The 121,896-nt window shown below is 53.6% G+C and overlaps 3 protein-coding genes, 2 long non-coding RNA genes and 1 other non-coding gene across 16 annotated transcripts; 2 read left to right on the forward strand and 4 right to left on the reverse strand.

The window, feature by feature from the left end:
• Window positions 1-1,341: 1,341 nt before the first annotated feature.
• On the reverse strand, window positions 1,342-26,154 carry POLDIP3 (DNA polymerase delta interacting protein 3). 6 transcript variants are annotated; one of them, XM_070599672.1, is made up of 9 exons: window positions 25,987-26,154; window positions 14,375-14,765; window positions 13,571-13,657; window positions 12,265-12,360; window positions 10,230-10,409; window positions 9,580-9,657; window positions 7,021-7,150; window positions 4,796-4,862; window positions 1,342-3,599 (listed from the first exon to the last, which is right to left on the reverse strand). In XM_070599672.1, exons 1-9 carry the CDS (start codon window positions 26,016-26,018, stop codon window positions 3,422-3,424), a joined length of 1,239 nt encoding a protein of 412 aa, XP_070455773.1. In that variant the 5' UTR covers window positions 26,019-26,154; the 3' UTR covers window positions 1,342-3,421. The 6 variants fall into 6 exon arrangements, with proteins under 6 accessions (XP_070455773.1, XP_008532363.1, XP_008532361.1 ...); XM_008534141.2 differs by having other exon boundaries at window positions 13,562-13,657; window positions 25,987-26,137; XM_008534139.2 differs by having other exon boundaries at window positions 24,280-26,137.
• LOC139080406 (U12 minor spliceosomal RNA) lies at window positions 24,721-24,870 on the forward strand. The gene has a single exon (XR_011534891.1). It is a non-coding gene; the product is annotated as a U12 minor spliceosomal RNA (small nuclear RNA).
• A 1,811-nt stretch (window positions 26,155-27,965) lies between the features above and the next one.
• On the reverse strand, window positions 27,966-52,694 carry CYB5R3 (cytochrome b5 reductase 3). Its single transcript, XM_070599682.1, has 9 exons — window positions 52,549-52,694; window positions 45,036-45,167; window positions 41,754-41,826; window positions 41,278-41,384; window positions 38,910-39,039; window positions 38,332-38,415; window positions 38,026-38,111; window positions 33,235-33,334; window positions 27,966-29,144 (listed from the first exon to the last, which is right to left on the reverse strand). Exons 1-9 carry the CDS (start codon window positions 52,567-52,569, stop codon window positions 28,972-28,974), a joined length of 906 nt encoding a protein of 301 aa, XP_070455783.1. The 5' UTR covers window positions 52,570-52,694; the 3' UTR covers window positions 27,966-28,971.
• Window positions 52,695-64,843: 12,149 nt separating this feature from the next.
• Window positions 64,844-83,274, reverse strand: LOC103560175 (uncharacterized). Of its 3 annotated transcripts, XR_011534584.1 has the most exons (7): window positions 83,026-83,269; window positions 73,694-73,866; window positions 70,144-70,296; window positions 69,229-70,033; window positions 68,374-69,028; window positions 67,643-67,777; window positions 64,844-66,357 (listed from the first exon to the last, which is right to left on the reverse strand). It is a non-coding gene; the product is annotated as an uncharacterized lncRNA (long non-coding RNA). The 3 variants fall into 3 exon arrangements; XR_011534585.1 differs by lacking the exon at window positions 69,229-70,033 and having other exon boundaries at window positions 68,374-68,738; window positions 83,026-83,274; XR_011534583.1 differs by lacking the exon at window positions 69,229-70,033 and having other exon boundaries at window positions 83,026-83,273.
• On the forward strand, window positions 70,235-71,503 carry LOC139080247 (uncharacterized). Its single transcript, XR_011534586.1, has 2 exons — window positions 70,235-70,387; window positions 70,967-71,503. It is a non-coding gene; the product is annotated as an uncharacterized lncRNA (long non-coding RNA).
• Window positions 83,275-94,544: 11,270 nt separating the features above from the next.
• A4GALT (alpha 1,4-galactosyltransferase (P1PK blood group)) lies at window positions 94,545-121,537 on the reverse strand. 4 transcript variants are annotated; one of them, XM_070599674.1, is made up of 4 exons: window positions 121,101-121,537; window positions 112,051-112,160; window positions 98,040-98,181; window positions 94,545-96,460 (listed from the first exon to the last, which is right to left on the reverse strand). In XM_070599674.1, the coding sequence occupies exon 4, from the start codon at window positions 96,413-96,415 to the stop codon at window positions 95,354-95,356; it is 1,062 nt and encodes a 353-aa protein (XP_070455775.1). In that variant the 5' UTR covers window positions 96,416-96,460; window positions 98,040-98,181; window positions 112,051-112,160; window positions 121,101-121,537; the 3' UTR covers window positions 94,545-95,353. The 4 variants fall into 4 exon arrangements, with proteins under 4 accessions (XP_070455775.1, XP_070455774.1, XP_070455776.1 ...); XM_070599673.1 differs by lacking the exon at window positions 121,101-121,537 and adding an exon at window positions 120,674-121,003; XM_070599675.1 differs by lacking the exon at window positions 121,101-121,537 and adding an exon at window positions 120,674-120,813 and having other exon boundaries at window positions 97,747-98,181.
• Between the last annotated feature and the right edge of the window lie 359 nt (window positions 121,538-121,896).

Here is a 121,896-nt window from a genome sequence, read left to right on the forward strand (position 1 = left end):
TCAGCATATGTGAAGCAAAAAGAAAACCCAGAGAGCTTAGTGCCCGTCATCATTCCTCGGGTCTGAAGTCCCCAGCCAGTCTGCCTTCCTCTCTCTACCTTTCCAAAGTTACGTCTTTTATATGAAACGTCCAGGGTTGTACTTAGTGGAGAGGAGAGGGTAAGTACCTCCACTCCATCTTCCCACCAGCGACTCCCCCTCTGGGTATATACCCCAAAGACCTGAAAGCAGGGTCTCAAAGAGCTATGTGTACACCCACGGCCACAGCAGCATTATTCACAACATGTAAAGGGCGGAAGCAACGTGTGTCCATCAACGGATGAATGAGCAAAACATGGGACATATACACAACAGAATGTTGTTCAGAAAGGAAATTCTGAGACATACTACAACATGGATGAACCTTGAGGACATCACACTAAGCGAAATAAGCCAATTGCAAATGACAAATGCTGTATGTTTCCACTTATAAGAGTAGTCAAAATCATAAAGACAAAGTACAGTGGTGACTGCCAGGGGCCGGGGAGGGAAGAATGGGGGGTTGCTGTTTAATGGGGACAGTTTCAGTTCTCTAAGGTGAAGAGTTATGGGGATGGACGGTGATGACTGCACAACGACGTGAACGTATTTAATGCCACTGAACTGCACACTTAAAAACAGTTGACAGTAAATTTTATGTGTATTTTACCACAATAAAAAAAATCAACTAGTTTTATTCTAATGTATAGTTGATCTAAGAGGTAAATTTCTGAGTCTAACCTCTTCAAACCAAGGCAAAGGCTCCCTCATTCCCTGGGAACAGATCCAACTCTGCTGGAGCGACCATGCTTACTACCCAGCAAGGCACTTTAGGCCCCGGAGGCGCTGAGTTACAGTGCCGGGCGCTTCCCCAGACACTGGTGCTCACGGCCAGCAGCTTTGGAGACTGAGGCTCAGCGAGTCCTGTGAGGAGCCGCCCACAGTCACAGCTGGTGAGTAGCGAAGCAGAAGCAAATCGCTGTTTTCTGGTGCCAAGTTCCAAAAGAACACTTAGCAGAATCTTTTAAGAAATGACAGCTCGGGGGCCGGGGGCCGAGTGGTTAAGTTTGCATGCTCCACTTCAGCGGCCGAGGGTTTCGCTTGTACGGATCCTGGGCGCGGACATGACACCGCTCATCAGGCCATGCTGAGGCGGTGTCCCACATGCCACAACTAGGACCCACAACTAAAATATACAACTATGTACTGAGGGCATTTGGGGAGAAAAAGCAGAAAAGAAAACCAACCCAAGATTGGTAACAGTTGTTGGCTCAGGTGCCAATCTTTTGTTTAAAAAAAAAAAAAGAAATGACAGCTCAAAGGTAGGAATAACAAATGTTTATTCAGAAATGGATAAGTAACACAGTCTCCTCCATCCCTTAATGCCTCTTCCTCTCCTTTTGGACAAGAGACACAGACGGGGGATGTAGGGGATTGGGAGGTGGGGATGGACACAAGGACTGGCCCACCACCTTCTCTTCCGTTTCCCACAATGACATCCTGCAGAGCAGGGAAGGCAAACAGCCTCCACCCTGCGATGTACCATACAGTTATCCAGAGGACAGGGCCCAGCCAGCCAGGCGGCTGCGGCTGGGGTCAGTGGGACTCTGGTAACCAGAGCAGCCTGGCTGGGACTGGAGGGAGAGGGGAGGGTAAAGCCATGCAGGCAGGATATTTACCAACCCTACTCAAAGCAAGTCCAAGCAGTGATCCAACTGTGCCCAGTACCTGAGAAACCAGGTCCTACTGCCTTGTGGGTGCTCCCTTGGGCCAAGAAGGGACAGTGTAGGAGGAATGTCTTCCAGCTGCTGAAGAGAAGTTAAGTTTGCACCCGTTGAAAGGGGGAGAGAGAGAACAAGAGCAGCATTCTTAAAAAAGCTGGAAAGTGGAGCACCAGCAGGCACATTCCTTGGACATCCCAGGCCTGGGCCACCTCTGAGCTGGAGGACTGGGCTGGGTTCAAACCCTGGGTCCTCCCTGCTTGACAGATTTAACTCAGTGAAAACATGAGTTTCCAGGTTTTTCTTCACCAGGCTGGCCCCATACAGTCAGCAGAGGCTCTTAATGTCTCAGGTCCCCTCTACCTCCTAGGTTTGTGCCCTTCACAGCACTTGCTATGATTCTGTAGTGCTCCCAGCATCCTGCTCCAGTCCGCCAGCCTGGATCTCCTTTCCAGTCCCAGCAAGCCAGGAGGAGACTGCGCATGACACGGAGCAATGCGCTCCTGGTATTCAGGGGCTGCCCCTGGGTTCTAGTTTTGTCCCAACTGCCTGGAACCACGCCAAAGGAACAAGCCCCCAGCTCTCCTGGAAGGGCTACTCTGCTCTCTCAACTCCCTCCCTCCCCACACCGCCAAGGCAGGAAAAATACCCCTCTGGTCATGGGTATTGGGATGGGTCTCCCAATAGTGGAGACAGTGCCCCTTGGTGGCAGCTGGATATATGCCTCTCAGCATCCCTATTATCTTGCAGACACCTGAGGCCAGAAAGAAAGAGCCAGGAGCAAGCCTCCATCTCCCATTCAAGGACTCCTCCAAACCCAATCCCTGTGTCATAAAACACGAGGCGGACTCTTTGAAAAACCCAACTAGCAGAGAGCTGGCATTTGCACCAAAACCAGAGTGAGATGAGGGCTGTGCTAGTGAGAACTGGGAGGGCTAACAGTGTAAGCCCCTCTCAGCGGGGACACCCAGAAGGCCAAGAGCTGAGTGGGGCACAGACCATAACCCAAGGGAAAAGTGAAATGTGAGAATTTACTCGGGGTCACCTGTGACAGCATGGGCCTCCAAGGCAAGAGCTGGGGGCCCTCTCCTTACCAGAATGGTCTGGAGCCAGTCATGGGGAGAGGACAAGAGGCCTGCGAGCTGACCCCCGCCCAGGGCCATCTCCATTGAGCCGGTGGGTGAGTGGCACGGCTCTCAAGCTAACCTGGCTCCCATTAGGATGGCAGGGGCTTCCATTCCCCGCTTTGTTTGAAAAATTTAAAAAAGAGACAGGGGAGGCAACCCCTCACCCCTGGAGAAAGCAGTGTCCTTCAAACAGCCCCTGCCCTGCGTTCCACGGGGCCACAAGAAAGCCACTCAGAGAATTTAGGGCACCATTTCCAGACAAGAAATCAGTTTGGGGCTCAGGTTGGGGGAGAGAGACTCTGAGCAACACGAGCCTACCTTGGTGATGAGGTGGAGGGGCAAGAAACATACTACAGGGAATGTTAATGTACACAAGAGCACAGGGTAGAAGACAACACGGAAAGGTGGGTTCCGTCCAGTGAGGAAGCTCTCTGCCCCCAGTGACCCTTCCCACGCTCAGGGGCCTCCAGTCCAATGGCCCATTGGTCAAGGCTTTGCTTTGGGAAACAGAGCCACCCTCCTCTGCCCCTGCTTCTGGCTGCCTCACGCCCCTGCTCAAAGTTTGATTTTGAATTCTGTGGGCTGTGTGGTCACAGAGGCCCCTGAGGACTTGAAGAGGGCCTTCAGGATGGTGTCAGGGTCCACTTCGGCAGGGGGGTTGGAGGACGCGGCAGGATTCACCCTGCGAGGCAGCTCACTCTCCTTCTTCACCGAGGGGCTGTCACTCAGCCGTCTGCGGAGGGCAGAGAAGAGTCAAAATCCCTGTCAGTTTTCCCTTAGACGGGGAGGGGACCCAGCATTTACTGAGCACCTGTGGTAAGCTAGGCGGCAAATGGAATGCTTTCTGTACCCCCTTATCTCATTTCATCTTGTAACAAACCTTTCATTTTTTAATTTGCTGATGACAAAATTGAGATGCAGCTTGCTGTGTTGTGGGATATTAAGTTTAGGAGACACTGCATGTGCCCCTGCGATGGTCACACACACATTAGTATATTATGCATTGTGAGAAATCTTTTTTTTTTTTTTCCTTTTTCTCCCCAACCCCCCCAGTACATAGTTGTATATTCTTCATTGTGGGTCCTTCTAGTTGTGGCATGTGGGACGCTGCCTCAGGGTAGTTTGATGAGCAGTGCCATGTCCGCACCCAGCATTGGAACCAACGAAACACTGGGCCGCCTACAGCGGAGCATGTGAACTTAACCACTCGGCCACGGGGCCAGCCCCAAAATCTTGAAGTAAAGAAATCGATAGACGTTTTTCAGAATACAACCTACTTCTGGAACATCATTTGAGAAACTTGTCTAAATCACACAATTTAATATCCAGGGTTCAAATTCTGGTCTTTCTAAGTTTCACAGTCTGTTTCAGGCCTGCCTCACATTACCCCACCCACCTTGGCAAGTCTAATATCCTTGCAAGGTCTCTGTCTCCTTGTCTTTATTATAAAAGGATGTCATGTCAGTCTAGACATTTTATACGTCTCAGGCTCCAAAAAATTCCTTAGTCCCAGGTCAGGCACATATGCCCAGGTGTGTGTAACAAAATGAGGGGTAGCACCTGGCACTGTCCCCATCAGAGTCAATGACAAGGAGGCCGAGTCTTCCATTCACTTAGACAATGCACACAGTTGTGGCAAAGAGGGACACAACTGGCCTGCTCTCCACTTTCTTCTCAGGTGTTTCTAAATTAGAAGGCTGGGAATGAAGTCTTAAATGTTAGCCCCTGGGAAGTCCCCGTGGAAATGAGACAACCTACTCCGTACAAATTTTAGCACCCTGACTGACCACCTGCCATCAGAGCAGAGGAAATGAAATGGAGCTGTGATGCAGGCAATTTACCCCTCAGAATAAAGAGAGGATCACGTAGAGTAATAAGCAAGCAGAAAAGCTCCACCCGCTCCCCAGCACCTCTGCCTTTGGAACTTACAGCAGGATGGGCTGGTCTGAGGTGATAACATTCCCATTCATGTGAAGGTTGCATTTCATTGGTTGTCCTGAAAAACCAGAAAAGAAAAGATCTGCCATGAGATTTCAGCTCCTCAGGCAAAAGGACAAGGGCTACCACCTCTACCACCTGGGGTCAAAGCACCCACCACTGGCAGCTCTGGCTCCACGGCTGGGGATGGGGCTGCCAGGTTTCAGCAAAACTCAGAGACTAAGAAAACCCCAGAGCATGAGGTCCATGAAACCTTTGCAGTGATAGCACCAAGAAGCAAAGTGGCACGAGACCTTGCTTCATGCAGGAGATAAGAGTCCAACTAAGGGAGAAACTTGTTTGTGAAGCAAGCAGTAAGGGAAAATGTTTACGTTATGAAATTAAGTGAAAAGTGGATTCAAAAGTATATGTATGGACGGACTTCCACTTTGTCCATGAAGGATTAACTGCTACAAGTACCGCACTCCCACTTTACATAATATGTGCTAAGTATAACAATGACAGCACAAAAAAAGGGGAAGAGGGAATGGAGCCATACAGGAGTAACATTTCTATGTCACTGGAATCAATGTTAATCTGAAATAGATTCCGATAAACTATGATATATACTGTAAATCCTTGAGCAACCATTAAGAAAGTGACTCAAAAAAAATGGTGAAAAAATCATTAAAGGAACTAAAATGTTACACTAGAAAATATTCATGTAATGCAAAGTCATATTAAAAGTGAATGTAATCCAACCAAAGGCAGAGACTGTCAGACTGGATTTAAAAAAAAGATCCAACTATATGCTATCTTCAGATTCAAAGACACAAAAAGGTTGAAAGTAAAGGGATGGAAAAAGACATCACCCAAACAGCAACCCTAAGAAAGCTAGAGTGGCTATACTAATATAAGACAAAATAGACTTTAAAACAAAAAATGTTAAGTAGAGAGAAAGAGGGACATTTTATAATTATAAAAGGGTCAATCCATCAGGAAGAAAATGCTTATAAACGTATATGCAACTAACATAACCTCAAATACACAAAGTAAAAACTACCAGAATTGAAAGAAGTAAACAAACAATAATTGTTGAAGTTTTCAATACTTCACGTTCAGTAATGGACAGAACAAACAGGCAAATCAACAAAGAAAAAGAAGACAACATTATAAGCCAACTAGACCTAAAATAGACATCTACCCAACAGCAGCAAAATATATATTCTCCTCAAACACTCATGGAACAGAAAGAAATTTGGTAAATTCAGAAATATATGGAAATTAAAAAAAACAATCCTAAATAACCAATGGGTCAAAGAAATCACAAGGGAAATTAGAAAATACTGTGAGATGAATGAAAACAAAGATGCAACATACCAAAATGTACGGGATGCAGCTAAAGCAGTGGTTAGAGGGAAATATATAGCTGTAAATGCACAGATTAAAAAGAGGAGTGAAAAGACAACGTACATAATGGAGAAAATACTGGCAAATCAGTTATCTGATAAGAGACATGTTAAGAATATATAAAGAATTCTTTTAAACTCAATTAAAAAGTGGGCAAATAGTCCAAACAGACATTTCTCCAACATATACACACATCCAACAAGCACATGAAAACATACTCAACATCATTAGCCATTCAGCAAACGCAAATCAAAATCCCACTGACTGTTTTCTCAGTAATGGCATCTCCACTTCTGGCACAGGGCCTTCGCCCACAAGTGCACTCAACAATCACTGACGGAACAAATCAGTGGCTAGAAGGGGTCTGGCAGGCAGTTTCCCTCTACAGGCTATCCTGAGATGAATAACGTGCATCTGAATGAGGTAAAATCGGTAATTTACTCACTAAGAGCAGAGTGCACCCAGGTGCCAACATTTGGAACCCGAGACCAAGCTGTAAGCAGACCAACCACTGGAAGGGGGAGGCTATGGCTCTTGGCTTCCCTGGCAAAGATCTCTTAAGAGAACGATCCAGGGAGAAATGGTGTTTTTCTGCTCGCTAGACTTAAGTGCTAGGGCTGAGTGAAAACCCAGGGTCCTGTGGAAGAGGCAGCTTAGTACTACCAGGAGACTGCACATCCCTGCCTGTTCTCGGTGCACAGGAGGCTCCAGAAGGCTGAGTGCACCAGGATGTCTTCCCACCCATCTCAGAGGAAGGCTTGCTCCAAATGCCCACTGCCTGACAGTGAGAAGCAGGAAGGTGAGGTGGCTGCTTTCCCTCTACTTACCGTCCAGACACCGGTTGTTATATTTCTTATATGCAGTGATAGCATCATCCTTCTTCACAAAGACCACCTCTGCTACCCCAGGATGGACCAGCCGAGCCCGCTTGAGGGCTCCACACACACAGAAAAGCTCCTGCAAAGAACAAGAGGGGCTGGTGTTCGGGGAGAATTGCAGGCTGTCACCCTGCCTGCCACTCACACACTCCAGAGGGCTCTGGGTTGAGTGATGGCTGCACTCCAGCTGAATACGCCCAGTGCCCGAGATTTCAGGGAGGCTCCATTCTAGGTGGTGTTGCTGGGACATCCATGGGCCTCAACATGGGACCAGATAAGGAGACAAGCTGTGCTGGCAGGGAGAAATAGGTCTGGGCTTATAAGGCTTGGAGTCCCTGTGACCTTCAGCAAGTCACCCCCAAAGTCCTCCTGCCTCAGTATCCACTTCCTCCACAAGAAGAATAGTCATGGAATATGGACTTTCTCTCAGAGAGCTCTGTCATGAGAATGAATGTTTAGGTTCATCAAAGATAGTGGCTAATATGTCACCTGGGAATCTGTTAGAAACACAAACTCTGGAGTTCTACACAGGGTGACCAACCATCCCGGTTTGGCTGGACTGAGGGACTTCCCAGGACATGGGATTTTCAGTGCTAACCAGGAGTCTCCAGCAAAATGAAGACAGTTGGTCACCTTACGTCAGAGACCTGGGTTTGATCCCTGGGGCTCTGCCTCCTATCAGCTGTGTGGCTTCAAGTAAGTTATTTAACTTCTCTGAGGGTGAGTTTTCTCTTCTGAAAAGAAGAAAAGGACTGGTCTAGCCTACCTCTCACGGTTGCTAAAAGTGCAAATGAAAGCATTCTTAAGGCAGTACACACGTGTTACCATCGTCATTTACTTCAGTCTCTCCTCATCTTACAGACCAGGAGACTGAGGGCAGAGAGGGAACACAATGTCGCGATGGACCACAGAGGCCAACTAGCGCCCGAGCCATTTCTTCACGGGCAACTGGCCTTCACAAGGTTATGGGGACAAAGAGAAGACTCATGAAGAGGTCATTGAGATGATTTGTTTCTAATGATAAAACGGAAAATGTTAAATATCAAAACCAAGACATGGAACTGAATACTAAGTGTGATCCCAATTTTACTACTGCTGTTCTTAAATTTTAACATTACCTATTTGGGTAGAAAAGAGGCGAGGGTGACTATTACTGGCAGTTTATTCTGAGTGGTGATCATTACAGCTGTTTCCTTTTTCACTATTCAGTATTCTTAAAGATCCTGCATACAAAGTGCCTGCCACACAGTGAGTACTCAGTAAATGATGGCTATTATTTTCTAATCAGGAAAAAAATTGTTTTAATTCTTTAAAACTTGTCAAGTATTACACAAAGTAGGTTGCAATTTCCATTCTTGTGTGCACTGTTCACTGGCATGCCTGCTTCGTTCTAAAAGCAACCACACAGCACTCACGTATTTCACAATTAAAATCATTAACAAACATGGTGGCCAGTGTGGCTGTTACAGAACCTGGGACTCAGGTGCAGGGAGAGGCTGGAAGCCAGTTACACTCATTCTGTGATGTGACAGTTCAGAGTTAAAAGGGTACCTGGATTATTAAACTTACAGCTTTTTTTTGGTGCCTGAATGAAAACAAGGTTGAAAAGAAGTCCTGGCTACATCTGGGCACCCCCTCACCAGGCACCTGAATTAGGCTTTGCCCATGACTGCCAAGAGTGGGAGAGGATGGCCCAGAAAGGCAATCCAGAGGGGCCAACCACTAGCTAACACCAACCCATCTCATTCCTTTTACTTTGAATCATAACGAAAACCTCTAAAGCAGGCAGAAGTTCCAAAGACTCGTGGGAAAATATGAACCACCAGATTTTGCACAGTGGGACTAAAGGATCCCATTCAAGACCCATTCCAGCACAATGCCCTGGCCCTGAGAGTCAGGCCGGACACCTGGCCCTGGTTTAGAAGCTGGGAGGAAAAGAGCTAACACTGCCAGCCTGAATGCTATCCTTTAGAAGGCCTGCTTCCGAGGTAGGCCCTTGGCTGGTGTCTGGGAACTTGGCTTCTAGGAGGGCTCCAACTACCCTAATCGAGAAGAGTGGCTCACTGTGCCTAAGCTGTTTGTGCCAACACTTGCGGTTTATACTCAATACCTGCCTTCCTTCTGGGAGTCTGGAATTTTGGTACGCGTGAGGCAGAGTGCCTACGTGACCAGGCCCCAGTAAACACCCTGAGCCCTGACTGTCTAAGGAGCTTCCCTGGTTTCACGTGTGTCGTCACAACTCACTGCTGGGGGAGTAAAGTGCATCCTGTGTGACTCCACTGGGAGAGGACTCTGCAAGCTGTGCTTGGTTTCCCCTAGCCTTTGTCCCATGAGCCTTTCCTTTTGCTGATTCTGCTTTGTGCCCTGTAAGGAATCTTGGCCCTGATACGACTCTATGCTGCATCCTATGAGTTCTCCCAGAGAATCAGTGAACCTGGGGTTGGTCTCAGGGACTCCCGACAGAGAAGTGGTTTGAGATTTTAAATTCTGGCAGGCCACAGTACTTACAACAATGTCCTCCTCGGTGACTCGAGGGTGCAGATTATTCACAGTCATCTTGGTGCCTTCCAAAGGGCTGAGGACAGGCTGCCAGACAAGAGCATTACCAGAAATCAAAGAAGAGCTGTGCACTCAAACAGCAGCACTCACTCCAGGGAAACACGAGGGAGGCCCGGAGGGAACGATCACGGAGAGCCCGTCACAACCAGGCCCCTCCAACCTCAGCGCCCAGCACGCCCATCACCCGATGCTAAGGCATGGAACCTCTTATCATTTCCCAAACATGCCAGGTCCTTTCAGGTCTTTGAGCTCTGCCTGGAACGCCACTCATGTTTCAAGACCCACGCAGCTCAGGCGGCACTTTCTCCTTAAAGCTTTCCCGGATCTGCCCAACGGAATTAGATGCTCTCTTCTCAGTGCTCCCAACAGCACTCTTCTGAGCAGACCTCTGTTGTGTCAGCAGACACAGTGCTCGTCTGCAGCTCTGTATTCCCCACTCGCCTGCAAGTAGGGGCCACTGGGTCTCGGTGTGCTCCCTTGTAAAGAGGAGTGGCAAAGCCCATTTCACAGAGGCGCTGTGAGGACTCAACAGGGTACACACAGCACACCACCCACCCAGCACAGGCTGAGTCTCTTCCACCCCTTCACCTTGCCCTCACCTCAGCAGGCGGCAGCTCTTTGGGGGGCTCCTCCTTGTTCACTAGCGTCCGGGACATGCTGGTCAAGGCTTTTGTTCGAACAGAAGAGGGGAGAGTAGGAGCTGTGTACGCATCATTCTGAACCACTTTGGTGAGAGGGAGGGCCTTCGATGTGGAAAGCTTGGAACTGCTCAGCCCGGCCTAAACAAAGAGGCAGACAGGAATCTGAGAGGCCGGAGACCTCGATGCCCCAAGGGGCTGACAACCAGCACCCTCGAGGCCTCCCAGCTCCCCAGTTCCATTACCAGTCTGGAGCCAAAAAGGCTGCCGGCTGCCAGTAACATGCCACAGGGAAGGGGCGGGAGGACAGAAAACACACGGCCTGCACAGAAGCCACCTTCCAGGGTTAGAAGCTCTTGGCAGGAAGCTTCCATGCAGCCCTGACCAGGAGACACCGGCTCACCCACACCATTTAGACTTTATACAAACCCTACAATTTGGGGCCAGTCAAAAGGCCAAAAGCTTGGGGTCATGTTCATTCCCAAATATGCTTCTATCACGATGGGCTGATCATCAGCTCTGGACTGGCTGGGCATAGGAACCCACTCTTAAGGCCCAGATTCACAGCTTTTCGGTCCCTGTTGCGGCCACACAAAGGCTCCACACATAGCCCCGGCCTCACCAGCTTCCAGACTGTCAGGGACGTGCTGGCAGAGCTGGTATGTGCAGACCAGCAGTAACAGGTCCCTCCCTCCCCTGCTACCCCGAGGCGGGATGTGGTCCCTTGGAAATATAAACCAGTGAACTCCCGGCTATTAATGCGTCTGAGGACAAAGATGCATGAGGCACAAGTGGCAGGTGGCCTTGCTGATTTAGGATAGGGTTTAGCAGGTACTGACTCAGGGACGACGGAGGAATGCAGCAGCCAGAGAGGCAGAGTATGGGGCGGGCTGATCTACCAGCTTCTCCGAGTCTAGCTGAAATGCTCCCCCCTTGCTGGATTCCACGTTTCTCAAGCCGCTTCCTGAGCCTCGAGGGCCAGTATGGTGTAAACCCGTGGCCCCGGAGCCAGACTGCTTAGGCTTGACTCCTGGATCCACTACTACTTACAAGCTGGGTGATACTGAGCAGGTGTGTTTAACCTCTCTGTGCCTCATTCCTCATCCATAAACCAGGGGTGATAACAGTACCCATCTCACAAGGACGGAGGGAAGGGCAGTCTTACATGAGTTAGTAAGAACACAGCGTGTTTGCAGTTAGGGTTAGCCACTAACTGAGCTGGCTGACAGGCCCCCTGGTGCAGACCCGAGCAGTCTAATCACTGGAAAGGCCCAGCCCCTTTGTAACACACTGGATCACTCAGCTTCCCACATCCCTTTAAGAGCTTCGAGGGTAACCAGGAAATTACACTGCACATTCAATGCAGTACCCAAAACTGAGTCTTTGGGCCTCTGAAGGCCAAACAAAGGCACTTGGCTTGGGTACCCAGTGGCCTCCTGTCTGTATCTGTTATACCCATGAGCTGAGCCGGGCAGACCTCCCTGATGTTCCCATACTGATACTGCTCTCTTTCCTTCTCTGCATGGTATCTGACCAGCATCCTAGTCAACAAGCTTCCCCTGCATGCAGGCTGCAATGGCAGAGCCCACAGGCAAGGTTCAGCTTATTCTTGCTACACACCAGCCAAGGGAATCCAGATTCAAGAACGGGGCCGGAGTGCTGATCAAGAGGGAAGGGGAACATACAGAGCGTCCTGCCAGAAAGGGAAGAAAACAGGATTCCCTTCTGTGGGGCGCACCCGTTTCCCCCAAGGGGAATCAAACACAGCAACTGGGAGCTGCAGCTCTGCCCTTCGCTAGCCGTGGGCGCTCTGACGAGTCACTGGACACCCTGCGCTCAGCATTTATAGAACGAGTGCTTGATTAGTTCCAGCTCTGAACATCTTATGACCCAAATGAAGAAATACTTTTGAATTGAAAGGCCCTACTCTCCACCACCTTCCCCATCCACCTGATCAGACACAGAGTGAGTGTAGGAAAAGCAGAAAATGCCCTACCACGTGGTGGAGAAAGCTGCCTGAGGTGGTGAATTTCATCTGTTTACTAGGAGTGGGAGCTACGACGTCTTCGTCTTCATCTAGGTCGTATAAATTCTGAAAATAAAGAGACAGAAGCTAACGTGGCATGCAAGTTCTCAACAGACATTTGGAGTGAGGACAGCGAGCAGATGACTACTGGAACGTGTGAGACCAAGGGAGAAGTGGGCACAGGGGAAGTGCCTGGGGAGACTCATGTCCTGGGAGGCTGGGGCTCATGTCCTGGGAGGCTGGCTCCTGGCCCACAAGGGCCCGATCAAAGTGCCTCCAGGTACATCTGAAGTACCTTCCTACAAGTGAGCAGTACCCATCAAGAGTCCCTAAAATGTTTGCTTATATCCTTTGGCAATCTGGCCTACAGAAATCAACCCAAACCCTAGAAAAAGCTTTATCCACAAAGACGTTCAGAGAAGGATTTCTAACAGTGAAAATCACAAGAAAATGGTTTAAATAAACTGAAACGTCAATTCAAGGATTATGTGATTATTAAAAATGCTTAGAGTAACTATCAACCATATAAAAATGCTTCAGTTATAAAGTGAAAACAGAATGACACAAAATTGGATAACAATATAACCACAACTACAGTAGGCATTAAATAAATAACAATGACAACTTAAAGAACCAACAAAACAGGCAGGAACCAGGGCAGAATTTCCACAGTGGCTGGCTTTGGAGTGCAGGAGCCTGAGGAACTCTTTTTCTCTTCTTAATCTTTCTCTATTTAATATTTCTATATTAAGCACATACTACTTTTTGTTCCTTTTTGGTGAGGAAGAATGGCCCTGAGCTAAGATCTGTTGCCAATCTTCCTCTTTTCACTTGAGGAAGACTGTTGCTGAGCTAACGTCTGTGCCCATCTTCCTCTATCTTACGTGGGATGTCGCCACAGCATGGCTTGATGAGAAGTGTGAGGTCTGCACCCAGGATCGGAACCTGCGGACCCCAGGCCGCCAAAGCAGAGTGTCAGAACTTAACCACTATGCCACTGGGCCAGCCCCAAGCACATGCTACTTTTATCATAAAAAAATAATAAAGACTTTTAATTTGCCTCTCTGCCCCTTATGTATCACCTCCTCCACTTAAGAAGTTTCTTCTTAAAACTCAAACTGCAGAAAGCCAACTATAACCCATCCTCCAACTCTTCAAAGTGGGAACCTTGGGCCAGGCCTCAGTTAATTCACCCAGTACCTCCCATGAAAACACAAGTGAGTATGTTTACACACTCGTACACATAAATCACACATAAATTACATACACATTCTACCTGCTTGGCCTGGTGGTTATTGACGACATTGATCTTCATTCCAGCAGGATGGGCATGAAGTGGTGCCATGGCCTTCTGCTGAGGAACCTAGAAACACCCAGGAGTCATAACTCATCCCACAAAGATGGTGGGGACACAGTTTTGGTCTATGGTAAAAGGCCCTAGAGAGTGCCTCAAGTCCAAAGCAGGAGAGTGACAGGAAGACCCGCCTTCCCAGGGACCAGGTGACAACGCACGTGCAGGGCTCAAGGAACCCGACTCCATAAATGTTTGCTGTGGCGGCTCTTCCCGTTCCCAAAGTTGCTGTGCAGATTAAATGATACTGTTCCGCTCCCTTTGGGCGGCGGCTGTGCAGGTGGCCAGGCCCAGCACTAGGAGCCAGGTCTGACTGGGCTCCTACTCTGGCCCTTGCACTGACCGGCTGTGTAACTTTGGGCACAATTCACATCTCAGGGCCTCAGACTCTTCTTTTATAAACTGGGGTGATAATCCCAGGGTTGCAGTGAGGAACAACTAAGGTCATACATGTTATGTGCCTGCCACGTAGCACGTGCTCAGCAAATGCTCTGTCCTTCCCCTCTCGTCCCTCCACCACAATGGCACTTGGGGAAGTCACTTACCTCCAGCAGACCCCCCCTTCCTTTTACATAAAACTGAGACAACAGCTTGCCTTCCTCATATGGTTACTATACAAACACTTAGGAGAATTGTCATTTTGTCCAAACACTCCTGGGTCCCTGCACCCTGCCTCAAGCTGCAGTTGTAACTGGCTTCTGGGAATTCATGACAAGAGCCATAGGCTACCTGGATGGTTTTAGTGAGCTTCAGAGCAGGGGTCACTGTCCCGACGGGTGGGCTCATGAAGGCAGCAGGGGAATTTCTCTTCAAGCTGATCTTCTCTCGGGCATCGGCCACCTGGCGGGGCTTCTGGGGTGCCGTGCTCTGCTGCTTGCGGGAGTTCAGCATCTCTCTGGCATCCTGCACTTTCCCTTTGATCCGGAACCGGGCATCTTTCTGCAAAAGCTTTTCCCGGGCATCCTTGACTCCCAGCTTGAGCCGGGCATCCGAGAGGCCAATCTTCTGCCGGGCATCAAACCTCTGCTGGAAGGCGGTTGTGCGTGCTGGCTGGCTGAGGAGGCTCTGCTGTAGCCCAACACGAGACCGGACACCTCCAACCCCTGGTCTGGCATTGAGCCTGCAAAGAAAATGGCAATATTAAGTGGATCTGGACATCAGCAGTAGCCCACGCAAGGAGAGCTGTGGTAATACTGGGAACAGAGGTGGCCGTGGAGAAACAGAAAGCTGCTTCCTGCCTGAGGAAACAATTAAACCTATGTAGAGACTTCTTCCCTAGTTTGTGGCTTTAACTACACGTTGTAAACAGAATTGGGAAGGAGGGCCTGGTGGTCTCTTTCACTACCCAAGACTCCCTAGTCTTGCTGGTCTCCCTAGTTTTGCTCCCTAGATCAGGTGTTTTAAGACACCCTTATGGACAATAACCTCCAAATGACGTCAATCAAATATCCCCAAAATATCACACCCTCACACATCTGAAGAGCAACTTCGGTCTCCAAAGCTCTCCCAGGCCCCCGCTCTCCACCAGCCCTCTCAGCGCTGTGTGAAGTGTCCATTATATGCCCATTCTGCAGCGGCGGACACAGGCTTGGCGAGGCTAAATGGTTAGCAAAGGGCGCCCAGCTGGCCTCCAGCAGCCTCATGCCTCCAGTGCTGGCAGACACCCCTACTGGGCCGGGAGCAAGAAAGCCAACAAGCAGGTCTGCCTTGCAGCTAGTGGACTAACAGATGACACGAAGACTCGATAAAAAAGAAAAACAGTCACTCTGTCTGAACTGTTTCTTTCTTTTTTTTTTTAAAGATTTTATTTTTCCTTTTTCTCCCCAAAGCCCCCGCAGTACATAATTGTGTATTTTTAGTTGTGGGTCCTTCTAGTTGTGGCACGTGGGACACTGCCCCAACATGGCCCAATGAGCGCTGCCACGTCCGCGCCCAGGATCCGAACCGACGAAACCCTGGGCCGCTGAAGCAGAGCATGTGAACTTAACCACTCGTCCACGGGTCTGGCCCCTGAACTGCTTCTACTCACAACACTTCTGACACCAATGCGTGGGGTTTTTCCTCACGCCAACCAATTTTCTAACTCTCTAGACACCAACTGGGTGTCCTACAGTTCAATTCTACCACTAACTACCTGGAGTTAGCACAGACCCCACAGGTGAAGGGCTGGGTCCCACAGACTGCCTTCACTGCGGACGCCGGTCCCAATCCGGGGCTGCCTGTCCTTCTGACCCATGCTCCCCTCAAGTTCGGCAATTTGCTAAAACAGCTCACAGTACTCAGGAAGACAGCTTACTTACCACTACCAGCTTACTATAAAGAATATAACTCAGGAACAGCTAAACAGAAGAGATGCAAAGGGCAGGGTATGGGGAAGGGGTGTGGAGTGCCTATGCCCTCGAGACTGGGCACACCACCCTCCTGGCACGTGGATGTCTTCACCAACCCAGAAGCTCTCTAAACCCCACTGCATAGGGGTTTTTATGGAGGTTCCACTACATGACCATGACTGATTAAATTACTGGCCATTGATGACTAACTCCATCTCCAGCCCCTCTCCCCTCCCTGGAGTCCAGGTGGGGAGTTGGGTGGGGCTACAAGTTCCAACCAGCTAATCATGCCTAGGTCCTTCTGGCAAGCAGCCCCAACCTGAAGCTACCTAGGGGCCCACCAAGAGTGGCCTCATTAGAACAAAAGCAGCTCCTATCACCCTTATCACTCAGGAAATTCCAAGGGTTTTAGGAACTGTGTACCAGGGACAAAGACCAAATATATATTCATCACACTTGCAACAATAAAAATGTCAAATTCAGAAACTGTTAAAATTGGAAATGAACTAAACTAACACAAGCCCCCATTCTCTTCTGGGGTTCCTCTGTTGGCCCTTCAATGGCTTGAGAGTAAACAGAAGACTCTTCCCAGTACGATCCTGGAAGTCCTTCCTGAGCTCTGCGGGCTTCTGCCTCACCCCACCTGCCCACCCCACCACGAGGCATCTCCACTCCAACCAGCACAAACACTGTTCCTGCGGCTGGCGCCCAGCCTGGAGCCGCCGACTCCCAGGGCAATGACTCCTCCTTGGGAAACCCTCCCTAATTCTTCCAGGACAGCCCTCCTTTGTGCCTATTACTACATCTGCTTGTCTTCTCTCCCCACCATGGACTGGGAGGGGAGGGGAGAATGGGGCTCATTCCTGTTTCAGGGCCCAGTGTTTTGGAAGTGGCATTGAGCCCTGGCTGAGCATCAGAAACTGCTATGGAGCTTCTTAAAAGTACAGCTCTCCAGACCCCACCCTAGAGCTACTGAACCCAAAATCTGGGAGAAGGCAGGGCATCTGCATTTTTCACTCCACAGGTGATTCCGGAGAACAGCAGTGCTGACAATCTCTGACCTGCTGTCAGAAGGTGAAACTGCTGAATAAACAAGTTCCTGTGCTGTTCCCAACCACTGTCCAGGTCTCCCAGGAGGCACCCCTCATTGTGGGCACGTCACCAGGATCCTCCTCCTGCCTCATTCTTCCTCAACTGCTGGAGTGAGACTGTCTACCAGCTCCTCTGCCAACAGCAGGAGTGTACCCAAAGGTGAGTCTGCCTGGTATGAGTAAAAGAAAACCTGCACCTTCATCTTATTATCCTCAGAATGATGGAAAACACCTGCTGCCTCCAGTATGCCAGAGCCAGACTTAAGGCAGTGAGGCACAGTACCATTTTTCTTAGAAAGCACGGCAAATGACTTTAGGAGTTAAATACTTTCCAGTGGGTTTATACAAGAACTGGGTAGGAGAGAGAGTGGAAGAGGTCATTTAGAGAATTGATCAGGTTAGGTTTGGGGGTGAGCGGGAGCTGCCTGTCCGTCCCTGCTATATTTTCTCATGTAAAGATTCTGGGAGACGGAGGCACTAGAAAAAGCAAGGCCAAAAGGTGCAGGTGTTCAGGGAGGCAGCACGCACAATTAGGGAGCAGCCATCCTTCCCTGGACTGGGCTACCCTGGGCTTCGTGGCCTGCAAAGCCACTGACAATAGTGAAGCTATGCTTTGTGGTGACCTGAGAAACCTGCAGCGACACTGAGGGGGCCCTTGGTGTTCACGGAGGAAACAACATGAACTTCCTAACAAAGCCCTACGCCATGACCAAGTGGCAGGTGAGGTACCCCCACTGGCTTTTTTCCTAATGCTTTCAACTCCCATCATCTGTTGATGATACCCACCAAAGAAAAGCAACAGGCTATCAGTTCAGACGAGGAGCTACCACTGAAGCCCTGCTCACAATGTGGAGAGGACTCTGCTCAACACTCACCATGCAGATCCAGACGAACCCAGAGTTCGCGGAAAGGACTCCAGATGAAACCCTTCGCTTATCATGCACTGGACCGCTCTGAAGGCAGAGGCCTTGGGCTGGGCAGTCGAGTCACCAAAAACAGCAATGGTGAGGGACAGGCCTTCAGGGGCTCCAAACGGGAGGGGCGCATACAGATATGCAAATCATCATCACACTCCTGCTCTAGGAGAGGACGGTCCAAAGTCTGCGGGGACACCACAGCCACTGGACACCTGTAGGGCTGTGGGAAGGCTTAGAGGTGGCCCAGGGGTCTGGGAAGAGTAGAGTGTCAAAGGGCATTCTAGGCAGATGGAACGTGGGAAATGCCCCCCACAGCCCACAGCTGGCAGCCTCTTTGTTCTTACAGCTCTGGCGGGCAGCCGTGGAGGCACTCAGCTTTCCCCACCTCTCTACCCTCAAGAGCATTCCCTCACGTCTTGCACATCACTTCCATGGCTGGAGGCTCCCTCCTTGGAGCATCAAAGCACTGGTCGAAACTTCTATTAAGGCACTTACCATGAGGTATCACAATGATTTTTGTTTACAAGCTTGCATCTCCCGTAGGACTAAGAGCTTCTTAGGCGTACGCCATGCATCTCCTCACCTGTGTCAACCCTGCACCAGGGGAATGACAAAGGCTCAAAGAGCTTCTAAGTCCTGAGCTCCTGCTGTCAGGTACCCTACAGGGCTCCTATGGCACATTCTCCTTTCAGACTCACAATCTCTGAGGTTAGCTGCCATCACTTCCATTTTACAGGAGGAACCAAATCATAGAGCTAGTGGCATGGCTGAGACTGGACCTCAGCTCTACCTGACTTTAGAGCCCCAAATCTTTCCATTATAACAGGCTCTAAGATTCCTTCTTTCCTATTCCAAGCCCTAGCGGAGGGAAGACACGAGAAGCGATGGTTGCCCCAGAAGGGCTTCTCCTTTGCAAGGGCAGCCCTCTACCCAGCCCTCACCGACTAGTCCAGTGCCCTGCTAGGATCCTGGCCACCAACTGCTCCTCCTAGGGGAGAGAGTGGCACCCACACAGCCATGGCACAGGGCCACCCTAGCCCTTACCCTAAGAGCCCTTACCCCACAAAAATCTCACCAGCCCCGAGCTGCAGGAGCTTCAGGAAAGGGCTCCTGGAAGAGAGAGCAGCTGGTCTCTGCCCTGAGAGGACATTATGAACGGAACCAGACTGCATAAACATCGACAGTGGAAGACGTCACTGATGACCACCATGTCCACCACACAGTGAGGGCCAGACACTCCTACTCGAAACCTGAGTCTGTCCTGAAGATTTCCTATCTTCATCTGTCTTCTCCAAATCCCACCTCCTTGCATCACCAGGGTACCCCTCGTTACCAAAGGTCCCTGATATTTATAACGAAAGGAGGTGGGGGGGATATTATCATGTAATACTCCATGACCTTACAATACCATAAAATCGGGCACATCGAGACCCCACGGCATCAATTATGCTTTCAAAAAGTTAAGTCACCCAATTTCACAAATCATTCAAGCAATTCAACATAACCGTCAAGAAAAAAAAATTGAAAGCAACTGTTTCAAATAATGAAAGGACAGTGAGATTCTCAAAAACAAATATCACATCCCTGGGCAGAGAACAGAGAGAGGGGCAGATTCCCAAGTTTTCTGGTTCACTGCAGTTCTGTGTGAATAGTAAACCTGCGCAGGACGGGCAGGGGAGGCTGGGCCTCTGCAACCTGAACTTACGCATTTGCCTCAACAATTTCTCTTCTCTGATCCCCAGTAGTGGCTGTCTGAAGCATTGTATTGGAAATGCACAGGAGTCTCTGGTTGACAAGCAACGCCAGCAACACAAGGGGCAACCGGCTATCAGGGCTTATGAAAGACTATGAAGATGGTGATCTCAACCAACATTTCTGGGCACTTACGACAGGCCCATAAACTTTGACAACCTCCTTTAACCCTCATACCTCTGAGAATTAGGTTATTATCCACATTTTATAGATGAGGAAACTGAGATTCAAGGAGAACTATTTCAAATCCCAGAGCTATAATGGTGAAGGCTGGATCTGAACTTCACTCTATCTAGTCAAAGCACCAATAAATTAAGCATGGGTCAAAAATAAAGACCAGAACTTGACAGTTAAGGAAGGGTGAGCACTGTCTCCAGGCTAAGGAACTGTTAGGGCTCTCTAGTGACCGAGGGTGCGCACACACGCCGAGGAGGGCAGACTGTGCTCACTCGGGACCCACACACCATACTGCCTGTCCGGCAAGAAAGACCACCAAGATGCCTTGTGCTGGTATTTGTATCCATCTGAACAGCGCAAAAGATACATTTGGGGGCGGGAGGTGATCGAGCTGCGGATGCAGGGGGTGAGCCGCTGCTTTCCCTCAGCTCTATGCAGTCAGTTCCCTGGTTGCGCCAGTTCTTTCAACTCCTTTCACAAACAGCTTTAGGGGGCTTCAGCGTGCAGGCTTTTCAGAACCACTGCTTCTCTTCCTGCATGAAAAGGCAGCTATTCATCCCAGCAGGCAGCCGTGCTGGTTATAAGGCAAGCATTAGTCATCAGGAATTCTTCAAATAAACACTCCTGCTAGGGGTAGGTCTCTAAAACATAGAGTCAATTTTGTTACCCTCCTGCTCCCAGAACTGCCGAGGGCTCCCTAACAAAGCCCAACCCCTCAGCGCAGCCTCCCGTCTGCTCCCAACTTCTGCCTGCAGCCTCACCTCCCACTGCAGACTATCTGATGTTCCCAAAACACATTCTGCACTTTTGCCCTTAGAAAATGTTTGGGAGGGGGGCCGGGGGGGAGGTTGTGAGCAAGTCTCTTAACTGCCCTGCCCTGTCACACCAGAAACACTGCAACTCTGCACCACGTCCAGACCCTTGCCAGGTACTCTGTGGGTCCTAGGAAGACTGGTGTGGTGAGAGGGCAAGTGCCCCGCTGGAGCCTGAGCTTGCCCCCAGCCCCTGACTGGAGCCGGGCACACACGTGAGGACCAGGGAGGGTCTGTCTGGGGCTAGAATGCCTCACCCTCTTGGCTCTGTCTGTGAAGGGCAAGCAGCAGCCGCTCTGGACAGATGTCCAGTCTAAAGGATTCAGGCTCATGAGGGGGGCCCTGGATTATTATAAAGTGGATTTTAATCCATGGGTGTCTCTAGGTTAGAATACCTGTGTGTTGAGACCATCTTTATGGGACGAAAACACAGCTTAGTTCTAACTCTTACTGAGGATCAATTCTGAATTAGGTGCTTTAGAGAGACAAAGAAAAACGAGACTAACCCCTTACCCTCCGAGAGAGTCTTGTGCAGATGTTTCAGTTTAAATCCTAATTCTTCCCCTCCAAGTTACATAATAACTCGCTTCCCTCCTCTTTGTTTTGGGTCTACATTCCCTTTATCCTATTTCAACAAGGCAACAAGCAATGAGCACCAGGACCAGAGCCCTAGTGGGAACTGAGAAGTGCACCAGCCCCTCCCCCCAGGGCTCCAAGGACTCCCCAGACAAGGCCTCTGGCCTGGAGCTGCTACACTCCAACTGTCCCACTAAGGCTGCCTGCCACCTTCAGCCAACTATGTGCAGGCAGCGGACAGAGCAAGCCTCAGAGTTAGACTAAGCAAACTCAAGAGAGGGGACGCCTCCACTAACTTATCAGTGATATTCTCATACCTAAAGGACAAAATCAACAAGAGGGGCAGGCTTGCACTGGAGCTGGGGGCCAGTGCTGTCGTGGGGAGTCTCATCCATGGGTCTGGAGCAAATGAGGTCACTGGAGAGTGCTGTGCATGGGGAGGACAGCACCGCAAGATGGCCTGGATGAAGCAGCACTCAAAACCACTCCCTCACTTTCTCTAAGTTCCCATTAATCAAGGAGCCTTTTGACGATTAAGTGGGGGCCCAGATAGTAATAATAATGACCCCTTTCTTGACTTACAAGGTGAGAGGAACACAAAACAGAACGGCTGCTCTAAAAAACAAGCACACTCCATGACCTGCGGGAAAGAGGTATTCACACTTCCACCGGCTCAGTCTTCTGCTATTTCCACGAAGAGGAGGAAGGCAGTTTTCCGAGACAGTCACAGGTTCTTCCTAAATTATTAACCATAAAGCTCTTCCTGGGACATCCATGCGACATTAAACCTAAGTTCCCAGGAAGGAGCGCTCTTCTAGGAAGCATGTAGGATAGATTTACTGTAGAAAATGACATGTTTAGACTTTCGACAGTTCTTGATGGGGACCCCCGGCCCCCGATCTAGTTTTTCTCTGTTGGCTGTGCAAGTGAAACGAAAATGAAGTTTCCAGGAGGTTTAACTCAAATGCGGCATGCAGTCCAGTTTCTTCAATGCCAGTTTCTTTGCCTGCACTTCCCGAATCCAATCTTCACATAACAGCGAAGCAATATCCTCACACTGCCAACTGGATGCTGCTACTTTACTTAAAAGCCTTCAATAACGATGACGATAACCAACATCCATCGACCACCTAGCACTCATCAGACACTCTGTGAACTACTTTAGATGTACTAATTCACTTAGTCCTGACAATAACCTGACAAAGGAAACGTCATCCATGTTTTATAGATAAGGAAAGAGAGGCATGGAACAGTTAAGTAACTTGTCTAAGATCATAGGGAAAGGGGGAGCCGCAGGGAACTGAACCTTGGCAGTGACTCCAGGCCCCAGTGCTTACCTATTACACCCCCTGGAAAGGGGTTCAGGCTTCTCCTCCTCTGGGGAAAGATCTGCAACCACCGCCATCATTTGCTGAACTACCTGGGACAAACTTTAAAGCATACATTCTTATATTCTCCTATTTAATCCTCTCAACGATCTACCAGGAACCACTACTGAGAACCACAAGTGAGAAAACTGCACAGCTCACAAGTCATCTAGCCAGGGCGACACAGAACCCAACAACAGGCCCTGCCAGGCGACCAGGTCTGCCCGGCTGCACAGTCCCTGCTCTTCCCATGGATCCACACATCCTCCCTTCCCTGCATCCCCACTCACGGCCCAACACGAGACCCTGAGCACATCAACATCAAGACAGCCGGCGGTCAGGGGCGCAGGGGAGCGGCTGCAAAGACAGCACGTCTTGGGAAGAGGCTCGCTCAGCAACTGTTGGGGAAACCTATGAAACCTGGACGGGTTTAGACGGGGCCAGAGGACCCAGCACCAATTCCACACCTGTCACCAGAGGAAAAACCTAGGGGAGAGCTACTCACGGATAACGGCTGAGGAAATTACTACTTACTGCCCGCCTGTTATGAACAGAAGCCAGGTGAAGAGCTGGCTGGTGAATTACGTGGCGGCGGCTGCAGTGGCTGTGTGTGTAGGGCGTTGGGGAATACATTTCACATAACAAGACAGAGAATCTATTTTCTAGAGAAAACGGTATCGAACAGCTTTACAGCCAGCCTGGCTGTTTACAGAGACATCGGAACTAACTGAACGTGCGCCGGAAAACTCTTGACCAAGTTCCCACTTCTCCACACAGGTAAACTGGAGCTCAGAGAGGCTGGAAACGACTAGCAGTATTGGAGGGTCCAAACGAAGGCTGGGGCACGCAGTTGCACGGCATCTCCCCAGCTCCTGCCCCAGATCAAGCACGGTCTTCCAGAACCACGAAGGCCGGGCCACCCTCCAGCGCGTCCCACCTGTTTTTCTGCCGCGTGCCTGAGGCCAACTCGGCCAGCTCGGAGAGCTCCCGCGGCCTGGGCCGAGGCACGCTCCTCTCCAGCCCCCGCTCTCACCTGTAACTGGGGACGACAGGACTGCGCGTGGAGCAACAGGACCGCATGCACACGAAAGCGCCCCGAGAACTTAAAACGCGCCCGGCGGGCGGCAGCGCTCACGAGGCGGCCGGCGGGGGACGCGGACGAGGAGTCGGAAGCCAGAGGTCTGGGTCCCGGCTTGGCAGCCCCAGACGGCGCTCTCTGAGCGAGCCACGTCCCCGCAAACTTAGTGGTGCTGGGATAATGGAGCAGCGGGCCCGATGCCCGTCCGCCCGGGACAGGGGGCTGCGCCGGAGACCCTCCGCATCCCGGGGCCTCCCCTCCCCTCCGCGGCCGGCACCGCCCCCCGGTTGCTCCCACGAGCCGAGAGCCCGGCCCCGCCGCCCGCAGCCGCCCCGGAGCGCCGGCGCCTGCAGCCAGTGGGCGGCCGGGCGGCCGGGCCCGCGGCGGCGGCGGCGGGGCCGAGCCAATGAGGAGCGCGGCTGCGGCAGGGGGCGGGTGCAGGCGGCCTCCGCGTCGCGCCCGGGCCGCTCCCTCCTCCGCCCCGAGCCCCCCAGGCGGCAGCCCTGAACCCCGAAGGAAGAAGAGGATGCTCACCGCCCCTTCGCCGCAGCCCCGCGCTTCCGGATGAGCTCGTCCAGGGAGATGTCCGCCATCTTGCACCGCCGAGCGAGCCGCGAGCAGCTTACACTCCCTCAGCCCGTGAGCCCGCCCCTTCGGCCGCTACGGAGCCACTAGCTGCTTCCGGCCGAGGAACTCTCGCGACAGCTCAAACCAGGCAAAGACCGGAAGGGGCGGGAGCTCCCCGTGAGCCTTCGCGACGCCGGCCCCTTATCTGCATACGGCGGCTCGGAGAACTACCTTTCCCTATTCTCCCCAGACGAACAAATAAAATGCAAAGCGACATAAAAAATTAATTACCGAGTAAGACAAGCTTCGAAAGAGCGGAGTTCTTAGGTCGATGGTCCACTTTGCTACTCGCCGTAGCTCTAATGAGAATAGAATTCATTACCCAGGAAGTAAGGGGAACATATCCTTATGCCTTAAACTTATGAGTAAGGAAAATAACGATTCGGGGTGACGCCCGAGTCCTCACTGCTAATGTGAGACGAATTTTTGAGCGGGTAAAGGTCGCCCCTAAGGTGACCCGCCTACTTTGCGGGATGCCTGGGAGTCGCGGTCTGCCCGTCCCGTTTCCCTCTAAAAAGCAGACTCGCTGGGAAATAAGGACCGAACGGACGCCTGCTGCTTATTTGTGGTTAACAAATCAAGAAGCGTGCGGCTCCCGGCTGCACCCAGTAGGTGTTCCTCCGGGGCAGGGGGAAGCTGGACGACGGTACGGGTCACGTCCCGCGGGCCACGCCTCTTGGCTACATGACCTTCACACGCAAATCACTTCTCGGTGCCTGTCTTTTCTGATCTGAAAAGTGGGGCCGATAACCTAGGTTGTCGCGAGGGTTCAACAGACTCATTCACTGAGGTCTTCGGGATGTGGCGTTGCCTTTCCGTCGATGCGACCCCAGCCTCCGGCACTGAGCCTGGCGTGAGGTGTGTGTTCGATGCAAAATATCTGTCGAATCTATCAATAAAAATACATGCAGGGGGGCCGGCCGGGCGGTGCAGCTGTTAAGTTCGCACGTTGTGCTTCGGTGGCCCGGGGTTCGCAGGTTCGGATCCCGGATGCGGACATGGCACCGTTTGTCAGGACATGCTGTGGTAGGGGTCCCACAATGGGATAGAGGAAGACGGGCACGGATGTCGGTCAGGGTCGGTCTTCCTCGGCAAAGAGAGGAGGATTGGCGGCAGATGTTAGCTCAGGGCTAATCTTCCCCAAAAAACAAAACAAAAACAAGCAGGGCCTTTAAAAGAGTGGCGAGCATGGATTAAGTGCTCCATGAGCTCTAAGCCCAACACTGCGAGTGGAGTTAGGTGCTCTTAACTGAACATCACACCGCAACTAAAAATCTGGCATCAGAGGCTCCGTGGAGAAACGAGCAAAAGCTGGCAAAGCCACGAGGGTCTTGGGTTGGGCGCCAGACGGGGCAGGGGAATCGGGACCCAGCTGCGCAGCGTGACGGGGCGCTGGCCGGGCCGCCTTCGCTCAGCTGTGAAACGGGACCGCGAACCCGGCCCCGCCGCCTCCCTCCCAGCGGGGCGGGGAGGAACCCGGAGCCCGGGCAGCAGGCAGGGAGGGCGCGCGGCGGGACCGCGCAGGGCAGGTGCGGAGGAAGCAGGACGCGGCCAGAGGACGCACGAGCTGAGGCCCTGTCTCGCCTTACGTGAGATGTAAAAAAGGTCACTTACATGACTTTTGAAAGCCCGCACAATAGGGTCATGAACTGAGATCAACTAATTCTGGGATCGTCAGCGGGGTGGCCCTCCCCCAGGGCCACTTCTGAGCTTTCGGAGTCTGGCTTGCCCGTGTTTCCTCGTCCAGGCCACACAGACGGTGGTCACGTGGAGGTGGGGACCGGGGTGGGGCGGGCCCGCCGGCCCCGCCAACGCCCGCGACTTTCCGGGAGCCGGTGCCGGAAGGGAGAGGCCCGGGAATTCTCGGAGCCTGACTTCCCTCCGTGCCTGTGGGAACACGCAGCACTTTCTGCTCGGTGTGAACAGACACGGCACCGCCATGCAGCCATGCAGCGGCACCGCAGCCCGAGGAATCGTCCCACTCCGTTTGGAAATCCACCGAGAATCGTGCCGCCTGCAACAAGCCCGCCCGTCAGCAGAGCCCGGAGTCGGCTGCGTGTGGGGCCGTGACAGGCCAAGGACCCCACATCTGGGCAAACCCCTGCCCCCACCCCCCCTTCTGGGGGACTTGGGCCAGCATTTACATGCTGAAATGTGTGCCCTTTTATAAATTCCTCTCCTTTCCTGCTCTTTTATAACATAGTAGGAGCTTTGTGCTAATTTTTGAAAATCCTGTGTGTAGGGAGGTGATAGAACCTACAGGCGATTTCACTTCAGGAGCGTGGAGGGGCTGTTATAAACGTTCCTTTAGAAGGGCGTCAGCGCTGAGAGGGGAGTCACCCACCTAGTTCACTCACCATTTTACAGACGGGGAAACTGAGTCCAGGAGGGAGGGGCAGGACCGGGTCCAACTCATGCCCTCCTTTCCAGCCCCAGAAGACACCCTCTGCTGGGCTCAGGCAAGTTTGCATCAAATCCCAACCCTAAGGCCTGTTTTCTTATCCTCCAGAAGGAGAGAGGAATGAGACCTAATGTGTGTTCGGTGGTCAGCAGAGTCCCCGGCACACAGTAGGTGTGCACAAAGGCCATCAAGGCCAGGGATTCCCTGCCCACTGAGGAGTCCCAGTCCTGCCCCAGTATGTGTCAGGGACAGATGGAAGGTGAGAGATTGGAAGAAAGGGGTTCCCGTGCCCCAAGGCTTGGCCACAGGTGTTCCTTCCTGTGAACTTTCCCCATCTTCTCTTCCCTACTCCGCTCTAGCCACACTGGCCTTCACTATGTTCCCTGGGCCATCCAGGAGGTCCCAGCCCCAGGGCCTTTGAACTTGCTGGCCACTCCCTCCAGAGCACATCTAGTCCTGCCTCCCTCTCCAGCCTCATTGTCACTGTCCCCTTAGCCACCTGCCTTCTTTGATCTGTTTCTGGAAGTTTATTCCCCATGCTTGTTGCGGTCACAAGGCCTTTGCACCTGCTGTTTCCACCACCTTGAACACCTGGCCCAGTAGGGCCAGCTCCTTCTCTTCACATCAGAGCATAAAGGCCAACTCCTCAGAAAGGGCTTTCCTGCTGCCCGACTGCAGGAACCGCCCTCACGCCCACAGTGTCTCATTACTCATCTTTAATTTCCATCTTGGCATTTACCAGCATCTGTTACTTGTCTGGTGTCTTTCTCATCAGTATCCCCTGGCCCAGCCCTCTGTCTCCACAAATCGATCCTAAGAAAATCATTTGACAGGTGGGGGAAGATGGCTGCTGTTATTCCTAAAATCCACAAACTGGAAACAGCCTAACTGTCCAATGATGGGGGATTTGCTACATGAGAAATCATGGCCCATCAGTTATGGCCAGCGTCTGCCCCCAGGGGGAAAGCGGCCGCCACACACTGGACGACCTGGTTTCGTCAGTCACAGGTGTATGCCTCTGGATGTCCAGTGTTTTTTGTTCCTGTGTATGCTTTTCTGTCCTCTCCAAATTTTCTACAACAAACATATCCATAAGAAATAAATGCCAGGCCTCGCGCAGCCCCATCCTGTCCCCTCTCCCTGCCAACCCCCCAAGGACATGGGTGACAGAGGCTCAAGGAGCGGGAGAGGGTTCATATTAGCAAAGTTTTACTTCAATGTTTTTTCTGCTCATAAATGACTCTAAAAAAGCCAATATGCAAGAGGCCGACACACGGTCGTCTAAAGGCAACGTCGAGGCCGCTGAGAACATCTCTCAGACAAGAGGCTCTGCTCAGAATCTCCCCGGATGGGGGCGAGGGCAGCAGGAGCAGGCGTTTGGGACAGAGGAGCAAATAAACGTTGTCTGAGCTCTGCCATCAGGACTGCGGCCCGGGACACAAGGCGGTGGGTCAGGCTGCCGAGCTGACAGCCCACAACTCCCGAGGCTGCCCCACTGGGCGTGCTGGGGGAAATGCTGAGGTTTCGGGATGGCCCAGGTGCCAGCTGGAGGGGCCCCTGGCCAGCCCCTTCCTCCCACTCCAGCCCCAGGAAGAGCCAAGCTCCCTGCGGGCCGGGCCGGCCCGGGCCCCAGGGTGGGGGCAGCCTCTCGCCCCCACGGCCCCTGCCAAGAGGGCTTTTTGGTGTTACCTGTCATGTAGTGTCAGGTGCTGAGGCCTGGCCGTGAGGGGCAGGCAAGGGTCCCGAGGCGGTGGCCGGGGCTCCTGGGCACCCGCAGCTCTGGGCTGCCCGTACCTTCATGTTTACTTCCAGAGTGTGGTCTGCTCTGGGAGAGGGAGGTGGGGCGTGGTGCTGGCCTCCTCGGCCCAGTAGTGTGGGGGTGGGGAAGAGGGCCGGAGCCAGGGCCAGGGCCAGGCATCACCAGTAAGAACCAGTGAGGGGCAAACAGGAACCTGCCCTGAAGGTGGCCAGTGGCGGTGGCCCATCTGTAACAGAACCCTGCTCCCAAAGGAGCCCCTCGGGGGCCAGCCCAGCGGGGTGACCACCCAGGCACACGGGCAGGCCAGGCTGAACCCGGGGCCGCGGCAGGAGACGTGGGGGACAGTGACATGAAACAACAGTGGCGGCAGGGGGGCTGGTGTGAGGCCAGGGCCCGGTGAGGACGCGGGGCGGGCAAGCGCGCGGCCAGGGCCCGGCCCTCAGAAGGTGAAGCAGCGATCCTTGGGGTGGCCCACGCGCTCCAGGTTGGGCAGGCAGGCGTACTGGATCATGGGTGGCGGTCCACACATCAGCACCAGCGGCTCGTCCTCCGGGGGCGGAAGGTGGTCCCGGATCATCTCCTCGTTCACGAAGCCCTGGCTGTAGTCCCAGGCTGCGGGGCGGGAGACCAGGGCAGCCCACGTGTGACCGATGACCGCCCATCTGCCCAACAGCCCGGCCCCTGTGCTCCTCTCTTCCATCCACAAACAGTGAAGAACGAGGAGCGTGACCGAAGCAAAGCCCCGCCCCGCCCCGGGGCCCCTGCCAGCCCAACTCGCCCAGAACACAAACGCCAGCCCTTCAGGGCGCCCCAACACACTTCACAGCTTGCCAAGCCTTTCACTTCCATTTGGCCTCCATGTGGCCCTCAGACAGGGCGGACAGGCCAGGGGCTACTGATCCCATTTTACAGATGTGGAAACTGAGGCCCAGAGAACCCAGAGTTGAGTTGTCCAAGGTCGCACAATGGGGCAATGGACACAGCTGGATATGAACTCCAGGTCCGAGAGGTCCCCAAGCCAGTGCCCAGCCCCAAGCTGGTCAGGTGACATTCCCTACCGCCAGTGCCTCCAGAAGCCACGCTCTTAACTCTCTCCCCAGCAGGGGGTCGGCTGTGAGAAGCTGTGTCTGGTCCACAGTGTGTCCCCAGGGCCTAGAGAGCCCGGCCCACAGCTGTTGCTCAGTAAGTAATGAACAAAGGGACGTGTCCCAAAGAAGCAGTCGAGGAGCCTGGAGACAGTGAGGTCACACCTCTTGGCTGCATGACCTTCACACGCATGGCGAAGGTCCAGCACCCGGAGGCTGGCGAAGGCTTTAGTCCACAGGGACCCTCGGAGACTGACCCACCAGGAGAGGCTGCTCGGAGAGGGGACCAGCCAGCCCAGGCGCAAAGGGGGTTAATGGGGACCGTGGGCTGGCAGGGGTCAGACAGGGGCTGTGATGACAGGGGGCTGCGTGGGGGCAGAAGAGAGGAAGGAGATGGACGCCCACTCTGGCCCCAGCTCTGGCTTCCCATCTGCTGGGCAACCGGCACCACTCACCAGCCTGCCTGCCTCTCAGGGTTAGGGTCCACGTGAGAGAAGGCCTCCCTGTCTTCTTTCGAACGTATTGCTAACCAGCTGACCAGCTCTGGGTGAGCGAGGAGGGGACCCTGGGCTGAAGCTGAGTCCCCTCATGGTTCTTTAATGTTCCGTGGGGCAAACACTACCTGGGGACTGAGGGCACACGCTGGCCTCTCTAACGACCCCGTGCCGAGCAGCGCAGCGGGAACTCAGCCCCAGAGGGGCGGACAGACAGAGGGACCTGCCAGATGCCCGCCGCCTGCCCCGTGCTCCCTCCCTCTGAGGAGCCACCACTGGCCACCTCCTGTTCCCACTGTGGGCGCCCGGCCCCACCAGCCTCTGAGCTCTGGCCAATGGGTGGGGTGACCACCCAGGCAGATCCCCTAGCTTGGGTCTGGAGCGGGGAAGAGGGTGGTCAGAGAGGCTGCAGGCGGAGGTCCGGGGGCAGGGGGCAGGGCTGGCAGGAGTGCGAGGAGCAGGTGGAAGTGGCAGAGGTGGGGACGGAGGGATGCGGGCTCTCTCAGAGATGCCCAGCGCTCCACCAGGCCTGGCTCAGGCTGGGGGACGGTTTCCTGTCCCCTGAGTCCCTCCAGCCCTAGGCAGCCGATTATCTGGCTTGTCTCTGTTTTTCACAGTCTGAAAGAGCCCGCTAAGCCCTTAACACCAATAGAAACGCAGCTGTGGAGGCCAAGGTCAGGAGGAGGTCACCGAGGGACCTCGTCTAGATGGCTAACGCTCACTGCATCACGCCATGTCCACTCTATAGGAGGTCCCATGGGAGGGGCCAAGAGGGTCCCAGCCCATCTCAGGACCAGGAGGAGTCTGCCATGCTGAGCAATGAGGTATCTTTACCTCATGGACCCTGAGCTAAGAAACTGACCACATCTCCCTTTTCACTTTGGCTGCTGGGAAGCTCAGAGAGATAGGCATGGCCCATCCGTGGCACAGTCCATGTTTTTGTACAAACCTCACTCCTGATTGCATTTTATGGCCCTGCCCTTGTTTTTGTTTCACTCTCATTTTCCATTTGTACCACTCTGACTCACCCTTTGAGTCTCTGTAAGCTGCCTAGAATCCCTTTTGGAACAAGGCAGGGCACAGACAGACAGATAACATTTTTATAGCCGAACAATAGAGCTGAAAGAATTTCGTAAAAAGTAACATGGGACTAAACTGTACGTGCCAGTGTATAAAGTGTGCAGGTATACAAGACATCTCAATTTTACAAGGATTTTCTTCGACAGTATATTTTGCTTTCTACGTGCACTGAAGGCGACTTTGTTGGGGAAACACAGTCAGCTGCATTGGCCACGTGAGCCGGCCCCGCCCCTGTTCCTTCGCTTAGCTCCACAACAGCCGTGGGGCCTGACCCATTTTCTTTCTCAGCATCTAGCATGTCAGCTTATACCTGACGGTATAACAACACCTCAACTATTGACTGGTGGGGCAGGGTAATAATAAATGTAAGTGTCAAATGCTGGGAGATTACCCCAGCAGACCGCTCCCTGGCCGCTAACTGTTCTTGTTAAAGCAGTCCCTAGGAGGCAGCCTTTGGTCTTGTGTTGCCACCATGAGGGGTCAGCATCACCCCCCCCCACCCACTGCGGGCAGGGGGCCTTCCTGGCAACGGGGCAGGGGCTCCTGCCAGGCCAGGAGGTCCCCAGGAGGGTCCGGCCGTGGCTAAGGCGCCCACCCCGCCACACGATTAGAAACTGGACCCAGAAGAGAGCCAACCCACCTCTCGTGCCCCCTGTGATTGAGACATGGGTGCAAAACAAATGTTCTTTTACCAGAAGGAAAACAGCAGCTGACCCCCCGAAGCCGCGCCTGGCCTCCACTCTGACCCCCTTCCTGATCTACTTTGTGCTTCCCAGGCCTCACTAACCACCTGCTCCTCTGCCCTACAATTTACCACCAGACCCACGTCCTATTCATCCTCCCCTCGGCAGACTATCCACTCAGGGGCCGGGTGGGCTTCAGAGCACACAGGGTGGAGGGGCCGGCCAGGAGGGGACCTGCCTCGCTCAGATGGGCTGGTCCAGGACAGCCAGTCCCGAACAGGCCTCGGGACACAGCTGTCAGGTCCCTGAATCCGCCCAGGCCCTGGCCTGGCTGTCGGCCCAGGTGGCCCAGGACCTGGCCGCTCAGGGGTGGGCCCAGATGACCCAGCCCATGAGACGGGCACCCCCAGAGCCCATCTCTCATTTCTGGGGGAACCACATGGCCGAGTCCCCCGGGGACTGCGGGGCTCTGTGAGGAGCAGGAAGCAGAGCAGGATGCACCCAGAGGGGTGCTTCAAAAATGTCTGGTTTCTAATATTTAGAAATTTCCCACGGAAATGCAGGTCCTCAGCTTCCCCTGAGAAGCGGAAAGGCCTGGCCACACAGGGCTGTATCCTGCATAGCAGGACTGCCTGCAGCCGTGAGGGGGCTGCGCCCTCTGGATGGGGTAGCTGCCCTCCAATTCACCACAGTCCCCACCCCTCCCTATAGTCTGTTCTCCCGACCTGGAAGCCAAACACACTCCTATTATCTACCAAGAAGCCTGAGCTGCTGCTTTTCTCACAGTGAAGAAGAAATTCAGATATTTCTTGTGTCTACATCTACCCAAGGCAGGAGACTGAAGTAGAGTTTAGCTCCCAGAGGGCAACCCTGTTTCACGTTTGGGAGCAGCCTCACTCACTGCCTCCTACGAGACTCTGGCAAACTGCTTAAACACCTGGACAGGCAGAAGGAGGGTAATCATATGTCAGCCCCCTCCCCCCCGGGCTGATGACCAGAGAGAAAACAGCTGCCCTTCAGGCTACAAACTACAAAGTGGGAACAACCAGCCCACCCCCAGCACTGGCCCTGGAAAGCTGCCCCAGAGGGAGCCCCAGCCCAAGGGGAGAAGGCCGCCTGCTTTGTCCCGTGGAGGGCAGTGCAGCTGGGGGATGGCCTCGGGCCCTATGGGTTCTGGCCCCAGCTCTGGCACTTTCCAGTTGTGTGACGTGGGGCACTTACTTCCCCTCTCTGATCCCTCCTTCCTCCCTCTCACCCCCATCACAGGGCCACAGTGAGCACCCAAGGAGACCACGTGAGCACAGGGGAGCTGTGGGCTGGTGCCCCCCAAGCCCGGCCGGCCTGGGCGTCCCTCTCTCACCTTCAGGGGCTTTGTCCACCGTGTACCAGAGCTTGAAGCGTGCAGAATGCTCGTTCCTCAGCTCCTCCAGCTCAGGCCGCAGCAGGATGTCCTTCTCGGTCTGGGGGGGGACAGGGCCAAGCTGTCAGGGGGATGGCGGCAGGGACTGCCCTTGGAGACACTCATCATCCCACCCACCCGTGGGCCACCCGCCTAGCCGAGCTTCCAGGAAAGCCGTGCTCCCGCCCTCCGTCCTCCTCCTGCCTGAGGAGCGGATCAAAGCCGCCGCCGAAGAGGGTCACCACAGACGGAGCTAGCAAATGGATGCTGACACGCGCAATACGACAACAGCGGACGAACCAGAAAACAAAATGAAGACAGGGCGCTCGACGGCAGAACAGAAGAGAAAGACGGAAGGAAGTACACCGAACATTAATAAGCGTCCCCAGGGGTGGCTGGGGAACTTGGAATAACGAATAGTTCAGTAAAAAGCACCACGGTTCTCCACCCTCATCCCTCGGACAAGTCTTTTCACATTCCGGCGTCTCAGGCTGTACTTCCATCAATCAGGAAATACAGACACTTCCCCCCGGATCACACCTGCCCCTCACGCAGCCGTGCCCACACTCACCCCTCTGCATGGCTCACAGCCCCCCACTCTCCACCCCACGTCTTCACCTGGCCAGCCCCACATGGTCCTGTAGGGCTCAGCCCGGTGTCACTTCCTCCAGGAAGCTTTCCTAGACTCCCCAGGGGGCATCAGTGATCTGCTCCCAACACGCCCCCTCTTTCCATCTCTGACCACAGGCCTTTGCCCTATGTGTTTGCAGGTCACCCACAGACAGGGTTCCTCGGGCCAGTGGGCAGCGTGACTGACCTCGTGGGACTGTTATGAAACTGGGGGCAAAGGAGCTCTGGCAACCAGAAGAGGTCACCAGCTCACGTACCTCTCTGAGCCCCTTAGCCGGGGCAGGGCAGCAGGCAAGCGGAGATGCGCCCTCTCTGCTCCCTAGTGCGGGAGTGGCGCCCACCCCACACAGCCAGCAGCGCCTCAGCACCCTCGGCAAGGGGGACGGCCAGGGGCCGAGTCGCAGCCGTAGGGCGGGCGGGAGAGGACGGGCAGTTCAAAGCCACAGCGATTAATATTCCCCAAGTCCCCACGGCACAGTGGGCGCCATGCTGAGAACAGGAGGGACAGAGACAGCCCGTGCTGTGTCCCCATCCTCACTGGACCCAGGCCCGGCTCCTCGGTGCTCCCCTCCAGGCGGGAAGCACAGGCCACCGCCCCGTCCCAGAGAGGGGTGTCGACAGGGTTTCCCATTTCCAAGGCGGGGCCCAGGGCCCTCCTGCCCCGATGGGGTGAGGACAGGGAGGGCTCAGGTTGGAAGAGCTCTGGGGAAAAACCCAGAAAACACGGAAGAAAACAAGAATCACCTGGAGCTCTTCAGAGAGAAGGCCATTAAGATTTCACTGCGTATCTTTCAGATTCCTTTCCCTAATAACAAGGTATACTTTTCCTTTTTTTTAATAAAATAAGATCAGACCACGCATGCCACCTTGCCACCTGCTTTTTTCAGGTAAGAACACAGCAGCCTCCAAGTGCCAACACTTTCCTTACTAGCTGCCCAGCTTGCGCTGGACAAAGGGACCACCTGTCCCCAGCTGGATGACATTTGTTTCCAACAGAACATCCTCCTTCATAAACAACACCTCTGACCACCCTCCCTGCCCGCCCAATTCCTAAGGATAAATTTAAGGAAGTGGAATTCGCAGTAGAAAATTCCACATGGTCAACGTGTTGACACACGCAGCCAGTTTATTCCCTAGACAGCTCACACCAATTTGCACGCCAGCAGCACGCCCCAGAGGGTCCACCTTCCCACCCGCCTGCCAGCACTCGGTAATGACAGTTTAATCTTTGGCAGTTAGACTGAAGGAGAGTAAATCTCATGCTTTATTTATTTTTTAAATTTTTTTCTTTCTGTTTTATCTCCCCAAACCCCCCCTGTACACAGTTGTATATCTTAGTTGCACGTCCTTCTAGTTGTGGGATGTATTTTTTATTATTAATAGAAAACAAGTTTGTCACTGGCTCCAAATGTATCTTCTCTTCTTAGTTTGTAAAAATTTTTTATATTAAAGATATTTTTTATTGGTGACACACTGTACGCTTTCCCCCCAGTTATTTATCCTTCTGCCTCATTTACAGTGTTTGTCCTTCCAGAGGAGCGTGGCATTTTTAAGCAGATGACGCCATCAGACTTTTCCTCTGCGGGCTGGCTCCCGTGGTGCCTTGATCAGACTGACTGTCCTCATGCATTCATTCAACAACACTTCCAACAAAAATGCTCACCCAGTACTTTCAAAGCTTCATTTTTTGACATGCACATCTTTAACCCAAACTTCATTTCACTATAAAATAAAGTAGGGATCTATTCAGTTTTTCCCAAATGCCTAGAAACTAACCCAAACCTCCTTTTCACCTCTCTCCTGAGGTTTGAGATGTCACCTGCATCACAGGCAAAGTCTCACATATCCTTGGGTCTGTTTCTAGGCCAGCGCTGTTCGCCAGAACTTTCTGCAGTGACAGGAATGTTCCAGTGTTACCCAACACAATAACCACTGGCCGCACGTGGCTATGGAACCCCTGAAGTGTGGCTAGTGAGACTGGGGAAGTGAATTTTAAATTTTACTTAATCTTAATTTCAATGAAACAGCCACATGTTCTAGAATGTTCCAGCACAGTCTAGACTTTGCATTGTGTTACCCAGAAGTGCAGTAAGTCTAGTAAGCCCAGGTCTCGGGTGTGCCTCTAGAACCACATCGTTTTCATCCCTGACACTTTTTAGTCTTAACAGCCAGTGTGCTGATCCTTGTTACTCTTCTTTTTCAAAACTTTCTTGGCTGTGCATGTATACTTTGTCTCCCAGACCATTTTGCATCATTTTGTCCTATCAAAGGGGGAAAAATAGCCCACTGGGAATCTGAGTCCTACTTTAGAAAGAACCAGCACCTTTAGAGCGTGGAGTCCCCCGTCCAAGCACCAGGCACGTCTCACTGTTGGTCCAGCCTCTCTCGCACCCTCCTGGAAAGCCTAGCATCCTTTAGGCGGAGGCTGGGGGCTTCCCCGACTCGGTCGCCCACCCTCAGCCCTGCCCGTTCCCGGCTCCACGCGGGTCTCTCCAGGAAGAAGGCATGTCTCTGAAATGTTAAGGCCCCCCTCCAAGGCCGAGGTGTGTCTCATGTCTGAATCCTCACAACCATCCGAGAGGCAGGGACCCCATCACCCCACGTGGCAGATGAGGAAATGGAGGGGCTGCAGCCCCAGGGGGGTGGTCCCCCATCAAAGACAGGCACCGAAGTCACTGGAGGGAAGGAGGGAGGGGCCATGACCTGACTGGAGCAAAGCAGCAGTTCTCAGAGTGGCCTGCAGACCCCCGGGGTCCCCGAGACCTTCAGAGGGCCCGTGGGGGTCAAAACGATGGTCACGTGACACTGAGACTGTATTTGCATTTTTCACTCTTGCTCCCCACGGGTGCGTGGCCGAACCTCCAGAGGCTCCGTGACGTGGGATCTGCACCGACCGAACGCAGACACGGAGACGGAAGCTGGCTGCTTCTATCATGCTAACATCACAAAGGTTCGCAAAAATGTAAAATAAAACAACGTTTTCTAAAATATAGTTATTTTTCATAACACGTGTTCTGGTTCCACCGCCGCTTGTGACACAACGAGGTCCCGGTCTCCCTGGGCCTCCGTGTTCAGAGCCGCAATGCAGGGTGAGTCCACCCCCCGGGGAACGGGCTGATGGGCACAAAGATGCCCTGTGATGGCGACAGAGGGCCGCCGGGCTCCAGAGACCCAGCCAGCACCACCAGCCCGCCCGGCCCACAGCCAGCTGGAACGTCCGGCTCTTCCCACCCACCCCGGGGCCTGGTCGAGGCCACCTCGGTGTCCTCAGGGCAGATTTTGGCAGCTGTGCGGGAGCTGAGGACGCTCCTCCAAGGACCTCAGGCGAGCCCCTCCCCCTCCGGACTCAGTCTCCTCAAGGACGGAAGGTGCACAGCCTCAGCCAGGTGGCCCCAGGGCAAGCTGACCTACAGCACATCTGAGGCGCAGGGGGCCCGGGTGTGGCCCCCACACTGTTGGGAGGGGTGGGTGTCTCATCTTGGCTTCCTCCCAAAGGGGCGTCACTTTACAAGACCACATATTGAGCCAGGAAACACTGAGCCTGGAAAGACCCATCTGATGACCTTGCTTCATCAGCTCATTCCACAGTGAGGGAGCAAAGCCCAGAGAGGAAAAGTGACTTGTCCAAGGGAACACAGCAGGCCAGGGCAGGCAGGCAGCAGGGATGGGGAGGAGGCCATGCAATCCGCATCAGGGAGACCAGGCCCACCCCTGCCCTAACGCCCCGAGCTCAGACATCTCTCAACAGCTCATCCACAGGAGTGGCCCCTGTGTCCCCAGGCTGGCCCAGGCCAGCGTTCTTCCCACTGCACTGGTGGGTGCCAGAAGCTGCTTGTGGGGAAGGGCACTCCGAGGTTCTGAGGCAGCAGCCAGGGGAGCAAATCTCAGGGTGGGGGTGCTCCAGGCCTTGCCCTCCCCGCCCCACGGCATCAGGTTGGACGCTCCGGGCTCTGGACCGAAAGGCCGACTCACGCCCGTGGCTGCGAAGGCTGCCCACGCACGGCTCAGAGCAGCCTCGCATTTCGGCCGTCCCAAGCATCTCCAGAGAGCCACACGGACCCTCGAGCAGAGCTGTGCCAGGCCCTGCGGCCCCTCTCAGCAGGAACCGGCATGCCCACTGACCTGGTTGGCAAACAGCAGGTGGCACACGGTGTGGTCGTCCGGGTCCTTCATGATGGCGCGGATCACCTGCAGCATCGGGGTGATGCCTGCAAAACAGTGGCCAACACGCGGACTGAGCACCCGCGGCACACACAGGCCCGGCGCCAGGCAGGCGCCCGGGAGGAGAGGCGCCAGGACAGCTGGCCTGGGCTGCAGACCTCGGGGAGCTCACAGTCACTGGTAATCCACGCCCCGTCCCACGCCCTGACGCTGACCCGTGACATCTGCCCGCTGGGGACCCAGCGAGGGGCTGCGGAGTCCACATACCCGTTCCTCCTGCGATCATGCCGACACACTTCACCGTCTTGATGACGGGGCTGGACTTCTTGTCTGGACGGATGGCAAACTTTCCTGGGGAGAGGAGAAGGGGGGAGGCCCAGCTCTCAAACGGGCCCTGCTTGGGGTCCGACGGGCTGGAGAAACTGCCCCTGCTTCAGGGGTCTGAGAGGCTGGCGGCCACCAGACAACCTCTGCCAGTTGGGGTGAGGGAGAGGATGGGAAGGTGGCGATACCAGGACCAACTCAAACACCGAGGGGAACACCAGGGTGAGGCGTGGGGGGCAGCAGAGAGGCTGGAGAGCAGGAGGCGTGCCAGCTCCACCCTTTGGCTTATGTGTTTTCAGCCAAACAAAGCTGGTCTGTGGGCCAGATCTGGCCCCCAAGGGGAGCCAGTCTGCAGCCTCTACGCTGGCCACCTTATCCCCTAGACAGCTGGGGAAACTGAGGCCCCAGAGAGGAAGTGGCTCACCCAAAGGAGGCCCCATCCAGACAGCAGTGGAGTCGGGACCTGCAGCCAGCGCCCCCCAACGCCTGCTGCGTCCCCAAGGGATTCCAACCCGAATCACCTTTGCCCTGGTAGACCAGCAGCCCGTTCGGGCCCCGGAACTCAATGGTGTCTCCGATCTTCATGTTTTCCAGGTACTGGGACATCTTCCCTCCAGCGGGAAACTTAGGATGGGTGTCTTTGAAGTAAACCTGCAAGACACACCCACGGTCCTCAGCCACCGGTTCCAGGGCCGACGGGTAGGCTCTGGGCCACCGCGGGAAGGAAGCGCCTCCTTCTCCAGAGTGCCCCATCCACCACGGAAACTTACACTTCTGTGTCCCGTCCCCCCAAGAGTCTGCCCTCCCCGAACACCCCCTTGGAACACAAAGCGTCAGCCTGGTGCGCGAGGGACCCAAGGGCTGGATGTGTTAATGTTCCACCAAGAACCGTCTCCAATGGGAGACTCCAACACTGTGAGCGCAGCAAAGGCTGCGGAAGTTGGTTCAGCCACACCCCTCCCGTGGATGTCCCATTCTTTCCATTTTGTGCTGCCATAAACACGCTGCTCTTGGAACAACTCCCTTCCCTGTGCCCTTTGGGATTCCAGCTTTGGAAAAAGGGAAGTGCTGCAAGCCTCTTCCAAAGGGACGGGCAGACGGAGGGGGAGCAGCTCCCTGCCTCCCGGGGCTGGGAGGGCTGCACTGGGGGCATCTGTGCTGGGCCTCGAAGGGCAGGCAGATTGATGGGCAGAGACGGGGGAAGGTGCTGGGAGGGACGGAGTGTGCGAAGGCCAGGCGGCCGGGGGCAGGGTCGGTGGGGGGGCAAGCGGGGAGCTCATTGTGGCTACAGCACAGGGGAGGTGCCTGTGTGTAAGGGGGAAGCGGGGAGAGGGAGAGGCGGGCAGAGCACACCATGCCCCAGGCCAGGACTCTGACCTTTATCCAGAGCCAATGGGGGGCAGCGAGGTCTCCAAGCCAGGAGGGGCCTGGTCATCGTGAGTTTTTTATTCTCTCCTTGAATCCCCACCCACCTCCTCCAGATCTGGCTGGAGCGAGTTCAGCAAGAACAGGGGCTCAACTCTCACCACCTGCCCTTTGCTTCTGGACAAAGCCGCCACCTTATGGGTCCTCCAGGGCCCTGCCTGGCCCCCGACCTCTCCCACCCCTCGTCCCCTCGAGCCCCATCCCCTAGAGCCAGGGCCCCTCGGCCGCCTCAGTCTTCAAGGCTCCTTCTGACCTAAGGGCCTCTGCACCTGGAAGGGCCTTCCCCTCCTCTCCAGCTGGCCAATGGTTCCTCAGCTGCCGGCTCTCACCTCACCACAGCCTGCTCAGGGGAGCAGCTCTTGTCACCGCACCCCTGCCCAGCGCTGGTGCCAGTTCCAGGTGCTCAGTACCCTGGAGCAGGCACTGACCTTTGTGCGACATGCGTTCACTATCCACTCTCCAGCCAAAGACAGGCTCCCGAGGCCTGGCCTGGGCACCCAGCATGGGGCCTAAATGACACCAAGCTAAGAAGCGACCAACAGGCCCAGCTCCCTTCCTGCCCTCACAGACCCAGCACCTGCCCCAGGACCCTATGAGCTTCAGTGGGGGTCTCTGCCTCTTTCCCTCCCCCAAAGAAGGGCCCAGAGAGGGGGCCCTGGGGGCCCAAGCAGTGGAGTTAGGACTGTAAGCCTGGTCCCCAGGGGCACAGAGCCAGGGTGGCCGTGGGGGTTTGGGCCTTGCCTGGGGACGGTCTCCAACACCCCAGGCCCAGGGTCAGGGCTGGTGCACACGTGTTGGACATGTAATCAGAGAATGTGGATGGCTGCTGTGAAGCCTGTGTGTCTAATTTTCATAAAAGTGTCCCGGGCTGCAGTTGTCATTTCTCCATCCGCTCAGCATGATGTTTTCTAAGATCCTTGCTGGCTGTGCTGTGTCTCTCTGGTCTGTTGCTTCTAAGGGCTGCATCTTGTCCATGGTATGCACCCACCCCCAACCATAACGGATCCCAGGAGGCCCCTCGCCCCCGCTCCCCAGACAACACCCCTGGAGCTCCTCACACTGCTCGCCCTCTGGGCCTGGGGATGTTTCTCAGGGAAACCAGCTCAGAAAAGGACGCATAGGGTCACAGAGACCCTGCAGCTCAATGGAGTGGCGCGGGCTGCCCCAGGCCATGGTGTGGGCGCCCAGCTTCCTGGGCCATGCCGGTCGGAGCGGGAGTGAGCCCTGCACGAGCCAGTTGGCCTCCCAGCTCCTCTTCTGCAGGGGACCCGCCCTCAGCCCGAACCCCAGGCCCTGCCCTCTGCCGAGGCCCCGACACTGGGCTTTTGCTGGTAGACTGCGATTTGCTATTCACTCAGAGACCAGGCACAAGGGAGCACGGGACCTTCAGAGACCAGGCTGTGGGGTACGTGGGCCCACGGGGACTGGGCTGTGACGTGGTCACCCCTGCCCCCGAGGCCTCACCTTGATGACCAGGTCCACGAAGCCCTTGTCATCATCGCTGGAGACGGGCGTGTAGGGCCGAATGACCAGGTTTCCATCGATTCGAGCCGAGAGGTAGATGTGCTGGCCTGCAGGAGGCGAGGGGTGACTGGGCCACGGGCTATCTCTGCAGGGTCCACGGGGTCCTGTCAACCCTCTGCCCTGTGCCCCGCCAGCACTCAAAGCCTGGCCTGGCCTCAGCTCCCACCGCACCCCCGTCCCCGACAGGGACTCCCATCCCATCCCAGCTTCCTGCCTTCAATCCTTGGTCATGCTGGTGCCACTGCCCAGGACAGCAGGACGCTTCCCTTCTCATTCTGACACTTACCCTCAAAGGCCCAGAGTGGCTGCCACCTCCTCCTTGAAGCCTTCCCTGCTCTCCCTAGTTGAAGCACAAAGGCCCCGCCTCTCTGAGCTAGCCCCTAGCTCCATTTGGGCTGGGTCAGGGTCACACTCACCAACGGGGAGGCCCAGGATGTGCTGGGGCGACGGCAGGGCAAAGCGGAACCGCCGGGTGTCATGGCTGACAATCTGCAATCAGGCCCGAGCTGTCAGAGGGCACCCAGGGCAGAGGGGCCACCAGACCTCAGAGTCCCCACCCGTCCCCAGTGCCCCGGAGTGTCGTAGAGAAAAGTGACGCTGACTCCACGTGTGGATGTAAAACCTGCACACGCTAGGTGTGCCTCTGCTCTTGCTGGCCCAGAGAGGGCCAGTGACCTACCCAGGGCCACAGAGCAATGTGGTCAGAATGGGGAGTGAACTCAGGATCCCAAAGGAAAGATGCCAGACAGCACAGAAAATTTCAGAAGTGGGAGGGAGGGATCCACCACTGCCATCAGCTTGACCAGCAGCCTTGGGTGGACACTTGGGGACTGGGCTGGCAGGCTAGGGGCAGAGCTGGGATGAGGCCCCATGTGCCCAGGCCTGGGACTCCAGAGCAGGGCTCTAGAAGTCACTACACTGAAAGGCCTGAGAAGCAGGGCACTGTGACTCTGGCTGGGCTGCACGAGGCGTGAGGCGTGGCAGCCTCCACCGCTGAGACGTCCTGGGCCTGGCCGTGGCCGAGAGCCCAAAGCCAGGCCTCTAGCCTGTATGGAGTGGGCACCCTGACGTGGTCAATGGGTGGGAGGGTGGGGCCGTTTCCCCTCCCGGGTGGAGCAGCGGCTGGTTAAGAGCCAGGGTGGGCTAAGGAAGGAGCCAAGACTTAGGCCCCCAAATCCCCACGAGGCATCTTAAACTGAGGTCAGGGAAGGCCGGTGTTGGGCAGCGAGCTGTGGTCAGAGCTGGGAGCCGAACCCAGTGCCCTGACTCCTGACCTGGCCCCAGCAGGCCCCTCTGGGGTCTCCCCTGCACCTAGGTGCAGCCGGTGGGGGTATGGAGGGGCCTTCAGAAGGCAGGCACTGTGCACAGCACAGGAGGGCCTGCAAGCTTCACTGCTGGACAGCGTTATCACTTGGAGGAGGGATAACAGACTTCTCCAACGGGACCGGGCATCACTGTGAACGTCGCCGAAGTGTGAGAGCAGAGGCAGGTGGCCTGGATCTCCGGAAAGACGGCGCCCAGCCACTACTCAGGACACAGGGCTTGCTGGTGGCCAGCAGGCCTGTCCCAACAGCCCAGGACGGCAGCTGCCTCCTCTGGAAGCCTTTGCATTCTGGGCACACAGAGCCCCAAGGCCTCCTGGGAGTGGATTCCAGGATTATGGACGGGTCTGGGGCTCAAGGTCAGAAACCCACAGCCTGGACAATTTTTGGAGGAAGAACAGAAATGAAGGAAAGACACTCATAAGTACTGTGCCAGATAAGTCCCAGCAGCGCCCAGCGGATGGCCTGGGGTCACACCTGTGCGGGGCCCACGTGGAGCCAGCATCCAGGAGGCTGCTGGCTGTGACAATCTGAGTCGGAGACGCTCAGAACTTCAGGCAGACCCTGCGGACCACCTGGTCCAGTCTAGTTCAGAGATGGAGGGCAGGTGGCAGGGGCCCCTCCCTGTGCCAGTGGTGGAGCACAGCGGAAGTACCAAAAAGCAGGCCCACCTGCTGACCCCACAAAGCCACCACTGGGCTCAAGGGCAGGGGGGCAAAGATTTAACTGCTAGCACATTTGCCACATGCTCCAAGGGGCCTGGAGGGTCCACTGTGGGACATGCCTATGCTGAAATACTAGACAGTCATCAAAAATAATGCAGCAGCTTTGGGGGGCCGGCCCGGTGGTACAGCGGTTAAGTTCGCACGTTCCGCTTCAGCAGCCCGGGGTTCACTGGTTTGGATCCCGGGTACGGACAGGGCACCACTTGGCAAGCCATGCTGTGGTAGGCATCCCTACCATAGAAAGTGGAGGAAGATGGGTACGGATGTTAGCTCAGGGCCAATCTTCCTCAGCAAAAAGAATAGGATTGGCAGCAGTTAGCTCAGGGCTAATCTTCCTCAAAAAAAAAAAATATATATATATAAATAAATAAATAAAAATAACGATGCAGCTTTGGGTTAGACATGAAGAGCTGTCCATGTTGTGTGGCCGGGTAAAAAAATCCGGTTATCAAGAAAGAGAAGCTATAGACCCCTGAACCTCACACGTCATGTAAACACGAATGGGACACCCAGAAAGGGCTCACGCTGACGGGGTGAGGGACCCTCCACACAGGGGGATGGGAGGGAACATTCACGCTTCACAGACAGAATTTTTATAGTGGGCACAGATAAATCACACATTACTGCTGGAATTAAATACCAATAACAACAGAGAAAAAGAACTTTTAAAAAGGAAAAGGATGCAAAACATTATGATCTCATTACAGGAAAAGAAAATTGGGTATAAATCATATTGAAAGGATTAAGCGTGGTCTCCTCTGGGAAGTGGTGATTTCTTTTTTGGCCTCAGTCCAGTTTTTGACTTTTCTATGAACTCCTGGTACAATTACAGACACACATCCCACCAGTTGCAGGAAGCCCTGGCTCTGAGCCGGGGAGACTCGAGACTCGCGTGGAGCCCGGGTGGGGACTCGGGCAGGCGACTTGCTCTGCTCCATGACTCAGTTTTCCCTGTCACACCCCTCCAGAGGCAGCCGCGAGTGGCCAGAAATAGCACAGGGAGGGGCTGTGAAGAGGGAGAGTACCGGAGGTCAGAGGAGGGAGAGGACGGGTTAAAATCAGGATCAGAGGTCTGAAAAGGACAAGTGCCAAGCAAGGGGGCAGGAGCGAGTCTCTGGGCCGGGGCAGCCGGAGCCCCACGGGCAACTGCACAGATGCAGAGGACGTGCGGGCCCTATAAACGCCAGGCCCAGAGTAGATGACCTGGGGTTGGGGTAGGGGGTCCCTTATCTTCAGGGATGGCACTGGGGACCACCAGGAGGTCTGGGCCTGAGTCCTGGTTCCACTCCTAAGTCACATGTGACCTCAAATGCCCCTAACTCCTCTCTTGCCCTCTGTTTTCCCATCTGCTAAATGGGCATTGGACCCTAAAGTCCAGAGACGTGCCCCCCCCCGACCTCCTGTGGGCTAGTGAGTGTGGTTCAGAGAACGGGCTCTGTGGTCAGAGATCTGGGTTCCAATCCCTCTGCCACTTACTGGGAGCCTTAGAAAGAGGTATCACCTCGCTTTCCCCATCTGCAAAATGGGCAGATGATAGGACCTACTTCAGAGGGAAACCCCGCCCTGACCACATAGTAGGTGCCAGGCTGGCAAGGGGAAAGGTGTGCCTCTGGGGGCCACCTCTGTGACCCCACGAGGCCCCAGCACTCACCTCCTTGTCAATGAGCCGCAGCGGGTACTTGATGTCCGGGTTCTCGAGGGTGATGGCCGGCCTGGAGCGCTGGAACAGCTTCATGAGCAGACTGTAGAGGAACCAGACCGGGGAGAGGACCACGTGGCCCAACTGAAATGACAGGGACAGACGCACGAGGTCAGCACACGCACAGCGAGGGGCCTGCCGCCTGCCCTTCCCCCAAACACACCAGTTGGTTCACACCTCCAGGTTGTCCCCTCTGCCGAAAAGGCTCTCTCCCCACCGTCCTCATCCTGGGAACCCCATTTTGGCACTGGCTGGGAGAAGCTACAAAAATGAGACTCATGAAACCCATCACTACATGACTGAGTTGTTGGAAAAGCTCCATTTCCCCTGAGGAACAGGGACAAAGAAGGGGCTGGCCCAGTGGCATAGGAGTTGGGTTTGTGCGCTGTGCTTTGGCGGCCGGGGGTTCACCAGTTTGGATCCTGGGCATGGACCCACATGTTGCTTATCAAGCCATGCTGTGGTAGGCATCCCACATATAAAATAGAGGAAGCTTGGCACAGATGTTAGCTCACAGGGCCAATCTTCCTTAGCAAAAAGAGGAGGATTGGCGGCAGATGTTAGCTAAGGGTCAATCTTCCTCAAAAAAAAAGAAAGAAAGAAAGAAAGAAAGCTACATAACTGAGTACATGTCCCTTTTCACTTTGGCTGCCAGGAAACTCAGAGTAAATGTCATGAATAATGATGTTTAATCTTGAGCACTGTGTATCTGTGCTCCCTGCCTTCCTTCCTTTAGTCAATCTCCAAGGCTCTATTAAGTGATGTCAAGTGTTAGCTCTATTTAGACAAACAAACCCCTGAGCCCTGAGGTTCTGCCTCTAGGCATGACAGGCAGCTAAGGCACTGAGCTGGGCACTGGGAAGCTCTGCTCCTTGCTGGCTGTGTGACCCTGGGCAAGTCCCTTCCCCTCTCTGAACTGAACTAGACCAGGTGATCGGCAAGGTCTCCCGAAGCTGAGCCCTGCACAAGTGTTAACCCCTCAACAGCCCTATGAGGTAGGCACTGCCATCACCACCACTTTATAGAAGAGGCAACAGCTCAGAGAGGTGAAGCAACTCACCTGTGGTCACACAGCCAGCAGGTGGGGAGCTGTGATTGGAACCTGAGTCCACCTGCCTCCCCAGTCATGCTCTCAAACCTCAGGCCCATGCTCAGCCTCCTGTGTGGCCCTGAGACACCCTCCTTGCCAGCCCCTGCCCCCACATCTCAGCCTCACAAAGACCCTAAGAGGTGGTCTGGACTTTTTAAAAACAGAGAAGACCCGAATCCCATGGCCAGAGCTCCTTGCTTAGGGTGCCCCCGGAGAGGACGCCCTTGCAAAGAACGACCACCAGCCTTCTGCCCTTTCTAGCTGTTTCTGTCCCTGGGCAAAACCCTCAGCCTCTCTGAGCTGTTTCCCAGCTGTGAAATGGGGACCGTAAGCCACACGCCCTGGGGCATGAAGACGGACAAAGGCCATGAGAGCGCCTAACCCAGGCTGGGCCCCAGCAGCCCCAACCCCACAGGGCACCTGACACTCGGCAGCTACCCCGTGGCCATGCGGAAGTCAGGCCCGGGCAGCCTCCACTATCTGGACCACACGTGAGACCGGGAAGAAAACAGGAATGGCCTCAAGACGGCTCGGCATAAGCCTACAGTGGAGACCCCGCAGACCCCCACCCCAACCTGTGAGCAGCACAGGAGAGGGGCCCCCCGACACTGCGCACTCCCGACGCGATGCCAGAAGGGCTGCGCTGCCCGGGGGCTTCTTCAGGAGCACACGACCTGCCTCTAGCCACGAGGAAAGACGGAGGGCCATTCTCGAGGAACACAGCCACGACAACCCCAAAGTGTCAACGCCACCAGAAACAACGGAAGGTCACAAACTGGCCCAGAACAAAGGAGACTCTGGTGGGCTGAATGGGGGCCCCTCAAGACATGTCCACGCAGGTCCTGGGAATGTGGCCTGACTTGGAAAAGGGTCTTTGCAGACATACTTACACCAAGGATCTTGAGACAAGATCATCCTGGATTACCCAGGTGGGCCCCAAATCCCACAAGAGGCCTTACAAGAGAGGAGAGGGGACAGAGGCGACCGCCATGCGGAGACAGAGGCAGAGGCTGCAGCGGTGTGGCCACAAGCCAAGGAGGCCGAGGACTGCCGTCAGCCACCAGAAGCGGGAAGAGCCAGGGAGGACCGTCCCCTAGACGTCAAGAGAGCGCCACCTGCCCACACCTTGACCCAGACTTCCGGCCCCCTGACCCATGAGAGAATCAACTCCGCTGTTTTACGCCACCGAGTTAATGGTAATTTTTACGCAGCTCTAGGACACTAACACACAGGCCACAGAGACAGAGCAAGTGAATGCAGCGTGTGGTTGTGGATCAGACCCTGGGCCAGGAAAAAACCAGCTATAAAGGACGATACCGAGACAAGTGGGGAAACACCAACTCAGGGCTGTGGGCTAGCCAACGGCGTTTATCACCACCCCTTTCCGGATCTGCTCGTTGTCCTGCAGTTGGGCAAAGAACGTTGTTGTTCTTAGGAGACAGACACTTAAGTACTTAGGGGCCAAAGGGCATCGTATGTGTAACTTACTCTCAAATAGTTGAAAAAAATTTTTTTAATATACAAACACAAATAATAAAGAAATATAGTAAATGTTGACATTTGGTCCATCTGGGTGAAGAGTATACAAGAGCTCTTTACACATTCTTGCAACTTCATTGTAAGTTTGAAATTATTTCAAAATAAAGTGAGGAGGAGGAGCCCACACTGGTGGTTCAAATAGCAAGGTTGAGAATGAAAAGTTCACACAGAACATTGGTTCTCAAAAACTGGTTCTCAAGAAGCTTGTCTACTACCCTGCCTACCATACTTCCCTTGACTTTAGTTCTCTCAGCAGACGACCACGGATGTTCTTCTTATCACAACCCTACAAGTTCCCCTTTTTGCCTTGGCTGCCAGGAAGCTCAGAGCCAAGTTCCTTGCTTGTACAGGGCCCTTTGTGCTTCCTTTGTGGGCCTCTTGAGGTAATGTATTCTGCAGAACACAGACCTGGAAGGTGCCCCTGCCCTATTCAGGGCTGGGTGAGATGACCCTCACCTCTCAACGCCCAGCCCTGCTGCTCTCCTCTTCCTGGAAGCCCTGCCAGGACGTCCCACTCTCTATCAAACTGAGGAGGGCCCTCTGGCTGAGATCTGAGGCCTCTCTGAGCCTAGATGTTCTCATCTATAGAAGGAAGGTGAGAGTCACTGTCCACCACCTCCCAGAGGAGCTGGAACGTGAGATGAGATGGAGAGGGCTGGGTCACAGAGGGTCTATAGCCCGGGGAATGTGTGCGCCCACGCAGGAGCTTTTGCTCCCACCCTCGTGGGGATACTACCACCCGGGAGATGCAACACCCAAGTGACAGAAGGGCAGAGGCACCAAGATGCCATGCCAGGCCTGGCCTCTGCCCCTGAAACCAGCCCAGTGGCTTCCAGTTCCCCCGCTCTGGCTGTGGTTACAGGTCCTTTGTTGGGCTCAGAACAATGTGCCTCTCTTCCAGGCAGGGCCTCCGCCGGGTGCAGCCAAGGCCTCGCCTCTTGGGCCCCCGGTATGTGACCGATGGGTCTGAAGAGAAGGCCCACAGGAGCCAGCCCAGTGCAGCCCCCCAGCCCAGGGCCACACAGCAGGGGTCTCTGGCCTCCTGCCTCTGTAACCAGCACCTGCCAAGTTCTGGGCACCATGTGGCATTTCACCCATCCTGGATCTCATTTCAGGCCCTGGATGCCAGCCCTGGGCTGCAAAGGCTGGGCCAGCTCCCCACGCCTAGTCACGGCCAACAAGAAACGGCAGGCCCTGGAGCAGAAGCCACAGGAGGGCAGGGGACCCGTGTGTCTCCCCACTACTGCATCCCCAGCACTCAGAGCAGGGACCCTCAACAAATGCTTATGGACAAATCAGTGAGGGGACAACAAGCCCCCAGACTCTAGTCTCTCTCTGATTCTTTATTTTGTCTGGAAGTTTCAAGAACCAGGGCAAGAGGCGAGATCCCCCCGGGGTGAGGGTGGGGCCTGGCTCATCCTGTCCGTCTTAACCCATGGCCCTCCACAGAGCACAGGCCACAGGCAGAGGCAGGCTAGCAACCTGGCTTCTGGGCTGTTTCCCCACCTGCTGGGCACCCCTGCCTCCCAGAGGTGTGTGGAGGGGGTGGGTGGAGCCACTGCTGGAAGGAGCTGCTCACGTGGGCAGCTGATAAATGCAGTGGCCTTTCTTCCAGCCCCTCCTCCCAACAACACGGCTAGGCAGAGAAGGTACAGCCTCTCTGCTCGTATTATCTCCCGTAATCCTCAAGCCTGGGAGCCAGGAGCTGTTACACCCCCATTTCAGGTGAGGAAACCGAGGCTTGGGTGACAGACCGGGCCCAAGGGCCAAGATTTGAACCCAGGAATAGAGTCTGTGCACTGAGCCATGGTCCCATGCTGCCTCTCTGCACCTGTGGACACCATCTGGCCATGGAGAGAGCAGAGGGGGACTTTGTATATGTACAAATTGCTATCTGGGGAGCAGCTGTGGGTAGACCCTCACTGTCAGTCAGTCCTTCAGGCCACAAACCCCAGTGGGAGCACCTGGGCCAGGGCCCATGCTGGGTGTGGGGGACACAGGCCAGTGGTCCCCGCCCCTGAGGAGCTCGAGCCAGGAGGGGAGACAGACCCAGGCAGAGCAAAGGGTGTACACACGGCCAGGAGCAGTGGGGGAAGGAAGGCTTCGTCTGCACAAAGTCAGAGGCTTTCCCAGACTCTCGGGAGGAGGATGCCCTCTTCCCACGACTTGGGGGTGGGGTGGCTCTGCTCGCCCTCCCAGTCCACAGCACCACTCCCACACCTGCAAGCAGTGGACCGAGTAAACAGGAGGCAGATGGCTGAGGCCAAGGCCTCGCCCCAGCTCCTCCTTAGCTGTGCGGCTCGTGTACACACACACGACCTCACCCCAGCCACCCAGGGGGTCTAGGGGACAGCTGTCTCCCAGGCCTTGATCTGCTGCCCGTCCTCTGCGCCACCAGGGAACCCACCCCCTGCCTCTCCTCGCCTCTGATAACACAGGAGGAGACGGAGACGGGTTCCAGGGTCCCAGGGTGTCTCCAGAAAGCCCCAGCTCTCCCAGCACAGCCGAGGGGCTAGGGAGCCCTGCTCCTCCCCACAGGGCACCCTGCCCAGCTGCTCACCCCCTGGAGCTCCCCACTGGGACCTGGCACAGGCTCTGCCCAGGTCAGGTGCAGGGGGGCAGAGGGACCTGCCAGGACCCCCCAGCTGGCAGGCCTGGCCCCCCAGGTACAGCTGCCTGTGTTGAGGCTTACCTGCTCGCCGCCCTCCCTCCAGCTGTCCCACTGGGATCTGAGCGTCCACCTCCCTCCTGGTCCCCTTCTCCGGAAGTGGGAGGAAGTGGGAGGGAGTGGAGGAAGTTCTGCAACGGGGGGCTCCTGGCTTGGAACCGTGGGGGAAGGGAAGCTGGGAGGAGGGGCAGGTGGACAGCAGAGCTGCCCTCTGCAGGGGAGACACGGCCCTGCTTCCAGGGGCTGGGGATCCAGGCCGTGGACTGGGCACGGGGCTGCCAGGGGTTGTGGGAAAGCCCTGGACTCTACCTGTGATGGTGGTAGCCTGTCAGGGCCTAGAGCCACTCACAGCTGCGCTGAGGGCACGGGAGCCAGAGTCCAGAACGGCCCGCCAAGCCCCCAACGCTCCTTCCAGGTGGCTGGCAGACTCAAGCGCCAAGCTGTTGGTGGGCCCCAGGGAGTGTGGGAAGAGGCGTCCCTTGGAGCCTGCACGCCCCAGATAAGAATCCTTGTGCCCGGAGGCAAGCCAGCCTCCCGCAGACCGCAGGGAGCACCTACACCAGGAGGCCCGGCTGGGTCTGTTACGGGGTCCCAGCGGGATCCCAGCAGGGCCCACAGAAAAGGGGCATTCCCGGCCCACCCCTTGGACTGTGGAGGCCAGGGAGTTGGTGAAGGTCTCCCCCCTCCCAGACAGGGCTCTGCCCCTCACAGAGGGCCGCAAGGGCCCGGGCTGCTCAGCAAACACGTACGGAGCAGCCACATGCTGGGGACGCAGTGACAAACCCAATCCACGGGGCTAGAAGGTAAGAAGTGTGGGAAAATCAGCGTGGGAAAACAGTGCAGGGGTGGGGGTCAGGGGGTCAAGCACTGAAGGAGGAAGGCAATCGCTGGGAAGGCAGTCGTGACTTTACACCAAGGCTGGGGGGATGCCCACAGGTTCACCCCAGGCAAGGCTGTCCCTTGGTCAGAACGTCCCCCAGAGTCCTGGGCTGGGCCACACGTTCGTGTTCGTGAACAAACAGCCAGGCCCTGGGGCCTTTGGCCTCGTCCCGAGGAGGAGCCTCACAGAGGCAGAGGGGGGAGGCAGGTGCCCTGCACGTCCCGGGCGCCTGGGGTGGACGTGGAGGTGGAGGTGAGGAGGAGGCAAGAGGCCCTGGGCCTAGTCCTCCCAGTGCCAGCCCTCCCCACGCCCAGCCAGCACCAGGGGACCAGAGTCGGGGCTGGGGGCTGGGGCTGGGGGCTGCCCTCTGGCTACAGCCTCCAGGCGGAGCATAAGCCTCCAGCCCCACCCTGTGGCTTTTGAGAAACTGGATGGAGGAGGTGGGCCTAGGGGGGAGCGGGGGCGGCCCTGGGGAGGACCCAAAAGTGACAACATGACAGTGGATTCTGGAGCCCCACAAGTTCAGGCTCGGCCAGCTGCAGAACTGTGGCCAAGTCTGAGTTGCATTTCACCTGCAAAATGGGGCGAAGGGCAGCTGCCTGGCAAGGTGTCAGCTTAAGAGTGCGGCCCCGGACAGCCGCAGCCTGGCGCTGGGACACGCCAGCACTGACAGGGCCCCGGGTGCCGCCCGGCTCAAAGGGGCATGAAAACCCCACCATCGAACGACACCACACACGCACACACTCCCACATTCTCACACTCACAGGTACTCCCACACAATCTCGCTCAGTCTCACATCCTCACTCAACACACATACACACTAACACACTCATACTCACTCATACTCTCATGCACACTCACACTTCACATATCCAGTCACACACCCTTGCACTCTCACAACCTCATGTGCATTCACACACACTCACATGCACATTTCACTCACTCACACTGGCTCGGACACACAAGTCACATCCACTCGCTCTCCCTCGCACACGCTGTCACACACAAGCTTTCCTGATCACGCTCTCACACTCACTCACGCTCACACCCCTGCGCTCTCTCGGCCGGGCCCGGGGGCGGGGCGCCGCATGCCGGTGCGCCCCGGCGGCCGCCTCCCGCACGCCCCTTGGGCAGGACGGCTGCGCCGCGGCGACAGAGGCCAGGGCGTGAATCCCGGCGCCCGCGGGGCACGCCCGGCCCGGAGAGCGGGACGGCGGGCGGGGTGGGGTCGGGTCCCGCGCCCCCCGCGCTCCCCTGCGCCCGGGTCCCCTGCGCCCCCGCCGCCTACCGTGCTCAGCTGAGCCCCCATGGTGCCGCCGCGCTGCGCTCGCTCCCCGCCGCCGCCGCCGAGACACCGGCGCCGCCGCACCCAGGCCCGCCCCCCGCACGTCACCCGGAGGAGGGCGGGGCCCGAGCGGCCAGTCGGCGTGCGCCGGGGCGGAGGCCGAGCCGCTTCCGCCCGGGAAATGCAGCTGGGGAGTCCCGCGCCTGGCAGGTGACCCTGGGCGCTCGCTAGGTGCGCCCTGAGTGGGGGCCCGCGGGCAGTGTCGCCCCAGGAGCCCGCGGCTGGACTCCGGCCCTCTTTGTGGCCTCCGGTGGGATGCTGGCCCCTTCTGGGCCTCGTTTACCACCATAAAGGGAAGAAGAGAGCGCCCTTCCGCCATGGGATGTAAAATAAAATCCGGAAACTTCGCTGCAGCCGCGCCTGGCCTGACCTCAAATCGCTTTGTTGAGCTCGTTGCTGCGCCCCCACAAGGTCTTCTTGTTCCTGAAACTGCTCAGCTTGGTCCCATCTCCAGGCCTTTGAACATGTCCTTCCCTGTCTCTGGAATACTGTCCCCAGCTGCCTGAGGGCCAGCCCTTGCTTAGTGTTTGGGTATCAGGTCAAACGTCCCCTCTTCAGAGCCTGCCGTGACCCCCTCTCCAGGCCGCCCCCCCTGGTCTTCCTGATGAGGATCAAGGCTGCCCCGGGGAGAGAAGCCCAAGGCGTCCTGCCCCACAGACCGATCTGCATCGTCCTCCGGGAAGCATAGGACGCCCTGACCTGAGCCGACCTGATTCATATCCAAAGTTATAGGACCACCCAATAACCCAGACCCCACCTGCACTGATACCATTTTAATGACTTTTTTACGTGATCTTTCTTTTGTCTTGTAAAGAAATAACTCACATACCTATGCCTTATAAATTTAGCCCTACTCTCAACCCGTGTTTGCAGCTCTTCACTGCCCACGGGCCCTGTCCCCATGCTCCTCCATGCTAGTCTCTGAGTAAAGGAGCTCTACTACCAGACCTTGAGAGTCCAAGAAATCTTTCTTTCGCTTCCTTGGCTCGCCGAGCCCACATCATTTCTTCTGGGGGCCTGTACTGGGATCTTGCTTCACTGGCTTGTGAGCTAAAGTTCTGGTAAGTGCACTTTTCTTCCTTGTGCCTTCCTCTTTTTCAAGGATAGAGCTAAAAGCACTTCTTCATCGAGAACCTTCTCGGACAGCTGTGTGAATCCACGTTTGCTGCCCATGGCTACTCTATGGGGCGAAACATGGCATCAGCCCAAAGAGAATTAGTGCCTTAACCCCGAGGGTGATGAAGAATGAATTTATCCATTCCTTCCTAATCCTGTCTCTAATATATAAATTTTACATGGGCACCGGTCCACCACTTAAGTCATTAGATGGTCGCCAATCTCCAAGACTCCCGTGGCAGGCTTCTTTTCCTAAGGCTGGATTGGGATCCCTCTCTCTGGCTCCTGACCACACTCTGAGACGTGGGAAAGTCCCAATCAGGACTCCGGTTCAAGGAAAGTACCAAACTCTAAACTTCGGTTGAGTATGGGAACCCCTTCTTGGGAGAATGGCTCCAGGACGCAATTGGGTAGAATGTCCCCCAGACCTGCAGAAAATTCTTCACTGTTTTTCTCTATTCTTCTTTTATTTCTGGGACCATTCACCAGGCACCTATTACTGCCAGTCATAATAGGGAAGATATACAGGGATGCAATGCAGGGGACACCCTGTCACCCCTTGCTATAGGAACCCCACAGGAGGACCAATGGGTAGGATGCTGCCCTAGGCTCAGGGGGGATTTCAAGGTAATGGACCCTTTTCTTTTGTCTCTCTTAAAGTTACAGTGACCATTTTGGGTTCCTTTTGAGCTTTGCAACCGAGAAACAAAGACATCTTTAAAGAGTCAAAGGCTGCACCCCTGGGAGCCCCCACTCTGATTTCTGGGCCTGATCCCCCGGCAACCCCAACTTGGGTGCCCTCTCTTTGCAGTTGACTCGTTGAGTATTTGGGGCGCCTACTGAGTCAGTTGTGCAGATAGGAGACCTGTGATTTATTCTGCGAACTGTCCTGCTGGGTTTGTGTGACCCTTGATAACCCTTGGGAAGAGGCCATGAGGGCGAGGCCTGATCTCTTCTTTTCCTTTCTTTGTCTGTCTCGTTTGTCACCTCCTCTGTTGTCACCAAGTTGAGGTTAAGGTCAGGCTGGACCTGAGCAGAACCTGGACCTTCTGTAAAATTGAAAACTTGGGGGGGCTGGCCCCGTGGCCGAGTGGTTAAGTTCGCGCGCTCCGCTGCAGGCGGCCCAGTGTTTCGTTAGTTCGAATCCTGGGCGCGGACATGGCACTGCTCATCAGACCACGCTGAGGCAGCGTCCCACATGCCACAACTAGAAGAACCCACAACGAAGAATACACAACTATGTACCGGGGGGCTTTGGGGAGAAAAAGGAAAAAATAAAATCTTTAAAAAAAAAAAATTGAAAACTTGAAACCCTTTTGCCAGGGACTTAATTCTCAACCCTGGTGCTGGGAGTCCCAATCCCCAGCCAGCTCTAGGCCTTTGCCTCTTGCCTCCCTAGCTCGCCTTGTGCTGGCTCAGGGACTAAGTGCCCGGGCTGAGCGGGATTTGACTAAATCTTTTAACTATATTGATGGCTGCAGTCGGGCTCTGCACCCTTCTCCAGCAGCTGTCAGTTGGACACTGGCTTTACTGCCATGGGGAACACCCCAAGCATACCCAGAGACTCACCCGTTGGGTGCATTTTAACTAATTGGAAACACTTTCAATTGGATGGGTTATGCCCTAGAAACTGCATCATGGAGAAAACTTGAGGGGTTTCTCTGTGCCTTAGTGATGTCGTTGGACAGGTAGATCAACCTAGAATGTCATTTGAGTTGCAACCCAGTTTCTGAGCAATCAACAGCAACCGTCCTCGGGAAATCCTTGTAAGGCTGGAAAAGCAGCTCTAGAGGTGGTTCCGCTTCCACCCATTTCCCTTCTCTCAGAGAGCTTGCAAATCCTCTGGGGACTACCTAGCCCATCACTAATTCCTAAGACTGAAGAAAAAAAAAGGGAAAAAGGAAAAAACAGCCATAAGCGTGCCCTTGCCAAAAAATCTAGCATCTTAAATGTTTTCTCCACAAATATTAGTAAAAAGGCTCAAAACAAAATTTGGATTCATAACTGGTGAGCTTTGGCAGTAATTTTTAAAACAACAGCTGGGGAGCTTCTGTGTATGTGTGTCTATATGTATGTCACATGTGTGTGATATTTTACCTCTGGATGGTATGGCCAAAATTAAGGGCTCCGTTTAATTGGCTTAAAGTAAGCACTTACATAAATTCTAAATGTAGTAGAAATTAACCCAATGTCTTTCAAGTTAACATGCTATAGGTTAACTTTGGTAAATGAAAGTTTGTTTAAGATTATTGGTTTGATTGAAATAGGCATGTCCTCAATTGTCAGTATTTGGATATGATGCAGACATGCAGCCTGGGTTTACTAGTCAAATAAGCTCACGTTGTCTGTTAGAAGTTCATCAGCAAAATAACAGCTTTAAATGATAGCTAATTTTGTCTAATGTCTCATGAAGTTTTTGTGGGTAATCTGAACATAAGTGTTGGAAACCAATGATTTAAATATAGATAAAATATAGAAAAAAATAGATAAAAATGGGCAAGAGGTTCTGGGTACAATAATTATGTTTTATGGTCTGTATACCTGGGGAAAAAACAGTTTCCAAATTCTTTTTGGTAACTTAAAACTTTAGAGTTTTGCCAAGTTTAGTTAAATGATAAAAATCTGTTGAGTATCTGGGTCATTTTGGGACGGAATGGAACACTGAAACATTATTGCTGAACATGTCTAAGTTTATCTGCTTTTGGCTTCTTACTACAGAGAAACTAAAAAGTGTTTGGGCCTATTAGTAAACATACCTGTGTTTTACTACTGTGAAGTAGCATGTTTCCAAGAAATTATGAAAAGTATTTAGAATGCTGATGCAAAAGATAGTTCATAGTTGCTTACTTTTTAGTTTTTGCTAGGGTCTGTAAGGGTTAAAAATTCTAATTAATGTATGTAATTAAAGCTACTAAAAATTACTAAGGAAAACAGCTCTGTATACAAGGAAATTAAAATGTTTTCAGTAAAGAGGGTATAAAGAAGGGAATTATTATTGTTTATTGGGTTAAGAAAGATCAATTTGTCCTAAAGTGCTGGAAGGGAAGAAAGCAAGCATGGGACAAATTTTGAGTGTAAAAAGTTATAGGTTTGTGAAAGAGAAGTTCTGAGAGAGTTTTATGCCTGGTCAAGTTGGCTAAGATTAAAGTAAATCCAATTAAGTAATTAAGTTTTAATAATAAGCTGGTGCATAAATTAGAATTTGGTTTTCTCTCTCGAAAGGATAGATTTCTTGAACTTTTGGTCTGCTCCTGATAAAGAGATTATAAAAGGTGTTTCTTTGAGTAAGTCTACCTAAAAGACAGAAAATCTGTTTTGTTAAAATAACTTCCTATGTTCAGAAGGACTGAAGTCTCTCTATTAAGATTTATTGACTGTTTCTGTTGTCACTTTGAATAGATACCTGACCATTGTTTCGCAGTAAGCATTGTTTCCTATTTGAACAAGTGTTTTAAAATAGTTTGATTTAAAGATTTTATTTTTTTTCCTTTTTCTCCCCAAAGCCCCTCAGTACCTAGTTGTATATTCTTCGTTGTGGGTCCTCCTAGTTGTGGCATGTGGGACGCTGCCTCAGCGTGGTTTGATGAGCAGTGCCATGTCCACGCCCAGGATTCGAACCAACGAAACACTGGGCTGCCTGCAGCGGAGCGCGTGAACTTAACCACTCGGCCACGGGGCCAGCCCCTAGTTTGATATTTTTGACAAGCTTCTCCCTCAAAAATTCAAATCCTGAAATGAAGGCTTTCTTTTGACCTGATAGAAGAAAGAAAATTTCTCTGCGGATTTTCAGAGAGCCCCTGAGACTTCTCAAAGAAATTTGTTCTCTCTTCCTATAAAAAAGATACTAAACTAATTAGGCTTATTTGATCTATTAAATTACACAGGAAGCATTGTCAAATGAGTGATGATAAACTTTCTTAGGTGGTGTTATGTGGGTGAATGCTATTGATATAAATGTTTTAAAATTATATAACATTCCTAAAATTCTGATCTGTCCTGGTTGTCAGCCATAATTTTAGTTATTATCTTGAAGTGTTGTATGTTACAGAAGTAGCCAAGTTTCTTTGTTAATTGCCCTTTTGAGTTTTTTGTCATTTGCAGATAGTTGCTGTTTTACTCTGATGCTTTTTGCTTTTGCAAATATGTTGTCTTCAGAGAAATTCATGGAAAGGATTCTGACACAGAATTCTAAAATACAGCTTTCTGATAAACTTGCAGATCATAGAACTGAACTGGGTAAGAAATTACAGAATTCTAATGGAGAAACTGATGACCACGTAAAACTGCTAACAGAAGATTAAGATCAAGAGTTGATTATACAGGACTGTGTGAACTGATGAGGATGATTATAATTGTTTATAACTTTTGTTTGAAATGTTGAATTTTTTGATGTTTTGTTTTGTTTTCTCAGATTTAAGGAAAACGTTTTCTCTTTTCTCTTATGCTAACTATGACTTACAGCAATTTGGTGAAATTATACCTTGGTGAGCAGAACTGAGACATTTATCTTTTTCTCCCTACCTGGTCCCTCCAGAATTTGGAAACTCTTTGTGAGTGAGTATGGTTATTTCGTAGCAATACAGTTATTTGCATAAGTTCAGTAAGAACCTGTTTTCCTTATACAGGACACATTGGTTATATTACCAAGGCTTTGACTGGAATGTCATATTTGAGAGAAACATACAGGCTCAGATATGACAACACAGCTTTTCAGGAACAAAGATTGGACTTTCTGGAATAAAGCCACTTGGAAATATGGGCCTGGTACCTTGTTTACAGAGATTCCAGCAATCTTTCCTGGTAAGTAAGGAAGCTCACTTATCTGGCAGGTTCAAGGAACCTTGAAATATTTGGGGGGACCTTGGAAAGAGAGGAGTCCACCCAAATCTGTAGGTACTGCAGGCAAAATCTGATGGCAAGTCCTTGGCTTGGCTTTTCTGGCCTCAAGAGGCCTTTAAAGTTCAGTCTGAGATTCCTCATAAAAAATTCCAGCAAAGCAGAGCCTATATGATCAATTGCTATTCTTGCTGCACTTATGTAAATAACTGGACCAAGTTTTATGGAAACTACACTTATTTTGCAAACCAGTTGATCTTAACTTGGCTACCTTTTGTAAAAATGAGGATGATTTTAGAGAGAAAAATTCTATTTCAGTAGAAGCTATAGTATGCATTCATGGATGTTAGATTCTAGCTCTTCTCTTCCACAAGATTCATCTGTTACTAATCATAATGTCTCCTTGTGGCCATCTGTCTCTGATACCTGGGAGCTCCCTGGCCAGAATCAAACATTTTCCTTCAATTCTACTGCCCAAATACCAGCTAAATTTGCCTTGTCACAGGTGGATCATAAACAGCAAGTTCCAAAGGTAAAGTCCCCAACCTATCGATACACACAGGATGGACTATACCGAATTTGGGACGAATATATTTGGCTCACTCCTACTAGTGGTCAACTCAGTCAAAAGGCCACTCTCTGTTGGTAACAAACCAATCACACCTGTGATAACGTGGGCTAATAGCACCTGACCTATGGGCCAAATTCCCATTATATATGTTCTCATATCATAGCCTTAAAAAAATACTGATTGGTTTGGGACTGACTGGGATAGACGGCCCAGCGCATGTTGGTTAGCCCCTAACGTCACTCACTGGTTATGTGGCTCCATCTTATGGCCTTGGCTGCTGCCTGGACGGATTGGACGACGCACCCTCAGCTTTGTCTGGATGCAAGGTAGAACTACATTTACTCTATCTCCTCCTGCTAGCCTACCCAACCAGTGGCAGTTGAAGCACTTTCGTGGTCTGGAGGATCCAGACCTGCGGGCCAGCGGAAGCCGGCCAGGACCTGGGAGGTGGGTGAAGGAGCGCTGGGCCAGCCGAGCTTGACAGCGAGTCATCCCTTCCCCGGGGCATCCTGTCCCCATCTCACAGAGGATTGACCGTGGCTCAAAGAGGGAAGAGCCTTGCCCAAGGTCACACAGTTGGTGCGGGCTGGGGCCACAGTTTCAACCGGGTCTGTTTGCTCCTGAAACTCAGCTCTCCCCGCAGCCGCCTGCCCCTGGAATTAGACATCTTTTCCGTCTTCCTCGTTGGCCCGGGCTACGTCGTAGCAGATGGCAGGGACTGACTCAGGGGTGGGAGGCTCTGTATCACTCCCCCCAAATCCTGCCTTCTCCAGACCAGAGATTTTCAAATCTTGGCTCTTGCTGTGTGACCTTGGGCAAGTCGCTCCCCTCTCTGGGCCTTCGTTTCCTTGGCTGTAAAATGGAGGATCATCCAGAATCTAGATAGAATCTAGATAGAGCAAAGGTTGCAAACTGCTGGCCAAAGGATGGCATCCCACCCACGGAATAATCTGTTCTGGGGTTTGGCTTCATATGAATCAATTGTCAAGTCCGGATTTCTGCCTTCCTGTGACAAATCTGAGGCTTTTGCTGGAGCAGCTCCCAGCTGGGGGCCCTGCAGGTACTGGGTTTGCAACCGCTGGTGGAGCCCATTCTCAGATGACCCCGGGGGGCCCCACAGGGTTAATTCTCATGCACTTTTCTCCTTGGGAAGCAGGAGATGGGGTTCCAGGCTTGGTTCTGCCCCAACCTGCTGTCTGACCTTGGGCCAGCCGCCATTCCTCTTCAGACCATGTCTGTGAACAGGAGCGATCACATCCATTTCAGAAGGCCGTGGTGTGGATTAACTGAGATTCCAGATATAAAGCAGCTTTACAAAGCCTGGTCCGCGGACAAGTAGAAATTAGACCCAGAAGCCCCATTACCTGAGTGTCTGTGATGTGCTGAGGGCGAGGCTGGGGACTCAGAGATAAACGTGGCTCAGTCCCCAGAGACACAGAGAAGCCCCAAGCTGAAAACAGTGCAGAGGAACCCAAGGTCCAGGTGCTTCACTCATGGGTGAAATCAAGGGAGACCTCACAAAGGAAGTGACATTTGAGCTGCCACCACCAGATACATTTGTTCATTCCTTGTATCTTTACTGGGCACTTCTTATGTTCCAGGCACCATTCTAGGTGCTAGGGTTACAGCATGAGCAAGACAGACAAAATGCCATTGAAGAGCTGACATTCTAGTGAGGGAAAACAGAATAAAGAAACAATTAAAGAAAAATAGACATGTAACCTGAAGTGGAAAAGGAAAGGCAGAGCAGGGCCAGAAGGAATCAGGTGGCAGTGGGAGTGGCTATTTTATACAGGGGCCAGGAAGGTCTTCCTGAGGTGATGACCTTGAAGCAGAGACCTGACGGAAGTCAGTGAGCAAGCCCTGTGGATAACCAGACAGTGAGAACAGCAAGTGCAAAGGCCCTGAGGCAGCCGTATGCTTGGCTTCTTTAAGAAGCAACAATGATGTCAGTTTTTACTGTGATGCCAGCTTTGATCACTTGGCTCAGCCACGTCTGCCAGGCTTCTCCTTGTAAAGGTCCTTTCCCTCTTTGTATTTAATAAGTCATCCACGGGATGATCCTTTGAGACTGTGATTACATGATTTGACTTAATCCTCACTGCAACACTACGGCAGTTTTAAAACGTCTTTCATTTCTTTGATATCTCACCCATTGAGAGATGGGGGTCTGTGTCCCCTCCCCTTAAATCTGGGCTCTGCGACTTTTTGACAAGTAGAGTATGTCCAAAGCGACACTGTGCCACTTTGTGGGTGCTCAGGCCATACGAAACTGGTGGCCTCTGCTTCCTGTCTCTTGGGATGCTTGCTCTGGAAACCCAGCCGTGCTGTGAGGAAGCCCAGGCAGCCCACGGTGGGGCCCAGGTTGGGGGGAACCGAGGCCTCCAGGCCTCAGCTCAGCTGAGCTCCCAGCCAACAGCCAGCAGCCAGCTCCAACTTGCCAGCCATGTGACAATCCCAGCTCGCAAATAGGTCCTCCAGCCCCCGAGGAGGCACTCCAACCGACGCCCGGTGCAGCCGAGGTGAGCCACCTGGGGAAGCTCTGCTCAGAGTTCACGGCCAGTGAGGGTAGGGCTGACCGCCGCAGCCTCCATCACCAGGGTCAGCGTCCAGCCCTCAGCGGGAAGGAAGCAAACCACGCCCAGGCTGCTGTGATGGACAGACCGGCCGACTCCGGGCACCAGGCAGGAGCTGCCAGGGGTCCCAGAAGAAGTGGGACCCACCATGCTCCTTGTTGAAGAGCTGGTGTTTATCAAGGGCTTCCTGTGTGCCAGGTGCGCTTATAACTCATTAATTGCCCACAACAAGCCAACGTGGGTTACATCCGGGATACTGAGTAAAATGGTTCTGACTCAGTTTCCACGGTGTGGAGCAGGGCTTTCCCTCACAGCACCAAGGAATTCTCCAGACACCAGCCGGGTGTCCCACAATTCAACTCAATTCTGACACCGCCCACCCGGAGACAGCGTCGGATTCCACACGTTAAGGGTTCCGTCCTACAAGGCTGTGCCCCTGACTCTGCCTCAGATGCCGGTCACAAGCCCGGGTTGTTACCTGCGCTTCTGACAGTCTGGCTATAGATCAGAGGTTCCTGTGACCACCCCCTTCACCTCAGGTTTGATTAATTTGCTAAAGTGACTCACAGAGCCCAGAGGAACCCTTTTTACTTACTGGATTACTGGTTTATCAGACAAGGACGTGATAACGGATACAGATGAACATCCAGATGGAAGAGATGCGTAGGGTGAGGTATGGGGAATGGGCATGGTGCTTCCATGCTCTCTGAGCATGCCATTCTCTCCACATCTCCATGTGTTCACCGGCCCCGAAGCTCCCAGAATCCTGTCCTTTCGGGGTTTTATGGAGGCTTTGTTACGTACTCATGACTGATTGAATCACTGGCCATGGGCAATGGGTTCAACTTCCAGCTCCTCTCGCCTCCCCGGAAGTGGTGGTGGGGACTGAAAATTCCAGTCCTCTAATCCCAAGGTTGGTTCTTCTGGCAGCCGGTGCCCCTCCTCAGGTGGGATCCCAAAGTCACCTCATTGACATCGCAAAAGACACTGTAGGGACCTGGAATTGGCCACCCCAAGATATGTCTCTTTGGCATCAGGATTATTTGAGGCTGATTGCTTTTGATAAACTGGGACAGGGAAGGAGGCTCTGAGGAATGGAACTTGCCCTTCCTTAGGACACATTTACATTTGTAAGGTAAATCTCTATCTGTAAAAGGTGCCTCCCTCTCTGTACCAGGAAGAAGAAAAGAGATGACCTTCTCTCCAAAAACTCTTAATCAATACCAAAGGCAAGGACTTAAATCTGCATTTTATTGTGCTAGTCTGGTAACCTCCTGTAACTGACTTCCCTCCCCTACAGTTTTGGCGTAGTCGGCAGGATGAAATTTCGCTGGCTGGACACTGCTTGCTCCTGGACTGCTGCGGCCGAGAGATCCCGGACCCCTGACGAGAGCCGGCAAGAGGTAAGAGTTCTTACCACATCAGTCTCCCGGATCTCTGCCGGCGGAGTCCAATGGAAGCAAGAGTGGTGAGTTTTTTTGCTCTTCTAAATTTAGATTAGCAGGAGAAAATGTTGGTGCCTCATAAAGCTTTGTTTAATTTTCTCTTGCTATTCTGTCTCATGTGAATTTAATTCGTTCTCCAGCCAGACGAACCCACATTTGGGGAGAGGAAATGTCCTCCTCCCCTACAACACCTTTATTGATCTCAGGAAATTCCAAAGGTTTTAGGAACTCTGTGCCAGAAATGGGGCAAAGACCAGATCTATCTTTCTTATAAATCACAATATGCCATAGGTGACACAGCTAGCAAGCGAGTGCTGGAAGGGACTCAAAGCCAGGGCTGGCTGGCTCCCATCAGTGCCACCAAGGGGCTGGCCTCCAGCTGCGCCCGTCAGGGTAGAGAAATCCTAGGGAAGGACTTGATTACTCTGTTTTGTCATGTGTCATGTGTCCATCTTTGGGCCTGTCAGTGCCACCAGGGGGCTGGCACTCTCCAGTTGGCCCAGTTTGGATCAGGTGCCTACCCATTCACCAATCACTGTTGAGGGAGGCAGAGCGAAGTGGGGGGTTGATAACTCCCATTGGGATCACAGGCCTGTTGCCAGGTGGGCGCAGGAGGGACCCCAGGAAAGGGGTCAGCACACCTGTGGCCACGGAGGCATCGAAGTAAGCTGGCTGTCATCCCGTGGGGGTCACCACAGGGTCCCAGAACCAAAAGATCTCCATCCCTGATGTGCTGTGTGACCTCGGGCAAGGAGAAGATGAGAAGGTGCTCTGAGAACCTCAAAACGCTGCGAGATTTCATGCAAATGAATGGGGAAGGGAGGCCCGGGGACAGCGGCACAGTGACCTGGCAGGAGCCAGGCGCTCTGCCTGTGGGAGAGACAGGATCGGAGATGTGGATCTGGACTCTGCTTCCTCCCCATTTCCCCTGTATTTTCCTCCTTCCCTTTCCCTGTACCCATTGCCCCAGGGGAAGGGCGAGGTGGGGCAGCAAGCCTGCAGCCCACCTGGGGAGAGGACTCCCAGCCTGGACAGAGCTCCTGGAGGACACCTGGAGGAAGGGCGGCTCCCAGCCCTGACCAGGGAGGTGGACCCAGGGCTGGGGCAAGTGGGGAAAGGCTAAGGAGGTCGGCAGATCCTGGAGCCAAGGGGCCTCCCCCAGCCCTCCTGCTGGGCCATGGGATGCCTTTGTGTGAGTTGGAGAAAGGGGCCCCTGTAGGGGATGTCCCCACCTCCGCCCCTCCCCTGGAGCCTGGGCTAGGTGAGAGGCCACGCTGGGTTTCCACTCCCACCTCTGCTGAGTTCTTGCACAACAGGACAAGAGGGTTCAACTATACTTGTTTCCTGTGTGGGCCACGCTGCCAGAGAGCAGGGGCCTTCCTGGGGTCTGTGGGCCAGTGGACCCCAGGCAGTCTCCCCAGAAAAGCCTCCCAGGCCCCAGGGGGATGAGAAGGCCGCCAGGAGCTGCTCGGTTTCAGCCACCCCACGCTGATTTGTGAAGATGGCGTCCAGGCGGAAACCTGTGAGGATCAGTGACCGAGGACCCCCGCATCCCGCACCTAAAACAGACTCCAGAGCTGAAGTTGTTTCCTGCCGGCCTGGCAGAGGCGGCTTAGAGGCTGAAACTGCCTCTTAGAAAACAGAAAACAGTGTTTCTTGCACAACGGTGTGCAGGGAGTGAGATTCACGTCCAGTACACACCAGCGCCCTCATTCTATTCTCACATCAACCTATGAGGTAGGAAAGCCAGATGAGAAAAGTGGGACGGGGACTCAGATAGGTCAAGGAACCTGGCCAGAGTCGCACAGACCCACAGCAGTGGCACCAGGGACCACCCAATCTCTAGTTCCATCTCTCTCTCTCCGCTTCTGTCCTCTCCTCTCTGCTTGCTCTCTCTTTCACTCATTTGACAATCTTACTGAGCACCCATTACACCCCTGACACCCTGCGAGACCCTAGGCATACTGCGGGGAACAGGCTGGATGGAACAGCACAGGACCCTCTGGAGAAGCTGAAAAGTTCTGTAGTCACCAGCCGTGTCACCTAGAGCCAGGGACCCAGAGCTTGGCCTCGCTGAGGCTTAGTTTCCTCATCTGTAAAATGGGGATAAGAATGGTATCCACCCAGTGGAGTTCTTGAAAGGGTCCAATCAGGTCATCACACTCTTCGGAGGGAAGGTTCCACGCGCACGCAGGGCGGCCCTTGGGAGGGGAGTTACGCTCCGCCCGCTTGAGGGGGAGGACCTACAGTAGTTATCGTGCGTTTCTTGCGCGTGAGGGATTTGTCTGCTCTCCCCATTCATTTATTTATCCAAACATTTGTTTCTATCAGTATGTAATCACGGGTATATTTTTTAGAATTTTCCCTACTTTGGGTTATAATCTGATTCTCCCCTTCCTCGCGAATGGTTCCATCTTTGGCTACTGGGAGCTCTTTCAGTTGGCCCGTGTGTGTCTTTGACACGGTGTGTGTGGGTGTGTAAGCACGTCCTTAGTTCCTGGCTCCTACAAGGTGCTCCAGGCTCGTCTTGTGTAATCCCTGGTCGTAGAGTCAGACATTTCTCCAAGGAGCCTCGGCTCCTTTTACTGGAGAGTGGTATTCAAAACCAAGAACTGCGGAACAATGCTCCATTGCACGGATATGTTCTCTATTTATCTGTTCGTCTGTTCATGGATATTTAGGAAGTTTCCACTCTTGGCTATTATGAATAATTCTGCTGTGAGCATCTGTGTACACATTTTTGTGTAGACACGTGTGTTCATTTCTCCCGGGGGTCTACCTGGAAGAGGAACGAGTGCTGGGTCACACAGTAATTTTGTGTTTTCCTTACTGAGGAACGGCCACGCTGTTTCCCACAGTGGCTGCACCATTTTGCATTCCCACCAGCACTGGGAGAGGGGTCCGATTTCTCCGCACCCTCTCCAACACTAGTTGTTGTCTGTCTTGTTCCTATTCTAGCCGTCTTAGTGGCTGTGAGAGGGTATCTCCTTGTGGTCTTTGATTTGCAGTTGCCTAACGGTGAGTGATGTTGAGCATCTCTTCACGGGCTTGTCGACCATTCGTGTATCTTCTTTGGAGAAATGTCTGTTGAGACCCTTTTCCCGCTATTCGTTGGGCTGTCTGTCTTGATTACGGCTTTAGGGAACCCCCTTCAATTTGGGGCCTGAGGGGTGTGCCCCGCTCGCTTCACCCAAGTGCTGATCTTGATCTGCAAGAAAAGAACAAGCAGCCGTGGGCCTTGGTAATGGGCATCTCATCCATCCCAGAGGTTTTCAGTGACCGGGTGTGGGCTAACTCTGGGTGGAGACGGGTGTCCCGGTGTGAGGAGGGGAGGGGGCCAGAGGGCATGCCGCCATCCGCAGGACACTAGGAGTGGTGACCACCTGGGGCACCTGTCTTTGCACAGGCCCTGGGAGATGCAGGGAAGGTGCCATCCTGTTTGTCTCTGGGGATGCTCTCAGGGTCCCTGCAGCTGGCACAAAACAGAGGCAGAATCTGCTCCCATCACTGGCACTCACCCTCCACACCCACAGGGTGCCCGGAGGGCCTATACTTGGCTCCTCTCAAGGCCACCCCCACCAGAGTGAGATCCAAAGTGTTTGTCCCCAAACCGGTTTGCGCCCATTGTGTCCTTGTTATTGTAACCCCTACTGTAATTGTGTTATACAAGCTGCTGAAACTTGAGGGCAAACAGAAGAAGGGTAGTTTCTGTGAAAATAAACTTGAATCCCTTGGAAAAGCCTGATAAAGGCAAGTTGCTTAACAAATTTCTGCAAATGAGGTGAGTGAGACGACTGCTAAATATTGGGAGGAAACCACCAAAATCTGGAAGGGCTCTGTGCTCAGATGGCTTCTCCAGCCTCTGTAGGTTCAAGCTCCACCTTGGGAGCCATGCCTGGAAGTTGCAGGTGCTGCCTGATGGGGGTGGGTTAGGCAAGCAGCCCCAGTCTCCAGAAAAGTCTGGAATCCTCGTCAACAGATTCCAAGGACAACAGATGTCCACTTATGCAAGTTAAAGCAAACTGTTTTGCTTTGTTTTATTTATTTATTCTGAGGAAGAGTAGCCCTGAGCTAACTACTGCCAATCCCCCTCTTTTTGCTGAGGAAGACTGGCCCTGAGCTAACGTCCATGCCTATCTTCCTCTACTTCTTATACGTGGGCCGCCTGCCACAGGATGGCTTTGCCAAGTGGTGCCATGTCCGCACCTGGGATCTGAACCGGCGAACCCCAGGCCGCAGAAGCGGAACGCGCGCACTTAACCCCTGCGCCACGGGGCAGGCCGTTAAAGCAAACTGTTTAAGGCGTGCACGCGCCACTCATTATTTATGGCCCTCAAGTCCAGTTATTCTTCAATAACTGAACGTCCACGGTCCTCATTGCGTGACTCCAGGACAGCATCCTGTGCTCCAGGTGCTGTGTGGGGAGATGGAGACGAGAGACCACTGGACAGGGAGCGGAGGGAAGTGAGGTGAGGGGCAGGTTTCAATCTCACCTTGTCTCCCACCTCGTGGGACCCACGCAGCAGCCGGTGCAGGATGCGGGCAGGGTTAACGGCGCCATTTCCCAGGGGCTGGAACCGAGGCTCACAGAAGGGGCGGACTTGCAGTGTGGGGCTCACTCCATGCTTCTACAGCCCCAACAAGAAGCATCATGGGAACAAACATGGCAAAAAGAAATGAGTCCAGAGAGAGGCCTGGGGTGGGTCCCCGAGGAGCGGGCCTCCAGGATTCAGATCTTTAATAGAGCTGCGAGATGGACAAAGGAAAAGAACCCAGGTTCCAGGCCCAGCCCCTCCACCCACCGGCTGTGTGACCTTGGGCATGTCCCTTGGCTGGAGTCTGCGTCCCCATTTGCAGAGTGGCAATGGCCACACCTGTGTGATGCACACGCCCTCTGTGGGTCTGCACTCCCTCCTCCGTGAGAGGGGCCTCGCAGGGCTAAGGTAGGGAGCACGCGGGCCAGTGGTGAGTGCTTTGGAGACAGAACTGCTGCTCAGGCTCCTGACACTCAAGGGCTTTGCCATCCGGGGTCCCGAGGCCCAGGCTGCCAGCAGAGGAATGGGCTCCACGGCCCGAGTGGAGGGGCCTGGGCTCTGGGATGCCAGGGCTTGGGGTGGCAGAATCCCACACAGTCAAGGGGCTCCTCTGTCATGGTCACGTCCCCCCTCAGGGCCTCAAATTCCTCATCTGTGCAGGGGGGACAATACCCCAGCTGGGCACCTACCGGGTGGCTGGGAGGGTCAGAGGAGCGCATTCTTCATTTCCCAAACACCAGTCCTTCGAGAGATTTGTTCCATTTGAGCCCCACCTCTTCTTTTATGCCCTTAAATTGATACACTTTTTTCCTTAAGAAAAAGAAACTTTAGGACTGGGCCAGTGGTGCACTGGTTAAGTTCACACGTTCCGCTTCGGTGGCCCGGGGTTCACCAGTTCGGATCCCGGGTGTGGACATGGCACCACATGGCAAGCCATGCTGTGGTAGGCATCCCACATAGAAAGCGGAGGAAGATGGGCACAGATGTTAGCTCAGGGCCAATCTTCCTCAGCAAAAACAGGAGGATTGGCAGCAGATGTTAGCTTGGGGCTAATCTTCCTCAAAAAAAAAAAAAGGTAACTTTCTGTCATCACAGGGAGAGAACAAGTATTACTCAAGAGATTAGAAAGCAGCCATAAAGATAAGCACACGGAAATAATGTGGTTAAATTCTAGCTGCAGGCTGTTGCCGGCCAGAGGCCTTGCTGGGGGTGGGGGGTGGGCTGAGGGGGGCAGGGTTCTCCTCTGGTTAAAAAGAATGCTCAGCCAGAGTTACAGAGACCACCAGGGGTCTGACACTGAGCGGAGGCTCTCTCCTTGACCTGATCAGAAGGCTGGGAAGAGACCTGAAAAGGCAGGAAATTTCTCCGCGTTAGTTAAGGCCACGTCCATGCAGCACTAAATGACCCCAGGACCCCCTGGCTGCAGTGGGACACACCCCACCGAGCGGAGTGGGAAAGGGCTGGTCTGGTGAACCCAAAAGCGCCTCCCATGGAGCAGTGCTGGGCTTGTGGCTGAAGGCCTCCCACAGCTGGCTGCCACCCACCCAGGCAGGTCGCCTCACAGGTGTGTTCATCCGCGTGGATTTGGACCTGGCCATTCTGGGATCTTGGGCAGTTTCTTGGAATCCGCTTAGCAGACAGCCAGTTCCCACAGTCCACTCCTGCTGGGAATGCCAGGGGCAGAGGACCCAACCGCAGCCCCCTACCCGCCCCCCCCCCGCCCCGGGTTCTGGCCCCTAGAGGCCCTGTCCTGTGTGGACGCACCCCTCTGCCTGCAAGGGGACCTGCGCTGTTGGGCATTCAGTGCACTGCACAAAGAAGCTGAAGGTCCGAGGGCCTCAGGCCCAGAAACAGGTGGTTATAGAGAGGGAGACGGGGGGGTGGGGGGGGGGGGCACCAAGGAGGAGGGAAGGCCAAGTGTCTCCCGTGAGCCTGTGAGCAGCTCCCAGAGGTCACAGCCACCCCTAACCTGTCTGGGCTCCAGGCTTTAGAGCTTTAGAGCAAAGATGAAGGCAAAGGAGGAGTTCTGGAGATGGAAGAGGCGAGGGGGCATGGCTGAGGGCCCAGCTGGCCAGGGGAGAGGCCCGCGAGGTGGAGGTGCCATGCTGCCAGATATGTGAACTTGATCAGCACAGGCTGGGCCTCTCACATTCAGGGCGGGAGAGGGCAAGCCAAGGATAGCACCAGGGGGTCTGCCCGGGCTGCTGCGTGGCCGTGGAGGAGGTGCAGGTGAGCCGTGGGCCCTGAGCCGACGTCCTAGGCCGGTGGGCAGAGAGGGCTCTGCAAAGCTCCTGCCACAGCCTGTTATCCAGTGCCCCCAGGTGGACCATTTGAGAATGGCTGAAAACACTGGAAAAGGAGAAAGGAAACAGGCCCTGCCCTTACTCCCCAGATGAGGTGAAGTCACCCCGTGGAGCAGCGTCGGGCCACCCCACCTGGATCCGGCCTCTACCACTTACCTGCTCCAGGGCCTCAGGCAGACCACTCGAATTCTCAGTTTTGTCGTATGTGAAATGGGGTTCCATCCTCAGCCACACCGTTTGTTTTCAGTGGCATGGAAAATGGTGACAGCATGACAAAGCCACATGGAGACCGTGCAGGTCTCAGGAAATCTACAGAAGGCAGAAATACTAACATTGTCATCAAAGGCAGGGGACCCTGGCTCCGACTGCCATCCCCGCCACCGTCCCCTGAACAACCTGGGTAAGTTATTTTCCATCCCTCGGCCTCAGCCTCATCTGTAAAGTGGGTGAATGTGATGGTGTGAGAAGCACTCGACACTGAGAAGACCCTGTCTGCTTCCAAGTGGGGTCACACGAGGATTTAATTACAGCAAATTAATTTAAATTGAATGAGACAGTGCATGCAAAATACGTAGCCTCGGGCAGAATCTCGGTGGTAAATGCTGGTCCTACTGGGGCTCTGAGACACCTCCGGGCTCAGCTGTTCCAGCTGGGGGCCAGGGAGGCAGCACCTGGAGGTGGCACCCCGACTGAAGGCAGAGTGGGCCAGCTCCTCCCCTGCCGCCTGCCTGTGTGCCAGCCCAGACCCCAGGGCCTTCCTCACACAGAGACAAGGACATGGGCTGGCCAGCATGGACTTGAACCAAAGCCCGAGGCTCTTCATCTGAGCTCAGATGCCCACTGGGACCTGCCCTCTCTGTGCCCACTGCAAATCCACCCCCAAAGCCATACACCGGCCTGGAGGCAACCCCGCGCTCCTCTGTGTCTTATCAAGCCTGGCGGAAGGGAAGGAACACATGCTTCTCTTCTGCCCTCCTAGGTTCTACGACCCTGGGCCTGCCTGATACCCCACTCATCCCAGGCCTGTCTCCTGTGACTTTAAACCGTGTTCACGGTGAGACACGGGTGGCCGCTGTGAAAGACGACGCGAGTGGAGCCATATTAAAATACAGCCAGGGCAGCCATTTCAGAAGAATTGCGTTTTACATCTTGTTTTCATTATCTTCCAAACTGAACCAAACCGCCAACATCCCAAGAAGTCAGAAAGGACGAGAATATCCTGTCTACAAGGACTCATGCAACTGGACTTAGCTGAGGACTGGATTGCTAACCAATCGACGGAGTACGAGGCTGGCCTTCTGCCTGATGACCGAACCTCGGCTAATCTATGAAGCGCAAACCTAGCCTGACCTCATCCAGCACCAATGAACTCTTCTTTAATACAACTCAACTCATCCTCCCTTTTTCCCGGAAAAACCCTGAGCCCGTCTCCTCGAATCGGGGCACTATTTGGGTTTCTACCTGAATTGCTCCCGAATTGCAATTCTTTGATCCCAAATAAACGCTTTGCCTCTTAGACTGGTTTCTGTTTTTGTTGACACTGCTGAGCTGGACGGGCTTCTCCTGCAGGTGAGCGGGGCTGTGGGGGCCACAGAGGCTATGTGGACTGTGGGCAAGGGCTGGGGAAGGCCTGGTGAGGGGCCAGGGGACGGGATGTCCCAGGAGCTGCAAGGTCTTAGGTGTTCAGAGCAGGCAGCACTGGGGGCATGGATAAAGAGCATGGGCCCAAAGAAAGAGACCCTAACTCTGCTATCTGCTTCTGTGTGACCCTGGGCAAGTGACTTGACCTCTCTGAGCCTTGTTTGCTGAACTGTAGAGAAACCTATCTTTTACCAAATGTATTGATTGTAGGAGAAACACCAAATCAATATCTCGATAGATCTAAAGGGGTATTTGATAAAGTCCAATGTCCATTCCTGATTTTAGAAAAAAGACTTTATTAAAATAGGAATAGATTTTATGCTTTAACATGGTAAAAAATATATATATATAAATATTTGACACCAAAAGCCAGCATTATATTCACTGACAAAACACGGGATGCATTTCCATTAACTTCTGGAACAAGGCAAGGAATTCCTGTCACTACTAATATTTACTGCTGCTCCAGAGGAGCTCAGCCAGCCATTAGACAGGACACACAAATAAGAGGGATAAGTGTTGGTTATGCAGAGGCCAAACCCCACTGCTTTTAGATTGGATTATTACCCGGAAAAGCTAAGAAAATCAGTTCAAAAAACTATTAGAAACTTTAAGCAGATTAGAAAAGATTAATATTCGCAAATCAAGTGAAACTACTCTGTGTGATCCTATGCTGGTGGATGCGTGTCATTACACATTCGTCCAAGCCCACAGAATGTACACCAAGAGTGAAGGTGGCGGACTTCGACAATGCTGCTGCGTCGATGCACGCTCAGCAACTGTAACAAATGTCCCCCTCTGGTGGGGACGTGGGTAACGGGGGAGGCTGTGCATGTGCGGGGCACAGGGTAAACGGGAACTCCTTGCACTTTCCACCCATTTTGCTGTGAACCTAAAACTGCTCTAAAAAATAAAGTCTATTAAAGAATCAATTGCCTCTGTATAGAAACGGATATATAGCAATCGATTAGAATGTGCCTCTGAAGGAAAGACCTCATTCATAATTGCATTCAAGAAAAAAAAAGAGTAAAATGCCAGGAAGTAAATCCAGCAAGAATTGTGTAAGTTCTCCGTGAAGAAAAGGGGCCTAAAGGAAGACCTGAACAGAAAGACAGGCTTTATTCTTGGAGAAGAAACGCAACATCGTGAAAACGTCTATTTTTTCTAAATGACTTATGCATTTCATAAAATCCCAACAGGATATTTTCAAAATTAATCGAATGATTCATCTAGAAGAATGAACGTGTGCAAATAGCCAGGAAGGTGCTGTAAGGGAGGAGTTATGGGGGAGCACTGACTCCATCAGCTATTAAAATGCTCGATGCTCGCAATCCTAATTATCCGAGGTAACTGGGCACTCACCATGTTCCAGGCCCTGCTCCAAGGGCTTCATAGCGACCAAACCATTTGATCTTCAGCACAGCACTCGAGGCGGTAGGCGTTAGGGGCTCAGGACATGTACCCTTTTCCTGCTGCCCCGGTCCACACCCACTGAGAGGAGGACAGCAGGTCAGGACGCAGAGGGCCACACAGCCTTCTCATTACTGACAGAAGCTAGGTGAGGGCGACGCAGAGGCAGTAGCAACAAGGAGCTTCTTAAAGCAGAACTCCATCAAGAGAAGAAAAAACCAGCCACAGCCTGGGAGAAAACGCTTGCAAAACACCTATCTGAGAAAGAACTTGTATGCAAACTATGCAAAGAACTCTTACAACTCAACAATAAGGAAACAAACCACCCAATTAAAAAATGGGCAAAAGATCTAAACAGACACATCACCAAAGGAGATATACGGATGGCAAATAAGCATAGGAAAAGACGACCAAAAGCATGTATATCAGGCAATCGCAAATTATAACAAGATACCACTACACAACTACGAAAATCCAAAAAACTAAAATAAAAAAGCCCAAATGCTGGTGAGGATGTGGAGCAGCTGGAATTCTCATTCGTTGCTGGTGGAAATGCAAAATAGCACGGCCGCTGTGGAAGACAGTTCGGCAGTTTCTTATGAAGCTAAGCGCAGCCTTAGCACAGGATCCAGTCATCACGCGCCCTGGTACTTACCCCACTGACTTGAAAACGCATGTCCACACCGAAACCTGCACATGAATGTTTATAGTCGTTTCATTCATAATTGCCCCAAGCTGAAAGCAATCAAGATGTCCTTCAATAGGCGAATGGAAAATGGAATATATGTCCGTACGATGAAATATTATTCAGTCCTAAAAAGAAATTGGCTATCAAGCCACAAAAAGACATGGAGTAATTTTAAATGCAAATTGTTTAGTCAAAGAGGCCAGTCTGTAAACTGTGTGATTCCAACTATCTGATGTTCTGGAAAAGGCAAAACTATAGAGACACTAGAAAGATCAGCGGTTGCCCTGGACTCCGGGGCAGCGGGGAGAGGGACGAGTATGCGAAGCGCGGTGGATTTTTAGAGCAGGGGAACTGTTCTGTGATGCTGCGATGGTGGATACACGACATTTTGAATTTTTTGAAACCCATAGAACTGAGCAACAAAAAGAGGGGGCTCTAATGTAAATTATGGACTTTGGTTAATCGTGGTGTATCAGTATTAGTTCATTGATTTATTATTTTTTTTGCAAGGAAAGATTCACCCTGAGCTACCATCTGTTGCCAACCTTCCTCTTTTTTTCCCCTCCGCAAAGCCCCAGTACATGGTCGTATAGCCTAGTTGTAAGTCGTTCTAGTTCTTCTGTGTGAGCTGCCACCACTGACAGATGGGTGGTATGGTTCCATGACCAGGAAGCAGAACTGGGCGGCGGAAACAGTGAGCACCGAACTGTAACCGCTAGGCCTGCAAGGCTGGCTCTAGTTTATCAGTTTCAACAATGTGTCACCCTAATGCAAGATGTTAATAATGGAGGAAACTGTGAGCAAGGAAGAAAGAGGGTACGTGGGAACTCTGTTCTAGCAACTCAGTTTTCTGTAAATCTAAGACTGCTCCAAAAAATAAAGTCTATCAATTAATTTAAAGAGAAAAGAAAGAAAAGAGGGGGCTGGCCTCGTGGCGCAGCGGTTAAGTTTGCATGTTCTGCTTCAGCGGCCTTGGGTTCACTGGTTCGGATCCCAGTTGGGGACATGGCACTGCTGGGTAAGCCATCTGTGGTAGGCGTCCCATGTATAAACTAGAGGAAGATGGGCACGGATGTTAGCTCAGGGCCAGTCTTCCTCAGCAAAAAGAAGAGGATTGGTGGCAGATGTTAGCTCAGGGCTAATCTTCCTCAAAAAAAAAAAAAAAAGAAAGAAAGAAAAGAAAACCAACCGAGAGATGGACAGACTTTCCCCATCCAGCTGCAGGCAGCCATGAATGCCACCAGTCCCCCAGGTAGGAGGGGAGGGGTTCTCTGGGGTGAGGGTGAGCGGGGGTATCCTGGTTCAATGTCCAGTTCCTCATCCCAACTCACCAGTCAGGTCAGCCTCTCTCCTGTCCTGCGGCCAGAGATCTAAGTATTGGGGAAAATCCCTTCCAGGTGAAGGAGTTCAGAACATGCCACCCCAAAACATGCTGCTTTGGAATACTGATTATTTTGAGCTGACGGCCCCTGAGGACCAGCAGATGCAGCAAGGACTCTGCTCTCCTGTTTCTACCTACAAGCAGGTCATCAAATTTCCCATGAGAAAGGACCCTCCTGCCCCGGGAAGAGAGAGTTCTCATCACCAGAGACTGGGGGGCGGTGACGAAACGGATCTGTGCAAACAAACCTGCGAAAATAACCCTTCTCCTCCATTAGCTTCCTCCGTATGTTTCCCAGTCACTGTCCCCCCACTTACTGCCCCAGCCAAACCCCTTCGTCTGTCACTTCCCCACAATGTTTCTTTCTTTGTTGAAAAGGGTATATAAGCTTTTAAGCCCAACGGTTTCTTTGAGTCTTCATTTTTCTTCTGAAGACTCCAGTGTACACGTGAAAATATTAAATAAATGTGCATGCCTTTCTCCTGTTGGTTCATCTTATGCCAGTTAACTCTCAGGCCAGCCACAGAACCTAAAGGAGCGGCAGGAAGTTTTCCTCCCCTTCGCAGCAGGGCACCAGGGGAGGGGCGGAGGCTCCCAACCCCACAGAAAGCTCCCCTGTTATTCCTGGATGAGGAAAACTGTTCTGCCCAATGCAGTATAGAGAGCAATGCAGCATTTGAGAGTCCAGAAATGGCCCTAAGTACCAAGGTGGCATTTCCAGTGGGGGAGGGGGGAAGATGAATTGATAAACGGGGTTGTGAGGAAAGGCTCTCCCAGCCTGCTAGAGAGCTTTCCCCTCACCTGTCACACGACCTAAAATTCCCCCAGAGCCCTTCACTCTGGGGGCAGGTGTGGTCACATTGGCCTGTCTTCTGCTCCCCCAGGGGGCCCGGCGCAGGAGCAGGTTACCTGTGAGTTGGGAACTGAGGGGCCTGGTCTGAGCGGTGGGCACCACCTTGGGATTCCGGGAAGCTGGGGATGCTACTTCCTCTGCCCTGCAGCTGACCTGAGAGCAAGAGGGATTTGGGGGACCCAGGCCTGGGGGAACAGGGCCCCCAGTCTCTGACGATGGCGGCGGGTGGGGGATGCCCCGGGGGCACCAACAAGCCTGGTGATGAACCAGGTGAGGTGAGGGAGCCAAAAGGGTTGACCATACAGAAAGGGCAGGGCAGTGTGTCTGCGAGCCTGTACGCATGTGCGTGCGCACACTGAGTGCCTGTTTGCATGCGCGTAGTGGGTCGTGCGTTGAGTGTGTGCACCCTGCACGTGCATTGTGCTCGCGGTGTGCTCCTGTCATCCAGGGTGGGGAGAGGAGGAGGAAGCCGGGACGGAAAGGCCTGGTCCGCGGTGGATTCGGATCTACAGGCCGTCAGCTCTTCCGCCCGCTCCCTCCCTTGGCCCCCGGGTGTACACCCAGGAGGAGGCTCACAGCCTTCATAGACCGGCAATCGGTACCCCCAGACCGCGATGACGCTGGGGAGAGGTGTGGGGAGGCCGGGCCGGGGGAGACCCAGCCTAAGGGTCTCAGGAGGCCCCAGCTGGTCCTGAGATGAGGGGGCCGCAGGGCAGAGGTTCGCGCCAGTTGGGAGGCTCCGGCCTCCAGGGGGCGCCCCCGAGCCAGGACCCGGGATCGGTCCTGCAGTCTCTTCCATCCATAATACCCAGCCCTGGGAGGGGGTGTGTGTGAGAGTCGGTGGGGGCTTATCCACCCCGCCCCCCATCTGCGCTGCTCCGGGAGATGTTCCAGTTCATTTGGCGTCTGTTCAACGAGCCCGCGAGGGCCCTGCAGACCCCTCGGTGGGAAGGAGAAGCCGGACCCCCGAGGGCGGTGCTGTGTCCTCGGGCTGTGGGGCTCCGGGGACACTGGAGGACAGAATGAACTCTGCCCAGGGGTCGGGTGGGCGGCCTGGGAGGACAAGGAGGAGTTTAATGTGAGGTGTCCCAGGCCGAGGGCGCAGCTTGAACAAAGGCCCAGAGGTGGCAGAGCTGGGGGCGCTGGACGCACCGAGAGCCCGGGGAGGGGGAGGCCTGCGGAGACCTGCGCCGCCACCCCCGCGGATCCCATCGGGAGGCTGCGGGGCGTCCTCTGCGGCCTCGGGGCCGCGGTCTCGGTCCCCCGCCCGGCCTCGAGGTGGCAGCACCCAACCTCCGGTGCTCGCTAGGAAATCCCCATCTCCCGGTGCCACCCGATCATCCGGCTTATAACCCCCGCTGCGCTCAGCACTTCTGGCGCGGTCCCCCGGTTCTCCAGCGCCCCGGGGACTCCAGATGGTGGGATGAGGCGCCTGAATGGAGGCCGAGTTGGCATCCGCGGGGCAGGGCGTCCCCTAGGCGTCCCCACCCGATGGGTTCAATGAGGTCACGCCGGTCAGTGCTGAGGACAGAGCCGGCACAAAGGAGGTGCTTAATCAAAGGGAGCGCTTCTTCATTGCGGTCTCCCCCCCAAGCCCCATAGGTGCCAGTCACTCCCCCTCCAACTTTCCCACTCTGGAACTTTCTTCCATCCCTTTCCACCGCCCTCCCTTTGCTTCCCTTTACAGAAAATCAAGAAAGACGCCCCGCCCCTCCCTTTCCGTCTTCTACTTATTAAGAACGCAATAGTCTCCCTTCAGGGTAACATTCTATTTTACGAGAAAGTTCTGACTTCATAGCACCTTAAACCCAAAGGAAGTGATCCTCGTGGAATTGCAAGCACAGCGCCAGGCTCCTCTAATCCAGCAGGGCGACAGTGGGGTCCTGAGGGTCAGCAGGTCCCAGCCGGTCTCAGCTCCTCCCCCCTCCCGCGGCTCCTCCCAGCCAGTCGGGCACAGGTGCAGGAGCCCAGGAGGGGGCAGGGGCGTTCCTGAGTCTGCGTTTCCCAGGGGACGCCCTGCAGAGCCAGAGCAGGTGAGGCCCCGGCAGATTCGCCTGGAGGATACAAGGTACTGCAGGACCTGTACCATCCCAGGCCACCCTTCCTCCCGGGCAGTGGCGGCCAGGGCCACTTTCCCCTCAAAGAAACCCTGCCCTGTTGGTGCAGAACTCCAAAGAGGGAGATATTACTGAGGGATGGGGGGCCTGCGCCAGAGGGGTCTGGCCTGGGCTTGGCTTTGACCTTGAGCTTGTTACTTACCTCCCTGAGCCTCAGTTTCCTCGTCTATGAAATGAGAATAATTACACCTATTCTGTCTCTGGCAACGTTTTTAATGCCTGCAAGCGTCAATTTTCTCATTGGTAAAATGGAGTTAATCATAGCCTTTCCTGTCTAGCTTACAGTTTTGCAATTCAATCCATCCATCCATTCGTCAAATGACAATAATAAAGAAAGGAGAGTGCTTGCCATACGTCTGGTAGTGTGCACAGAACTGAACTCCTCCATGCCTCCCCACCACTCTGGGAGGTGGACATCGGTATTACCACCATTCTACAGATGGGAAAACTGAGGCCAGTGACGCACTCCGCATCACACAGCTGAGGGTGATTCACACCCAGGCAGTCTGGTGCTCTGGCGCCTCTCTGGACACAGGCCACTCCACCAGGGATGTGTGGGCATAGCAGCCGGCAGGAAAGAGTGGTTGAATGAATGATGCTGTAAAAGTGCCCTGTGGAGAGGGTGTGGCCCACTGTGCTGACACACCAAGTCAGACTGGGGTCAGGGACATCCACACCCCACCCTGCTCGCTGACACAGATGAGCTCTGCAGGTTTTTGCACTGGAACATGAAAAGGGTGGGGTTTGCCGTGTATTTGCACCCCATCTGAGATGTAGGACTTTTATGGGTCCCCTGGGTTGTCACAGGGCAGGGTCTTTGGGACACAGCTTGGGACTCCCTGGTGTGGTTGAAAGAGCATGAATTTTATCTGCAGCAAGACATGAATTCGAATCTTGACTGTGTGGCTGCCTCCCTGAGCCTCAACAGGCTCATCTCTAGAATGGGAATGTTTATGACAGCTTAGTAAGGTGGTTCTGTGAATTGAACCCGCAAAGTGAGCTGGAACTGTGGCAGCCTGAACTCATCTGCCCGTTCCCCACATGCCCGAGGTCACGCTGGAGGAAGATTAGAGCAACCAGCCCCGAGTCCTCAGCATCCCCTATTAGACATCACAGACCATTTTCTCTGGGCAGCAATATTGCGGTGCTTGATGCCATATCAGAAAAAAAATAACTTTGCCTGGAAAATACCTTCCTGGTAACTTCCGGTCACCTCAGCTCCCCAGGCAGCCTGCTTGTTGCTGGGGTCGCTTGCTCTGCTTAATTAAGCTCTGCCTGGGAAGAAGACTTTGCAGGTAGAGAACCTGCCGAAACTGACAGAGGCTGGTGGTGGACTGCATCTCTGCAAATACTCATGTGGGTGAGCATCATGCCGGGCTCCGTCCTAGGCACCAAGACAGCCAAGATTTTTTCTTTTTAATGTTCATTCTGAGATGAATTTTATTATCAAAGAAATCAACTGCATCGTTAAGAAAATGAAATTACATAGTGGTTTATATGTTTGAGGCCAGCAAATCCTGGCTCCTTTATATTTCCTCTTAATTCTAATTAAAATCTGAACACTTCCTCTTTGGGCCCCTCATTCCTCTTGTCTTTTGTCACAGGCAGCTAAAAGAAGAGGGCTGGCATTTTCAACGTTCTGCCCGGAAGTCACTTTAACCGGCTCTATACGTATACTGGACACCTTTTCTGTTTTCCCTATCACCAAATGCAACAGTTTTGCTAAGTATTGTGGTAGAAAGACTAAAATTAAGGCCCGATATTATGTATGCCTTGACTTCCGTTGAGATTGGGAGGACCTCAAATGGCCTAAGGGCAAGTCCGCAGAACCCCAGCTCTGCTCCTGTGGATGACGTCCCCTAGCTAAACAACCCTCCTATCACGTGGGCCAGCTACAATTCCTGTTTATCCCTGTGTAGCTGGTTTCGGTTCCCTGGCAGCCCATGGAACTACACAAACAAGCCCATCAGGGGAACCAGGCGCACCCCGCCCTCTTGATTCTCCAAAGCCTGGCTCCCACCACCCCTGGTTGTTCATAGTGCAAGCCAGGTGTGAGCCCACATGGCATGCGGTGTCCTCCTCCGCTGGGCTGGGAGTTTACGTGACTCACAAACTGCTGTCCGTCTCATCTGTCCAGTGTTGGTGTCGTGTTTCCAGCCATTCCCATCCCCTAAGGGTTACGGGAATGTCACCACTGAGATGAAGAGGGAGAGGCTAAAACAAGTGTCTGCTTTTATCTCACTTGGTTTCTGCAACGGGGTGCTGTTTTCTTCGGCCTCCCGCGGCTATGTCCTCGCCGTTCTTTAAGCTTTCACTCACAGTTTCCTCAGGGCCCTTCCTACTGCCTGGTCCCCAAACCAATGCCACACGTTTCAAGCTTTTATTTCAACAGCATCCTACTTCTACGTATCAAATTGTCTTCCGGTCCTCTACGGCTGCGTAACAAACCACCCCCAAATTTAGCAGCTGAAAACAACAGTCGTTCATTTGCTCACAGTTTGCAATTTCACGGCCTCAGCAGGATCGTCTCAGCTCCACACGGCATCGGCTGGGATAGCTGAGTGCCTGGAAGATCCACTCCCCAGATGGCTCCCTCCTGTGGCTGGGGGCTCAGCTGAGACGGTCGGTGGGCCGGGAGCCTCCCTGAGCCCCCATGTGGGCCTGTCCGGGCAGCTGCCTGGGCCTCCTCACAGCATGGCGTCTCAGCTCCAAAAGGTCAGGCCCAGAGAGGCATGCCGCCGCTTCTGCCGAGTCCTGGGCCCAGCCCAGACTCAAGGGGTTAGATGTAAGCTCCACATCTCAAGAGGAGGAGTGGCATGTGTCTACAGAGAGGGGAGGGGTGGTTCAGAGCCATCTTTGGGAGGCTAGCTACCACGCCCCTGATTTTACACGTGAGAAAACTGAGACTCAGCAGTGGGACCGGGGGCACAGGGGGCAGAGGAATAATAGAGATTTCAGCATTTATCAAGCTTTTCCCACGTGCCCAGTACTACGCTGGTTGCTCCCACTTGCAATCTAACAACAATCACCTGAGGCAGGAAGGATTATTATCCCCATTTTACAGATAAGGAAACTGAGTCACAAGCGGGTGGGAAACCTGCCCAAAGCCACATGGCGTGTAGGAGGAGTGCCCAGAATCAAAGCTGAGCAGTCTGGCTCCAGAGCCCAGCCTCTGAACCAGCAGCAGAGTCCAAAAACCATTACATGTTTTGTCTTGGGACCCGGTTTTGGCACTAACAACAAAGTGGAACTGTACCCAAGACGCTAGAGAGTTCCAAATCAAACAAAATGCGACATTCTTCATGCTTGAGCACAGTACGTTCTGGAAAATAGTGCCGTAGAATGGCCTGCATTTTCCCACAGGAGCCCTCTGTGGCAGTTTCACGGCCAGTTTCTCCCCAGTACCCATTTCTCTGTCTTATGCAGCAACAGACCTTTTAGCTGATCACCTGGCTCTCCACTTAACAACTTTTTTTCCCAGCTCCCCTTGCAACTAAGGAGATTAAGGGTTAAGAGCAATGAGGATAACAGCAGAAGTGATGGGGTGATCTCTGAGTTGGGTCTGCTGGCTGAGTGTGGGTGCAATGGCAGGAGCTGAAGCAGCTGCTTTGAACCATGAGATGAAAGCTGAGCATGGAGAAGTAGAGCAGGGTAGCAGGAGCTTAGGGTGTTTGGATGACTTTGGGGAGCAGCCTAATCCTTGAGCTTGACTGCCCACCTCTGGCCTCTTACCTGAGAGAGAAATAAAATTCTACCTTCTTTAAGCCATTGTTAATTTTAGTGTTTGTTTCTGCATCTGAAACTGTATCATAACTCACAGGCTATCTTCGAATGGAAGGGTAATGCTTGTCCAGGGATGTCGCAGTTGGGCGGGTAGGTCTGTGGTCCCTCCCGGCCCTGGAATTCTGTGGCTTTGTGATGGGAAAGGGTTGGGCTGGGCTGAGGGCTTCCAGCAGTTTCTAGGCTCTGGACTAGATGTTGATTTTTTCCTCCTCTCCTCACGTGAACTATTTTCCCTCCACCTCAGCTCTGACCTTCTGTAACTGAACTGGGGCTGGGCTGCATTTAAAACCCAAATGGAAAGGAAGAAGCTGTCTGCAGATGAACTTTCCTCTGGGAAGTTGGGATAATTTATGATCATTTTGCAGGGGCCAGAAATTCATTTTGTGAAATGCTGTTTTTGTTTGTTTTTTCCTCTGCCAAAACGTCAGAGTCATTTAGGGCTTTTATTGACTCTGATTTTAAAAAAACAAAACACTTTATTTTCCCAGCACGGCTAAGGTGTGGACCTTCCTGCTGAAGAAATATTCAGATTTATTTGGCTTCTCTGAGGCTGTTGGGCACATGGGGACTTCCCTGGGACAGGAAACAGAACGGGGAGGCTCAGGGGTTGGCAGAGACAAAAGCCGAACTGAGATGGGGTGAGGGTTTGTCGGGGGATGGGGCCTGGAGCCCCAGGCATGGCGAGGCTCAGGCAGAGGCAGAAACGGAGGAGAGCGTGACAGGGCAGCATCAGTCGGGGACAGAGGTCTAAGGGCAGAGAAGCAAGGAGTCAGCCTGGCCAAACATGGACGAAGTGGAAATTGGTTAAACGCCAACATCAAAATGACACTGACCGTGGGGCCGACCCGGTGGCATGGTGGTTAGGTTCATGTGGTCTGCTTCGGAGGCCCGGCGCTCGCAGGTTCGGATTCTAGGTACGGCCCTAGCACCGCTTGTCAAGCCACACTGTGGCGGCATCCCACATAAAACAGAGGAAGATGCGCACAGACGTTGGCTCAGTGACAATCTTCCTCACACACACACACAAAAATGACACTGATCACGAATGTATCATCCTGACGTAGAAGTTGCTTTCAGATCTTACAAAGTGGAGTCAGTATCGCGCGCGCCTTCCTCAAAGGGCGAATGTGAGGCTTAAGTGAGTTAAGAGACAGAAAGTACTTACGACAGCATCTGGCTGAGAATAACGGCTCGAAATGTTAGTTGCCACTGCCATTGTCACCATCTATCATCACCATTGTCATTGCCATCATCATCCCCCCGTCCTAGCTTAAACAGACAGTTATTCCCTGGAGTCAGCCCTGGTCTCTCATGACCAAGAAAGGCTTTCTCATAAGAAAGCTTCATGCCGCTGGAAACAGTGGTTGCTCAAGGCAAATAAGGAAGGCGCTTCAATTTCTGCAAAATTCAAGGAAGCTTGGGTCGGGATTTCTGTCTTTTAAGCTCAGTCGACAATGACACATATCGGTTGGATGAGTTTCAAGTGCTTTTTCCCCGAACTCGCCTCACACTTCCCATCTCCTTTTCATTATTATTTAGAATGTCAGGGGGCCCACCCAATGGCGTAGTGGTTAAGTTCATGTGCTCCATTTCGGTGGCCTGGGTTTGGCAGGTCTGTATCCTGGGCACAGATCTACACTCCGGTCATCAAGCCATGCTGTGGCAGCATCCCACATAGAAGAAACAGAAGGACTTACAACTTGGACCTATAGCTATGTACTGGGGCTTTGGGGAGAAAAAAAAGAGGAAGATTGGCAACAGATGTTAGCTCAGGGCCAATCTTCCCCACCAAAAAAAAACCCTCACAAAAACCAAGCATTAAAAAGAATAGAAAATTAATTGTGGTAAAATATACATAACATACTATTCATCCTCTGAATTGTTTTTAAGTGTAAAGTCAATAGTATTAGGCACATTCACAGTGTTGTGGCTCATGGTCACTTTTATTCTTAATATTATCTTGCAGGATCTTGGGGAACAAGTTTGTCATTTCTCCCTAAGCCTCCCCTGTCATCAGTCCCTGTTGTTGCCCCCAGACTCGAGTAGAAGGAACTCCTCCTGAATATTTTAGCTTAGAGGAGGATCACATCTCCTGACTTTAGATCAACCTGGGGTCGAAGCTGACACCGCCCCCCCCCAGCCCTGCCCCCAACCCCCAGACCCGCTCAGCAGCGTTGGGGAGCACGGCTGTAGGGACCTCATCCACAGACCAGATGGGGATCTTCCAGCACAGAGTGGGCCTTTATTAAGCTAAGATGCCCTGCCACCCAGAAACAGCTGGTCCAGTAGAATGAGGCAGGACCTACTGAACTTGAAAACTAGGCCTATAGTTGGGAGGTGACACCTGAAAAGATGGGGCTCTGTTTTAGAGGATACAGAAGATAGGCTCAGGTGACTGAGCGCATGTGCTCAGTCAGAGACCAGCATATCCCAAACAGAACACACAGCCAAGAGTCATGACCAGACTCAGTAATCACTCACGGAATTTTTGTTTTCTGTTCCTGAAATTTGGAGGGGGGACTGTCAGGGGACAGAACAGTGGTCCCACTGAATTGGGAACTGAGACTGTCACCTGGCCATGTTAGGCTCCTGGTCCACTGAACCAAAATAAATAAATTAAAAAAAAATTTTTTTCTTTTTGAGGAAGATTAGCCCTGAGCTAACTACTGCCAGTCCTCCTCTTTCTGCTGAGGAAGACTGGCCCTGAGCTAACATCCGTGCCCATCTGCCTCTACTTTACATGTGGGACGCCTACCACAGCATGGCTTTTGCCAAGTGGTGCCATGTCTGCACCTGAGATCCGAACCGGTGAACCCCGGGCCGCCGAGAAGCGGAATGTGTGCACTTATTTGCTGCACCACTGGGCCGGCCCCAATAAATAAAAATTAAAAACATAAACAGATATGTAATATATAAAATATATATTATATATTTCTAAAACAATAACATTATTGGAATAGCATAACATTCGCCCAGTGGTTTTTTTAGTATATTCAGAGCTGTTCAACCATCACCACTAATTTTAGAACATTTTCATTATTCCAAAAAGAAACTCTGTACCTATTAGTGGTCACTCCTACTTCCCCCTCCCCCCAGCGCCTGGCAACCGCTGATCTACTTTCTGTCTCTATGGACTTGACTGTTCTGGACATTTCATGTAAATGGAATCATATAGTACATGTCCTTTTCTGTCTGGTTTCTTTCACCTTGCATGTTTTCAAGGTTCATCCATGTTGTCAGTAGTTCATTCCTTTTTATCGCTGAATAATATTCCACGGTGTGAATTTATCCACTCATCAGTTGATGGATATTGGATTGTTTCCACCTTTTGGTGATTATGAATGGCACTGCTATGAACATTCGTGTACAGGCTTTTTGTGTAGGTCTATGTTTTCAATCCTCTTGGGTCTATACCTAGGAAAGGAATTTCTGGGTCATATAATTCTATGTTTCGGTTTTTGAGGAATTGCCAAGCTATTTTCCACAGTGCCCGCACTATTTCGCATTCTCACCAGCACTGTATGAAGGTTCCAAGTGCTCACATCCTCGCTGACGCTTGCCATAGCCTGTCTTTTTGGTCATAGCCATCCTAGGGAGTGTGAAGCAGTGTCTCATTGTGGCTTTGACTCACATTTCCCTAATGATTAATGATGTTGAGCATCTTTTTATGTGCTTTATGGCCATTTGTGTATCTCCTTTGGAGAAATGCCTTTTGAATCCATTCCCCATTTTTTAATTGGGTTGCCCTTTCATTCTCGAGTTCTAAGAGTTCTTGATATATTCCAGATACAAGTCCCTTATCAGATACTTGATTTGCAAAGATTGGCTTCCATTTGGTGGCTTCTCCTTTCACTTTCTTGATAGCATCCTTTGAAACGCAAAGAATTTTAATTTTGATAAAGTCCAATTTTTTTTCCTTTTGTCATTCATGCTTTTTGTCTTATTTAAGAAACCATTGCCTAATCTAAAGTCATAAAGATTAATTCCTGTGTTTTCTTCTCAGTTTTATAGTCTTAGCTCTTATGTTAACATCTTTGACCCATTTTGGATCGGTTTTTGTATATGGGGTGAGGAAGGGGTCCGGCTGCATTCTTTTGCATGTGGATATCCAGTTTTCCAGCACCATATGTTGAAAATACTATTTTTTCTCATTGAATTATCTTGTAAAAAAGTCAATTGGCCTGAAGTGTAAAGGTTTATTTCTGCGCTCTTCAGCCCGCAGTGGCACTTAGTGCCAATTTCAAATTTTTCTCCACACTCCGAGAACCAGCCACGTCCCCCTCCTCAGGGACTCTGGCGCCAGCTGACGGGCGCCCCCTCCTCAGAGCCTGGGGGCTGGCTCCGAGGATCCTCCCTCCGAGCTCTGGGGGCAGCGTCTCCCCCTCACAGGTGGGCTCCCAGCACCTGGAGCACCTCCTCCAAGCTTCCAGGTTCTGGAAACTGCCACCTGATCCATTTGTCCCCCAGCTCTAGATGCAGTAGCTGCTTCCTGGGGAGTGGCTGTCGCTGCTGACCTCTGGGTTCTCTTTGCGGCTTTTCAATTCCTGTTTAACCAATTCCTGATCTTAAATGCTTTATGACAAAATAACTGGTAAGGTTTCTATTCTCCTGACTGGACCCTGGCGGAAACACGGAGACCACGCTTCCTTTCTCTCATTCATTCATTTAGTCAACAGTCACCTAATACCTCCGCTGTGACAGATCCCAGGCAGCGTGATGCTGAGGGGCTCATGGACGAGTCAGACATGGGTCCCACCCTGGAGGAGCTCCCAGCCCGATGGGGGAGGCGCTCTCAGACACAAACAGAGTGAGCAGTGAGAGCAGCTGCAGAGGCAAATCAGGGCCACACCTCGGAGGGCCAGGTAAGCCCTTCCTGCCTCCTTCCTCCGCCCTGTCCAGCCCCAGGGGACTGAGGGATCCTCCACCCCCCAGGGCTGCAGTGGGAGCCGGGACAGACAGGAGTTGCGTCAGCCCAGCTGGGGGTCCTCTGCCAGCCCGAGGCAGGCTTATGGGATCCAGATGCCTTGGCTGTCTCCGGCGCCTGCAGAGGCAGGGCTGAGGCCTCCCCGAGGAGCCAGGGAGGCTGCGCCAGGCGCTGGGGATGGTGGCCGACAGGGGAGGGGGCTCTGCCCCGCCTGGACGTCCCCATTCGTGAGTCAGTCTCTTGGCCTATAACGCCCTGTGGTTTCCCTGATGGGATGGACCTGACAGTGGGCTGTGCCTGAGGGTGGAGGAAGGGGTGGTCCTGTGACACGAACCCGCATTCCTCCCCTTAAGGAGTCGGCCCTTCTTTACCTGAAGGATGGCAGAGCAGCCTGCATGCCTGGGTTCAGGGTCAGACGGACCTGGCCTGCGTCCCGGCCCCGCCGCCCACTAGCTGTGGACTCGGCGAGGTCCTCAGCTTCTCAGGCATCAGTGTCCCCTCGGGAAAACAGAGATAATGTCTCCTAGAGTTCTCGAGCAGGCGAGGGAGAGGGGGCGCTTTGGGGAACATAAGAGCCCATCTCCGTGAAAGGGGTGATTCCATGACCGTGTCCTTGCCCTTGAGACTCTCCCAGCCTACAGGGAAGATGGAGGTGGTCTGTGCGTGAAGGGCCTGGAGTGGACAGAGGACAGAAAGGAACCACTGGGCCAGGCTGGAGGTAGGGGTGTTTGGTGCTCAAGATTGAGCTGTTCTGGGCCATAGAGTTAGCTGTGTGACTGTGGGAATACACTTGCCCTCTCTGGGCACCCATCACCTCTTTAGCAAAATGATTATCATGATACCCACCCCAGAGGGTTGGGTGAGTGACACACGATGGGCACTCTCCCCTGGACTGTGCCTGCTGTCTGGGGATGTCACTCAGGCCTCCACTGCCTCCCAGACTTTGAGGCATGGGGTGTCCTGGAATGGCCGCCCTGTAATGGCTCTGCAGGCTACATCTGGAGACCGCCTCCCAGACCCAGAGACAGGTGGCTCCAGCCCCAGCCCCAGGCTTCAAGGGGCCTGCAGCCACATCCCAGCTCTAGCCCCCAAGGCCCCTGAAGATCCTCATCTGTTTGGGGGTTTTAGGACCAGAAACTGCATAAAGGCTCCCTGGTTCCCTGCCCCCACTTTGCAGATGGAGAAACTGAGGCTCAGGGAGGAAATGACTTGCTCAAGTCTCACAGGAGGCTCATGGCCAAGTCTGCCGGCCCCTAGAACACCGTTCTGTCTGTTACCCTGCAGAGCAGCCCTCCAACAGTGCTCCACGGAGTGTGGCTTGCACACCCCCAAGTACCTCTCACAGCTTCCTAAGGAAAGATTTGGGGTGACTATCCCAAAGGCCCCCAGGCCCTAAGACCCTGGGCCCAGCCTGGCCCTTCCCCTCCCAGCTGGTCTGGAGGCCCATGCCACCCCCTCAGCCCCTGTTGTGGGGGGGCACTGAGGTCTTTAGGGTAACATCAGAGGGGTCTGAGCAGCCCAGGGGAGGGCCTGAGGCTCATGGGGGATTCTGGGAGGGCAGGCCCTACTTGCACGAGGGTCCCTGGGCCTCCTGGGGACATGAGTTTCTCGTTTATTCAACCCTCAGCAAACATGCACGTCCTGTCCAACCCTGGACAGGGGTGGGGCCGAGAGGGGACCCCACTCTACGTTTTGGGAGGAGCTCATGGTCCGATGGCAGAGGCAGACAGGCTCTTCTGTCCCACCGATAAGGACACGGGGGCCCAGAGAGGAAAAAGAGCTCCCTCGGCCCCACAGAGCAGTGATGGACCCAGGGGCACTGCCCCCAGGCCCAGCTCTGTCCTCCATGCCGTGCAGCCCAGGGTCAACGTGGGACTCAGGTCACCTTGGCCCCCTGCCTGTCCTCTGCTCTGAGGGTGTGGGTTGGGCTGGTAGAGATGGGACGGAGCCTCCAGCAGCCCGACCAGTGCCCCCTCTGCCGGGGACCCCTGCCAAGCACCCCGGAGGAAGAGTGCCTGCCCCCGGGAGCCCCAGGACAGCTTCCCCAGCCCCACGCCGGCTCGCTTCTCGGATCCTCCTGGCTTCTGGTCCTCTCCTTGCCTCCTCCAGCTGCTGCTCCAGGACCACCATCTGGGGGCAGGCTTCCCCCTAAAATGGGTCTTCCCCCTCCAGTCCCATTAGGCACCCTCGCACAGGGCCAGCTCATCCTGTCTGAGGCCTCACTGGCCATAGCCTTGGGGTCAGCTCCTCAGTCTGGGCTCTCCTGGGGCCCTGAGCCATGTCTCCAGGTGGCCCTTCACGTTCAAGTCTCAGCTGAACTTCTCATCTGCTCCTCCTCCCATCACGAGGCTGGAAGCCAGGCGGCCCCCCGTCCAGCCCTGATGGCCTCTCCAGCCCCCCTCCCTCCACCCTCACGGTCTGTCTTGTTGTTTCATGTGAATGTTATTGAATTTTCACACAGTGACAACTCCTGTGTAACCAGCACCAGACACAGAAACAATAAGCAGAGCCCTGAGGGCCCCCTCCCAGGGCGGCCGTGATCCTGACTTCTGACACCGTGGTTATTTTGTCTGTCTTTGGACGTCATGTCAGTGGAACCTGACAGTACTGAGGTGGGTGCTGTGATGGGCCCCCCAGACTTCCCTCCCGGAATGAAGAACTTCTTCCCCAGCTGCTGGGACACGGCCCCCCGGACCCAGCCCTCTTTGGGCTTTGCTGGGCTGAAGACACTGCCTCGCCCAAGGTCGGGTCTTCTTCCAGGGACGGCCTGTGTCCAGTGACTGGTCAACGTGGGCTGTCAAGACCTGACCCCTCGCACCTACTCGGGACAACTCGTCAGGGTCATTTCGGCCCAGGGCTGCTGTGGGGTTACCTGAGGCCTGTAAAGGGACTGTGTCACAGTTCAACTCCTCCTTTGCAGCCTCATTGTCCTATAAGTAAGTTCTTGCAAATGACAGGAAGTGGAAATATCACATGCCACCTTCAGAAACTCCCTCTAAGGGGCAGAGACTGCCCCACATGAATCCTTCCTTCTGGCTGGAATGCAAACGTGATGCTGGCCCTTGAGCAGCCATCTTGGGCCGTAAGGTGGAAGCCATGTGCCAAGAATGGTGGAGCCACGAGCTAAGGGGAACCTGGGTCCCCAGTGCTGTGGAGCTGCCACACCAGCCCTGGGCTGCCCACCTCTAGGCTTCATCACAAGCGAGAAATTAACTTCTGTCATGTTTAAGCCACTCTTATTTTGTTGTCAGTATTTGCAACTGAAATGAATCTCAGCTAATATCCTGGCAACAACTGGTGTTGGCACCAATCAGTCATGGAATGAGCGAGAGGCCAAAACAGCAAAACTTGCACTGAATCCAGTAAAACAGATAGAAAAGTGCCATTTTGCAAAGAGCCTTAGAATAGTGTGAAATGTGCATTCAGTTTCAATGTAGAGTAAAATTCGTGTCTCTGCAAAAGTCCTCTGCCCTTCACACCTCATGAAATAGTTCCTAAGCTCTAATTTTGCTGGTCTTAAAACTCAGAAGGGCCTATTACAGGACTTCCGCTGGGGCATCCTGCAGTGGGAAGGGGACCTGGTCGTTCCACTCCCTTTGCTAGTAACAGGAGTAGGAATGGGCATGTGATGCTATTCTGGCCGATGAGAGGGGAAGTCAGCTGGGGAAGGAGGCTTCTGAGAGTTTTCATAGACACAAGGGAAGAGCATTCTCTTTTCTGCCTTTTTGCATTAGTGCATAAGGGTGTGATGCTTGGAGCAGTGGCAGCCATCTTGAGGTCAGGAAGGGACAAGCCTGAGACTAAAAGTCAATGCACTGGCTCCTTGAAGACATGAAGATATTGAATTAAGCAACCCTGGAGGCACCCTATCACCAGACTCTCCGTTACGTGTGGCAGGCACCGTGAACTCCCTTCTAGTGTGCATTCTTCCTGTCATCCTTTTAGTAATAGAACCTATTGAGTTTTAGCAGACAGTTGGCCCCCCAGCTGCAGACTACATTCCCAGCATCCTTGGCAGCTGGGCGTGGCCACGTGGCTAAGTCCAGGCCAATGGGATGTGAGCGGAAGCAACACATGCAACTTTTAGATGATGTCCTTGAAGACATTTGCCCCGGGCGTTCTCCTCCCCTTTCCCACTAGTTGGAAAATAGCAACAGCTGGAGGCCTTGGGAAGCTCCATCTTGGGGTGGCAGAGCGGCCCCATCCGCCCTGGAGCACTCACCTTGGGGCTGTGGGGGAAACAGTCTTCTGCCTCATCTCAGCGGCTCTATTTCGAGTCTTTGTGCCAGCAGCTGCCCGAGTACCTTAGCCGGTCCATCCTGTGGCATAATTGACACCCACAGGGTTCCGGCCACCTGACTTGTTTCTGGCAGCCAGAGGTCTCCTCTCTGATCCTGCTCTCCCTGCAAGTTGGTGGGGACTGTGGCTGTGAGGAATGGCTTCCTGTTTGGGGTCCCCCCTCCCCCCGACTCCTGGCCCCTAGTTCAGTCTCACCGGCTACCTTGGTCCCCTCTTCCGCCCAGGGAAGGGGATGCTCCCCAAGCACCCCAGCCCCCCGCCCAGCAGCCCAGGTCATACCTAAGCCCACGGCCAGATGTTAGGTCCTGACCCCCAACCTCACAGCGGAATTCCCAGCATGCCTTGCCCTGGCTGGCCCATGTCAGGACAGGCAGAGATTCAGGAACAAGAGAAGCAGGAAACCAGACTTCCAGGAACACGGTCCTGGTTACTCACTCATCCTCACTGCTGTTGGGCATAGATGGAGGACAGACCAATGTAACATTCAAACACGAAGTTGAAGATTCATACAGCGGCCGGGGGGCCTACGCACTCCCCGAGCTACCGAGCTACCGGCAAAGCTGCTTCCCACATGCTTGCACTCGGCCAGCTGGGGCTCGTGCAACAACCGACGGCACCTGCCTGGCCCCGGGGGCCCCTCGCTGCCCCGGTACACGGATGGGTCCTCATCTTCTTCCCCAGCTCCCGGACAAAAACATGTGCCGATGTGCGGCCCAGAAGCAGCTGCAGGGCTCCTCAGGTCTGACTACTGTCCCCAGGACTGGCCTCCCCGGGAGCCCGCCCATCCCTCCTCCTTCCTGAGAACTTGAGAATCCATTGCCCAGTAAACAATCTGGCTCCTACTCCAAAGTGGGGCAGCCTGAGGCTGCCAGGGCATCAAGTGACTGCGAGCTTGGGAGGGGACAGAACGAAGTGCAGGGTCGCCAGAATCAGGCCCAGGCAGGGGGGCCCGGGGAGGGCTCTGCTCTACGCGTGTTGCACAGGGAAGCAAGCCGGAGCCCTCGCCAGCTCCCCCAGCCGGCCTCCTCCCTACCTCGAGCTCAGCCCTCAGGACAGCCAAGGCCTGGGTTCAGATCCCAGTCCTGTTGCCTACTTGCTGAGCCTCAGTTTCCCCATGTAGAAAGTGGAGGTGTGTTGTCTACAATGTGCTCCATGCCAGGTGCCACACTGGCTCATTCGAACGTCACAACCATGCTGGGAGGGAGGAGCCATCCATCTCCTCTTCGCAGAAGAGGCAACAGGCACAGCTCTGGCCAGGGCGCGGAGGCCAGCAGGCAGGGGAAGGGGATCTCTGGGCGCCCCTGCCCTGCCCTGGACAGGATGGCTCCTACCAGCCCAGAGGAGATGCAAGATCACAGCACGGGGGCGGCTGGAGGCTGCGGTCTTTGAGGGTGGGTGGGGAGGGCGGCAGAGGGCACCTGCCAGCTGCAGCGTCTGGATGAATCAGCCTTTCTCCTGCTGCCTCGGCCCCGCCGGCGCCCATCCTCTCAGCCTCTTTTCTCCAGGATGCTGCTGTCGTTTCTGGCCAGCTGGATCCTGGCTGGTTTATAGCTGCTGCATTAAGAGGCTGGGTGGGGGGCAGGCCCAACGAGCTACAGCCCCCCGACCGTCCAAGCCGATGGACAGAGAGGCCTTATTAGAACGTAGAAGAGAAAGAATCAACCCCAAACCCCTGCGGCCGCCTCTGCCTCCCCCCCGCCCACTTTCTCAGAGACAAGGATGCCAGGAGCATCTCATTCCTGGTCCTGCCTGGCATGATGTAGGAGTCAGGGGCCAAGCCTGCCTCCTGGACTGCGTTTCCAGAGCAGGGTCCTCTGAGAAGGCCTTAAACATTGGGCACCCCCCGTACTCCTGCAGAGCTGGCCGTGGCTGCTCCAGCCTGGCCTGACCTCCGGGTTAGAAGGTGTTGCATTAGCCGAGGGCCCAAGGGTCTCTCACTGCTGCTCCCGGTGAGCCAGGGTCCAGAGCTGGTGCCTCTAGGCCCTCAGCTCTGTGTGGTCTGCTGGGAACTTCTCGAGGCCCCTGCAAAGCTACATGGATGTCCTCCTGGGGGAGCCTGAGCCCACGCCCAGGAATGACCCTGAGAGGGACTTGATGCGGTTCTGCCCGTCAAGACGTTTGGGAGGACAGGCCAAGCATTCAACAGCCACGGAGGATGCCTGGGAGCTGGGGCTGGAGGGGCAGTCAGGGAAGGGTTCCTAGAGGGGACATGGACCTCACGGGGAAGAACAGGAGGAGTTTGTGGACAAGGATGGTGGGGAAGGGCCTTGCAGGCAGCAGCAAAGGCACACAGGGTATTGACAGGTGAACGTCAGGGTGGGGAAGGGAGGCAAGAATTTGCAGTTTAGTGTGGCTGGAGGGCAATACTCAAAGCTGGAGAGGGAGGCAGGGCCAGATCCAGGAGGGCCTTGAATGCCGAGCCTAAGAGTTAGGCTTTGTTCCTTAGGCAACAGGGAGCCATAGAAGAGTTTAGGGTAAGGGAGGGACATGTGCCTGTTTCACCTCTATATGCGGACACATGGCAGCCCCTCACTATATGATGGCCAAATGACTAATCAAACAGTGCTTGACCCTAAGAGGTCAGCTCACTTGCTTAAGCACATATAGTTACATAGTATTTGTATTCTTAAAGTAAAACTTGCCCATTTTTTAAAAAATTTAAAAGATAGGTGAGATGATGTTGTAGTTGGAGAAATAACTGACATATAATCCACTGTTTTCGTCAAAAACATCACCTGTTTTTGAATACCCCCAGAGCCAGGGAGCTCCCCTCCTTACCAGGCTGCCCAAGACTGTCTGCAAGCAGAATCCAGAGGCCTCTAAAAAAAGGGCGGGCTGCTGAGCCCCAGAGCGCCTGGCAGCACCCGTGGTCCTGCAGGGGAGGGCTTCTCCCGCCTGGCCAGAGCGCCCAGCTCCAGACGCTGCTCCTCATGGTGAAGGAGCCGGGCCTCGCTGCGCGGACAGCAGATTTCCTACTGGCCCAGCCCGGGGGCTGCCAGAGGGCACTTCTGGGCTCTCTCAGGATCTTGGCCAGGCATCCAGGGTGAGGCAGGCCCCCCCTCTCTGGGGCCTCCTCCAGGCTTGGTGGTGGCACACCCCTACGCCAGTGGAGGAGCTGGCTCCTCCCATGTCCTCATTTGACCCCGTTTAGGTTAAAACAGATTCAGGCTCATTAAGAAGTGGGGGTGGGGGTGCTGGCGGGACCCAACCCAGGCTGCTTGTGAGCCTTGGAGAGTGAGGTGGGAGAGCAGGCCCCTCCACTCCCCAGCGCAGCCTCCAGCACCTGGGTCGTGGGCCCGCCGGCTGCCAGGTCCCGAGAACTCTGGCAGATGTAGCAGCAAGACCTCAGGCAGGACCCCACCTCCTCCAGCCCTGCTGCTTCCCCATCCCCAAAGCGGGGCTAATAAGGGCTGTGTGAGTGAACGTTTTTCACCAGCCACAACTCACTAGACGCCAGTGAGTCACTTTCATTATATTTATTATTCTCCTGTGTCTGTCACGGGCAGGCGGAGGGAGTTTTCTTTAAAATGCTTTTCCCAAGCCAAAAGAACTCCATGCCCCCAGGGCCCTGGAGCAGGCAGCTGACACATGTCCCCCTTGCGACATCTTCTGGAAAGGAAGGATGGGATGGGCCAGAGGGCTGTCCCCAAAATGCTCCTCGGCCAGCTCTCCCGGCCTCAGCCCAACAAAAAGAAACGCAAACCAGGGAATAGCAAATCCCCTGCCCCGGGGCTCTCGGGGCTGCGTTTGCAGCCCCCTCTCCCACAGGCCGCCGCCCCGCCTGCTAAGCTCTTGGAGCTCCTCCCTCCTTCCCATCCCCTTTCCTGGGGCTTCTGTGTGCGTCCCTCACCAGCACCTCGGCCCCAACCAGCCTGGCTTCCCTGAGCCGCCCTGGAAGATGCTTCGATGGTCACCGCTCTTGGGTGTTGTCTAGAAGACCCAGGCACTCCCCCAGCTCTCTCCAGCTGGTTCTGGCTGGAGCCCTCCCCCATCACTGGTCACCTTTACCCTGAGACAGTGCACTGGCCTAGGGGGTGTCCCGCCAGCCTCACACTGGCTTGAAGTGAGCGGATCCCAGGATCCACAGCACGTCCTCCAAGAACACCTCTGGGGCTGACGGTTCTCTGTCCCCCCACAGCCTGTCCCAAATCCCGGCCTGCTGCGGCTCAGGCTGCCCTCTCCGGCCCTCCCCTCTCGCCTCCCCAGGAAGGGTGGCCAAGAGCCCTTCTCCATCAGACGACGGGGCAGGGGAGGTGGCCCGGCAGGCCCCTCACAAGTACATCTTCATCACCTCGTGCGTCGTGGGACAGTAGCGGGCGTGGAGCTGGGCCAGCAGCGCCCTGGACGTGGCCTCAAAGCGTGTGCCCTGGCTCTTCTTGTTCCACACGTGCACGGCGTACGTGGCGTTGAGCAGCCGGGACAGCTCCTCGGGGCTGACATCCTCAAAGTACTTCTTCCAGTTCTGCCAGGGGATGGGGTAAAAGGCCTCGGGTGGCAGGGTGGTGACACCGCGGCACGCATGGCTCTCATCCAGGCTGCGGATGCCACACCACTTCTTGAAGACCCGCGTGAGCAGCTGTGGGCCCTGGTGGCCCCAGATCCAGCCGTTATAGTGGGCTACGAAGTCACGCATGCACAGCGCCATGAACTCGTGCTGGCGCTCAAAGGCCAGGAAGGCACCATTGAGGACATAGCGGGACTGAGTGCCCAGCACATTGGTCAGGTTCCGTAGGTTCTTGAGGACGACGAAGTCCGTGTCCAAGTAGATGCCGCCGAACTTCCACATGAGCGCGATCCTGGCGGCGTCGGAGAGCACGGGCAGCAGGTAGGGCTCCCAGCGCCGCCACGCCGCCTTGTGCCAGGCCGCCAGGGGCGTGTCCCGGAACAGCCCCTCCAGGTCCAGCGGGAGTATCCGGACGTTGGGGAAGCAGCTCAGAAGAGAGAGGCCCAGGTGCCGGGGGAGGGAGGCATTGCCACCAGGCAGCCCCTTCATCAGGACCTCCACCCGGGACTCGGGGTGGGCCCTGGCCGCCGACTCCACTGAGCACATGAACAGGAAGTTGGGGTTGGTCCGGTCTGAGGTCTCCAAGAAGAAGATGTTGTGCAGAGCGGGGGTGCTAGAGGGCGGTGGCGGGGGGACCAAGCGGGGGCAGGCGATGTCAACAGGCAGGTTAAAGAATTGTCCTTGGCCCCTGGGCTCTCCCAGAATGTGCCAGTAGATCATGACAGAGACGAAAAAGATGAACTTGAAGCCGATGATGAACAGGGTGTAGACCCGCTGCCTCGATGCACCCCAGAGCAGCTGCAGCAGGCAGTTGGGGGTCCTGGACATGGTCCCCCAGATGACACCAGGAGCCTCCAGCAGGAACTGGCTGCTCTGCAAGAGACGAGCACCACAGTCGGGCAGGCTGTTGGCATCCCAAGCCAGGAAAAAGGCTTCCTAATAACACCAGCCACAGCCAACGCGGGCTCCCAGAGCCCAGGGGCCTGCAGCTTCTCAGAGGCCCTCTCCTCCCTCAGCTGTAAAACAGGAGCAGTGGGCCAGGACTGAGATCTGTGCAGGGTCCCCTTCCCTCTCTGTGAGACACCTGTGAGCTCCCCAAGGCCACCTACAATCTGAGGCCATCACCGGCCCAGGGTCTGACATGTGCAAGGGTTGTCAGATTGATGCCTTTGTGGCACACAGGCTTCTGCCTGGCAAGGCCTATCCCCCTCAGCCTGCCAGCCTGGCAGCCTGTGATTCGAGGCCCAGGGCATCCACCCCTCAGCTCCATTCAGTTCCACGAACCAGGCCTGGAGCTTGTCCGAGAGGACGGACTACCCGGCAGCCTCGGCGGGCCTGGGCGCTGGCATGCGAGCTCGCTCACAGGAGGACGGGAGAGCTCCAGGCCCATGAGGATGCTGCTGGGTCCTGAAGCCCTTGGCCCACACAACGGGGTCTCCTGAGCCCCTGGCTTCCCTAGCCCCTGCCCTGGGCTGTGTGTCTCATAGACACAGGCCTGGAGGGGAAAGGGACTGCAGTCTGTGACCTTGACTCATACTGCCGCCCTGGGACCCTCACTCAGTCCTGGTCACGCCCACTTACCCAGGAGCCAAGAACACTCCTGGGTGCCCTGCAGGTGGCTGGGAGGAATGAGACAGGCGTGGGCCCTGTCCCCGAGGGTGGGACTGTGTGAATGCCTGGGATGTGTGGGTCCCCAGCTCTGCCTGAACCAGCTGTGCGACCTGGGGCAAACCACTCAGCTCTGTGAGCCTCGATCTTCCCACCTGCAGGACAGGAACACTGGAACCCCCTGAAGGTTTGTGTCGGTTCATCTGTTCATTCATTTAATAAATATTGACTGTCTACCGCACACGTGGCGGGCGGAGTCCTCAGCATTTCACACAGATTAACTCCTTCAACCCCTACAGCCACGCTCTGCAGTGGCAAATATCACCCCCACTTCACAGGAGAAGAAACTGAGGCACAGGGAAATCCAGTAATTCAAGCAGAGTCGCAGGGCCGGCAAGTGTCAGGGCAGGCGTTTGAACCCAGGCCACCGGCTCCAGAGTCCATGCTCTCATCACTCCACCATCCTGCCCGGGAGCGAGACCGGACAGCAAAGGTGCGAACACGCCTGGCGCTTCCGGGCCTCAGCGCACATGGACCCAGATGGTACTCACTGTTAACAGAGTCCCAGCCGCCGCTCACTTAGGGCCTCCGAAGCGCTCGGTGTCAAACTCACATCCCCTCTGGCCCTCAGGAACCCCAGGGGCCAGTTGTATCATTTCCACTTTTGAGCCAGGAAACCCAGGCACAAAGGGGTGGAGGGACCGGGGGCAGCCTGGGGGCCAAGGGAGCCACAGCCAATCCCTCCCCAGGACACACAGGTCTCACTGCCTGAGGAGGGTGCCAGGGGCCTGGGACTTGAGCAGTTGGGCCCAGCTCTCCCCAGGGCTGAGGGCAGAGCACTGACCAGCCTGGGCGGCCCATGGCGGTGAGGCAGGGATCCAGGCAGCCTGGCAGGCCTCCTGCAGACACGCCCCGGCTCAGCAGCCAACCTTCTCTGCCAACACGGACACGGCCCTTCCACACGCTCTCTGCACCCGCAAATCCATCTGGAAAAGATGGCGAGAGACAGAGTGAGGTGGGTCGCAGTTTCCCTGAGGCCTTGTCCCCCAGCCACACAGGCCCAGCTAGCTGTGCCTGGGGTCCTTTGTTCAGTGACTCCTTCACTCTCTCGGCCACTCAGGGAACTCAGCTGGGAGGAGGGGAGAGTCAGGCACAGCCCCGCCCGTCCGCCCGAGAGGAATGCTCAGCCTGATGACACCATTTGGAAAAAGACAGGACAATACACCAGAGGGAAGACAGCTGACATGGAGCAAAGAGGCCAGCAGAGGGGGGAGAAAGTGGCTTCCCAGGGGAGGTGATGCTCGATGGGAAGGGAGTTAACCAGATGGAGCTCCATAAGCGCCACGGGGGCCTGCACACCTCTCCCTGGTGCCCAACTCAGTGCCTAGCACCCAGTAGGCATACAGGAAACTGACTCACTCACACATAGTAGGAAAGTGACTGTTTCTGACTCACTCAGCAGCAGCCAGAGGGAAATTTTAAAAATACAAGTCAGGCCACATCATTCCTCTGCTCAGACCCTGAGTCATGTGGGAGGGCCGAGGTTCACCGGTCCTGCGCATCCCTCGACCCCTGACCTCACACCCACTTCTCTCCCCATCGTCTGCTCTGCCCCAGCCACACCTCCTGGCCTCCTTGCTCTTTCTCACACCCACCCCCCTTGCTGCCGTCTCAGGACCTTTGTACCTGCTCTTCCCCTGCTTGCACCGCTCTTCCCGCAGACATCCATGTGGCTTGTCCCCTCACTTCCCTCAAAGTCACCTTCTCATGGGCCCTCCCTAGGTTCCCCCTAAAATCCCGACCCCTATCACTTCATAGCCTCTGACTTCAGTTTATTTCCTCCAGTACTGACTCTGACATCCTGTGCATTTTCGTACTCATTTGTTTTGGTTATTTATTTGGAACATAACCCCATGAGGACAGGTATTTTTTGTGTTTTGTTCAACATCTAGAATAGTGCCCAGCTCTCGATAGATACTGAACATTGAGGGACTCCGCGTGTGCGAGATGAGGGAAGGAGCAAGTGAGTGAATGAAGGAGTGAGTCAATGAGTGAGCGAATCAATGAGTGAGTGAGGGAATCAATGAATGATCAGTGCGTTAAGGAGGGAGCGAATTAATGAGTGAGCAAGTCAGTGAATGGGCAAATCCACGAGTCACCAAACGAGCGGGCGACAGAGCCGTGGCGTGAACCGAGAACCGTGTGTTCCCCTGGCCCCGGTTTTTCCTGCTGGGAGAGAGGCTATTTCGGTCCTGAGTATTTTTAACCCAATGTGAACCACGCTGAGGAGTGGACAGACAGACAGTTGGATGGAGCAAGGCCTCGGCTGCTGAGGTTGGGGGTGGCGCTGGGGTGATCTGGTTCCACCATGGAGTGGGGCGGGTGGAGTCTGGGCCCGTCGGGGAGGTGGGATGCGCTGCCTGAGCCCGGGCCTGCCACGGAAGAAGGTGCCAGATGTGAGCAGCGCCATATTTGGTGCCAGAGCCCAAGACCCAGGAATAGAAACTGTGTATGGGGCCAAGTTGGCCACAGCCCAATACCCGTGTGACCTCAGGGCCAAAGCATGCTCCTGGCCCCCCTGCATGGGCCTTGCAGCAACGGCCCAAATCTTGACCCTCATCAGTTGAGCCTGGCACATCACCGCCTCCTCCTCCTGCCCACTACTTCCAGCCCTGCACCAGGGAGATAGCTCCAGTTAGCACGTTAACTGTGGCACATCCCCGCTCTAGGCCCTTCCGTGGCTCCCCATGGTCAGGACCCCCAGGATCCATCTCAGGCAGGAAGTGAGGGTGAGAAGTGGAGGCAGACCCTGCTGGCCTGGCCCTCAGCACCAGCCCTGCAGACCTCACCTCGGGGGCACTGGCATCAGGGGACGAGACTCACGTGTCTGGGAAAGGCTCCCTTACCTGTCGCTCGCCCCCGCTTCATGGCCTGCCCCCACCTCTGCCCCTCTCTGGGCTCCCGTGTCTGGCCAAGCTCATGACCCAAACAGAACAGAGTCACGGTGATGGTCCAACACGGTCCACACCGAACCCCACTCCCAGGCTGAACACTCACCAAGCGGCTCTCAGTGCCAGAGCTGGGCCCTTGGAGATTCTGATGTTCCAATGGGGACACAGAGGCCCAGAGAGGGAAAACGGCTTGGCAAAGGTCCCGCAGCAGTGGAGGGTGGAGCCGGTGCAGGGACCCAGGCCTCCAGCAGGGGCGGCTCAGGGAGCCCTCCTGCCCCTCTGCAGGGAGTGCCCAGTACCCTAGCGGCCTTCCTAGAGATGCTGCAGGAGGACACCTCTCAGCAGAGGTCTCGACCCAGAAGACAGTGCAGACAGAGGAAGGGACCACCTCGGGTCCAGCTCCCCCTATAGTTTCCCGCGGCTGCCGAAGCCAATGACCACAGACTCTGGGGCTTAAAACAGATGCCTGTGTTCTCAGCGGTCTAGAAGGTGGCAGTCTAAAATCCGGGTGTCAGCAAGGCCACACGCCCTCTTAGGTTCTAGGGGAGAACCTGTTCCTTGCCTCTGCCAGCTTCCGGTGGCTCCAGGCGTTCCCAGGCTCGTGGCTATACCACTCAGCCTCTGCCCCATCTTCACAAGGGCTTCTCTTTGGTGTGTCTGGGTCTTCTGCTCCTCTGCCTCTGATCCTCATCCTGTCATTGGATTTACAGCCCACCTGGGCAATAGGTCTGTCATGCCCACCTCCTGAGCCTGTGAATGTGACCTGGTTAGGGAGAGAGGTCTTTGCAGGAGGTATTAAGTCAAGGATCCTGAGAGGAGGAAATGAGGCTGGTACGGCCCACCTGGGTAATCCAGGCTATTTCCTCCTCTCAGGATCCTTGACTTAATAACTTCTGCAAAGACCTCTCTCCCTAATGAGGTCACCTTCACAGGCTCAGGGGGCTAGGGCACCACAGATCTTCTCTGAGGCCATTATTCATCCCACTACACCCCCTTCCATGTTTCTCTGTCCTGGAGCCTCAGAACCACCCTGTGAAGAAGGAAGCTCTGTTCTCAAGTCACTGACAAGGACTGACAAGGACATTGAGGCCTGGGGCTGTAGAGTGACTTGCCCAAGGTCACACAAAGGGTTGAAAGGGAGCCGAGATTGGAACCCAGGGTCTGATTCCGGAGTCTGAGGTTGGCTGCCTCACCCTCTGTGCACAGACGTCTTGGAGTCTCGGCCGCAAGGGTCCCCTCTGCAGAGGCCACCCTCCACTCCCATCACCCAGGCGTTTCCCTCAGGGCCTGGGTCCCGAGCCTGTCCCGGGAAGCAGGCTGAGACTCGGAGAGACATCTGAAGGGACTGGGGAGTGCCTGGGTCCCTGTGAGGGTGGGGGACCCAGGACAAGGCAGAGGGAGAGCGGGGCTGTGAGGCGGCCCCACTGGAGGCCTCAGCTGGTCCCACGGGAGCCCTGGAGCTGGCACGGACTTCAGAGACGTTCGTTCCAAACGAGGGTGAGGCCTGTACCACACTGACCCACACTGGACACAGGCTTTTCCCTGGGTGAGGGGCCCCCCATCCTCTGGAAATGGTCTTGTTCGTGTACGGCTCTCAGAGTCGTAAGGGTGCAGCAGCTCACCTGTCTTACTAATTTCCACCCCCAGGGCTTGCACAGGGCCCAGCAGACAGTGGGCGCTCAACAAACACTGGTAGGACAAAGGAAGGATCTCGGGGGAGCCAGGTGCTCTTTCTGCTCTCCTCAGGGTCTCGGGGTCTCAGGGACAAACCAGGAGGTCAGGGAACTGGATGGTGAGGAGCAAAGTCAGGGCTGGGTGGGCTGTGGGGGGAAGCAGCAGACCCCGCAATATCTGAGTGAGGGGCCCCACATCAGTGTCCATGCGGGATTCTGCGGGGGTTGCCAAGCCCCAGATGAGGAACTGGCCAGTGCACAGGGCCAGGCTGCAGTGGGGCAACTCCTCTTGGCCTGGGATCCTAGATCCTTTAGGTGGCAAGGCTCCAGCCCCAGGGTCAGACTAGGGCTCCAACCCCAGCTGTGCCATCCTCAGTCGTGTGACCACAGGTAGGCTACGTTCCTCCTCTGAGCCAGAGGGGACGCAGACCCACACGAGCCCACCAAGCCTCCTCCTGGGCCTGCGCCCGCGGTGTGTGGCCTTGGGCAAGACAAGATCCTCTCTGAGCCTCCGGTTCCTGCTCTGTCGCAGTGGGGTAGCACCAGCGCCCAGATCACAGGTCGCTTGGGGAATAAGTCAGCAAGGACATCTTGGAGTCTGGGGCAGAGGCTAAACTGGGTCCTGGGCTCAGACCCAGGGACCTGTGGTGGAGGCCAGGCCAGGGCGAGGCAGACGAAAAGGATCATCTCATACCTTCTCCAGGAGTCTCTCATCCCAGGCCCCACAACTCTGGGGTCACACGTTGCCTTGAACATCACTGAAATGACAGCTCCAAGGAGAACATGCCTGGGGAGGCCTCTGCACGGCAGGGGAAAATGGTCAGAAGTCACATGCACTGAGGGTTCCCAGTGGAGACGGGGCGGCCGTCTGCTGGTTTTGTCTGCCAGGCATTCATTCCCCCTTCTTCTGGTAACAGCATATAACAGATAACAGTGTTATCTGTTATATAACAGTTCCTCTGGGGAAGGACCCCTGCCCCACAGACCCCACTCCCTAGCTTTGGGGGTGGGCACAGGATTCAGGTCTGGCTAATGACTGTATCACATTCTCCTGGCCACAGTGATTGGTTCATAGAGGGCATGTAACCCAATCCAGGCCAAGTGGAGGCAAGTGCTTTCCAATGGGATTGCTAAGATGTGAGCCAGGAGGGAGGGGCCTGCCTGAGAATGAAGCTGGCCCAGAGGCAAGCAGAGCCAAGAGATGGAGCAGAAGAGATGCATGGCCACGTTGTCTCTACACCTGGATCCTGCTACGCCTGAAGCCGATCCACTCCTGGACTTCTCAGTCACATCATCAGTACACACACACACACACACACACACACACACACACAAGAGGGCGGGAGTCCATACCAAACATAGAGGGGCCATCTCTGGGGACAGGGTCAGGATTGAGGGTGGTAGTCAAGGGGCGTTTTAGTTTGATCCATAAAATTTGATTGTTTTTTATGAAGAAAACGTATTCACTCATCCTTCGTATGACAGAAAACCACGACCACAAGATTTTAAGATATTCTTCGCGTGGCAGTATGCCGGGGCCTCGGTTTTGGTATCTGGGGTGCTTGCGTTCTCGCTCCACTAGGGACTGCCCATCAGCTGATTGACACTCGCCCCTGTTCCCTCACCTATAACAGGGAGACGACCTCGGGGTTCTTGCAGAGCCGCTGGGAGATTTTCCCGAGACGCCCAGTGAGAAGCAGACACTCAGGAGGCATGAGTCCAAACAGGAGGTCACACACGGCAGAGCCCCAAGCTCCCCTCCTGTAGAGCTTAGAAGATGCCACAGATGCTGCTGACCGGCTCGAGGGAGAAGACAAGCACAGGACCAAGCAAACGTGGGGCAGAAGCTCTCCGGCACTTACTGGGTTTAGGAGCCACAGACCATCCCAAACTGGAGACAATCTGGCCCAAACTCTTACTCCAGACACCAAAGAGGGGGACACTGAGGAAGGGGACTGATGCCCAAACCCACAGAGAATTGGCAGTGGAGGCAGGACCGGAACTCAGCTCTCACACCAGTGCATAAGATCAGACATCAGGGTTACAGATACTCCAGTGTCCCCCGCGCGACTCTGGGGGCCGGGCCCCAGCTCAGGACCTGGCCTCAGGGGATGCAGGCGTCTGCCCTGGGTACTGCACAGCCTCTACCAGCACTTGGCCCTGGCCGGCGCTGCTGTTGGTGGGGGTGGTTTGGAAACCACAGTCTGGCAGGCGACGGGCTGATGGAGGGCGAGGAGCCAAGGCACTGCCAGAGGGGCATTCTCCTCCTTCCTTGCTGACAACACGTGCTCCGTGTGGACCCACACCACTGGCCGGAGATGGCAGCTGCCGGGACCTTGTTCTCTGAATCAGAGGGTGGCACACCCCAACCAGAGAGGAAGGGAGCCTCAGGCAAAGGATCGCCCCTCTGATGACTTCCCCAATCAATCAATCAATCAATCAATCCCACCCATCAGTCAATGTCCCACCTCAGTCTCTTCTTCCTGCCTTCTGTGCCAGGGTCTCTCTTCCTGTCCCTCCCACCTCTTTCTCTCCCTGCTGCCCCTCCAGCTTTGCCTATCTCTCCCTCCATCTCTCTCCCTCAGCAGACACTGGGATGCATTCTTGGTCCCTGATCCTGCAACACCACATCGGGACTGCAGTGGAAGGAGACAGACAGATGGGGCCAGAGATTGGCCGACAGGACTGAAAGGACCTGGCCGGCAGCTGCTTCTGCCCCCACCCCAAGGAGGCTGCTCCCCCAACTGCGGAAATGGATGCCCCACTCCCACTGGCACTAGTGCCCAGGCAGGAAGAGGACACTCGGATTCATATGTACTGGGAGGCTGGGGCGGAGGACGCAGAGGGGCATGCAGAGGGGGTAGGGAAGTCCACTGCAGTCTTCCGCTTGGTGAGAAAGCATCTGATGGAGTCAGGAAGCCCTGGCCCAGCCCTGCGGTCAACGTGTCGCCTTAGTTCAGCCTGACCACCAGTGAGCGGTGTGATTCCAGCCCCTGCTCCCCTGTTCAACTTTCAGAAAAGTTAAGTGACTTGTCCAAAGAGCCACAGCTAGTGGCACCGGGGCTGGGGTGGGCTTCCAGGTCTGCCCCACCCTGCTCCTGACTTGCTGTGTGACCTCAGGCAAGTTGCCGTCCTTTTCTGGGCCTCAGATTCCTTCTGCACAACAGGGAGGAGAGCAGGACTAACCAGGTGTTCTAACCATGGGGATGTACGGCATATGCTGATCAACCTCCTTGGTAAGTTAACATCTGAGCGGAAACCTGAGGCTCAAAGAAGCTTGGGGTATGTGGGGCAGATGGCTGTCAGGCCAGGAAATGTATGGAGTATAGGACTCAAGCCCAGGTCCGTCCTGACAGCTTTTGGGTCTCTCTCTGATCGGCTCTGTGACCTTGGACCTGTCCCTGCACGGTAGCTTCTTCATCCATAAAACTGAGGGGGTGGGCTGTTTGATCTTGGAACGTGGACCCTCCTTGCTGTGAAAAAACAACTAGAGCTTCTAGACTTTGCTTGAAGGGTCCGCCGTCCTGTCCTCCACCCCTCCCCAGCCCGAATCTTTTGGGGCATAAATAAATATATTATTCCTATTCAAGAAGTAAAAGTGAGTTATTAGAAGGTGATGGTCCTTGTAAAAATGGCTGTTTTCAGAGCAGAGGTTACACAACGTTCCTCCCGCAAAGGCAGAAATCAAGCCGGCAGCGGCTCGCTCTTTGGGGAATATTACAAAGAGAAAAACTAGGGCGGTGGGGACTGCTTTTTCCAATAGGAATAAGGCCGACTATTAGTTCTGAACCTTCCCTCCTCTGCTGAAGTCCAACAGAGCAACGAGAGCAAAGGAAAACTAAACCACAAGCTCCAGCTTTAGGGAAACAAGGGGCCAGAAAATCCCATAAATTCCAAACCGCAAGTGAGTGTGGCCCAAAGCACTTGAGGCCAGCAGACACGGCAGTGCAGGGGGAGAAGGGGCGCAGAGGGGGCCCAGGAGTGGAAGGTGGCAGAAACCACCACTTCTACAAGGAAGGTGAATATGTTAAAAGGCAGGAGCTGAGGCCTGAATGAACCAGGAGGGCTCAAGGCTGGAGGCAGGTGGCCTCTTGAACCAGGTTGGGTTCTGACAGGGAACAGAGCAGTGGATCCAGGGGTGGGCCATATTTAAAAGGAACAACCCATTCCCATAAAAGCAGAGGAGGGAGCCTTTCAGCAGAGAAGCCTAGAGAACCATAACCTGGCCTCTCTCCCAGTTTCCACCAAAACCTCTTGTTAATTGCTGCTCCAGGAAAATTCAACTAATTCAAATATATTTTTTTTAAAAATTGTTAAAGGAATAAACACAGCATCCATACAAAGATGCTGTAAGAATGAAAAAGGAAAGGAACACGGATCTTTCTTTATGTATACAGAAAATTCACTAAAAAGATACTGCCACGAGAAAATAAAAATTCTAATCCCAAACCACCGCATGAATTAAAAAACAAAAAAGTTGAATAAGTCATTTCAGCTATGAAAGAAGACTCAAAAGCAGAAATACAATAACTGGAGAAGAAATGGATAGACCAAGTGAAGGCAAGACATGAAGATGATGTGTTAGAACTGATGGATCTGAGGAAAGAACCAGAAGAAAAACACAAAAACATGTCAGAAATGAAGACCAAACTACAAGAAATACAAGGGAGAACAGACTCCACACAAAGTAGAAACAGAGACTAAAATGAGAAAAGGGAACAAAAGCCCACAGAACAGTCAAAGAGATCAAAGAATTCAAGATAAAGGAGATCCAACAAACGTATAACTGCAGTTCCTAAGAAGAAAACTCAAACAATTGAGCAGAATAAATATTTAAAATAACGTCAGGAAAACTTCCCTGAAATAAGGGAAAACTTGATTTCATGAATTGAAAAGGTACACCATGTACGAGAGGACAATGACCCCGAATGGTAAGTCCTAAAACATATTCTAGTGAAATTATTGGACTCGAAAGATACAAAATTAAATTTTTAGGCAGCTATGTAAAAAGACCAAGCCATCTACAAAGGAAAGAGAATCAGGCTGCCATCAGCTTTCTCAGAAGCAACAGTCAGTGACAGAGGACAGTGGAGCGACATGTTCAGGACTGTCAAGGAAAGAAAGTGTGAGCCAAAGATTAATATGTAGACATGCTGTTCTTTAAATATAAAGGTTAATACACCAATGGTTTCCAAGTCTAAGGCCTTAGACAATATTGTTCCTATGGGCCCTTCTTGAGGAAAACTGAGGAATAAGTGCCAGCCAACCAAATGCTGCCTGGAATAACTTCAGTTTTAGGAGTGAATATATTTAACTGCAGATCCAGGGGAAAAAAAACTATGAATAAGGATGACGGAAAGCAATGAAAACGTTATCTAGTCAGATAATGCAGAAATGATACAACTAACAAAAACTTGGTAGGCAAGGGAGAATGAAGGTGGAAAGTGGACAAGCTCACACTGGCCTCACCTTTAATCGCACGGGGTAAAACCTAAAACATCAAATAGTAAAAGTTAGAGCATATTTAAAGTACACAGGTGGCAATAATGAGGCTTATGCTTCCCTATTGTATTGAATCTAATAAGATGCATCATTATGTAATGTACCACTGAAAAATTAAAAAGCTGCCAATTAAATGATGTCACTTTGCTTTCTTATTATGCAGAATTTTTATTTTGAAAGAATTGTCCAGTCAGATTTTTAAATCACCTCTCATGCTTGTGCCTACCTAAGGAGGAAAATAAGTGAAATAAATTGGGTAAGATGCTCCTGAAACTTCATCACAGAAACTTCAACTCTTCTGTATGACTTCAACTCATTGACTGATGGCTGCGTCTTCCCACACAGCACCATCTCGTGCGCCATCAAGCACGGTGATGCAGCATTTCTTAAAAGGGCACTTCATTATCATCTCCAGAACTTTCTTCTAAGCTGCTGACATCTCTTCTTCAGGTTTTCATGTCACTGTGTCAGTAGGCAATGGCAACTGTCATGCGTATCACAGGATCGAGAACTTCTAGAGGCATCAGAAGGAGAAGAATATAAGCCTAACCACCCGATAGGGTAGCAGCTGAAATGGTGCAGTGACAAGAGGAAGGGGAAGACAGAGGAAGAGGAAACAAGTGACATCTGCTTTTGTTCTTAGAAGAGAAACAGTAGATACTGTCTAAAGAAAGGACTAAGAGGATTATATGAAGGTACAAATATAAATGTAGCCACTAGAACAAAAGTAGGAGCTTTCCTAAACATCGGAAGGACTACAGTTTTTTTAAACTGCAAAGCAAACAGACCACAGACTGAAAGAATAAAGAATACAGCCTTCCACAGGCACAAAGACATGCATCTGTGCATACACACACAACATGACAGAAAGAGGACCAAACCATCTGTCTTATCTATCTCTCTCTCTATATATATACAAGTTTAACTCACTTATGTTTACAAAGAAAAAAATTTTTAGTTTAGATCCCAAGCAAAACCCAATTCTATCCTGTATTCAAGAGACGTACGTCAAACAAAGAATTCTAGAATGGTTAAAAGTAAAAGAATGAGCAAAAGTATAAAGACAAATACAAACAAAAACAAAAAGCTGGGCCATAATCTTAATATTGGACAAGGAGAACTCAAGCCACACATCACTAAGTGAGCCAAAGAAGGGCCACTTATAATGCTAAATGGTATAGTTCACAATGCGGCAAACAACACTGCAGCAATTTTCAGGAAGAAGAAATTACAGGGAGACTAGGATAAATAGATTGAAACACACTAATAAGAGATTTTAATTCACATCTCTCAGCCCAAGAAACAGGTAGAGCAAACATAAATAAGAATTCAGAAGACCTAAATAAAAGAACCAATGTGGTACTGTGCTATGTCAAACTCTCTATCCTAATAATAGGTAATGCACTTTCTTTTCAAAAGCTGACGGAACATTCATGAATATTGAAAACCTTGACAAGATCCAAAAATATAAAAAATACAGATAGTTTATAATCACAAGGCAGGATGACTAGAAATTAATTTAAAAGTCAGGAAATTTTTTTAAAAAACCCACTTCTCTTGGGCAATTCTTGACTGAAAGAGGAAAATACAAACTGAATTTGTAGGATTTATAGAAAACAACCATAATCAAAACACCACAAGTCTGAATCTATAGGCTACAGCTGCAGAGAGAGAAGAATATTTGCAGCCTCCAAAACATGTAACAAATAAAACAGGACAGATAAAAATAAATAAATAAGCACTAGGTTAAAAATGTTAGAAATAGAACCACAAAATAAACAGGAAGAATAGGGAAGAATAAAGATTAAAGCAGAAATAAGTTAGGAAACAGATAAGCAGTAGAACTAAGAAATAAGGCAAAAGCTGGCTCTTTGGAAAAAATTCAAGAAAACATAAATCACCATTAACCTAATTAAGAAAAAAAGGGAGGGGGGGATGGAGAGAGAGCACCCAGTGCAGACTAAGAAATGCCAAATGGGAAAGTAACCAATGAAGCAAAGAGAGAAAAACATTTAATCATAAGATAGTACTTTGCAAATAAAATTTAAAACCTGAAAAAAATAATTTCTAGACAAATAAATCAAGACTGTTCTCAGAAGAGAAAGTCTAGACAGGCCAACTTTCACACAAGAAACAGAACTATAAAAGATCATTAAGAAACAAAAGCACGGGCTGGCCTGGTGGCGTAGTGGTTAAGTTTGCAGGATCTGCTTTGGCAGCCCAGGGTTCGGGGGTTCAGATCCCAGGTGTGCACCTACACACCACTCATCAGCCATGCTGTGGTGGCGTCCTACATACAAAATAGAGGAAGATAGGCATGGATGTTAGCTCAGCAACAATCTTCCTCACATACTTACATACATAAATTTAGAAAAAAACCCAAAAGCACCAGGGAAAGACATTTTTAGAGGCGAATTTCAGCAAACTTAAATAACAGAAAACTTCAATGATTTTTAAAGTGTTAAATAGCAAAATATACAAAGGAAAACTTTAAAAAAAATTCTTAAGTATTACATAGATACGAAAACCTGACAAAGATTGCACAAGATACCCTACTGATCAATATCACTTATGCATATTATTGTAAAAATCCTAAATAAAGCATAAGCAAATAGAATCCAGCAGTACATTACAAGAATAAAATATCAAAACCAAGTCAGGTTTATTCCCAGAATGCAAGGATGGTTCGATATTAGGCAATCATTAATATAATTCACTGTATTCATAGATATAAGAAGAAAAATCATATGGTAATTCACAGCGATGCCAAAAAAAAATGAACTAAATTTCTAACACTCTTCCTGGATAAATTAGGAAGCAATGGACATTTCCTTGACAAATTGTATATACCAACACCAAAGCGAGGAGCCAGCTTCACACTCAGAGAAGTCTGAGTATTTGGCTCCACACAGGGGGGTCCTCTTGCTGAAAGCAGGAAAAAGACACAGGTTTCTGTCTGTCACCATCACTCATACTGAAGGGATTCATGAAAGCAATTTGACAAGGGAAAGAAATTAGAGGCATAAAAACTGAAGAGAAATTGTTAAAGCTATTGCTGTCTTCATGATACTATTGAATACCTGGAAAAGTCAAGGGAAACTATTGAAAAACTGCAAATAACACAAGAATACTAGGAAGTGGTAGGACACAACACACACCACACTTAAGTATACACACAATAGCAGTTAGTGGCAGAAGACATAACAAAAGAGAAGACCCCACTGACAACCACCACCACCACCACCACAATACTTAGGTTTCAACTTAAAACAAGATGTTCAAAATCCTGTGAGCAAAATTTCAAAGCCCCTGAAGAACACAAAATAAACTCAAACAAATGGAAGGACATTTTTGGATAGAAGATTCAGCTTCATAAAGACGTCAATTTTCTCTAAGCCAATTCATAAACTGTACAGGATTCTGGAATTCAACAAATCGATTCTAAAGTTCATATAGAAAAACAAGCAAGGACCTACATGAAAACACTGAAAAAGAGGAACAAATGAGGAAGAACTGGCCTTTTAGGTATTAAAACATACTATAAAATTCCAATAATTAAAACAACATAGTCCAATAATTAAAACAACATAGTCTTAGCATGTGAACACACAGGGCAATGAAACAAAAGACATCACAGAAATAATACGGTACTTGCACATCCAGTAAAGGCAGCATCTCCAATCTGTAAGGCAGAATGGGTCTTTTAATACAGGTGGTGGCCAAGCAGAGTGGCTGCTAGGGAAAAAGCAGCAGCTGGGTTCACATCTTGGAAGATGCCCCAGGATAAACTCCAAATGTAATAATAAAACACATAAAAGTTTAGAACAAAACTTGGGCAAATTCCTGTATAACCTTAGAGTTGGGAAAGTTTTCTCAATTATGTACGAAATCTAGAAGCTATAAAAGAAAAGATGAATAAACTTGACTCCTGGCAAAAACAAACTTCCCCATGCCTTCCCCCAAAACACCATCAAGAAAGTCAAAATAGGGCTGGCCCCGTGGCCGAGTGGTTAAGTTCGTGCGCTCCACTGCAGGCGGCCCAGTGTTTCGTTGGTTCGAATCCTGGGTGCGGACATGGCACTGCTCGTCAAACCACGCTGAGGCAGCGTCCCACATACCACAACTAGAAGGACCCACAACGAAGAATATACAACCATGTACGGGGGTGCTTTGGGGAGAAAAAGGAAAAAAAAAAAGAAAGTCAAAATAGAACCAGCTCTGACAGCCTAGTGGTTAAAGTTCAGCACGCTCTACTTTGGTGGTCCAGGTCAGGTTCCCGGGCACAGAACCACACCACTTGTCTGTCAGTAGTCATGCTGTGGCAGCAGCTCACATAAAAGAACTAGAAGGACATACAACTAGAATATACAACTATGTACTGAGTTTGGGGAGGGAAAAGAAAAAAAAGAGGAAGAGTGGCAATAGATGTTAGCTCAGGGCGAATCTTCCTCAGGGAAAAACAACATTAAATGGTCTCTTAAAAGAAAAAGAAAGTCAAAAGAGAAATGACAAGTTGGGATAACTTTTGTGCCCCTAGATCCCAAAGGTCTAATTTTCCTAATATATAAAGAGCTCCCAGAATTCAAGGAGAAAAAGACCAACAATCCAAAAGAAAGTGGGCCAAGGACAATTTACATACATGCAAAAAATGACTCTTAAACATGTAAGCAAGACTGTCGATCTTTTGTAAGTAAGGGAAATGGAAATTGAAATACTCAGCATCTCTCACCTGTCAGATTGGCAAAAATCCAAAACTTCGCCAACACGTTCTCCTGACAAGGCTGTGAGGAAACAGGCGCGCCCACACGCCGCTGGCAGGCATGCCCGATGGTCCTACCCCTGTGGTGGAGGGCAAGAGAACATCCATTAGGATTACAGATATTGCCCTTTCCCCAGGCAACTCCACTCTGCGAATTTATCCCACATACAAATGCCGTTTGTATGGGTCGCAGCTTTGTCCGCAATTGCAAAAGATTAGAAACAACCCAAGGTCTTTCTTGAAGGGACTGGTTAAAAGCACAAGGACATAGATACCACGGAAAACACTGTCAGCTCCTGGAGGGCAGGGACCAAGGCTGCTTTTACTCCTGGTCTTGTCCCTTGTGCCCAGCACGGACTCTAGCACACAGCAGGTGCTCAATACATATTTTCTGAACAAATGAGTATATGATCCCTAAACTGCCCCAAAAGCCAGGATGAAACGTGGTCACTCACCCAGGCAGATGCCATTTGCAAACTTTCAACCATGTGTGACTGATTGCAACTATTAGAAAGCGCGATGGATACGAGGGGACAAAATAAGTCCACATGCCTCTGACTCTTCCTATGAAAGCACCTGAGTATCCGCTGGTCCCCAGAGAGGAAGCTGACTGTCCCAACGCTGCGTGGCTCCTAACCGTGGGAGAGAGGATTTGTACCCAGCTAGCCAGCCCCCAAGTCTCAGACCCTCCACCCTTTCCTGAGGGCGTCCCTTCCTCCCGGGGCACTCGCGCTTGACACTGGAGGCTGGACTGAAGACCAGGGGGCCTGGGGTCGGCTCCTCAGGGGCAGGGTGAAGTCACCCTCCTGAGCTTTATGTTCAGTTCAGGGAGCAATGTCACCCTGAGTCTGGACCCCTACACATTTGCTCTCTGGGCACATGTCTGCCCACACCAGGACCTCTCGTGGCACCAGCGTGGCTGGGTGTGGACAAGCTCCCTGTGTTGTCACTTGCTGTGCCCAGAGACCACAGAGGCACGAGGAGCCGGCAAAACTCCCCATTGGAGAAAACCACACCTGCAAATGAAATGTTCACGGAAAAGGCATCTAGAAATTGCGACCTGACTGAGGAGTCCTGAGTTCACTCTACGTGGGAGAAAATTCCCGTGCTGCCTCACTTTCTCCTTTTTTACTGTATTAAAGATGAAAAATAACCAGCAGCAAAAGAGAGTGCCACCCCCTCTCCCAAAAACCCACAGCATTGCCAATACTGAGCGTTCTCCTCAACAGTCCTTTGCTAAGCGGATGTTGCCCAAGCAAGGGACCTGGTTTCTATCTTCTACACACTTGTTCTGTGACCTTGGACTACGACTCCCCCCACCCCGCACCCCGATTCTAAGTTCAGTGTCTTCCTCTGTAAAATAAAGAGCTTGGAAAAGACAATGTCTAAGGACGCTTCTAGAAAGACCTTCCGATTCTGGTCTCTCCGGCACGGTTCTGTCCACTCCATCAGAGGTAGCCCTCAGTGACCTCTCTAGGGTCTCTCAGGGCCACCTGCCCCTTGGTTCCAGGCCAAGGGCACAGACAGATCATGAGGTCAGTGATGGCAATTCACGGAGAAGAGAGTTCCTGCTCAACCTAACACTCAGCATCACTCACAGCCCTCAGCATCACTCACAGCACCTCAATCAGTCACTCAACAAATGCGCGAGCACCTACCACGTGCCAGGCCCCACTCCAAGGTCTGGAACTACACACCGCAGTGAACAAAGCAGACAGAGCCTTTGGCTTCATGCAGTGGACACTCCAGTGGGAGAAAATTAACAAGTGAAGAAATACATTCGGCAGTGACATGTGCTACTGAGAAAAATGCAGCAGGAAAACTGCACTAGGAGGACTAGGGGGCAGGGGTGCTACTTCATACAGGGATGGCCTCTCTGAAAAGCTGACATTTGTCCCAAGACCTGAAGGACAGCAAGCTGTAGGGCTATCTTGGGAAAGCATGTCCAGGGAGGGCAATCAGCGAGTGCAAAGGCCTTGGGGCACATGTGCCTGGGGTGCTGATGGAAAGGCAGGGTAAGCAAGGTGGGAGGATAAAGGTGTCAGGAGAGGAGGTCAGAGAGATAATGGGGGGTCCAGGCCATGTGGGGCTTTGAGGGCCACCAGAAGGACTTGTCTTTCTGACTGGAGATTTCGAGGAGGAAAGGGCTATGGTGTGACTTACGTCTTAAAGAGATCTTTAAGATCTGGCTGCTTTTTGAGACTAACCCACAGGGGACGTGTGTCAACAAGAAAGCAGACTGTGGTGGTAATCGCGAGGGGGAGGCGTGGGGCAGGGCGAGGGCTGACACGTCTCTCCCTCCCTCGTCAGCCCCACGGCAACAGCCCTGGGGGTCTCTCCATCTGTCTGTCTCTCTCTCTGTCCTGGGACCCATCACCCCAGCCTCCTCCCTGGCTGCCAGCCTCAGCCTCCGCCCAGGTCCCCACATCCCACAATGCTGAGGGCTGTGGGCACCCTCCTGTCAGGCCCTGTCCCTCTCCAGGCCGCCACAACTTTCAGACGGGCCAAGCTGACCTCTGCCAGATTGCTCGAGCCACCAGGCTCCAGGAACTCCAGGTTTCTGCAAAACACTCTCTCCCCTTTGTGAACTGTCCCTCTACCCTCCCCTGCCCAGGGACTTCCTGACCGCCACACGGAGGAGGAGTTGCACCCTGCCAAGCTCTGCTCAGGCTCTACTTTATTTTGTCCTCGTGTCTGCCACTGTGCCCCCATTTTACAACCGAGAAAACTAAGGAGCAGAGAGGAGAGGCGACCGTCCCAATGCCGCATGGGAGGCAGGATCTGCACCCAGCTGTGTGTGCCTGCAAGTCCCAGACCCTCTTTCCTCTGTGAGTCTCTCCTGACCTAGGCGAGCAGAGTGGGCCACGTCCAGGAAGTCGCCTGGATTTCAGCACAGCTCCCACTGCGGGCTGTGGGCTGTGCCCCCAGTGCTGGACACACGGGTACACAGCAGGTGCTCGCGGCTACCTTCCAAATGAGTGGGTGTGTGAGCAGCCTCACCCCAAACTCTGGGCCTCGCCTACAGCCTGGAGCACGGGCCGACCCTCGGAGTCCCCAGGGTGAGTCCCGATGGGAATGACCAGGGTGAATTTGGCCCTGGAGTAAAGTGGGAACAGAAGAATGTGGGCACTGTGCTAGACGCTGCCCATCCTGCCTGAGATCGTAAATGACGTTACATTAGGGAGGGCCTGGCACAAAGCAGGCCCACCATAAATCTTTGATGACTGACTGAGTGACGAGGGATAAAGGAAAACCATCCCAATACTCTCAATGCCTTTAAAAACGATGGTACAAACTTGAAAGGAAAGTCAATCCCTCTCTGTTGCTTAAACTCACCAGGTTCTGGGGATTCTGAGCTTCTGCAATACGAGCTTCCCTCTTCCCAAGAAGTCCCTCCACCCGCCCCGCCCAGCTTCCTCGGAACCATCACAGGTAAGAAGAGCAGCCATTTGACAGGAATCCACCAAAATGCTACCAGGGTTTTATTTCCGGCTGCAAAGGTTACAGTGATTTTAGTTCTGTCTTCATACCTTTGACTACTGTCTATGTATTTGTGCACATGAACATTGAGCCAACTGGCGATGGGATCACACTTGGTCGGGCTGTCTGCTCCAGCCGTAGGAGAGGGGTTGTGTGTGTGTGTGTGTGTGTGTGTGTGTGTGTGTGTGTGTAGGGGTCCAGTCACCTCCTGGCAGCGACACCTCCCGCTTTGCTTTATATCTTGAAGACGGTGTGGAGTCACTGAAGACTTGAGGCAGGGGCAGGTGACATGGCCAGCCTTCCCGCGACCATGGCCCAGAGGGTACCCTGTCAGCATCTTGGTCTATTCTTTCCGGTCGTTTTCTGATGCCCCCTTCCCAGGGAGCAGTGTTTATTTACACAGAGCCGAAGACAGGACACACGCAAGAGGAAATCCCATTACTGGCTGTCCTACACCTTGCTTTATTTTTCACTTAAAAATATGCTGGGCCCCCGGGCTCTAAAGCTGCGTGGCAATGGTGGTCGCAGAACTGTACACATTTCCTAAAACTAGCGACCTGCATGCACGCAGCGATGTGTAAATCAGACCTGAATAAAGCTGTTTGAAAATACACCTAAGCCCTTCCTGTTGTGTCAATAAACACAGCTCCACGCCCTGCTTTCCAGGGCTACATTGTATCTCTCATTCAGCAGCCCCATCCCTGGCTTTGCCCACTCCCGTTTTGATTACTGGAAACATGGTCTTCATCTCTTTGCTCTTGTAGACAGCACCGTGGTAAAGACCTTCGCTCTTCTATCTTTCAGCGCATGCTCAGTTACTTCTACAGACTGCTTCCTAGAAATGAGCCTCTTGGGTCAAAGGGAATGTAATTTAAGGTTTTAGATACAGACCGCTAACTTGCCTCCAGGAAGGTTTTAAATGTCCCACGCTCCCTCCCCGTCAGGGTGTGCCCGCCTTCCCCCATTCTCCCCCCCACCCCTCCCGGGAGGGAGGGGTGGGTGCAGCTGAGGTCACGTTTATTAAAAGCTCCCTGTGAGGCAAGGAGCTCCATGGTTTGTATTTTCTGAGGGCTCGTCGTGCACAGCCACTGGTCAAAGTGGTTTTCAGGCAGTAACTCGGTTAATCCTCCCAGTGTAATCCTCTTATTATGAACTACAGTTTAATAGCTAAGGAAACTGAGGCACAGCTAGGATTCTAACACCTTTTGCAAGGTGAAAGGAGTCTGCCCGTGGCCCAGCCTAGTTCACCCGGGATGCACTGGGGCTGGGGGCTAAACCCCACTCACTGTGAGAAAGGAGAGGAGCTTGACTCTGAGTCTCAGTGTCCTCATCTGTAAAATGGGAGGCAGACAGCGTGACATGAGATCAGGTAACTCGGTGTCTGGCCCCTATGGAGGCTCAATCGGTGGAAGCTCACCCCCAACTCAGGGCGTTGCCTTGGCGACCACCAGGAAGGAGCAAATGAGGACTGTACACAACTGGAGGGCGGGGGATCGGGGGTCGGGGGGAGCCTCCCGGGCTGTGTCTTTATCCAGGACAGTATCTGTAACTGTGTCTATACCTATGTGGCTTCTGCTCTTTCCGATCAGGCCTGTTGATAGGATGTGAAGACCCCTTTTCCTGTTTCACCCCCAGGTGCCGGTCCTCCTCGCTCCCGGTTGCCCAGCTCAGACTTTGCACAGGTGTGACATGCAGAAGGCTGGGTGTTCCAGCTAGAGTGGGCTCCTGTGGGTGAGAGTGTGGGCACCGGCCTGGACGGGAAGCGGGTTCTCCTAATCCCATGGCCAACTCCACTTCTGCCGGAAGCTCCTGAGCCCACTAGGGTCTGTCTGTGTAGCCAGAAGACAAAGAGAGGCAGACAGAAGAGGAAGGGACGTTCACTCCCAAGTACCAGAGGGAGGAAGAGGGATGCTGCTTCCAGATATGGACTAGAAATGGAGGCTAGGACAGGAAGGCGGTTCGCAAGGGCATGCGGCCAGCGAGGGGGGCCTACTCTGAACTAGCCCTGCCGCCCATCGGCTGACTGGCCTTGAATAAGGCACTCCCCCACCCTCCAGGAGTCTGTCAGTGGGGGTGACAACACCTGCTCCCTCCCAGGGAAGCAGGGAGGACTCCAGGGGAACAGGCCAGCCAACAGCACAGGCAGCTGGGGACGTGGGGGCTGGAGCCCAGTCTCTCCAGTGCCGCTCTTCCACCTCCCCCTCTACGAGGATCAAAGCCAATTCATAAGGCGCCCTCTGAGCCCCCTCCCTCTGCGCCTGTCCTCACCATGCAGAAGGTCCCTCTGCACCAGAGCCGGACCCCTCCCACCTCTGCATCCCCTGGGATCTCAGTCTTTCGACCCGCCCCTCCTGAGGGGCCTCAACCGCTCCCTCTTCTGGTTCTTTCCCATAAACACAGCCAATTCTCCCTTATCAAAAAGCACACACACAAAGTAAAAGAAGAAGAGCTCCTCAAAAACACACACCAGCAGCAGCAAAAATAAAAGCCAAAGGATAACCTGGGAGAAGACGTTTGCCATAAAGAGATCAGACAAGGGGCAGATACTTCACTGATGAGCTCAAACAAGTAAGAAACACACATACTGTGGTAATCATTTCACAGTATACATAAGCCAAATCATTATGCTGCACACCTTCAACTTATACAGTGCTGTACGCCGATTATATCTCAATAAAATTGGGAGGAAAGAACTACACAAAGATCCCAGGTGCTCATACTCTTCGACTTAGCAATTTCATTTCTAGAAAATAACAAGAAACACGTGCTCACAGCCGAGGACGCGTGCAACCACCCAGTTCCCCGGGAAAGCCAGTGGCTCCAGGTAGAGCCCTTCTCGAGGTCTCGTAGACACTGACTCCCAGCTAATTCTCTTTCCAGGAAAAATCCGGCAACATATAAATTTATAAAATTTATACATAAATTCAATGTAACATTATCTAAAAGAGCCAAATATTAAAAAAAAAAAAGCCCTGTCAAATGAAATCCCTAAACTAAATATGATGCAACAGTATGTAAGCATTGAAAAATATAAAAAATAATGTTGGGGAGAGGTGAGGAATTTGAAAAACTTATATAGACAAGATATTTAAAATAGGTAAAAAAAATATGTATTTTTAAAAAGTATGGGGAAAAAAAGGGCAAGTTTTAACAATAGTTATCTCCAAGCGATGCGAATATGGGATTTTTTTTCATAGTTAATTCATTGAAGCAACGTGTAGTGAACACCTACTTTGTGCTCACTAAGGGCCAGCACTGGGCTTCAGGCAAGGCTCCCTCCCTCCGATCAGGAGAGAGGGAGGCAGACAGGGAACATGCAGGGCAATCAACAGGAGGGAGAGCACACCTAGGAGGCACCTGATGGGGAGGAAGTGCATTCCGGAGAGCACAGCGGGGCAGAGCCTGGCTGGCCAGGCGGAGGGAGGAGCCATCCACCCCATCCCCCAGCAGCAAGAACCAGGAGGACCAGCAGCTTCGGGGGAGGGGGGGATCAAGCTTCTCTTTCCCGTCGGTCCCTCCTTCCAGTCTTGCCGCAAATGTCCCTGGCAGCCACCTTGTCTCTCTCTGCCCTGGTCCCAACTCAGATCTGCATCCTCTGCTGCCCTGGGTACTTGGAGATCTGGACCTGGGGCCCCCATGGCCAGGGGGGTTTGGGAGTTGCTGGCTGGGGCTGATGTGGCGATGTGGTGGGTCACAGCCTCCCGACGTTCCCAGTAAGCTTAAAGATTCTGCCAACTCTGCCACACACAGGCGCCCTTGGGACCATCTCACACACACTGGGAACAACCCCACTAACCCAGGCGGCTAGAGGGCTTTGATGGGAACAAGGAAACAAAACACCTTTTTAAGGCGAAGTTCCATTTCAGAGTTTGTCCTCTAATGCTGAGCTGTCCTAGGAGACAAGCAGGCGCAGGCCCTCGGGGCATTAGAAACATGTTTGGGAGGAAACTGAACAGAGAGGATTCCATCCCGACTCTCCCCTTCTTTTCTTTTGTATCTGGGCCTGATTTGGGGACTCCCCCTAGGGGATCCCAGCTGTGGGACACGGGGTGCAGGCATGGCCAGCCTGGGCCTTGCTATGTCACCCTGGGCAGGGTGGCTCCCCTTCTTTGAGAAGAGGCGACAAAGGGGGAGGCCTTGGGCAGCTGGAGAAGAGGAGGGCCAGCGTGGGTGCACACCAGGTGCTCCGGGTATTTGATCAATGATGGGAGAAATGGCCTTCGGCGACCCCAGAGCCCCGCAGAGAGCAGTGATGGATCACTCAGTATTGGAGGAGACAGGAAGGGTGTCCTCCTGGGAGGGAGTGGGTGCAGGGGAGACGGCTTTTAACCCTCTGGGAGCCAGAGGCTCAGCTGAGTCTGGCAAGGAGGTGGGAACTTCCACCCCCGGGGGTCAGATGAGGAAACTGAGGCACGGGGACGCTCCTAGCTGTGAAAGGGAGCGGACTCTGAGACTGGACCTCCCAAGCACCTGGTGCGCCCACTCAGCCTCAACCCTGCGCATCTGCAGAAGAGGGAGGGAGAGGAGGACGCCGGAAGGAGGGGTCGTGCGCGGATCCCGATCCCGGAGAGGGAGCGCCGGGGCCCGACTGTCCGACTTCCCAGCGCGGAGCCGGGCCGCTCCTCCAACTGGAGGGCCCTCCCCCTCCTCGACACGTCCAAAGCCTCAGCATCCCCAAAGGCCCCGAGGGACGCCTCCGGCCCCCGGCTGCCTCCTTTCCGGCGGCCGCTCCCCGGCCGCACCCCTGGGGGCCCGGGGCGAGCAGGGCCGGGCGGCGAGGCCTCCCGCGACGATCCCGCGACCCCAGACACGGCGGCGCGACTCGCCCAAGGTCGCAGCGCGGCGCAGGCGAAGCCGGCACTCGGACCCCGCTCTCGTCCCCGCGGTCGCCCCCTCCCACCGCGGCCCCGGGCCGGGCGGGGCTGCCCCGAGGGCTCCGGGGCGGGCGCACTCCCCTCGCGGGCCGGGGCTCAACTTCGGGGCGCAGTCACGGGGAGGCACACGAAGGTCCCTCCGGAACAGGTGGCCCGAGCCTGCCCGCCCCTCCGCAGCGCCCTCCCCCCCGGTGCCCAGGCGCCCCCGCCCGCCGCGCCCTGCGCGCAGCCCCCCGTACCTCTGGCTCCCGCGGCGGCGGGCGGCGCACCAGCGGGCCCCGCGGGCGGCGGTGGCGGCGGGAGAGCTCGGGAACAGAGGGCTGGAGCACCGCCCTCCAGCCCGGGGCGTGGTCAGCACCGCCCGCCGCCGCCCCGCTGGGTCCCGACTCCCCCACCAGCGCGCGGGCCAACAGGTATGCCGCGCTCCCCGCGCCTCCCGCCGCCTGCTCCGTGGGTTCATCATCCCAAGCTCCCCATTGAACGGATGAGAACCTGAGGCTCAGAGCGGCTAAATCACTTCCACGACCCGCAACCGAGAAGCGGCAGTGTCGGCCTTTGACTCCGGGCCTGCCTGATGCCCCCCCCCCCAGAATACATTTATTAACTCCCCCCACCCCCAGCTGGGATCCGTGCTAAATGCTTTGCCTGCGTCACCCAGCGTTTTACCGAATTTCGGTTATTTGCTTGAATCTTCACAACTTCCAAGTATCCTTACTGACGACGCCTCCTGCCCCCTCACTCTCCTCCGTCCACCGCACACTTGCTGTGTGGTCCTCGCTGCTCCTCGCCCATCCTCTCGCTAGCTGATGAGTAGTGCCCGGACCGCTGAAAACTTGGAAACGCACCAAAACTTGGGGAAAACACCCAAGAATAGTCTGGCACTTAGCAGGTGCCCGATAATTATCCTTTGAATGAAGGAATTGGAGGAAAATTCTTGCCAGCTCCCACTCCCCATCTGCCCACCTCCTGACATGGCACCACCCCAGCCTACCCTCGGGAACCCAGCTGACCGTGGCCACCCGGCCTGAAACCCCCTCCACTTGTCCCAGCTCTTCAGGCCAAATCCAGCAGTTCTGCCCTCTCCCCCTCCCTGGATCACTCCCATCCATTCACGATGTGGCTTCTGTCTTGAAACTAACACGAAAACCCAAAAATCCCTCTTTTGACTCCTCTTCCCGCCCCCCCCCCACCGCCACCCCAGTTACTGCTGCCAGACTTTTCTCCTTCCCTTTACAGCCAAAGGGGCTGCAGTCTCCCACTGTCCACAGTCTCTCTCCTCCCATTAAGACCTCTCCCATCAGGCCCTTGCCCACCCCCCACTGCAATCTCCTAAAACGGTCATTTTTGGTCCCCAGGGATGTCCATGTTACTAGACCCAATGCCGAGTCACTGTCCTCGTCTCACTGGTCCTGCCAGGAGTACTTGGCGCTGCTGCCCGCTGCCTCTTCCCCCAGCCCTCCAT

The sequence above is a fragment of the Equus przewalskii genome, chromosome 29 (assembly GCF_037783145.1).
Source record: "Equus przewalskii isolate Varuska chromosome 29, EquPr2, whole genome shotgun sequence".
Lineage (NCBI taxonomy): Eukaryota > Metazoa > Chordata > Mammalia > Perissodactyla > Equidae > Equus > Equus przewalskii.

Bases quoted from the DNA above. Each gene is read 5' to 3' on its own strand.
- POLDIP3 (XM_008534138.2), bottom strand. From the start codon at position 24,338: ATGGCGGACATCTCCCTGGACGAGCTCATCCGGAAGCGCGGGGCTGCG. The intron at 9,658-10,229 runs GTGAGGGCAAGG...CTTGTCTGGCAG, and splicing joins AAGAGCTGCCGCCTGCTGAG to CCTGTCCTCAGCCCTTTGGA. The intron at 3,600-4,795 runs GTAAGTTCCAAA...TGCCCTCCGCAG, and splicing joins TCAGACCAGCCCATCCTGCT to ACGGCTGAGTGACAGCCCCT.
- CYB5R3 (XM_070599682.1), bottom strand. From the start codon at position 52,569: ATGGGGGCTCAGCTGAGCACG. The intron at 45,168-52,548 runs GTAGGCGGCGGG...CTGTCATTTCAG, and splicing joins TGGGGGCTCAGCTGAGCACG to TTGGGCCACGTGGTCCTCTC. The intron at 33,335-38,025 runs GTCAGTGGGCAT...GTCCCCCCCCAG, and splicing joins ACCTGCTGTTTGCCAACCAG to ACCGAGAAGGACATCCTGCT.
- A4GALT (XM_070599674.1), bottom strand. From the start codon at position 96,415: ATGTCCAGGACCCCCAACTGCCTGCTGCAGCTGCTCTGGGGTGCATCG.